Source organism: Saccopteryx bilineata, chromosome 8 (assembly GCF_036850765.1).
Source record: "Saccopteryx bilineata isolate mSacBil1 chromosome 8, mSacBil1_pri_phased_curated, whole genome shotgun sequence".
Classification (NCBI taxonomy): domain Eukaryota; kingdom Metazoa; phylum Chordata; class Mammalia; order Chiroptera; family Emballonuridae; genus Saccopteryx; species Saccopteryx bilineata.
The window spans coordinates 51372597-51491056 of NC_089497.1; the positions used below are offsets into that span (position 1 = coordinate 51372597).

At 40.5% G+C, this 118460-nt stretch overlaps 1 protein-coding gene across 7 annotated transcripts; it reads left to right on the top strand.

Moving 5' to 3' along the window:
- The first annotated feature begins 12882 nt into the window (after positions 1–12882).
- Positions 12883–96729, top strand: CD86 (CD86 molecule). 7 transcript variants are annotated; one of them, XM_066241834.1, is made up of 9 exons: positions 12906–13022; positions 20276–20350; positions 57379–57428; positions 64328–64663; positions 67537–67842; positions 71060–71218; positions 79100–79193; positions 80427–80497; positions 80886–82953. In XM_066241834.1, exons 3-9 carry the CDS (start codon positions 57383–57385, stop codon positions 80915–80917), a joined length of 1044 nt encoding a protein of 347 aa, XP_066097931.1. In that variant the 5' UTR covers positions 12906–13022; positions 20276–20350; positions 57379–57382; the 3' UTR covers positions 80918–82953. The 7 variants fall into 7 exon arrangements, with proteins under 7 accessions (XP_066097930.1, XP_066097926.1, XP_066097927.1 ...); XM_066241833.1 differs by lacking the exons at positions 20276–20350; positions 80886–82953 and adding an exon at positions 96360–96729 and having other exon boundaries at positions 12883–13022; XM_066241829.1 differs by lacking the exon at positions 20276–20350 and having other exon boundaries at positions 12883–13022.
- Positions 96730–118460: the final 21731 nt, after the last annotated feature.

Here is a 118460-nt window from a genome sequence, read left to right on the forward strand (position 1 = left end):
GAAGAGAAACCAGGGTCAAATGGGGGGCTGCATTCCTGAGGCTGGAGCCATAGAGAAGAGGTCCTAGAAACAAAGGTTGGGAGCCTGAATTTCTGCTATCACCAGGTATTTCTTTTTCTTTCTGGTGTTTTCTTCTCTTGTGGCAAGACCCAGTTTGCTGTTCAGACTCTTCTAAGATAATGAGTTCAGTCTATGCCCATATCAGTAAAGCTCAATAAAGGTCAGACTATCCAGTTCTTTCTAGCTCAGTCCAGAGAGCCTGATTCAATTAATCTATGGGGAGGCCCAGGAAGCAGTATTTTTTTAAAAGTTCCCAGGGGGTTCTAATGTGTAGCCAGAGTTGGAAAGATAGTTAAAGGGTTTGTTACCAAATAGGGCATTCCCCAGGGTAGTCCCTAAATGGAACATTCTCCAACACATTTCCTATCTGAACTTCTCTTTGGTAACTTTGCTTTGCCACTGTCTCAAGTGACAAAAAAGGAGAGTTTCCACTACAAAGCGCAGGGTCATGGAGTGTGTAACTTCCCTTTCCTGACGTTTTCACCAGGACAGCATAACATACTCATGGTACCATCTCAGGACATTACCCCCAGGTAGCTGTGCAAGTAACACAAGAGACAAGTAACACTGTCTCTCTAAATCTCAGTTTCTTTATTTGTAACACAAGGATCAGTGGTTTTTATACTGTGTTCTGAGAAGGTCTGACATTCTGTGGCATACCTAAGGGGTTGCCTCTGTTAGAGGGGTTGGTTTGAAAAATCACAGCATCAAATGATCCAGAAGGCCTTTTCCAGAACCAACATTATGCAATTCTAAGTTTTACAGAAATAGATTTATGCTACCACCAAAGTCTCATTACACCTGCATTGAGGCCTGCCAAAGATCATATTTACCAAACGTGGTCTATAACAGATATTATAAACTGTCTACTTGCAAACCAAATTTAGCACACAGACAGACCTGTTTTGTTTTTTCCTTCAAAGTACAGTACTGTACTTTTTTTCTTTCCTTGGCATGTTTTCTAAACTTTCCAAATTGGAAGTATCAGATAATTCTGAAATCTGTACAGATCAGAGGTATATGGCTCAATGAACGATCATGATGTAAACACACCTATGCAATTGCCATTCTGGGCATTATATAACAGTATCACCATTTCAGAAGCCCCCCTCGAGAACCCTTTTTAATCATTATCTCCTTTATCTTCTCCAAAAGTAACCACCATCCTGACTTCTTACACTGTAGACTGATTTTGCCTCTTTTAATACTTATGTAAAGGAAATAATGTAGAATGCATTTTTAGAATTTGTCTCAATATTATTTTAGTGACATTCATCTATGGTTTTGTATGTATCTGTAGTTTATTAATTTTTATTTCTGAGTGGTATTCCATTCTTAGGCTATATCACAATTTATTAATCCATTTTATTGTTGATAGACATTTGATTTGTTTCTACTATGGGTTATTATGAATAAACATTCTTGTAACTGTTTGGGGTGCCACACACCCATCCATTTTTGGTTCTATAACTCAGGGCCAAATTGTCTTGTCAATAAGGTATGTGTGGTAATTTTAATATATGTCTATATATCCTTTGACCCTCCTTCCTTCAAAAGGGGGTACCTAAATCCATGACCCTCAAGTGTAGGCTGATCTTAGTGACTCATTTGTAATGAATGGAATAGCAGAAGCGGCAGTGTGTTACCTCCAAGACTAGGTCATAAAAGGCACTATAGCTACTTCCTTGACTGCTCTGAGGAAGCCAGCTGCAATCTCATGAGGACACTCAGGCCTGTGGAGAGGCGCATAGGGTAAGAAATTAAGTTCTCCTGTCAATAGTCATGTGAGTGAGCCATCTGGAGAGGAACTTTCCTATCTGTGGTCAGTTCTTCTAAGGACCTGACATCTTGACCAAAAACTCATAAGAGAACCTAAGCCAAAAACCATACCAATAAACTACTGTCAAATTCCTGACCCACAGAGTGAGAGAATATATGTTTACTGTTTTAAGTCACTAGAACAGTATTGCTGTTACACAGCAACAGATTACCAGTAGAATAAACATATATACAAACTTACTAGAAAATACAAGACTTTTCCAAATTTACCTACAGACCACCAGTGTATGAAAGTTTTAATTTTTCTACGGCCCTGGTAATATTTGAAATTGGCAGTTTTTTAAATATAGCTCTTCTGGTGGGTATGTGATGGTATTGCATTGTGGTTTAATTTGCATTTCTCTGATGACTAATGAAGTTGAGCACTTTTTCATATGTTAATTGGACTTTCGGTTGTTCTTTTTATTTTTTGTTTGATGGAATCTTTTACTTATTTTTCTATTCAATTTTCTATCCTTATTGATTTGTAGAAGTTTCTTATGTATTCTAGATGTATGGTTCTTTTTGTGGTTATATAGGTTACAAATTGTGTAGTACCAATTTGTGACTTACCTTTTTGCTCTCTTAATGATATTGTTTGGTAAACAGATATTTTCATTATTTATATTAATTTATTAATCTTTAATTATTTAAAGATTTAAAATTTAAATTAATTTATTTATATTTTTCTTTAATATCCTTTAGTTTTAGGTGTTTTATTCAACAAATATTTGCATTTCTAGGGTTATGAAAATATTCTTCTGTATAAATTATCTCCTAGAAGCATTATATCAATACTTTGCTTTTTACATTTAGATCTACAATCCACATAACACTGAGGTGTGAAGTAAGGGGTTAAGTTTCACTTTTTTTTCCTATAGGAATAGCCAATTGACCAAGCCGAATTATTGAAAATTAATTTCTTTCCCTATTCAGCAGTGTCAGCTCTTCCAAAAGTCCAGTGTACATACATGTGTATATCTGATTCTGGACTTTCTAATCTCTTCCATTTGTCTACTCATTTGCCAAGCCTTGTGCCAAAACCTCACTTTTTAAATTATTATGGCTTTTTAAAAGATTTTTTTTATTGATTGATTTTAGAGAGAGAGGGAGAGAGAGAGAAGGAGAAGCATCAATTTGTAGTTGCTTCACATTAGTTGTTTATTGCTTGCTTATTCCTTGTTGTATGTGCCTTGATTAGGCAAGCCCAGGGTTTTGAACCAGCGACCTCAACAATCCAGGTAGACACTCTATCCACTATGCCACCACAGGTCAGGCTTAATTATTATAGCTTTATAAAAAAATCTTGATATCCACTAGAACAAGTCCTTCCACACCATTTTCTTCTTCAAGAAGGCTTTGATTATTATTAGCTTTTTGCATTTTCACACACATTGTATAATCAGCTTTCTAACTTCCACAACAATCTGGTAAGATCTTAATTAGGATTGCCTTACCAGTATTGATAGGTCAATTTGGGGGGGTATGAAGAATTGACATTTTTATATTATTGAGCCTTGAAAATTTTTTTTCAGAGAGAGAGAGAGAGACGCAGGGAGAGATAGGCAGGGAGAGACAGAGGGACAAGAACATTGAGCTGTTCCTGTATATGCCCTGACCAGAGGTCAAATCATCAACCTCTGTGCTTCAGGATGATGCTCTAACCAACTGGGCTATCCAGTCAGGACTCAGTTTTTTGTATATATTAATAGATTTTTAGAAGACAGAGAAAGGAAGGGAGAGAGAGGGGAGAGAGAAGGGAAGCATTCATTTGTTGTTCTACTCAATCATGCATTTATTGTTGCTTCCTATGTGTGTGCCCTGACAGGGGATGGAACCCACAACCTTGTCATTTCAGGATGATGCTCTGACTGAGCTAACTGGCCAGGGATGAGCCTCCCAATTTTTGAACTTAGTATTTACCTTCATGTGTTTTTATAGTCTTCACTTTCTCTCCCTCCCTCTCCCTCTCTCCCTCTCTCCCTCTCTCTCTCTCTCTATATATAATATTATATATAATATATATACTTTTAAAAAAGTTTTTTAGGTAGAAACATTACACATTTTCATAGTTTCTTTTTAGGTATTAATATAGTTTGATGGTAAATTGTACCATTAAAATTTTTTTTATTGTTGTGGCTGGTTTATAGACATTCATTTGATTTTGTATGTTGACTTTTGTTTCAGCAAATCTGTGTATCTGGTTAATTTTGTTGAGTTCCCAAAATTGCATATTAAAAATTATAGAGATTTACTCTGGTTTCACCTCAGAGGTATAGAGAGCTATAAGAGATTTGTTCCCACCCTTACAATAGGAAAATGCTGGACAAACAGCAAACTAATATAGATTCTTGACTCCTTATGAGAACTTTTGTCACAGAATAAAACATAAGCCAAAATTTAGGGAGAAACGGCTCCTACGTGCAAAAGCAAGCTCGGTGTTTGATTATCTGCAGCAGAGCTCTCCAGATGCCACGTAACCAGGAACAGTAATCAGCTGGACAATTATAATAAATTGCTACAGGCTGAGTGTGGGCTACTGTTATAAGTGAAGCCTCTGGGATCTTGCTCCTTTTTGCAGAGTTTTTCTGTGAGAACCTCACCAGGAACTCACAAGGACAACTGGAGAAAATCCCATGGAAATGTTCCTCATAGGGATGGCTGGATGAGGGGGACTAGACGTTGCTGCTAAAACTCTGTCAAACCCATCTATTCTGTCTCCCTTATGGAACAAAAAGCTTAGTCTGCAGGGATAATGGAAACAAAAAACTTATCCTTAAGCCTTTGGTGTGAGCCCAATGATACTGGGGACATAAAACAACAAAAAGCAAATTTACCCCCGGAAATGGGTTCTGGCTCAGCACTAGATCTGGAGGAGGGGCAGGAAGTCTAGTGAAGGCCCACAAGGGCCAGGTCGACCATGTCTGACTAAAACTGAAACAATTAATGATGATAACCCATTCCCATAACCACTCTACTAAGCATCAAGTAAAAATAAGAATGGAATAAGGGAAGGAAAACTGCAAAAAACAGATTCTTCCTGGGGAGAAATTCAAAGGAAAGACTGAAAACAAAGCACAGAGACATGAAGCCAAGTGTTGAGCAGATACTGAGAGAAACACTCTGGCAAATAGTCCACATAAAGTATCCCCAGAGAAAGATGAGCCTGCGGTGCACTAAGATTAACTACAGCAACAATAAACTTCAAATCCAACTCAACTGCAGACAAAATTAACACAAATACCCAACATTACTAAGGGCCTAGCAGAAGGAAAGCCATACTTATCTTTAAGGACAAAAGATGTTTACCCCAGTCTCTATTATCTTATATAATAACACTGTTGGGAAAATAGCTGTGTTAGACCTGCTCTCTGGTACTTTGCCTGATTAGTGTGTGAGCACCTGGCAGCGCCACGTGTGTATAGTCTATGTAAGGCTATGGGTGCTTGCCCTCAGGGTAGAGTGATGGGTGCTTGCCCTTAGGGTAGAGTGCTGATCGACTGGCCACCACTGTGAGGGTCCTTTTTTGCTGTTTGTTCACCTGCTGCCACAGGAAGCAGTTTTCCCCTGTTTGCTCATCCACTCTTGCGACACTCTATTAAATAGGAACGGCCCCAATGCTTTCTGGCTCCACAGTTCCTCCACCGTCCGCCAGAATCCAGTGTGAATCCTCTGGCCTCGGCCACTGGCATTACAAACACATCTGACTTTGATCAAAAAATTGTGATGGTCTTAGTCTTCTCAGGCTAGCATAACAAAATGCCATAGGCTGGGTGGCTTAAACAGCATAAATTTATTTTTCACAGTTCTGAAGGCTGGGAAGTCCAAGATCAGGGTGTCAGAGTGGCTGGGTTCTGATGAGAGCTCTCTACCAGGTTTTCAGATGGTCGTCTTCTTGTGTCTTCATGCAGTGGAGAGAGATAGAAATAAAGTTCTTTGGGTGTCCGTTCTCAGATGAACATCTTCACAATCCCATTATGAAGGCCCCACGATTACGACCTTATCTAAGCCTAATTACATCCTAAAGGCTCTGTGAGGAAAACAACTGTGTTAGGCTGCCTGCTGGTTTCCTGGCTGCAAGCACTTTGCCTGATTTCTGTGTAAACATGAGGCAGCGCCACGTGTGTAAAGTCTATGTAAGGCTACGGGAAGATTGTGGATTGCCTGTCTTCCGCTGTGAGGGGCCATTTTGCTTTTTGTTTGACGGAGAAGTGGTTTTCCTCTGCCTGTTTGATCATCTGCTGTTGCGAGACTCCATTAAACAGTAATGGTCCAACACTTTCAGGCTCCACAGTTTTTGTACCATCTGCCTGAATCCAATGTGGACCTGCCTGGCCTCGGCCACTGGCATTACATCCGGCATAGTGGGCAGGATTCAAAGCAGATTGGTATGGAGCCACCAACACCCTTGAAGGGTGGGTTAGAGGACTGGTTGTTGTTCTCCCGTGTATGGTTCCCCATGGCTGTCCTTTGGGGGCCTTGGGCTGGGTGGTTTTTATAGCCCTGAGAGAAAAAAATCAAGAGCTCTGTGTGAGAGCTTGCCCAAGGCCAGAAGTTGAAGGATGAGCTGCAAACCTAGTGCCAACAATGGCATGAGTTGGAACGGTCAATGGAGAAAAAGTTGCAGATTTGAGAACTGCAGGTAAGGTATAGGCTGAGAACCAGCAATGTTGTGAACTGGAATGAATACTAGAGAGAGAAGCCAATGGCTCTCAATAGCTACAGTGTGAGATGCAAGATAAGCACCAACTGGAATAATCTTTGGAGAAGAAATTACAGGTTTGCTAATTGCAATTTTCCCTGGAAGCTGAATATTAGCAGCGACAGTTATTGGAGAAATAACTGTGGGTTGAAGAGCTCAAGTCTCAGCTTCAGGCCGAGAGCTGGCAGCCACAGGAGCTGAGGTGGGTGCTGAAGAAGGAGCAGCATCCATGCTGGTGGAGTGGCTCTGAGTCGGTGGGAGCGGATGTTTCCAACTCCTCTTCTTATGAAGGGGAGGTTTAGACTGAAACTGATGTCTGCAGACTCGGAGCCTGGCTAGTAGTCACCCAGAAGGTAAAAAGCCAGTGGCCAAGAGTGCCTCAGGGTTAGGTACAACCTGTCTGCAGGTAGTGGAGCACTCTGTGGTCCAGCCCTTCACCCAGGCAGAGCTGATGAAGTTGGGATCACAATTCAGGCAGAAACCCACGAAGTCCCTGGAAGCCTGGTTGCTGCAGTTGTGGGACATAGGAAGTGGATGGCATCATGCTCTCTAGAACAGAGATGGAGAAATTGGCTGCCATTACCATGCACTCCTCCTTGAGGAAATGTCTTCAGGACTGCCATGACAACCCAGGAAACCATATCCTATTTGAATGGGTTATGGCTGCCATTCATATGGTCTGGCAGAATGCTGGGGACTTTCCAGGGGCAGTGAGTCAGTGGCAGTCCTATAGTGAGCTGCCCCTAGGTTCTTCAGGAACTAGGTATGAGGAATGCTGCTTTCAACCTGAAGTCCTGTGGGCTAGATGGGGAAGTGTTTATGGCAAGGATAAGGGACCCTTATTCTCTTTAGTGTTTCATCAGTCCTTGTTGGGTCACTAGTGGCTATCTTGAGCTTTATGTGTGGCAGCCCATTAATGTAGTTACACAGATGGTAGCAGATTTGGGGGAGCTGGAGATAGCATGGGACCATAAGGCTGTGAGGGCTGATGCCCATGCTATGCCCCAACTAATAAGAGAAATGGGCCTGTAAAGGCTACACGAACACAGATGTGAGTAGGTTTGACTGTGGCCAGGGAAGATAGAGAGAAATTAGGTGGCGGTTCTAATAAAATCCTGTTAGAGCTTTTGCAGCAGCTTAAGCCATTACAGAGGTTCCAGCTGCTGAAAAAGTGGGGAAAGCAGGTGACCCCGGCAGCTGCCAGGAAAATGGCTGGTGTTCGGGTTGCATGGTTGCAGGATTACTTGCTGGAGACAGCTGTGGGAGAGGAGGATCCCCAAGACCCGTTGTCCAGGGGAAGGCCGAGTGACCTGTCCTACAGGGACAGGCAGGGTGCTGGAGCCCATGGGAAATTTACAATCCACTGGTTCGTTTCTAATGTGTAGCAAGTGTTGGCATTAGAAGATAATAAGTGCTTTTTTAACACAGCAGTAGCAGTAGAAGCAGTGGCAGCAGCTAAGAGAACTGTTAAGGCAGCACAGGCCTTGAATGTGTTTGACTCCACCAAGCCCTGTAAGCTTGCTGAGGGGTTTAGAAGGGGATTTTGACAATGGACATAGTGCTTATGGAAAGGTGCTGAGATTTGTTAATAAAGAACAGCATGACTAGCTGTCTATAATAGACTTTTACCTTGGTGATTTGCACAGAGAGCTGGCCTGTCTATCGTGGACTGATCATTGAGTGATATAATGGGCTCTTGAACTGCAAAGAGAGAGGAACACCAGCTCCCTTGCTGGATAGACATGCTGCTTTTGGACAGTACTATGAGAGACCTTAGTGGCAGCCATGGCAACTGTGGAGGCCCTCCTGCACCAGGAAGCTGCTTCCATCCAGTTGCAGAGATGCCCCAAGGACATTTTCTTCAATGGACATAGCCCTGGACTATACAGGCCCTCCCACCTACCATGGGATGGGTGCTAGAGGTGGGCCTCCAGTTAACTCTCTGGACAGAGTGCTCAGGGAGACATTGTGAAGGGAACCTTTGTAAATTCATTGTTTGTAATAGCTTGTGCCTTTGTAATTTGGTTGCTGTAGTCTGTACTGTTTATGTTTATATAATGTACCTCATACCTCGCACAGGGACCACTGTGGGAGATACCTATTGCATATGGTGAGGCGAGAAACACTAAAAAGGTGGAATGTGGGGAAAATATCTGTTAGGCTTGTTCACTGGTTTACTAGCTGCAAGCACTTTGCTTGATTAGTGCATGAGCATGTGGCAGCGCCACGAGTGTATAATCTGGGTAAGGCCACAGGTGCTTGCCCTCCGCACAGATTGCAGATGATGAATTGCAGATTGCCTGCCTGCCACTGTGAGGGGCCATTTTGCTGTTCATTTGCTTGGGAAGTGGTTTTCCCCTACCCGTTTGCTCATCTGCCATTGAGAGACTCCATTAAATGGTAATGGCCCAACGCTTTCAGGCTTCTCAGTTTCTCTACTGTCTGCCCAAATCCAATGTGGACCTGCCTGGCCTTGGCCACCAGCATTACAGGCTCTGTCTCCAAACATGGCCTCAACATGGTAGGTGGTGGAGGGAACACATACAACATGGTAAGAAAAATAAAAATCTGAAGAGACAAAACAGTCTTCAGAACCAGACAGAAATACGACAAAGATATTGAAACTGTCTCACAAGGAATTGAAAATAATTATAATTAAGATGTTAAAGGATCTAGCCTGACCAGGTGGTGGCGCAGTGGATAGAGCGTCAGACTGGGATGCAGAAGGACCCAGGTTCGAGACCCCAAGGTCGCCAGCTTGAGCGTGGGCTCATCTGGCTTGAGCAAAGAGCTCACCAGCTTGGACCCAAGGTCTCTGGCTCCAGCAGGGGGTTACTCGGTCTGCTGAAGGCCCGTGGTCAAGGCACATGTGAGAAAGCAATCAATGAACAACTAAGAAGTCTCAAAGTGCAACAGAAACTGATGATTGATGCTTCTCATCTCTCTCCATTCCTATCTGTCTGTCCCTATCTCTGCCTCTGTAAAAAAAAAAAAAAAAAAAAAAAAGGACTTCAGGTCACACACACAAAAAAAAATGTTAAAGGATCTAATGGGAAAGTTAGGTAATATGCAAGAGCAGACAGATAATTTCAGCAGAGAAATCTCAACTATAAGAAAGAATCAAACAGCAATGCTAGAAGTAAAATATTCAGTAACAGAGATGGAAAATGCCTTAAAAAGGTCTGTCAATAGACTTGACACAGCAAAAGAAAGAATCATTGAACTTGAAAATAAGTCAATAGAAATTGCATTAAACTGGTAAAGAAGAGAAAAAGTAAAATGGGAAAAAAGCAGAATAGTGCAACCAAAAGCTGAAGGAAAATATTAAATGGTGTAATATACATGTAATTGAAATCCCGGATGGAGCAGAGAGAAAGAATATGAGAGATAAATAAGTTTTTGAAGAGAAAGTGGCCAAGAATTTTCTAAAATTAATGCCATACCTCAAACCACAAGTCTAAGAAGCTCAGAAAACACCATGAAGGATAAATACCAAAAACAAAACAAAAAAATAACCCCCATCCTAGGCATATCATATCTGCATTAGTTTGCTAAGGCTACTATAACAAAATGCCATATACTAGGTGGTTTAAACAACAGAAATGTATAGTTCACAGTTCTGAAGGCTGCAAGTTAAAGATCAAGGTGCTGGCAGGGGTGATTTTCTCTGAGGCATCTCCTCTTGGCTTGCAGATGGCTTCCCTCTTGCTGTCTCTTCACATGGTCATCTTTCTGTCCATGGATGTCATCTCTTTTTTTTTCGTATAAGGATATCAGTCATACTGAATGAAGGGCCACCTTAACAGCCTCATTTTAATTTAATCACCTGTTTAAAGGCTGTATCTCCAAATACAGTCACATTCTGAGGTACTTGGATTAGGACATCATCATATGAATGTTGTGGGGGGTGGACATAATTCAGTCCATACCAATATTCAAACTGCTAAAAGCAAAAGAAAGCTCTCCAAAGAAATGTACACTTGAAACCTAGAAATGTACACTTGAAACCTATGTGATCTTATTAACCAATGTCACCTCAATACATATAATAAAAAAATATTTTCTTAACTGTCCCTTAAATCCTTATTCTGGTGTAAATAAAACAGAATATGTCAGTTGGAAGCTCAAATAAATTGTTTAAAAATTCATTAAAAAAAAAAACCCTGGCAGTTAGCTCAGTCAGTTGAGAGCATGTTCTGAAATGACAAGGTTGTGGGTTCGATCACCGGTCAGGGCACAATTGGGAAGCAACCAATAAATGTACGACTGAGTGGAACAACAAATGAATGCTTCCCTTCCCCCTCTCCTCTCTTTCTCTTCCTCTCGCTGTCTCTAAAAAAAGAAATTAAGCCCTGACCAGATAGCTCAGTTTGTCGGAGCGTCATCCCGGAGCACAGAGGTTGCTGGTTCAGTTCCCTGGTCAGGACACATGCAGGAGCAACCCAGTGTTTCTGTCTCTCTCTCTTTGCCTCTTTCAAAAAATTTTTTTAAAAATCAAAAAGGAGACAAAAAAATTGAAAATATACAGAGGGGGAAAAAAATACCTGCAGAGAACAAAGATACAAATTACAGCAGACTCTCCCTCCACCCCCAGAAACCATATAAGTAGGGAGCCGATGTAGTGATACAGTTAAAGTGCTAAAAGAAAGAAAACTGTCAACTTAAATTCTTTGCTCAGCAAAAAATTCTTCACAAATAATGGAGAAATACTTTTTCAGACAAATATTTGTGAATTTTACTGCCAGTATACATACTTTGCAAGAAATATAAAAACAAAAACAAAAAAAATTCAGGCTGAAAGAATGTAAAATAGGTCAGAAAACTGACTATACACAAAAATTGAAATGGAATAATGGAATAAATGAATTGAAATAAATGAAAAAAGTAAAATCTATTTTTTCTTTAGATTTAAATGTGCTAAAGAAAATGGCTGTTTAAAGCAAAATAATAATATATTGTCTTATAGTATGTATCAAAGTAAAATAAATGATGAAAATAGCACAATTATAAATTTTACTGTTAAGTTCTTTTTTTTTTTTTTAATTATTTTTATTTATTTATTCATTTTTTTAGAGAAGAGAGACAGAGAGAAAGAGAGACAGAGAGAGAGAGAGAAGGGGGAGGAGCAGGAAGCATCAACTCCCATAAGTGCCTTGACCAGCCAAGCCCAGGGTTTTGAACCGTTGACCTCAGCATTCCAGGTCAACGCTTTATCCACTGCGCCACCACAGGTCAGGCCAACTGTTAAGTTCTTAAAATACTTTGTTAAAGAAGTATCTTAATAGGTACTCTTAATATCTTGATAGATACTTTTAGTATCTACCTAGATCTAATAGATACTAAAAGTATTTCTTATGGGCTGAGTTGTATGCCCCTAAATCCATATGTCTCCTTGGTAATATATTTCTATTGACTTTACACTTACTGGAATCTTATCTGGATAGAGAATGCTACCTCTAAATTCTAGATATTGTTCTATGGTTTTTACGTTATTTAGGGTTGAATAAGAGGCCAAGTTGGTTTAATCTTCCTCTGCATTCTACTTTTTTATTTTATACTTAGCTTTTTTTCTTTGGAATTTAAAATGTTAACAATATTTACCTGAATAAGAATTTATTTTTATAAATTTTTTGACAATCTGACCCCTAATAGTGCCCTATTTAGTTCATGTTCGATTTCTTCTGTAATAGTTTCTGCTTCATGAATTTTATGTTTCTTTCATAAATACATCTCTTAATTTTAGGATGTTGTCTTTTTTTTTCCCCCTCCTGGAACTCTATTTGAGGAATCTTCTCTTTGACCAACTTAATCTCTGGATATAGTAGGAATGACATAATAAAAGCAGTAGCTTTTGTTTGCCATCCTTGGTTGTGCAGCTCTCACAAGAGGGCACCTCCTTGCCCCAAAGTTCATTGAAATCCTCCCTCATCTTGGTGATGGAAATCAGCAGGGGAAGATACTCCCAATCCACACACATAATCACCTTTTTACTGTCTTAACAAAATCTATAGAATGTTCTTTTATTCTATCTTATAGATGCAGAGATTCCCCCCACTCTTTTAAATTATCTTATTTTCTAGGTTTCTTGAGGACATTTCAAGAGGAGACATTTTTTTGTCTTGCCTCATCTTCATGTTGTGGTCTGGTACTCAAACCACTAAATTATTTATTTAAGCATATATTTGACCGAGACGAATGAATTCAACTGCAAGGAAAGGGTTAAATTTCTTCCACAAGTGTCAGCAAGATCTGACAAAAAAGAAAAGAGGAACAGCCTTTATTAAAGAAACTTACAGGATATGCAGTCATTGAGAAGGAAGGCTTTCACAGACTTGGAAGGGATTGCTCCTCCTTCCACCTTGACTCAGGACTAACACAGACAAGTGGGATCATTCCCAGACGTTAGGTCAATGCTGGACACAGCCAGGATGGATCTTGGATGGTGAGTGATTATTCTTATTTTTCTTTGAAAGGCAATTTTGAATTAAGTGATCTCAGCGGCAGGCTGAGGTTGAGAATGAGTGCTGTTTTGTGTCCTTCCTGCCTAAGAATGCTAACCCATATTAAGAACGTATTTTAGAAGCCCAAGGTAGAAACACCAGGGAGAAAGAATGGTCTGTCCTTTGAAACATTGGCTAGAGTCCCAAAGCCATTCTCTCCTTCTCCAAAAAGGAGCATCCACTCCATGTTGATTCCATAGTTCCAAGGCAGGGAAGCTTTAAAAATTTTTTCTATCAAAGACATTTGACTGGCACTTGAAGGAGAGGATTATCGAGCTGCCACAAATTTTATTGCTTGTTGAATTTTCTTTGTGATTAATTTGAATTTTGTAAATTTGTTTTTCAAATATTTCAATGTTGTGGTTGTTGATTTTAAGAACTGTGAAATTTTTAAATGTCTGCTTAAGTATGACAAAAAATAGGGAACAGATTTTGTGTATATCAAAATCAGCTTGATCTGGGGATGGAATAGTGAGATAGTGAAGCTAGAGAGAGAGAGGCTGAGGAAAAGGAGGAGGAAGAAGAGGTGTAAAAAGAAAATACAGAAGTCAGATAATGAGTCACAAACAGGCCATGGGAGATTCTGAGTAGGATGAGGTAGTAAAAAAAAAAAGTAGAGTAATTCAGTTAGTTATTGGGTATTGAACATGCTTGGTGTGCTGTGTACTTTATTACTGTTGTTTCACTGAACGTTAATCTTTGCCCTGACTCTCAGGCAGATGACATCATCACTGTGTTTTATGAACGAGATAACTGAGGCTGAAGAGGCTAACGTTCACCCCGCTCATAAGGAATAGAGCTAGAATCTTTCTTGCCACTTGGTTCCCCCTCACAAGGTTTCTCGATGCCCTGGCAGTCCCCCGTGGCAGTGACTTACGGGAAGGGGTCACACCCACCCTCTCCCAGATCGTGGCAGCGGGGATCAGTCGTTACTTATTATTGTTCTTTGAAAATCGAAGTAACCCTCATCTATCCAGTGCTCACTGGCTTGAAAAACAGCTTTGCTGCTTTTGTTTCAAAAGGAATCTTTCAGAAGATTCCTTTTTCCTCCACCGGACTTTTGAAATGTTCCACATGTATAAAAATAATTTTTCAGAATTTATCATTTTTGTGGAGCCACAGAAGTGGTACCACTTAATTATGTTAACACTGCCTGCAGATGTCTCTAGAACCACGAGCCACTGTCTGGGTTCTCTCTGTTTCAAAGTGCCTGAAAATTGATTATGAGCAGGAAGTTTTGGATATAAATGGCCAATAAATAATGTTTAGTCTTATCTTAAACAAAAGAAATAGAAATTAAAACAGTGATATATTATTTTTTATCAAAGTGGTAAATATTTTATTTACAAAGCAAGCAATCAAGCAAGCAAGCAAACAAAAATCCTACAAGTTTCAAAGGAGGGAAGAACATTTATACCCTTATTACCAGTGAATGGTAATATTTATATAATCTTTCTGGACAATAATCTGGTGATACATATCAAAAGCCCTTAAAATGTATATTTCCTTTAACCAAGCAGTTCAACTTTTAGAAATTTATTGTAAGGACACAATCATGTATGGTTGTAAAGTTTTAGTGACATGGGTACCTTTCTTGCCGTTGTGTCTAATAGGGAAAATCTTGGAAACAACTTAAGGTTCGAAACATAGGTTAACTGGCTAATTAGAGAACATTCACAATGGAATACCATACAATCGTGAAAAATTCTATCGTAGAACAATTTTTTATGTCTTTAGCTTAAGAACAAAAAAGGTGGAATGTAGAGTGTTACTACTTTTATACATGATACCTGTTTATACACAGTGCTAATCAGACCTACAGATGATTTCTATTTTCAACTTTGTGCTTTTAAACTAATTCAACATCTGCAGGCAGAAAAAGAAAATTAGATACCTAAGAAAAAGAAACCAATAACTCGTAATTTGTGAAATTTTATTGTTAGAACTTTGGCCCTTAGTGTTTAGCTTTTTGTCTCTTGAGTCCTCTTCAAATATACCTACTTTACCCATAATTCACTAGATCCTAATAGGCCTGTTTTCATAGAATGTTCTATGTGGAAGAGACCAGAGTTCTCATTTCCTTATTTTACAGATGTAATGGCATGGCTCTAGAATGAGCTGTGTGTTGGGAGGAAGAACAGTGTAGAGGTTGCATGACTACGCTTTGGAACCTGAGTGCTGGCGTTTAAATCCCAGCTTCTCCCACTTTCTAGCTGTGTGACTTTGGACAAATTACTGACCAATTTTAATGCTGAATTTCATACCTATATAATGGGGCTAAATGTGACTGGACATAAGGTAGTTGTGAAATTTTAATGAGATAATCCATGTAAAGTGCTTAGAACTTTGTTCTGATGACTACTCAGTGATTATTAGTTGTTTTTACTACTATTGTTAGGTTTAATAAATAGAGGAAAAGTGAGTTGTCCAAGATTACACAACTGCTTGATGGCAATGCTAGGACTAGAATTCAGAAAGGTTTTTTTTCAAGCAGGTGCTTAATATCCGGTGAACCTGCCAGGACAACCCCAGACTGGGCTCCAAGGGGAGCTGACCTGAAATAGGCAGTGCCCGAGTTCAAGGCCAGCCACTTCAAGGGAATGACTCGGATCACAGTGGAGAACCATATGCTGCTAAGGAAGCTAAGAGCCAGATTAGGTGCTGACATAAAGCCTGGAGCAAAGAGCAGAAGAGATGACTCAGATAGGTACTTTTATCGACCACCAGCTAAGGGCTTCATGGGCAGGGTAGGGGGTCTATGTGGTTCAAAGACCCCAAGGTCTGGGTGATTAAATAGACAAATAAGATGCATGTGAGAATTGCAGCTATTGCTGTAAGAAGATGTCTGACAGATACTAATAAAAAAGGATGAGGTAGAGACTGGGAGGGGCCAGAACAAGGAGCCTCCACAGCCAAGGCATTCAGTCATGATTATTGTAAAGTCGCAGCTTAAGTTTGAAGAGTCATAAACAAGCAAAGATAATGATAAAATTTTCTTTAAAAAAAGTCCTCTGGCAGGCCCTGGCCGGTACGCTTAGTGGTAGAGCGTCGGCCTGGCGTGCAGAAGTCCCGGGTTCGATTCCCGGCCAGGGCACACAAGAGAAGCGCCCATCTGCTTCTCCACCCCTCCCCCTCTCCTTCCTTTCTGTCTCTCTCTTCCCCTCCTGCAGCCGAGGCTCCATTGGAGCAAAGATGGCCTGGGCGCTGGGGATGGCTCCTTGGCCTCTGCCCCAGGCGCTAGAGTGGCTCTGGTCACAACAGAGCGACGCCCCGGAGGGGCAGAGCATCATCCCCTGGTGGGCAGAGCTTCGCCCCTGGTGGGCGTGCTGGGTGGATCCCGGTCGGGCGCATGCGGGAGTCTGTCTGACTGTCTCTCCCCATTTCCAGCTTCGGAAAAATACAAAAAAAATAAAAATAAAAATAAAAAAAGAAGTCCTCTGGCAGCAGAGTACAGAACTGATTCTGGGTGATGAGGAGATTGTTTAGAAAAATACTGTAATAATTTAAGGAGATGTGTTAAGGACATGAAACCAAGACAGTTATGGTGTGATCAGAGAGGAGGGGATGCATTTAGGAAATGTTCAAGCACTAGAATTGATAGGATTTGGATTTTTAATAAATGTAGAGCTTGGAAGGAGAGATCTAAGTACACAGTGACATCCTTCACAACATAGATATATAGGAAGTGGGTAGGGTTTAGGCCAGGGGAAAGAGAGGGGAGAAGTTGAGTTTATTTTCTAACATGCTGAATTTGAGATTCTGTGGAGCAGCTAAATGATGATGTGCAAGTAGTCAAGCAGAGATACAGGTGTAAAGCTCAAGAAAGTGGTATGGGCTGGAGCAGACATTAAGAGTCTTCAGCATAGGCCCTGGCGGGTTGGCTCAGCGGTAGAACGTCGGCCTGGCGCGCGGGGGACCAGGGTTCGATTCCCGGCCAGGGCACATAGGAGAAGCGCCCATTTGCTTCTCCATCCCCCCTCCTTCCTCTCTGTCTCTCTCTTCCCCTCCCGCAGCCAAGGCTCCATTGGAGCAAAGATGGCCCCGGGCACTGGGGATGGCTCCTTGGCCTCTGCCCCAAGCGCTGGAGTGGCTCTGGTCGCGGCAGAGCCTCGCCCCTGGTGAGCATGCCGGGTGGATCCCGGTTGGGCACATGCGGGAGTCTGTCTGACTATCTCTCCCCATTTCCAGCTTCAGAAAAATACAAAAAAAAAAAAAAAAAAAAAGAAAAGAAAAAGAAAAAAGAGTCTTCAGCATAAGTACAGCTGATAGTCAGAATTCCTGTTGTGCGTGAGATCACTAGAGAGAGATGGTGGAGTGAAAAGAAGCCAAGGATAAAACCTGTAAAATTTTTAAATTTAAGGAGGTAGATGAAGATAAAGAGTCCAAAAACAGACACCAAGGAGGGACTACAGAAATTGGAGCAAAGCAAGAGAGAGATGCAAAAAGAGGAGGATGTGTCCTTGGAAGGACATATCTACCAAACTTCTACATGGAGCACATGAGATACAACAGAAAAAGTGACTCTAGGGACTCAGTGTTTAGGGTTGAATTGTGTCCCCTCTAAATACATATGTTAAAGTATCAACCCCTAGTCCCTCAGGATGTGATCATGCTTGGAGATAATTAAGTTAAAATAGGTTCATTAGGGTGGGTCCTAATCCAAGATGACATGTGCTTATGAAGAGGAGGAAACTTGTATGCAGAAACACACACAGAGAGAAGATGATGTGAACAGACAGAGAGAACACGGCCATCTGCAAGCCAAGTAGAGGCCTGGAACAGATCCTTCCCTTTCAGCCCTCAGAAGGAAGCAGCACCGCTGACATCTTCATTTTGAATTTCTGGTTCCCAGAACTGTGAGACATTAAATTTCTGTTGTTTAAGCCACTCAGTTTGTGGCACTTTTTACTACATCCTGTCAATGTAAGAATGTCCAAACCTGTAGAGAATTTTTAAAAAGAGTTTATTTGAGCCAAACTGACAATTGCTGGGAAGCAAGATATCAGATGCTCTGAAGAGTGACAGTTTTGCATTTATTTTATGCATCTGGAATTAAGGAGGGAACATGAGGAAGATTACATAAAGGTGAGGGAAAGCAAAGGGGGATTGGATTACAGGATATTTAGCAAGATTATGTGCTCTCTTGAGGGTGGTTATTCTTCTGAGGGGTTTGAAAAAGGAGCATTTTAATGATGCGTTAACCTAGTTACACAAAAACACTGACCAAGGCTTGCTTAAGGCGAAGATTAACTTTTACTAAAGCAGTTATATGCCTGGGACCTGCCCTGTTAAGAATTTTTGATCATATCACCCTGTTAGGTTAGTTTCAGTCAGGTTTATTATAGTTCCCCTTTTCATCCACAATCCCTAACAAACGAATACATCTGACTAATGTACGTAAGACCTTGGTAATTGTGCATACAGCCAGAGAAAAAAATTGAGTAAATATCTCAGACACGGGAGGGAGAGTGTCCCATGTCTTAGCTTACATTACCTAAGCTAAAAGGAGAAAACTGTTTCACAAAGCAGAGAGGAGTCACAGGGTCAAATTCTGCAGAAAGGTGAAGTAAGAGAATGACTGAAAATGTCAGTCCTGAGGCCTACAGTGACCTTTGTAGAACGTTCCCAGTTAAGTAGGAGTAGATCTCAGAGAGCTGAAAACATGGAGACAGCAGGAAGATCATTGCTGCCAACCATTTGGTGATGAAAGGGGACCTCTTCATTGGACCAAACTCACCTCCACTGTCTGTAAAGAGCCACATGGGTACAACTTAGAGCTGAGTCAGCCAGAGTTGGAGTCTCCTCTAACTTAATAGCTAAACACAGGAGAGAAAAGTCAATACTTCTCATTACACGCAAAACTTGTTTGGTAAAGATTTCAGAAAGAAAAGGATTTTTTTTTAGGAGGCTCTTTTTTTTTAAATTTATTTATTCATTTTTAGAGAGGAGAGGGAGAGACAGAGAGAGAGAAGGGGGGGAGGAGCTGGAAGCATCAACTCCCATATGTGCCTTGACCAGGCAAGCCCAGGGTTTCGAACCGGCGACCTCAGCATTTCCAGGTCGACGCTTTATCCACTGTGCCACCACAGGTCAGGCAGAAAAGGATTTTTGAAGTTGTCATTTTACATGTTGGGGTTTTGGTTTGAACACAGATTCCATTCTGTTTTATTAAGGCCATAAGACAGTTGTTATTTGAGGCTTCTCGGAGATGAAACCCATGGTGAATCTGGTGGTGGAAAGAAGGAAACAAGTTTGAGTGAAATTTTGGGGACCACCTATAATTTATGTCAATAAGCAAGAAAAAGCCATAGAATTGGAATGGAGAAGTATTAAAGCATTTTCTTAGAAAATTTTGAACTCAAAATGAGTTTAAAATTTTCTTTCTGTAGCCTCAGGAATATTATTGACCAAATAACCCAATGTCACAGGTCTATATTAGGGTATCAAAAAAATTAGATTTAATGAAAAGATCTAGTAAAAGACCCGATTAAAATAAAAAGAATGAACATTTGGTTAAGTGAGCCAATTAGTCAGTACCAACCAGAAATTAACCATGGGGTAAAACCTGAAGTAAATAACTACCCAAAAGATAAACCTAGACTATCACCCCTTTCTTACAATAGTTTTTTAACCAACTACATAATAAATCTTTATCAAGAACCTGATAGTTCTAGGGTGCTGTGAAGATTACAAAAGAAATGGCTAACATTTAGTTTTGATAATCTAATTGGGAATAGAAAACAATTATAAAATGGCAAAAGCAATTCAATGCAGCTAATAACTTATTATATATATATATAAATGACAAAAATATTCTCATTAGATATTAAAGAAACACCAATTCAAACACCAATTAGTGTTTTCATTTATCAAATTAAATAGTAAACAAACAAATGAATGATCCAATGTAAAAGTGGGAAAAAGATATAAAAAGACATTTCTCCAAAAAGGATACGTAATTACAGATGACAAGTAAGTACATGAAAAGATGTTCAATGTCATCAGCCATTGTGGGAATTAAAGTGGAAACACAGTGAAATATTGCTACATACCTATCAGAATGGCTAGAGAGAGAAGAAAAGAACATAACCTCATCATAAGCTGAGAGCATGGGTACAAGCCAACACCCATGCTGGCCACTCTCTACTTCTCTGTTCTAGTCATCTTTTCAGCTCATTCAATGCTTTTGTTCCAGGCACTGTGTCACACATTAGAAATACACCAGAGATGAGTGAATATGATTTCTGCTCTCAAGGAACTCGGTATAGTGGTAAATATATAAAATGTGATGATTTCATTTTTTTATATAATGGTGAAGTGTGTGAGGTTCCACAGAAGTGCAAAGGTATCGTTTTCCATCTGTCTGCTGATGGTATTGTATTTTGAGTAAGTGCCAGAGTTTTGAGTCAGTCAGACTGGTGTCAAATAATGAGTAGTCAATAAGTGGTTATTTTATTAGTGGTATCACCTTGGGGAAACTACCCAGCTTCGGGAATGTCAATGCTCCCATCTGTACAACATGCCTATTAGTACTTACCAATGCCATGAGGGTTGTGAGAATTTATAATGAATGTGAAGTCTTGTGGAAATAAAATAGTTTAGGCTTCACATTCTTTTTTCTTAAAATCTATTATTTCTATTTTTTATTTTATTTTTTAATTACAGTTTACAGTCAGTAATATCTTGTATTAGTTTCAGGTGTACAGCATAGTGATTAGACAATCATGTACTTTACAAAGTGTTCCCTCTGATATTTCCAGTATCCCACTGGCACCTTACATAGTTATTGCAATATTGTTCAGTATATTTCCTACGCTGTACTATACATCCCTGTGACTGTTTTGTAGCTACCAATTTGTACCTCTTCATTCCTTCACCTTTATACCTGGTCCCCCCACTCTTCTCTCTTCTGGCAACAATCAGTCTGTTCTCTGTGTCTATGAGTCTGTTTCAGTTTTGTTTGTTCACTTATTTTGTTCTTTGGATTTCACAAATAAGTGAAATCATTACGGTAATTGTCTTTCTTTGAGTGACTTATTTCATTGAGCATAATACCCTCTAGTTTCACCCAAGCTGTCACAAATGTTAAGATTTTATTCTTTATTATGGCCAAGTAATATCTCATTGTATGTATCTACCACTACTTTATTATCCACTTATCTATCGGTGCGCACGTGGGGTGCTTCCATATCTTGGCTGTTGTAAACAAACATAGGGATACATAAATTCTTTAAAGTTGGTGTTTTGGGTTTCTTTGGATATATACCTAGAAGTAGAATCACTGGGTCATAAGACAGTTTCATCTTTAATTTTTTGAGGACCCTCTATATTGTTTTCCATAGTGGCTGCACCAGTTAGCATTTCCACCAGTAGTTCACAGTGATTCCCTTTTCTCCACTTCTCACCAACACCTCTTGTTTGTGGATTCCTATATTTTAATTTAAGACTCAATTTTCGTTAGCTTTGTCTTTTCTGATTTAGTTCTAGCAAGTAGATTTTTACCTGTAACCGAGAAGTTGCTACAGTGGAACTCCTAATTATAGATAGAGAAGCACAGGTTCAATGAAGGTGAATAAGGTGAAAGCCACCTGGAATATATTTTATGTAAGGGTAGAATGCCAAAAACATTAAAATAAAATCCAGTCAGATAAGTTTTAATCATGTGAGTATCTTCATGAAGTTGTTTATAACCCCCTCCCCTTTTTAGCCTTCTAAACTTTGAATAATTTCTGTCTGTTATGTCTGTTTTTAATTTATAAAAACATTTTTGCTCATTAGTCATCATGGGTAATGCATTTGTAATTCTAGAAGATATGTAAACTATCATTTTTAAATTAAAAATGCTCATTCTGCTTGCCTTAATATTTTCACATTTAGAGATTTAGCTAATAAAATAATAATAGATAAAGAAATACTTGTGTGCACAAAAATGTTTATTAGAGCATTATTTAATATAATGAAAAATAAATATCAACCAAAATTTTTTATAATAGGTGAATGGTGAAGTAAATTGAAAGTGAAGTTCATAATGACTTTGAAATGACAGAAGAAAACATAGGCTATGAAATTTTAAAGAAAATAATGCTATAGAAACAAGATAGCAATATGTCAAAACAGTCATAGTTATTTCCTTGTTGGTAAGATTACAGAAAAAGGGTTTTATTCTTTGACTAAAATTGCTTAAGCTATAGTGAATTTACATTGCTCGGCTAAACAGGATGAAATCAAGTTAAAAAGTAATCTAGTGGTGAGAGAAGACTCGGAGTGAGGAATGGCAAGCCCAGTACTGAGACCGTCGGGTAAAGAGTGATACAGGCCTATGGTTTGTTACCCGCATGACATATAAGTAGCAGAAGCTGTGTGACACCGGCCGATGACCTCCATCTTGAGCAATGCTGCTGGTCACCACTCTGTTGTCCTGTGTGTAGGAGCGTGGTCCAGCACAACTTAGTCTTATTTCTCAAGGGAAATCAGAAAGGTAGACTCATAGGTGAAATCTTCCCATTATAAGACCTCAGGGGCTGGATGGGTTGGTTTGGCCCAGGTCACCAGTTTTTACCTCTGACCTGTGTTGTGCAATGGAGGGTTAGAGGAGGGGAAGAGCATTGTGAATGCTGTGGTTTAGGAATGTATTCTATTCCAGGCTGTAGTAAATTAGGGCTAGAAGGGAGGGGGCTAGGACTGTTTATTTATTAATTCTTTTAATAAAGTTTTATTTAATGTTGATACAATGAAGATGAATGTGACAGGGATCCTATTAAGAAGCTACTAAGTAAAGAATTTTCCTCCTAGCTCACATTTCTTATCATTTGGCAGGCATTATGATATACCATATTATATCATATATTCATCTAATTCTCACAACTCAAAGGGCTAAGTACTGTTATTGCCCCCCCATTTCCCACAAGGGAAAACTGGATCTTAGAGATGTTACATGGCTTGTCCAGGTTATGTAGCTGGCAACAGAACCAGATTCTACACCCCCATCTGACTCTAGTCCAAAGCTCTAAACAAGCATGTTATATATTATGGGATATCAGGGGAGGACTAGATTACTCTTAGTAGCAAGAAAAACTTGTGGATGGAAAGATGGGTGGTTGAAGAGATCTATATTGGACCAGGATCTAAAAGAAGCTCTAACAACCAAGTGATAAAGGTAAGATCTATGGAGCCATTGGTCAGGCGCAGAGGTTGAAAACTAAAGGCCGGCAAGCCAAAAATAGTACACAGACAGACAGTAATCGTTCAAAATAATTTTTAAAGAGAACTTTATAAATTAGTTGTCAATACTTTAAAAATCTGGGGAAGTGGCCCTGGCCGGTTGGCTCAGTGGTAGAGAATCGGCCTGGCGTGCAGAGGTCCCGGGTTCGATTCTCGGCCAGGGCACACAGGAGAAGCGCCCATCTGCTTCTTCACCCCTCCCCCTCTCCTTCCTCTCTGTCTCTCTCTTCCCCTCCCGCAGCCAAGGCTCCATTGGAGCAAAGATGGCCTGGGCGCTGGGGATGGCTCCTTGGCCTCTTCCCCAGGCGCTGGAGTGGCTCTGGTCGCAGCAGGGCGACGCCCCGGAGGGGCAGAGCATTGCCCCCTGGTGGGCAGAGCGTCGCCCCCTGGTGGGCGTGCTGGGTGGGTCCTGGTCGGGTGCATGCGGGAGTCTGTCTGACTATCTCTCCCCATTTCCAGCTTCAGAAAAATACAGAAAAAAAAAAAATCTGGGATGTCACATAAATTTGGATGCTCAGCTCCTCTGGAAATCACACTACCTAGTAACACTGGACACACATTCCCTTATGGCAGCAATTTTCAACCTTTTTCATCTAAGGGCACACATAAACTAATGACTAAAGTCGTGTAGCACACCGAAAAATATATTTTTGCTGATATGACTAAAATAATAGATGTAATTTTGATTTATTCATACCAGACAGCTATTGTTATGTTGGCTGTCAATCACTTTTTTATTTGACAATCTAAGGAAAAAGAGATAAGTGCCTCTGACTAAATAAGTTTTGCATGTTTTAAAATTTTTTTGCATCACACTGGTTGGAAATCACTGCCTCATGGTAACAACTGGTGAATCTGGCAGAGGCTGCTCGACTTCCAATGGGATATGAGCTCTCCTCTTCCCACATGGCCTACTTTACTCATTTAAGTTTCTGCCAGCTGTAGCATCCACCAGGTATGAGAACAAACGTCGGAGACTTTCAGGAGTTAAGATGTTACTTTATTGGCCAGTTTAACCTGCGCAGGGGCGAACTCCCAAGATGTCCAGAGACACCATGCCCACAAGGAACTGCAAATGGAAGCCGCACCTGGAGCTTACAGCCAGGCCCTTATATATCCTAAGTGAGCAAGCATACATAGTACAGAAGCAGATGTGGCAGTTTAGCTATTGGCTAGGGAAGTCACATGCAGCATAGCAACAGGGGCCGGCATAGCAACAGGGGCCGGTTTTAGCTTAGTGGCGAATTTCAAACCTAAACTTCTGATAAGGGTCTCTGACCTTCTTTGTTCCCAGCCTCACAGGAACCATATCAGCACTTACTGTTCCTTCAGTAGTTACACTCTTTGGCAGCCCCAGTACTCCCTGAATCTAACACTAGCAACCACCAGGCACTTGACAAAGCCTTGACCTAGAAAGTGAAGCATCAACATATGGGAAAGAATAACCAAATGGAACGAGGCAGGTGAGAGCTGGCAGGACAGAAACTAAGGGTGTGTGAAAGTATGGACCCAGAAAGATACTTTGTGAGAATGCCAGATCCAAAGGCAGAGGCCATTTACCTTACTCCCTTCTGGCTGGATTATACATGGTCCCAAGATCTTCAGCTGAGGGTTGGAAGGAAGTGGATTGGGGTTGGGAGGGACTTGATTGAAGGCTCAGTGGAGAAGGTATAAATTTGAGGGTCATGGAGAATTTATACTGCAGCAAATAAAAAAGTTAATGTGACCATTCGGTGGTTCACTCAAGATTCTAAGAGAATTTGCTGGCTTGCTAAGTGTTCATGATTGCCAGGAAAACTAATTAGAAAAAAGCAAAACCAAAATATCCAAACCCAGTCTCTTTAATGCCTCTGGTTATCTTTTTTTATACATACAGGCAGAGTGAGTCTATTACACACTACTTTGATGTTGATCAGAGTGCCCCATTCAGTTCTGGGGACCTTAGGAAAAACATTTCTTTAGGTTAAAGAAACATGGAACACTTTGGGGGAGTGGTATACAGCACAATCAAATGTCAAAATAATCTAGAGATATTTTCTCTCAACATATGTACCCTGATTTATCAATGTCACTGCATTAAATTTAATAAAAAAAATAAATAAATAAAAAATAAAAAATAATAAAAAAAAGAAACATGGAACAGGTTATTTACTTTTCTAAGCCTCAATTTCTTTAACTGTTTGAAGGTTTAACAGCTTCAAATTTTCAGAGGGTAAGGATTAAGTGAGTGAATGGAGGAATATGAAGTGAATGGCTCAGAGTAGGATGGAATGAATGATTGCTATTATGAGCAGGGGTGGGGCTAGAAACATTACTTAGGTGTTGTTCTGAATCTTTGCAATGACTATGTAAGGCGTTATTTTCCCATTAAACAATAAAATGAGGAACTTGAGGTTTAGAAAGGTTTAGTAACTTATTCAAGGTCACACAATATGTAAATAACTCAAAAAGTGCCAAACTATGTCCACCCCCAAAAGTATGATGATATCTGTCATTCTGATAATAGTCATATAATATTGTTGGCTAGAAATTCAAACAGATTCAATTTTATATTCTGCTAAAACCTTGAGGTTATCAGCTGTGTGTCTCTGGGCAAGCAGCTTAACCTCTCTGAAACTTAGTTTCCTCATCTGTAAAACTGTATATTTATTCCATAGATTAAGTGAAATAATACACTTCAAGTTCTTAGCAGAATACCTACCTAACTTGTAAGTAACCAGTTAACAGATATTAACTTTAATTACATGGACTGAATCTGTTACTGGACCAGGTATGTGAAGGGGAACAAATCTCTGCCCTTCTGGGACTCGGGACAGGACAGCCAAAAGAACAGTGAAATTTTAACAAAATGGGGAAACTTATGGAAGAATAAATAATGGGAGGGAGAAAGATACAGATATGGTGAAAAGAGGATGAAAGGATGGCAGGAAGGTTTTCAGTTGTGAACTCTGGCATGATCTGGATCACAAAGGAATAGCAGAGGTTTTCAGAGAAGGCAGGAAAAGCATTCCAGGCAGAAGGAACAGCTTCTGCAAAAGCAAAGGAGGCAAAAAATCTGAAAGGTCTGGGAAGAGCTTAGACCAAGTCAGATGTAACTAGAGGGTAAGTTGTATATGCTGACTGACAGAAGCAGAAGAGAAAATTTAGATTCAGGTTTTGAAGGGTCCCGACAAAGGGCCTTGTGTGCCTTGCTGAGAAGTGTGACCACTAGCCGGCTCATGAGGAACAGAAAGAAAGTCTTTAAAGCAAGAGCATTTTGTAATCAGATTGTTTTTGGTGAAAGATAGTAGCAACGTAAAGAATAGTGAAAGGGAACCAGCCAGGAGGCTATTACAATAAATAGTCCAGATAAGAGGTGACATAGACCCCAAACTATGAATTGGCAGTGGGTGCTGAGGAAGAGAAAGTGAAGGGTAACATAAATACAATAGTGAAATCCAAGGTATGAAAATGCCTTGGTCCTGTCTTGCTTACCACAGTCATCCCAAAGGGCCAAAACAAAAACAAAGTCAGCCTCTTGTAAAAATAATCTCTTTTGTTTGTATGCAAATAGGCCATGCACAGTGAAAGTGTAACTCATGTGAGCTGATGAGTGCAATGTTTTGTCTCCAATCCATAAAACACAAAAATCTAATTGGTTTACCAGTGCTGTCCTTCTTAAACATTTTAACTCCCTTATATTATAACCAGTGCGCGGCTTAGGTGTGATTGTTTTAGATCTTAAACTGGATTTGAGGAAAGCCATTTAATGCCCTTTCATCCCTTACTCACATCGCTGAAGACTAGTAGAAGCAACTTTTTTTTTTTTCTTTTTCTTTCAAGTAGCAACACCTATGTGTGGTGGTGGACCTTTGCAATCTTCTAGACAGATGTGCACCAAGAGGGCTGCAGAGATTATACCACTAGGGTTCTGCTCCACCAACTTGAAATTGCTAGTCCAGGTTGACAAATGCATATTTTAAAGATTCTCAGAAGTCTTGTGTGCATTGATTTTGGTTAATAAGATGCCACAGGGAAGTGAACCTTTGGGGGTGCAATGTCCTCTTCCTCGACCCTGTTGTGAAAGGAAAGCTTTAAAAAAATCCAGCGGTTTTTTTTTTTTAAACAAGCTTAGTCATATTAGTTCTATATGCTCCAACCTATTTTATTTTACTTTGTAGTGCATGTTTTATTTATACTCATATAAAAATACTTTGCATAAAAAGGTGCTTTCACAAATCTTTGTGCTTCCCTAAATTTGAAATATGCTGCTATTTGTTAAAATGTGCTAGTTTTGTTATGTTTTATATTCTGTCCTCTGATCAAGTAGGAAAAAAACATATGGACTTAATTCTTCAAGCAACTTTTATATTGAGAATATTACCTCATTTTATTTATTCTGAGGTTATAAAGGAAATGCCAGATGCTTTGTGAAAGAAATGACAGTTTCTCAGAATGTGTAAGTGCATACACACCCTTAAGCAAACAGGCCACTTGAAATTTAGAGATCACAATCTTCTGAATTTGGGTTTAACATTTGCAGGTAACACTAAAGATCAAAAGATAATAAGATTGGAACTAAATACTTACTTTGTTAAATTTTGAAAAGAGCCATCACCGATGTTGGTAATTTATTGGTAATAATTTTTAAACTTGCTGCTTTATGTGTTTCATTTGTCTTGAAAATATTTTACTTGGTTTTGTTATTTGTTTACTAATAGGCTATCTTTTATGTATTGTATTGTAAACCGTACCAAATAGCTAGAATATAGAATTATTAAATCAGAAGTTAAGGATCATTAAATCTATCCTTTCCTTGAATGAGTTTTCTCTACTGTGCCATCCATGACTAATGGTCATGTAGACACCGTGACTATTTAGAATATGAAGTGAAGGAGAACCAATATCTCTTGGAAGAACCTATTCCTGGGATGGAGAGCCTGGATAAGTTTTTCTTTTTAAAGATTTTATTTCTTCATTTAAGAGAGGGGAATGAGTGTGTGGGGGGGGGGCAGGAAGCATCAACTCCCATATGTGCCTTGACCAGGCAAGCCCAGGGTTTGAACTGGCAACCTTAGCATTCCAGGTCGATGCTTTATCCACTGCGCCACCACAGGTCAGGGAAGAATTTTCTTCTTGATTGTGACCTATACAACCTAATAAATCTACCTTGTGTTCTTAAGATGGTATTTCATGGTCAGGACATCATACTTAACTGAAGTTTTTTATGTTAAAAATCAGTTGGTGGCAAGTACATTGACATTATTGTATTGGTGTAAGTCTCGAACATTCACCTGCAGGCTCTAGGAAGGCAAGGACCCTCTGCTTTTGCTCACCTTGGATCCCAGGACCAGCCTAGAGCCTACCCTCAGTCAGGGCTGGCTGTTTGTTGAATGAATGAAGGCAAACTTAAAAGCAGATATTCCAAGTGGTGCAATTATATCTGTGGATGTTAAAGTATTATTGGAAAATGAGAACTATTACTGAGATATTCCAAAGATGGGTAGGAACAAAGGTAAAGCATAAAATGTGTGAATTTGTATGTCACCAGTTCCTGTGGACACCCTGGCACAGCCTTGAAGCTTTGCCCACCACCTTCATGAGGTGTTGGACACAGGCAGGCAAGCAAGGACAGACAGCTGTTCTGGATGTGCTCTTCTTGTTACAGTCCTGGTCTCTAGTCTCCATAAGATGACTTGTGAGTCCCTTGGTTCTGCAAGCTGCAGTTCTTCTCTGGCTTGGCCTTATTTTCTGACCCATGGTCCAGTTTCCCACTAGCCTCTGGGGCTACTACCCCAGAGATGGGCCTTTTTCAAAGGGAGAAATGATGAAGTGTCTCCACCCACCACACTGTAGATATCACACTTCCCCAAAACTCCTGATTCTGGGGGTGCTGCAGCACACCCCCACCCAAATTCTGCCATGTCTCCACCAGACTACCACCCCTTTCAGACACCAGAGTAGAAAGACTGGCTCCTCCCCTGGTTGGTTGTTGTACCTTGCCCGAGCTCTACCCAATCCCACCTCCCTTGTCTTGCCCACTTGCCCACATCGCTGAAGTCACAGTTCACCCCAAGGCCACAGCTATCCTTGGATGACAGTACTCCTTTCTCTAAACTGCATGCATCATGATGCTTCCTCTTTGGACATTTTTTTTCCTTTACCTCCTTTTCATGCATGCAAATGTAATTTTCAATCCAAATAAATGTATTTTGCTGCTAAAGTTGGATATGTTTTATTAACCCATTGTTTGGTTTTGTGAGAAAGTGCAGACAAGAATCTTTTGCATTCGTTTGATAGAATCTTACTAATAACTATTGATGTCTTACAAATAACTGTCTTGCCTTTTTGAGTTCTTCTCAGAAGACATCTAGGCAAAAATGTCTCACTAGGTCCTAATTTCTGTGCTCAGGAATTGATTGAATACAAGTTAAGAAATAATACATGTTGCCTCTTTTTTTTTTTTTTAACATGCATGAATGATGGTTGTGAATTTGCATCATGAGAAAGTCAATAAAATAAGGTACTCCAGGGCAGTTAGGGAGATCAAACAAGCCAGCCTAGGACGAGAGGGGAGCCAGTGGTAGAGGCTGTAGCCAGTGTAGAGTCCTCCCTCAGTGACTCGGTTATAGTATAAATACCGAGGTGGCAAAATTTTGACTCAAAGAAAAAAAGTCACCCTCTAATGCTTAATTCTATAAAATTTGCTTTTAAGTGTAGGTCAAGACTGTATCATCACCTCAAAGAAAAAAAACTTATTACATTTCTAAGAATGTTCCTCTAGAAATATAGAACTGAAAGCTATTTTTTTTATTGATCTGGCCCTTAGAAGACAATGGGGCTTTTTCTTTAATTTACCTAAGGAATTGACATAAAAACCTATGGTTCTGCACCAGAAATCTCCAGAAAATGTCAAAATAGATGGCAGAAATACAAAACTGGAGATTTTTCACAGCAACATTTATGTGTATGGCATTTACTTACATGTATACAACATGGAGAAGTGAACCTTTAGACTGTGACATTGATGCTAATTTTCTTACCTACTAGTCTAGAAGCCCTCTCAAATGTCATAGCATTAATTTAGTTGTTTTGCAAGTAATCAGTGCATGTGGTTAGTGTGTGTATTTTTTTAATGAACAGACTTTATTTTTAGAACAGTTTTAGATTTATAGGAAAATTAAGAAAATAGTACAGAGAATTCCCATATACGCCCTTCCCTGCAGTTTCCCCTGTTTGAACCACCTTGCATTAATGTGGTATACTTGTTACAATTAATGAATCAATATCAATACTTTTTTTTTACAGAGACAGAGAGAGAGTCAGAGAGAGGGATAGACAGGGACAGACAGACAGGAACGAAGAGATGAGAAGCATCAATCATTAGTTTTTCGTTGCACATTGCGACATCTTAGTTGTTAATTGATTGCTTTCTCATATGTGCCTTGACCGCAGGCCTTCAGCAGACTGAGTAACCCCTTGCTCGAGCCAGTGACCTTGGGTCCAAGCTGGTGAGCTTTTGCTCAAACCAGATGAGCCCACGCTCAAACTGGAGACCTTGGGGTCTCGAACCTGGGTCCTTGGCATCCCAGTCTGATGCTCTATCCACTGCACCACCGCCTGGTCAGGCAATATCAATACATTATTAATAACTTAAGTCTGTATTAAGTTTATCTCTTTCTGTCCTATCATTCTATGGATGTTGACAAATTTATAATAACATTTCCACCATCATAGTGTCAAAAGAATAGTTTGACTCCCTAAAAATCCCTCTATCCATCTATTTATTCCTCCTTACATCCCCTGGCAACATTTGATCTTTTTATTGTCTCCATAGTTTTGCCTTTTCCAGAATGTCATCAAGTTGGAAGCACACAATATGTAGCCTTTTCACACTGGCTTCTTTCATTAGGCAAAATGCATTTCAAGTTCTCCCATATAATTTTGTAGCTTGATAGTGCATTTCTTTTTATTATTGAATTATATTTCATTGTATGGATGTACCATAATGTGTTTATCCAGTCACCCATTGAAGGGTGTCTCAGTTGTTTCTAATTTTTGGAGGTTATGAGTCAAGTTGCTATAAATCTTCATGTGTAGGTATCTGTGTGGACATATATTTTCAACTCATTTAGGTAAATACCTAGGAGCATGTTTGCTGAATCACTGGGTAATCTTATGTTAATTAAGTTTTATAAAAAAAAAAACTGCCAGACTGTGCTCCAAAGTGCCTATGTCATTTTTTCATTCCCACCAGCAATGAATGAGAGTTCCTGTTGATTCACATCCTTGTCAGCATTTGGTATTGTCTTCTTTTTGGATTTTAGCTATTTGAATAGGTAGATATGTAATAGTAGCTCATGCTTGTTTTACTTAGCAATTCTTTAATGACATATACAATAATACTGAGCATCTTTTCAAATACAAATTGCCATCTATATATTTTCTTTTTGGTGAGGTGTATGTTCAGATCTTTTACCTAGTTAAAAATATTTTTTCAATTACAGTTTACATTCAATATTATTTGGTATTAGTTTCAGGTGTACAGTGTGGTGGTTAGACAATTATGTACTTTACAGAGTGATCCCCCAGTATTTCAAGTACCTACCTGGCTCCATACATACTTATTACAATATTATTGACTATATTCCCTATGCTGTACTTTACATCCACGATGGTTTTGTGACTACCAATTTGTAGTGCTTTACCCCTTCACTTTTTTCACGCAGCCTCCACAACCCTCCTCTCCTTTAGAAACCAACAATCAGACTGATCTCTGTATCTGTGAGCCTGTTTCTATTTTGTTTGTTTATTCTTTTGCACGTGTTTAATTGAGTTGTTTTCTTATCTGAGTTTTAAGTGTTCTTTGTACATTTTGGATACCAGTCCTTTATCAGATATATGTTTTACAAGTATTTTCTCCCAGTCTGTGGCTTGTCTAAGAATGCTCTTAGCAGTATATTTATGCTTTAAGGAGAAAGGGCTCTAAAAATACAGTGTTACAATAACAGTAAAAGAAAAATTTCATAGCAGACGTTTTATGTTCTCTCTCAGATTGTGTCAGGGAACTCTGTCTGTGGACCCAGCAGACTGTCATTAAAAGGGGAGAGTCTGGTCCCGGAAGCTGTGGCTCATTATGCTGAACTAGGTGTTGTGCAGCAGGTCTGGGAATGACAACAGGACCCACCCCTGAGCTGTATCACTTCTAAATTAAGAACAGTTTGGGAGCTGTGTTTATAGTCCAACCCTGAGCCCCCCTGCATGGATTGTACTACATATGTATAGAGTATGAATTTCTGTCCATGAATCTAAGAATGTATGAGATGATCAACTTTTTAGTTTCCTTTAATTCAACCTACTACCACCCCTGAGCCCCAATTCTACCAGTTGGACAGGAGACCCTATCTTTTTTTTTTCTTTTTTTTTTTTCACTGTTGTCTTGTGTCCACTTTACTTCCAGATTCAGGATAACTCATTAGAAACTCATATACCTTTAAAAGGAGAAAAAACACCAAGTGCTATCTTTCTTCCTGAGATAACCAAAAAAAAAAAATGTCAATTTTCTGCAGCTTCAAATTCTCCAGCTCAGCTTGGTCACTCATGACAGGTCCCCATACCTCTTCCCACCGCTGGAACAGGGCCACGGGGCGGATCTTTGCAAGCAGGCTTGGTTGTGGTTCTAGCTTCTGCAGGCAACCCTATACCCTGGATCTAGTAACACCTGCAGGTGTTCATCTCTGGTTGTTTAGGAGACCCTATCTTGATCATACACGGGTACCCTGCCCCTCCTGTAGTCCAGCCAGAATTCAGGAAGCTTACCTGGTACCTAGAAAATGGTGAAAGGGCCTCAACTTCCTTCCTAGTCTGTACTGGTTGCCATCAGCAACTTCACTGTCTAGCCCATAGTGATCTCTGAAGTCTGGCAGCTCTCTGCCCCCATGCTGCAATGGGAAATGACATTAACTACTGAGGCTGGGTCCCTGAGTCAAGGGCACCTTCTCTGCAGGCACGAGCCAGCACCCCTGAAGCTGTTATCCCCTGGGGAGTGCTGAGAGTGAGTGCTTGGTCCCACTCTTCACAGTATCTACACCCCTCTGCCCTTCCCTCCCTTCCTCTTGCATCTGTAAAGTACTCTGTCTCTTTTTTGTCACCTTCGAGGGCACCTGTATTATGTCTTCCAGGGGCTTTTATAAGAGCCTAGAAGTGCCTTTGACTATAGGTTTCTTTAGCTTTCTCCCTGAAAAAATTCCTGGGCGGTGTCAAGAAAACTCAGAAAATAATACTAATTAATATTTCAATAAATAATGCTGCTACATTTATTTTATCTTATACTGGTACCATCGCCACCTGGAATACTTTTAGACTGCCCTTTCACCACTGGCCACAGAAAGCCACTTGTAGATAGCAACAAATATATGACTGGGATTGAAAGATTCCACGGTGTTTAGGTGTTTCCAAATGTCTACAGGTTTCCAGCACTGCCTCCCAGAGCCCATCCTAACTATGTGGTTCCAGGGAAATACCTCTCAGGCAACGTTAAGCAAGGATATCAGGAAAGTATCTGTTTTTCCCACCCAGCTACCCCCGGTAGACACTCCCCTCACGCTACTTTTCCTTGTAGCCTTGGCTAGCTCAGACCTGAGAACATCCGATCAGAGTGAGACAGTGGAGGAAGCAGCCCCACACAAAAGCAGCTTTCTGAAGGTTACCAGCAACTTCCTTCTCTGTGAGCACAAGGAACTGATCTTTGTTCTTCTCACCCTCCTCTCACATTTGAAACTGTTGACCATCATTTGACCACCATCACTGTTGAACTCTCTCTGTCCTTGGCTCTTGTAACCCTTGGGTAAGGACTCCTTATCAGATTTTCGTGTGGCATAGGCTTAGAAGGATGGCTAATACAATGGAAGTCATGTATGGGATTCAGAGTAATTTCAACTGGCCCCAAAGACTGACATACAAACAGGATGGGACCAGGGGATGGTAATCTGACTTCACATGTAGAAAATATCATGGTCAGCCAACCTCCTAATGTAACTGTTCACGGGTTAATTTGATCTCTGACTCATTAACAAAAGTGATCTTATCATTGCCTGTTCCATCCTGTGAGCCCTCTCTGTAAAGAGATATGTTGACAAATATAGGGAGACAGGTGCCAGTGGAACAGCCAGCAAGTTGAGTAGGTCTAGAGATCACATCATATGAGGAACAGTTGGACCTGTGGTGGCGCAGTGGATAAAGCATTGACCTGGAACACCAAGGTCACTGGTTCAAAACCCTGGGCTTGCCTGGTCAAGGCATATATGAGAGGTGATGCTTCCTGCTCCTCCCCCCCTTCTCTCTCTCTCTCTCTCTCTCTCTCTCATTTTAACTCTCTCTCCTTTCTAAAAAATGAATAAATAAATAAATAAATAAATAATAAAAAAAATAAAAAATTCTTCCATATGAGGAACAGTTGAGGCCACTGATTATATACAGCTCACACAAATTAGGGGATATTTCAGAATGAACATGAAGCTGTAAAAGATCCCCTAATTTTTGTGAGCAGTGTATTTAGTTGAGAGAAAAAACTATTAAGGATATGTATAAAATTTGCTTTCAGGTATTTGGAGGGTTTTATAATAAAGGAGGACATTAATATATATTCTTGTAGTTCCAGAAAACAGGACAGGGACAACTTGATGGTACTTAGGGGGGTGGGGGATTTGAGGTTATAATAGAGAAGACCTTTCTTTTATCACTGTCTTATCGGACAGTGAGTTTTTCCAACATAAGTGAGAAAGCAATGACTGGATATTCAACTATCAGACAGGACATCAGAGGGTCCTTGCTGGAGTGAGAAACTGAGATGACTTCTGAGATACCTTAGACAACCTTGCAACTCAAAATCTTAGAGTAAGAGACTCCCATGTGTAATCCTTAATTTCTGCTGCTGAGCTCACAGCAGTGAGGGAGGCTGGTCTAGAAGAAACCAAAATAAGTAGATGAGGGGAGAGAGATGGAAAAGATAAAACAATAAAACAACTGTTTTTGTTTATTTGTTTGTTTTTATTAAGTAAAAGGGCAGGGAGGCAGACAGATCCCAACCGGGATCCACCCACCCAACAACCCCCTATGGGGTGATGCTCTGCCCATCTGGGGCCACTGCTGCATTGCTTGTTGCTCAGGCAACTGAGCTATTTTAGCACCTGAGGCAAGGCCGTGGAGCCATCCTCAGTGCCTGGGGCCAACTTGCTCTAAACATTCAAGCCATGCTGTGGGAGAGGGAGAGAGAGAGAAAGGGTGAGGGGAACGGGTGGAGAAGCAACCATCTGCTTCTCGGTGTTCTCTGACTGGGAATCAAACCCGGTACTTCCACATGCTGGACTGACACTTCTGTTTGTTTGTTTTTAAAGAACTTACTATCTGCCAGAATCCGTGCCAGGCACCACATATACATTTTATTTAATCCTCAAAATAACATAAATACTCTGTTTACAATAAATTTACTTAAAGTTAGGAGAAAAACATTGTCTAACAAATAATACAGATTTTAGGTGGTACAAGTAGCAGAATGAGTAAAGTTTGGGAAATACTATTCCAAATATTTTGATAGCAGGACTTTCCAATTTAGGCTCTCTTATATTCTGACTGCTGAATACAAGGAAAAGAAAAACTTAAAAACTAAGTTGAATGTGAATTAATTCTCCTATGTTTTGATGGGTGGGTAATTTCATATGTTACAATACGGAAACCAAATTGACCCTTGAAAAAATAAAAATTAAAAAATAAAAAAGATATGATTGTAAAATCCAGAGGAAAACCCCAGGTGGGGCCTAGTCGAATAAAGGATGAAGTTTCCAAGGTATGCACGTAGAATGGCTAAGGGGAAGTGATGACCCTGTGAGTCAGGGCCCAGGACCCACACAGGAGTCCTACGGGTTTGAGAGGCCCGGGTGCAAGGTGCAGGGGCTTACAGACCTGTTTTGGGAAGAATGCTCATCACCTTTCCAGTGATAGAGGGAAAATTTCAAAGTTGAATTGGAAAGTCCAAAAAGAAGATAGGAAAGTAATAATGAAGATTAAATAGCTGCATAGCATACTTTGGCCCAGGTGATTTACATGCAAGATCTCATTTGTTTTTCACAACAATGCAGCAAGAAAGTTATTACATTTCATAGATGAAAACTCAATTTACTGAGTTATTTAGGAGATAACTCAGTAAATTGCCCAGGGTCCAGTGTTCAAGCCAAGATTTGACCCTGGACCACCAGTTCCAAGCCTGCACTGCCTCCGCTGCACCACACGTTCTGCCTGAGCAAGCCTCCTCAACCCAAACAGCTTTCACTCTTGTCACTCAGTTTCTCCAGTCAAGCGGACACACCTAGCCTCCAAGAGAGGGAGGGGGTCGGGGGAGGCATGCTTGAAGAGGGCTGCCTCTCTCCTGAGCTCAAATGCTACAGACGGTGAGCAGAGGGTTTTGCAGGGCCTGATCAAGTCAGAAAAAGAAGCCATGCATACGGGAGCAGAATTATATATGTAAAGCCTGTCCCTGATGAGGCACTAGGCTTAGAAAAATCCACTGGGCATTCATATACATTTTACACTTCTGCTTTGACCTGTTCCCCATCTCAAGAGTACCACTCACTTCCAGGAATAGTGGGCCAAGGTTATAGAAACATTCTAGATTAGGACATCTAGGATTATAATAGGACAATCTGAAAATAAGGGCTGTGTGTGTTAGTTGGCTTCTAGCAGGATCCATGGGGAGGTAGGTACTCAATGAATGATTTGGAGGGGAAGGTGGCAGGTGAAGCACCTGGTCTCTCTGCTGCCTCTGGTTGAGGACTATGTCTTGCAGTCCTGCAGAGCGACACAGTGCCTGGCATATGGCTGGCCAGTAAAATATTTGTTGAGCTGAGCCAAATCTTTCCCTCAGGGTCTAAAGGCTCCATTCCTGGATCTGCCCGTCTGTCAGGGAATGTGTGTTTCATGTTTGTGGCTGGGGCTGTCTTTGGGGGGTTTCCTGAGGGCTTTACACTCACTCACTCTCTGAGAGTGTATTCACAGTCATTATGTTTAGTGGAAATGCCCACCTGCCAATCTAATCTGGAACAAGAGCCCGGCCCTTTCTGGGGTGTTATTTCTCTCTAGTCAGTTCCCCTTTCTGCATTTGCGTTCCGGCCTCAGCCCTAACATGTTTTTTCTACAAGGAGTAGTAGGAAAACCGGGTAGCTCACAAAGGCTCCTCTTCATTTGTTCTTGATACCTTGCTTCTGTGTTTCTTGAGAATGCCACTGGGCTTGTACATTTGGTCTCTGGGAGCTGCTTTGGATGGACATTTGTGACAGGTATGTTCTTATAAAGCTTGTATGCCTGGGGAGCGTGGTGTGGGGTAGACTGCATCTGGTGCAGATGTTCAGATGTGGGGCTGATGGCCGGCAAGGAAATGGATAAGAAGGGGTGTGGAGTACATGCTTAAAACCTTTAACCCTGAGGCTTGATTCTCAGACTGGCAGCGTTTAAGATCGAGCATTACAAAACTGTCTTTCGGCCAGATTCCTTTCTCTGCTTTAGTGTGCTTAGCGACAGGACTGGCAGGAAATAGAAGGGGCCACTTAAACAACTGACAGCTACTCTTGGCTGTGGAGTACTTGGTGCTCCTAGTACCTCTACTCCAGGGCAAGCTATCCAAGGAGACTGGTCCTGTACGAGTCCCTTGGGCCAATTGGAAGGTCAGAAGAGAGGAGGTCAAACCCATCGCCTCTGCAGTGGCCTCTGCTTTTTGCTTTAGCCTTTCCCTTCTTTCCAGTCCAGAACCTTTCTCCATATCTTCCCATCCAAGTGCCCCATTTCAGTATTGGTCCTTGGCACCAGAGACCCTAATAGCTCGTTCAGAAAGAAATATCTGGGCAAAAAAAGAGTGCAATCAGTGGTTTACTGTGTTCTGCATACCACGAACATATTTGCATTTGCAAATATGCTTAAAATAATGCCTTCACGAATAGTTATTTCAGGTTCTGGAGAGACAGGTGAAAATAATTTTGGGCCAAGGGAACTTCCCAGTCTTCTCAAATTTTTATCACCAAGGAGATGACCTGTTTCTCTGACTTGTAACCTACATCTTGGGACTAAGGCTCTGAACTAAAATGACTCGATTTAACTATGGCACAAATTCACAGTTCTGTGATATATCTTCTGTTTACTGCTGTAGATGCCATTAGTGCTATTTACAAAAGCTATCCTGTACAGATGGAAAGCTTTTATAAATTTCTGTTCATTTGTGTGCTCTAAATATATTATTTATTGAGTGCTTATTATGTTCCAGATACTGGGTTTTTAACAGGGAGCCTAAAAGCTAAAAGACTCAGTCCCTATACTCTCAAAGCGTCTAGCTTAGTGGGAAAATAGTGATTGTGCTCACTGTTTAATAACTATGTCTTTGAGTTTGATATTTTAGTTACTCTGATATCCCTGGATGTCAGATGTCCCTTCCTGGTGGAGGTGATGGTTGGATTTTATGGAGATGAGGCAGGGCAGGGTGGAGGGTGGGAAGGAGAGAAAGAAAACAAAACAGGTGAAAAGATGAGCCAAGCCAGATTCTTTAGGAGAAAATCAAGGTTCAAATACAATGTTTCAAATATCAAATAGGGGTGGGAGTGGGTTTAGGGGTCTCTGGGCCTGGAAATTGAAGCTGTGAAGAGATCAACTAGAGCAAAACATGTCTGAAACAGACAAGGGGGTGGCAGGGAGGCTACTGGGTGGTTATTCTAGAGTCCAAGCAAGGGTTAACAATTCACCTTTTGTGGTCAGGAGGATAATAATATTTAGGAGGCAGGAAGGAAGGACATAGGCTGGGCATACCACCTTTACTGGACCTTTATTCTCATACTAATCTAATTAGAGACTTGTTTCTGAACAAGTCAGAATATACATGGGTGTATATTCAGGCTGAGGTTTGGGAAATAGACACCATTTTGAATATGTGTTGAAGAAAAGTATGTTTTCAGTGCTCTTCACCCCCCCTCCCATCAAGACGGGAAAGGTCCCATTCCCTCTTTTTGTGAGGATGATACCTTTCTGAATTCCATTTCTTACTTAGATAAATTAACTTGAATTTAACTTTTCATGGCTAAAACCAAAAAAACCCAAAAACACAAAAAACAGTTCTCCCTTCCAGCTAGCATCTGCATTTTAACAGGGGCTTTCAAAATTGCTTTAACCCAAGGAATGAGTAATTTGGGAATTCCAAGCACCAGAGTATGGCTGGTACTCGTAATGGGCAGAGGGGGACATCTCTCAAATTAGGCTCTTCAAACACTGACTTTCTCTCTTTGACCATGATTCTGAATCTGAGAGAACAGAAGGAGGCTCCCTAGGGGGCCAGGATTGGCATGGCTGCTTTTAGTGTGTCCTATTGGTTCTATTCTTTGCAGACAGAGCCCTTGACACAGATTCAGAGTACCTATTAAAATTTTGCATGATGCTTACCTATCGGCACCTTTTGGCAAAATGGAAGAAGCGGTCTCCAAAGCCATTGACAATTTGAAAAAGTCATGCTCCTTGACACAGAAAGGTCCGATTCTATATATAATCAGGAGAGCTGGGCATCTGTCTTGCAGACAGACTTGTTGGGAGACAGGAAAAACTAAATGCTATCGCCACGCTATGCTCAATCTTATAAGCAAGTGCGGAGAACAGACTCTTCATTTTAATCCTTTAGTTACCAACAATATTGGGGAGTGAATTAAAGCATCTGCTACTCCTTAAGAATCTGCATAGCCCTGGCTGGATAGTGTGGTTGGTTAGAACATCATCCTGATATGCAAAGGTCGTAGGTTTGATTCCCGGTCAGGACATGTACAGGAACAAATTGATGTTTCTCTCTCTCTCTCTCAAAGAATCAATTAAAAAAAAAACAATTTCTTAAAGAATCTGCATAGTCATCTCTTCTTTGTACCTATGCATTTTTGATGCTTCCCCATTCTTATCCATGTGGAAACACTGTGCTCCAAAATGGGTGAGGGAGAAGACAGATAATGAAAGGAAGACAGTGTTAGAAAAGGAAGACGGAAAAATTCTTCAAAACTGGGAGCCCAGGGGGATTTGCTCCCTTGAGGAAGCTTGAACTAGAAAGACGTGCCTGGTGGGGAAGCTCGAGGAAAGCAGAGCCCAGGATGGGTGACATGTATCCATAGCCAATCATCTCATGTGTCTACACCAGAAAACATGAAAACATGTTTTCGTGAAGGCATCACTTACACTCATCTCTTTTTTTGTCATGCCAACTGCCCCTATGCTGGCTCAGCCTCTTCATCTCAGGCCTATGAGTCTTTAATCATGACTTTCTTTTTTTCTTTTTTTTGTGACAGAGACAGAGAGAGGGACAGATAGGGACAGACAGACAGGAAGGGAGAGATGAGAAGCATCAATTCTTCGTTGCAGCACCTTAGTTGTTCATTGATTGTTTTCTCATATGTGCCTTAACTGGGGGAGGGAGGGCTACCGCAGAGCTAGTGACCCCTTGTTCAAGCCAGTGACCTTGGGTTTAAGCTGGTGAGCTGTGCTCAAACCAAATGAGCCCGCGCTCAAACCAGCGACCTCGGGGTTTTGAACCTGGGTCCTCTGTGTCCCAGTCCGATGCTTTATCCACTGCATCACCACCTGGTCAGGCTAATCCTGGCTTTCTTGATCACTCTGATATCAGACCTCACCTCCTTCTTTAGGCTACTGATAGGCTTATTTTCTTTAAACCTTCATTTTATATATTTGTTGCTCCCAAACTATTAATCTAAAGCAGGGGTCCCCAAACTACGGCCTGTGGGCCATATGCAGCTCCCTGAGGCTATTTATCCGGCTCCGCTGCACTTCCTGAAGGGCCACCTCTTTCATTGGTGGTCAGTGAGAGGAGCACTGTATGTGGTGGTGCCGCAAAGCATGGCGTTGCTCATGTACAGTACTACTTCCGGTGACTTGGGATGCATGCCTCATGGCTCCAGAAGCACGTCATATCACTTGTTACAGCTAGCAGTGACAAATATGGAACCAGACATTGACCATCTCATTAGCCAAAAGCAGGCCCATAGTTCCCATTGAAATACTGGTCAGTTTGTTGATTTAAATTTACTTATTCTTTATTTTAAATATTGTATTTGTTCCCGTTTTGTTTTTTTACTTTAAAATAAGATATGTGCAGTGTGTATAGGGATTTGTTCATAGTTTTTTTTATAGTCCAGCCCTCCAATGGCCTGGGGGACAATGAACTGGCCCCCTGTGTAAAAAGTTTGGGGACCCCTGATCTAAAGTTCTTAATTCTCTTTCAAATCAAATATAAACTCCTTATCTGATTTTCTAGGCCCCATTAAGCATCCTACCCAACATACAGAAACTAATTTTTCATTATCTTTTCAAAGTCCACCTCTCTTCTAGTATAGTCAGCTTTTCTCACTGTCCTACAAAAAGGCCTTGATCATTTCCCCATTTTCATGTGTTTTTATATGCTATTATATTTGATCATGGCTTAGAAAGTTGCCAAAAAATATTATACCAATAGGAAGCATTAAACATAGGGTTATGTTCTGCTCTTATACCTGTGCATGCATATATGTGCATATCAAGAATATGACTGAGGCCCTGGACAGTTGGCTCAGTGGTAGGGCAATGGCCTGGTATGTGGATGTCCTGAGTTCAATTCCTGGTCAGGGCACAGAGGAGAAATGACCATCTGCTTCTCCACCCCTCCCTTTCTCTCTCTCACACTCTCTCTTTTCTTCTCCCACAGCCATGGCTCAATTAGTTTGAGCAAGTTGACCCTTGGGGCTTTAGGATGGCTCCAAGGAGCCTTTGCCTCAGGTGCTAAAAACAACTCAGTTGCCAAGCAATGGCCCAAGATGGGCAAAACATTGCACTGTAGAGGTCTTGACAGGTGAATCCTGGTCTGGGTGCATGTGGTAGTCTGTTTCTGTCTCCCCTTCTCTCACTTAAAAAAAAAAAGAATATGGCTGAAATATCTATCCAATTGAATACAATTTAACATTTAAAAGTAGTTTATCAGCAGGCAGTAGTTCTTGGAGACACATCAACTTGATGCCTGGAATGCAGGGTTGTACCTCTTCAGGAATCTGTTTATTTTATTTTATTTTGTTTGTTTGTTTTGTTTTAAATTAATTTTAGAGAGGAGAAAGAGTGAGGGAGAAAGACAGAGAGAGAGAGAAGGGGGGAGGAGCAGGAAGCATCAACTCCCACATGTGCCTTGACCAGGCAAGCCCAGGATTTTGAACTGGCAACCTCAGCATTCCAGGTCAATGCTTTATTCACTGCGCCACCACAGGTCAGGCTTCAGGAATCTGTTTAAAGGGCTGTCATAAAAAGAATTGTTGAAAGCTTTGCAAAGCCCTTTAAGAGCAGAGGCAGAAGGCCACTATGTTGAGTTCTAGAAAATCAACAATTGCTAATATGAAAGAAAAAGAGCAATTCTCTGAGTAAGATTCTGTTAAGCAATGTAGTGGTAATTCTCAGGAGTGAGAGTATCAGAATGACAGGGCTTAGTTGGAGCCAGTTCTGGGTAAAAGCCTCATCAGAAATTGACTCTCCTGCAAATATCACCATGTCTAGCTCATCTTTTTTTATTACCAGGATACAATTCTGAGACTAAGTCTGACCTACTTTTATACCTTCACTTCTCTCTCTGGGCCATAGGATTGCTTGCTATTCTCCATCTCTTCTGAAGCTCTGGATCAGCTTAGCAGATCCTCCTCAGATAGGAAGATCCTCCAAATGCACCATATCCTATACTATGCTAAAAATGAAAGAAATGGACTCAGGATGGGGGAAAGGGAAAGGTGGTGTGTCCAGGTTGTCTACATTATTTTTCCTTCTTTCTTGGAATGTAAGGAGTGACTTAAAGGAAACTTAAAAGTTATAGAGTTCAACCACTCACTCAGTTCAAGAATCCTTCCTAAAATGTCTCCAACACATCATTATCCCACTTTTGCTTAAGCAATTCTGGCAATGAGAAGCTCATTACCTCACAAGAACATCCAGTCTTTGGTTGTAGCACTCTATTCAAAGTTCTTCTTTACCTGCCTGAATTTGAAACCTGGATCCCTATAACTTCCAGTTTTGGAAACTACTTGCCCTTCAGCAACAGTGCATGTGCCGTCCCGTCCCACAGGAGGGCCTATAAATATTTGCAGACCACTGGTATGTACTTGCAGGTTTCTCTGCTTCAAGTTTATCACTCCCAGTTCTTTAAGCTGTTCCTCATTTGACACACTGTCATTATCCTCCAGTGAATTGTTTGCTCCTTTTCTTGATAAGTTCTGATTTGTCATTGTCATTCAAGTACAACCAACTTCACCAAAGGTGATACCACAGGTAATTCAGTCTGATAAGCACAGAGTATAGTAACCAAATTCTGCACTAAGATTTTAGTGAATTCTTGATCACCCATGCCCCCCTAACATTTATGTACTATGGAGCAGCTATTTCTCTATTGACCACTTATTCCACTTCATAATCGTCATTTTAAAACTTAAGATCTTGATGCTTATCCTCATGAAATTCATCATGTTAGTATCAGAGTCTCTTTTCAGAACTTATTAATATTAATTCAGCTGACCAACTGACCAGTAGCTATCTGACTCATTTTTGTGTCATCAGCATATTTGAAAGCAAAAGCATGATCTGTGCTTTCATTCATAGTTTTACTCAGTTTGTGAAAGTGAAAAAGTAAAAAACCAATCCTTTAGTATCTACTCTGCTGTGAGCCTATTAAACAAGAATGATTCTTGGCACATGGTTGTTGAACAAATGAATGAATGAATGAATGAATGAATCAGTGAACCAACTGATACCTTCTCCTCATGTCCCATGTTTAATGTTTCACCATACCCTATTGATTATAATCCTAAATATTGCTTGAACCTATTCACTTCTTTCTACTTCTGCCCCTTCCACCCTAGGCCAAACACCATCTCCTTTCACTTAAATGACTGTCAACTGATTGGTCTTCTGGCATCTGTTCTCGCTTCCCTACTAGCCATTTGCTACACGGTAGCCAGAGTCATCTGTTCAAAATGCAAGCCTGACTATGTCATTCCTCTGCTTTAATATCCTCAGCGTTTTCACATTGCTCTCAAAATAAAGACCAAAATCCCTAATTGAGTCATAAGGTACGAAAGATCTGGCTCCTGCTGACCTCTCCAGCCTTCTCTCCCACCTCTCTATTCACTTTAGCACATCTGTTTTCTGCCTCAGTGACTTTCACGTGTTGTTTCCTTTGCCAAGATTCCTCCCAAGCCATTCCCCAACCTTTCACCTACTTAGCACTTACTCAGTCCATTCTGTTTATCTATTGGTGAATTACAGACTGCCCCCAAATTTAGCAGCTTAACCCAAGAAGTATTTTACTCTCTCTCAGTGTTGTGGGTCAGAACTTTGGGCAGGCTTCTAAGTGATTTTTCTGTTTCTTAGGGCATCAACTGAGGACACTTGGTGGTATTAGCTAATTAATGGACTTCTCTAGAGTTTCACTGTACAATTTGGTAGTTGCTAGCCACTTGTGGCTACTGATCATTTGAAATGTAGCTTGTCTTAATTGAGATGTACTGTAAATGCAAAATTTTAAAGATTTAATACAGGAAATAATGTAACATTTCCATTAATAATTTTTACATTGATTCCATATTGAAATTGTAATATTTTCCATATATTGAATTAAATAAAATATACTATTAAAATTAACTTCTCTTATTTATATTTAATTTTTTAATGTAGCTACTAGAAATTTTTGAATTATGTGGCTTGCTTTGCATTTCTATCGGGCTGTGCTTATCTAGAGCAAGAATATGTTTATCTATAAAGGCTAGTTAGAAAGTATTTTCAGCTTTGTGGGACATATTGTCTCTACTACAGCTGCTCAACCCTACTATTACAGTGAAAAGGCAGCTGGAAACAATAATTAAATAAATGGGGATGGCTGTATTCCAACAAAACTTTATTTGTAAATGTAGCTGGTGGCTAGATTTGGTCTACAGGCTGCAGTTTGATGACCTCTGATCTAGAGAATTCAAGCCACATGCCTGGTGACTTGGCAGAGGTAGCTGGAAAGTGGACTCATTTGGGACTCTTCACCCAAACACCTACACATAGCCTCTCTGGCACAGTGGTCTCAGGGCAGTGGAACATCTTACATGGTGGCTCAGAACTCCAGAAAGTGTAGTTCTTTCTAAGAAAGAAAATGCAAAGTTTCTTTTGATCTAGCCTCAGAAGTCCCAAACTTCCCTTCTACACATTCTGTTGATCAAACAAGTCTCTGAAGCCAGCCCAAGATCAAGAAAAAAACAAGATTCTGCCTCTTCATGGGAGGAGTAGCAAAAAATGTGTTCACTCTTAATCTACCACCTCGTTCTTCAAATCCCAGTTAGACTTATATCATTGGCCCTCAAAATATCATGAACCTCTCCTTTGTGTCATCATTCTAATTTCATATTTATTTATGTGATTATTTGATCATTATCTTGCTTTTCTACTTAACTGTAAGCAACTCTGTGAAGGGGAGCTATTTCTGGTTTTACTCATCATTATATTCCCATCACCTAGCACAATATCTGACTCAATAAATATCTGTTGATATTTTAACCAAGTAAGCTTACTAATACCAATCCCACATTTGCCCATACTGCTCGTAAGCATATCATGAGGCATCCTGTCAGAGGCCTTGTGAAAATTCAGATACATTCAATTCCCAGTAATCTTCCTAATTGCAGTTAAGAAGCTTTATTTGACAAGGAAGTTAGCCACCCTGGCCGGGTAGCTCAGTTGGATAGAGTGTTGTCCCTATACGCCAAGATTGCGGGTTTGATCCCTGGTCAGGGCACACAAAAGAAGCAACCAATGAATGCACAACTAAGTACAACAACAAATCAAAATCTCTCTCTTTCTCCGTCTCTCTCTCCCCACCTTCCTCTTGCTCTCTAAAATCAATCAATAAATTAATTAAAAAAGAAGTAAGCCTACCTTATTCCTCCCAGCAGCTCAATGGTAACACTATATACTAGCTGCTCTGAGGGTATAGCTCCAGGTTCTGGTCCTCTGAGAAGTAATCCAAGTAGCATGTCCCAGGTAAGCCCTGGCCCTGGGCAGCTTGTGCCCTCCCACTGTCCTGTAACCTGGTTGACAAAACCAGTCTAGCAAGGCTGCCTTGTCCAGTCACAATATGAACTGGGGAAGGCAAACGGCTGGGCCTTGAGCACTGGGCTGCAGCCAACCTGGTCCTTCTACAAAGGTTATGGTGTTCTGCTTTGTTTGGAATAAGGACTCTTGTATTTGCTGGGAGGAGATATGCGTTGCCGCCTTCCACACTGATCCTGGAGCTTCAATTATAGCTATTTGTGGTCCCTATCTTACTTTTTAGGACTAAGTGGGAGACCAAGGCCTACACATCTTTATATTCCCCCACAACCTCTAAAACAAGCCTGACACTGAGTAAATTCAGTAAATGTTTGCATGAGGGCTGTTCTCAGTGAACAACCTTCCTAAGACAGCAGCAAACTTAATAGCAATTTTTCCTAGTACCCTGATCATCACTAATATTCTACACAAAATTGTGAAATAAGGAACATTTTTGTTTGTTGTTCCCCAACTTCTGCCTTGGAATCTTCTCACTTTCCATATCATCATTTCTGTACTTCCCTGTCCCACCCCTTTGCTGGCCACCGCCAGTCCGCATCCCTTCATACTGCCTTTACCTGAACTAGATCTCACATGGGCTTCAGGCCCAAGGCACAAAAGATTCCTTCTGTATTCCCTCCTTTTTCTGCCCAAATATGCACATTTGCCCAGAGCTCTTCTAGGTGAGGCTTAGCTAGGACACAGTAACAGGTGCCTGGAGGTAAAGCCACAACAGCAAACTGATTACTTATCCAGGGCTGGAGGGAAGAGGAACATTCCTGGAACATAATGGGTGCTCAAGTCATATTTGTGGAATTAATGGAAGCTCAGGGCAGAAATTGCCCTGATACAAAGGGATACTGTCGGTGCCCTCCCACCCCCATCCCAGCATGGTTCCCTGAGTCTCATAGCTGGCCTTGGGGACATGCTGCTCCCCTGTTACTCTGACAGTGGGCACTCTCAGAATCCTGTCCACTTGCTCCCACAGCACAGCTGAGACTGGCTGGAACTTCGGACCTACACCAGTGTTTAAAAAGAACAGAGATATACCCTAAAACCTCAGAAACATTGATACGTAAAGACACATGTAGCCCCATGTTCATTGCAGCACTGTTCACAGTGGCCAGGACATGGAAACAATCAAAAAGCCCTTCAATAGAAGACTGGATAAAGAAGATGTGGCACATATACACTATGGAATACTACTCAGCCATAAGAAATGATGACATCAGATCATTTACAGCAAAATGGTGGGATCTTGATAACATTATACGGAGTGAAATAAGTAAATCAGAAAAAAACAAGAACTACATGATTCCATACATTGGTGGAACATAAAAACGAGACTAAGAGACATGGACAAGAGAGTGGTGGTTACCAGGTGTGGGGGGAGGAATACATGGGAGGGAGGGAGGGAGGGAGAGAGTTAGGAGGAGGGGGAGGGGCACAGAGAACTAGATAGAGGGTGACGGAGGACAATCTGACTATGGGCAAGGGGTATGCAACATAATTTAATGACAAAATAACCTAGACATGTTTTCTTTGAATATATGTACCCTGATTTATTAATGTCATCCCATTAACATTAATAAAAATTTATTAAAAAAAACAGAGTGAGGCTGAGTGCATTTAAAATCTCGCCTCTGTCATTTACTGGCCAGGTGGCTAAGGAAAGTTTCTTAACTTCTCTTAGACTCCATTTCTTCATCTGGAACATGTCATCGTGAGAACTAATAGTGTAATTAGTCATTCAGCTGATTCTCACCGATGGGCCGGGCATGCAGTGAAGGAAAAGTGGTGTCCCATGTGCTCCTCGCTTACCTACAGACCTGATTCTGCTCACAGACTGCAGAAATCTCTCAGAGAATCTCCCCCATAAATTCTTAGGTTCTTTCCTCTCCCATTCCCCTTTTTGATCACTCCCTCCAAAAGCAAGAGTTTCTACTTCGAGGTCCTCTGGAGAGAGCAGTGACATGTGGTTGTGGTTGAGAGCGGATTCCTGAAGGAGCAGTGACACTTCTGTCCTTTTTTAGACCCAACAACATTGAAGGAACTGGCTACTAACCCACTACCACCCTTCTCCCCAACGCACAATGGCTAGAGTGGGAATTCTTCACATGGAGCATTTATACTTTTTAAAAGATAATCATGTCAGTCTCAAGTATTTTAGCTCCACACTTTAATAGGGTCTCTGACAAATTGTGTGTTCAAAGTGGTGTCCAAGACAGTGCACTCTCCAAATGAATGTTCGTCAAGTTTACGAGGATTGTCATAGCTGGGCCAGGGTTCTGAAGAAGGATGTAATCACTGTCCTCAAATCCTTGAAGGGCTTTGGCAAATGTGTTAGGCTTATTATGGGCAGTTCCAGAGAACAACACCAGTATCGATGAGAGGAAGTTAACAGGAGGCAGCTTCTCACTCAGGGGAAGAGAGTTTCCAAATAGAGAAGTAAAAAACGGTGTTGATTTACTTATTTCACTCAGTATAATGTTATAAGTAAATCAGAAAAAACTAAGAACTATATGAATCCATACACAGATGGGACATAAAAATGAGACTCAGAGACATGGACAAGAAAGTGATGGTAACGGGGTGGGGGGGGGAGGAGGAGGAGAGAGGGGAGGGGCACAAAGAAAACCAGATAGAAGGTGACAGAATTTGACTTTGGGTGAGGGGTATGCAACATAATCAAATGTCAAAATAATCTGGAGATGTTTTCTCTGAACATATGTACCCTGATTTATCAATGTCACCCCATTAAAATTAATTAAAAAACAACAACAATGTTGACTTCCTTGTCATACACAGTGCTCCTTCCCACTGTGTGACTGATTTACAGGGATGGACCATTTATCCAAGATTTCCCAGGGCCGATAACTTATAATTATTTGAGTTCAAGGTGATTTAAATTTATAGCAAAATATACATTTGATTTTGTGCCCCTGTTCAACATCATGCGGGGGTTGGGGGAGTATCTTTGCTTGTTGGTTTGAAAACAATGGGAAATCCCTATATTAGGTGGGAGTTCAGGTTCAAAGGATTCTCAGTCCTCAGTAGGGCGCTGGTGGTGATTTAATATGAGGAGGTACACAAGAATCAAATAGAGAATTCTTTCCAGGTTCTACCACTGAGTGGTGTCAGCTTTGGCCCAACAGATAATGCCCAATTTCTACAACCTGGTGAAATCACTAGAAGGCGGGAGAGAGCAATCAGGAACAATGTGAGGTTCATATGTTGAACACCTACTGTGTGCTTTAGCGACTGAATGTATTTGCAATTCAATGTCACAATGCACTAATTTTCTAATTAGTCACTAGTTAGCATTAATTTTTAAATATAAAAGAGCTACTGAAAATCAGTAAGAAAAAGATCCAAATTAAAAGTAGGTAAAAGAAATGTATAGATAGTCATGGAACACAAAATATAACCTCTTATATATTTGAAAAGATATTGATACTCAAAATAAACACTATTTTTAAAAATCACAGAAAATAAGTGTTGGCAAGGGTAGGGTAACATTGGAACTCTTGTGCATTGTTAATGGAAATGTAAAATGATGCAGCTGCTCTGGTAAACTATGGCAAATCCTCAAAATATTTTTAAAATAGAATTATCATATGATTCAATAATTCCACTTCTGAGTATATGCCCAAAAGAAATGAGACATTTGTTCATGACAGATTACTGTATTCCCCATGTATAAGACGCACCTCAATTTGGGGTCCCAAAATTTGAAAAAAAATGTATTTCTTAAAGTTATTGAACTCAAGTTTATTCCTCATAAAATTCATACAACTCCTCATCACTGTCAAAACTCCCATCCATTAGTTTGTCTTCATCTGTGTCTGATGATGAATCACTGTCTTTATATATTCATACAATAATGAGCACAAAAACAAGCATGAAAAAGTGGGAAATGCAATTAAAACTTTTTAATTAATAAGATGCACCTAGTTTTTAGACACCAAGTTTACCACAAAGGCTGAGTCTTATACATTGGAAATACAGTATTCATAATTGTCAAAGGGCGGAAGCAATTTAACTGTCTATCAACAGATGAATGGATAAACAAAGTGTGGCGTGTTTATCCACACACACACACACATACACACACACACACACACACACACACACACACACACACACACACACTAGAATATTATTCAGCCTAGAACGAAATTCTGACAAATGCTACCACACGGATGAACCTTGAATACATTATGCTAAGTGAAATAAGCCAGACACAAAAAGACAAATACTGTGTGATTCCACTTTATGTGAGGAGTCAAGTTTACGGAGACAGAAGGTAGACTAGTGGCTTGGTGCAGTTGGGGGAGAGGAGAGAGCAGTAATATAATGGGTATAAAGTTTAAGTTTTACAAGATGAAGAGTCCTGGGGATGGTTGTTGGAGATGATGGCTGCACAACAACATGAATGTATTTAATACCACTGTACATTTACAGCAGGGGTCCAGAACCTTTTTGGCTGAGAGTCATGAACGCCACATATTTTAAAACTAGAAAGCCCAGCAGTCATACGAAATGACTGCTGTTCTAGATATTATAAATTGTAATTAAAATGATTTGTGCAAAGTTGTCTGCTAATTCAAACTGAATTACCCAGGGCAGGCAGCGAGGACGCCCCTTTGCTTAGTGCCCCACGGGGTTTCCCTCTTCTACTTGCTTAATTGCTTAAAGTAGAGTGCAATGAAGGAAACCACTGGCGGTACATTTCTTAAGAGCACCTTGTTTCTCTATGCTCATCAGTCTCATTTTGCCGAGAAAGACGCATTTGCTCTGCAACTGAAGCAAGCCTTGTCTTTCTCTGCTCAGTGGTTTCTTTTTGTTGAGAAAGCCGTTTTTGTGCAGCTTTAGCTCCTTTTCTCTCCTCTTCAGTGCTGTATTTTCTAGGAGGCATTCTTAAAAGAAATTATGTTAAGACGTAGTTTTTATGTAAAACAGATGATTGCCAATGCAAACAAATGTTCACCTTCCCCCTGACCCGCTCAATTTGTGTTCAGCCATGGCAACTTCACCCCATTGGCTAGTACAGTTACGCAAGCAACCAATAAGCTATTGGCGACAAACAGACACTTAAGCCGCATATAATAAAGATGTAATTCCATGAGAGCCATACAATATGTTTAACACTAAATACAAGTAAATGTGTGCGTTTTATGTAAGACCAACACTTTTAAAGTACAATAAGTCTCTGAATTCTTTTTAATAACATTGTTATGCTGTTGCTAACGAATGATGAATAAAGTACTTCTTACCATTAATGCGACCTCTGGTGCTGCATGGTTTTGCTGATGGCTTTGTAGTCTGGTTGATACATGGTGAGGTTAAGCTTCATGCAGGCATTGAGACTTCCATCTGTTAAACGTGATCGTAGGTTGGTCTTAATGTTCTTTAGATGTGAGAAAGACTGCTCACATGCATACGTAGAACCAAACATTGTCAGTACAGCAATACTCACACGCTGCAGTGTGTGGTATGTGACAGGATGTGCATTCCAAGTTTTGACAATCAGCTGGTCCACGGATTGAAGTTTTTTCATTTCTCCCCACTTGCGTTTGCTCGCCAACTCCACTTGCTGTCATGCAAGTCTTTCTAAATCTTCATTTAGTGACTTGAACTTATTCACCCACATGTCTGAGGCCTTCAGGTCAGCAGCTTGTGGCTCAAAATCTCTTGAGACACTGGGGATATAACTCAGGTTGGCGCTGTTCACCGCACACTCATGTTGATGGGTGATGAACTTAAAAAAACAAGTGCGCTCACGAAATTCTCCAAAGCACATTTTGAATGACTGCAGATTAGATGTGAAGCTCCCTAGCTGCTGGAGATCAAGATATTGAGCAGGGTCACTTGCTGTGCATGTATCTTTAAACTCTCCCAGTTTTTCAAAGTGTAGTAAACGACCTGTTTCAATGTTGATGATGAAGAGTTCCAGCTTGTTTTCAAATGCAAACACTGCTTGTTGAAGGGATAAGATCGTATTTCCAACACCTTGCATTTTCACATTAAGCTGGTTCAGATGTTCAGTCATGTCCATGAGATAGTAGAACTTCAGGAGCTACTCAGTGTTAGCTAATCAGGATGCTTGACGTTTTTCATTTCAAGAAAAGTCCGGATTTCGCTCAGACAAGCCGCGAAACAGCTAAGCACCTTCCCTCATGACAACCAACGCACACTGCTGTGCAGAAGCAGACCAGGATAATTATTCCCAACTTCATCCAGCAGTGTTTTAAACTGGCGATCATTTAAAGCTCGGGCAACAATAAAGTTGACCACCCGAATGACCAGCGAAATCACCTCACCAAGCTGCTCGCACACATCCGAGCACAAAGCGCTTCCTAATGTAGGATGCAGTGAAAACTTAGGATGGATCTCTTTTCATGTACATGAAGAAATGCTACGAATCCTCTGTTTTTCCCCACCATGCACGGAGCACCATCAGTACACACCGGAATAAGTTTATCCATCGGTAGATTTTTTCTTTAGTAAACTCAGTGAAAGACTTGAATAAATCCTCCCCTCTTGTTGTCTCTTTCATAGGCAAAACAGCAAGACTTTCCTCACGTAGTGTGTCACTGACAGCATACCTTGCAATCACGCTGAACTGGGATAAATGGCTTACATCTGTTGACTCATCCAAAGCGAGAGAAAAGAATGGTGCTGCATTTATGTCCTTCACTTGTGTTGCCTCAATTTGATTTGCCATCATGATGGTACGATCGTGAACAGTTCTTGCCGACAGAGGCATGTCTTTTATTCATTTGATTATCTTGTCTTTATCCGAAAAGTTGTCAAAAAGTTCATTGGCAACATCAAGCATGAATGTTTTGGCATACTCTCCATCTGTGAATGGCTTTCTATCTCTCACAATTGCTAAAGCACCAGCAAAGCTAGCCAAATTCCAGTCACTTTGTTGGGTCCAAACATGGAGTTGCTGCTGACTAGCTTGCACTCTGCACAGTAGCTCTTGACATGCTTTCTTCCTGCTGTCCCCTGCTGGATATTTCAATGCAAATGTAGTATGGTGTGTGTCGAAGTGCCGCTTTATATTTGACTGTTTCATCAATGCAATTTTATCCTTGCATATTAGATACACTGCAGAACCTGATCTCTCCACAAAGGCGAATTCCTTGTCCATTCCTGCTGAAAAGTACGATACCCCTCATCTTTTTTTCTTTTATCCATCTTCTTTGTCAAAAGGGTTTCTGCAATTAGCTAGCTGACTGCTTGATTAAAAGGAGGGAAGTTTACTTTCTGACCTCACAACAACCCGTGTACATTACGCATTATCCAATAAAAATTTGGTGTTGTCCTAGAGGACAGCTGTGATTGGCTCCAGCCACCCGCAACCATGAACATGAGCAGTAGGAAATGAATGGATCATAATACATAAGAATATTTTATATTTTTAATGTTATTATTATTTTTATTAAAGATTTATCTGTGATCCAGATGCAGCCATCAAAAGAGCCACATCTGGCTCGTGAGCCATAGGTTCCCAACCCCTGATTTACAATGTATTATACCACACTTAGTAAGATGATAAACTGTATATTATGTGTATTATACTATAATAAAAATAATTTTTACAACTACAATGAGATGTCATTTAACCTTCTCTATTGGTAAAAATCACAAATTAGAAAACATACTATATTGGCAAAAGAGATGTGAAAATAAGCACACTCATGTTTTGTTGGTTGGAGCATAAACCCATAATTTTGGAGGAGAACAGATTTTCAATATGTGTGAAAATTAAAGTAGCAATTACCCTTCAACACTTTAGTCAAGACATTGTACCTTTAGGAAGATAGCTTACTCCCACATACGTGATTTGACATATGATCAAGGTTTTATTACAGCAAAAGACTGGAAACAACCTAAATGTCAATTGACAGGGGCTAGCAAAATAAATTATTACCATCTATTAGAATATAACCAAACAATATGCAAGTGTTAGAATTAGGATACTCGGTCTGTGCTGATCCAGAACAATCTCCATGGTAGGGGTAAAGTGTGCAAAAGTGTGTATACTGTGCTACCCGGGTGTTAAAAATAAAATAAAAAAATATATGGGTCTATGTTTTTATTTTGTTTTGCCTCAAATAACTGCAAGAAACTGTTAACAGGTAACGTGGTCACTCCAGTTATGTCTGTGGGGGAAAACTAGACTGCTAGGGTACAGAGTTGGGAAAGAGATTTGCCTCCCACTTTTAAATTTAGTACCATATGCAGGTATGAAGTAGTCAAAAAAAATTTTTGAGAGACAGGAAGGGAGAGGCAGGGAGAAGGATGGGGAGAGAGAGGGAGAGAGACAAAGAGAGAGGCAACAACTTGTTCCACTAAGTTGTACACTGATTACTTTCCATACATGCCCTGACTGGGACTCAGTCCAGCAACCTTGGGATGGAACAGGCAACCTTGACTCTCTGGGATGATGCTCTATTACTATACCACTGGATTGGGCTGTATTAAAAAAAAAGGTTTTTTTAAGTGAGAAAAGGGGAGATAGACAGACTCCTGCATGTGCCCTGACCAGGATCTATCCTGCAATCCCCATCTGGGACTGATACTCTAATTAACTGAGCTATCCTCAGCACCTGAAGCTGACACTCGGACCCACTGAGCCACTGGCTACAGGAGGAGAAGAGAGAAAGAAGAGGGAGAGGGAGGGGATGAGAAGCAGATGGTTGCTTCCCATGTGTGCCCTGACCAGGGACCAAACCTGGAACGTCTGCACGCTGGGCCGACGCTCTATGCACTGAGCCAACCAGCCAAGGACTCAAATATTTTTAATTAAAAGAGAGAGAGGTGAGCCTGACCTGTGGTGGCGCAGTGGATAAAGCGTCGACCTGGAAATGCTGAGGTCGCCGGTTCGAAACCCTGGGCTTGCCTGGTCAAGGCACATATGGGAGTTGATGCTTCCAGCTCCTCCCCCCTTCTCTCTCTCTGTCTCTCCCTCTCTTGTCTAAAATGAATAAATAAAAAATAAAGAAAAAAAAATTTTTAAGAGAGAGAGGTTATAGTCTAGAAGGGGAAAAACAACAACAACAAAAAATACGTTAACAGACACTTTTAGTCCAAAGCCCTGTGCTGAGCGCTGTGGGAACAAATAGGGTATCTGGCACAGCCCAAAGAGATCAGGGATAGCTTAGACAATCCACCCCAAGGAAGAAATTGCTTGAATCAGAAATAGTTGTGCATCTTTTCCTAAGGATTGGTTTGTTTTTACCTTCAAGACAAATCTAGAAATTAATTCACCAATTGTGTTTTCCTTTCACTTTGGCTGTTAAAAACATAAGCCAAACCTGTTACCTGCATCATACAGAGTGGGCAGATTTCTATGGTAAGCGCTTAGCATTGGCCTTGTACTTGGCTCCATTTTATATTCTTGTATTTGGTTTGCTTTTCCCCTGTTTCTAATGTCCATCTTTCCTTGCAGTGCTTCCCTGTAAGCCACTGTAGAGCCCTTTTGGTGTAAGTTGGGGTAAGTGGGTGAGTGCAGCAAGAGGAAGGGAGAGAGAGGAAGAAAGAGAAGACAGAGGCTATAAAGCAATTCCTGTTATTTTCCTTGGCTCTATCAGGTAGATTAAGTGAATAACTGTAGTGCTATCATTCTCAAAATGGGGTCCTCAGACCAAGCATCATCAGCATCACCTGTGAGCTTATTAGATCTGGATTTTACCCAACCTACTAAATCAGAATCTCTGTGGATGAGGCCCAAGAAACTGCTTTACCATGCTCTCCAAGATGATTTTTATTTACATTAAAGTTTGTGCCTGAACAGGTGGTGGTGCAGTGGATAGAGCATCAGACTGGGATGTGGAAGACTCAGGTTTGAGACCCTGAGGTTGCCAGCTTGAGCGCGGGCTCATCTGGTTTGAGCAAGGCTCACCAGCTTGAGCCCAAGGTCGCTGGCTTGACCAAAGGGTTACTCGGTCTGCTGTAGCCCCCAGTCAAGGCACATATGAGAAATCAATCAATGAACAACTAAGGAGCCACAACGAAGAATTGATGTTTCTCATCTCTCTCCCTGCCTGTCTGTCTGTCCCTTTCTCTGACTCTCTCTATCTCTGCCACACACACAAAAAAGAAAAGTTTGAGAACCACAGGGAAACCAAAGGAACCTTGATTTCTAAACAAAAATACTTTCCATTTGCCCCATCAATACTCACTGTGTTGGCCAAGATAAATAATATTAGCTACTGCAATAAACAATGCCAAAATTTTCATTAATTTAATGCAATAAAAATTGTTTTTTTGTTTGTTTGTTGTTTTGTTTTTTGTTTGCTCTGGCAGGATAGCTTGGTTGGTTAGAGCGTTGTCCCAAAATACAAAAGTTGCAGGTTCGATTCCTGGACAGGGCACATACAGGAACAGATCAATGTTTCTGTCTCTCTCTCCTTTCTTCTCTCGCTAAAAAAAAAAAATTAATAATTTTTTTTTAAAGTTTATTTTTTGCTCATGTCACATTCCAGTATGAATCACTGTGGGGTGGAGAGAGCTTATGAATCACTGTGAGGTGGAGAGCTGCCTTGTTAATTTGTTCAGAAAACTAGCTTGCCTCCACAGTGAGGCTTTGCTGGCCTCTACACCCTTGGACTCCTTCTCTGGATCCTCGGCATTCAAGGAGGCAGGGAGCAAGGAAAGAAATAGAGTTTTAGTGGCAGGTCCGAAAGTAATACCCGATTTTTCTGCCCATAATGCCATTGGCCAGAACCCTCTGACATGGCCCTCCTAGCTAAGGGGGAGGCTGGGAAGGAGGGCGTATCTGTGAAGCTAGGCAACAAAGAAAATGGCTTTGGTGAGCACCTAGCAGGGGCTATATCATACCCATGGACCTAAGGGAATCCCAAACTTCACTTGTGTTTTGGTTTTCAGTTTTCTGTTTCTAATCAAATTTTATCTTTTCTTTTTTAATTCTAGCACTATGGGACTGAAAACAGTTATCTTTGTGGTGGCCTTCCTGTACTCTGGTAAGAACCTTTGGCTCTGTAAAGTCCTAGGATCCTTCTTCCACTGTCTCCTGATGAGTCTGACCACTGCAAGCCTAGGCCTGTGACCTGGTGGGTTTTACTCACTTTCTATCCAGCGTTGCACAATACCACATGCAGAAAAAGACTTTTGTGGAGAAGAAGAAAACCTCATGATTGAGAACAGGTATCTCAGCTGACGGCAGGCAGGGCCCGGGATCGAGCCCCATCTTCTCTGTGCATCCTTCTCCTCTGCCGTCTCACAAGGTGCCATCTGACAGAGTGGCCTGTCCAGGGGCACCCAGGGAGCAAGCGGACGGTTCCTGCTCTGACACCCCTGAGCCTTAACTCTTTTATTTCACACATACTCCTTTCTGGTCTTCTCTGCACCCATTTCTGGCATTTTCAGGCTTTTAGGAAACAGCTATTGGGTTTCTAAAAGTTTCCTTCCTTTCGGGAGCATTGGTTTTCATGTTTCTCCCTCCTCTCCTCTCCCTTGCCCCTCCATTGGTCCACACCCATAAACCATAGTTGCCATTGCTTACTGGGAGGATCAAAATACCCCAGTGTTGCAATACCTACTTCAGCAACGTTCAGCTAATTGCATCAGCCGATTTACTGTGAAGCTAATGAAGCTGAGCTGCAGAGTGTCTCCAGCACACAAGCCCTACCCAGCACCCCTCCAAGGTTCCCAGAGGGGCTCTAGCAGTATGGTCACATGTCTTATGCTTTGATACAATTTTCAAAAGTAAGATATTTTAACCACAATAAGTTAAAACCACTGAATCTTTTTATTGCAACTTTTCTCTCCAATCTCCTCTGGTTGGGTGGCGTTACAGTGGCTGTGGGCATTTTGTATTTGAATTCTGCATTCCTTAAAGAGCCCTTCCTGCCCCCCAAAAATTCTGAAAGTGTCAGAACTCATAGAACTCAGATCTTCCCTGTTTGCAACTTCTCTCTGAGTTTCAGTTTCTTCATCTGTTAACGGGTTGGTGGAGGTTCTTGTCGCACATCCTGTGACTGACTAGGTGCCTTTAATTTCTCCTGTCCTGCCCTTTCCTGCTGCCCATTTACCACCCCCACCCCAGCACTGAGAGGGGAGCCACCTTATACACACATCCCGGTGTGGAGCAGACAGGAGGGTGAGTTGAGTCTGCAGTTTAGCCATAGCAGTAAGCAGGCTGCTCCTGACTAACCAGCCTGGCCATGAGGTCAGCTCTGGCTGTAGCAGAGCTAGAACTTCTCAGCCACACCTGTGCAGACCCTCTTTGGGTGCTTTCTACAGATGAGTCAGATGGTTACTGATGATAGCAAGTGAGGAAATCATTCACTGAGATAGAGGACAGAAAAGTTAGAAGGAGAGTAACAGAGTATGTTTTGTTACCTAAATAGCAGTATCCAGCAGGCAGTTGGATGTGGATATCTGGAATGCTAGTATAAGTTATTGGCTGGAGATAAGCATCTGTGAATTATTGATTTATATATTTGGCAGTTGAAGCCATGCATATCTGTCTTCGTGAATTTTCTTTCTTTCAACAAAGGAGAAAACCCAGAGAGAGTGTCAAGAGTGGGGAGAGGATCAAGAGCAGGCAGTCAAGATCATCAGTATTTAACAAGTGATCAGAGAAAACTGACCAGGAGGTCAGAGATTGGGAAAGAATAGAGTTTCAAGGAGAGATGACCAACAGTGTGACAGTCAACAGGGTGGTCAAATAAAATGAGGTCTGAAAGAGCTCTGAATTTGGCAACGATGGGGAGTCGCTGATAGCCTTCGCCAGGGAAGTTCTGGCAGAGAGGTGGGGAGCAGAGACTGGGAACGAAGGCAGCAACAGCTGCTTACTCCTTCCGGGAGTCTGACTATAAGAGAAAGGGAACCAGAAGCAGTAGCAGTGGGAACTGCTGATGAAACTGCTATGAGGAAGGAAGAGGCTGGTAAGCAGAGTGAGTAACTTAGAGGCCAAGTTAAGTGGGACAAGAGACTACAGACTTGTAATGTCACCAGCTTGAATAATTTCCTTCAGGAGTGCTCCAACATTCAGTTGTAAGAACAGATATGTAGATCAAAAGTAGAGTGTTCTTGAGATGAATTCTGTACAAAAGGGCAAGTTTATTGAAGTTGCTGGCAAGAGAATGGTTGAAAAGATATATTATCACTGTGCTGCCCAGTATGATAGTGACTAGCCACATGTAGTTATTTAAATTAGTGAAAATTAAGTAAGATTAAAAATTTAATTCTCAGTCACACTAGCTACATATTAAGTGCTCAATGGCTCAATAGCAGTGGCTGGTGACTAGCATATTGGTTAGCACAGATGTAGAACATTTACCCTGCTGCAGGGCTCTTTTGGAAAGCACTGAACTAGAGGGTCTAGACTGGATAGAGTTGAGGTCTTGATGAGGTAAAAAAAAGAGATATAGGTGAAGCAATGGAGCAAATCTTGGAAGAAGATGTATTCTATACAGAGATAAGTACATTGAGGTTTAAGATTCTTGGAGTAGATCTGTTCTTGGAGATTAGGTTCAGGATTATGTCATGGGAGAGGGACTATTAACATCACCTGTGGATGACCTTAGAAATGGGAAAGATCAGCATGATCAGGTGGTGGCACAATGGATAAGGCCTCAGCCTGGGACACTGAGGACCCAAATTTGAAACCCTGAGGTCACCATCTTGAATGCAAGCTCATCTGGCTTGAGCACGGGCTCACCAGCTTGAGTGTGGGGTCATGGGCTTGAGCGTGGGATCATATACATAACCCCATGGTCGCTGGCTTGAGCCCAAAGGTTGCTGGCTTGAGGAAGGGGTCACTGGCTCATCTAGAGCCCTCTGGTCAAGGCCACCATATGAGAAAGCAAACAATGCACAACTAAGGTGACACAAAAGAATCAATGCTTCTCATCTCTCTCCCTTCCTGTCTCTCTATTTCTCTCTCTCTCTCTCTCTCTCTCATTCTCACTAAAAATAAGAAAATAAAGAAACTGAGAAATGAAAAAGATCAAAACATTTTCGTCAAGTTTTCTGGTAAACTCATCCTTGCTGAAGTCATCCAAATTGATAGTTGTAACTGTTTGAAAAGGAAGATCTTGCTTCTAATGCCAAAATGCTCAGTGAGCAAGGAAGTAATGACATTGCTGCTGGTAGCGGACAACAATGAGAGGCAGGGACATCCCAGAGGGGAAGAGCGTCTCCATGAAGTATGAGAAAATAAGCAGGGCTAGGGAAAGTGTCATGCTTTGGGTCGGGCCAGATATCAATGAAAGCAAAATCTTGAGAGAAACATTTGATGAAGAGGTAAAGGATGTAGTTTATTACAATGGAATGAAGCTTCCAGAAGGCCTGATACAGAGTAGGGCAAAAGTAGGTATACAGTTGTGATACACAAAACAGTTTATTCTTATATTCTTATTAATGATTAATTATTATGTTATTTTCCATATGGACAACTGTAAACCTATGTTTACCCCACCCTGTATAACACTGAAAGAAGTTTAGTAAAAGAAGGAAAATTCATTAGTATTAGATCAGCATAGTAACATGAGTGAAACATGGTCAACATCCTTGACTCTTAAGGATCTTATGACTAACCAGACATGCATTTAGGGTAGTAGCCAAGGGAGAATGAAATCGCAGGTGGGGTCGGAGACCTCACAAGGTTAGAAGACTATAGTTTTTGTGTGGCAGTCAAATAGAATATTGCTGAGGAAGTTCTAGAATATCCCTTGAAACAAATCCCTTCAGCCATTTAAGGAGGTATGTAGATGGATTCTTGAGTGCCTAGCTACTGAAATTATTGTAGCATCCAGTTACAACTAGACCCAGACCATATCTATTACCCAAGCGCTGAGAAAGAAGAGAATCTCAATGCTTACCCATCAATGGAGTCCCAGTGAGTCTAGTAGTTGGGTGGCTCAGGGTCTGGGGTCATAGCAGGGGAGACCTAATGTCACTTAGGGAAAATAGACCTTGAACTAAATCTTTTCCATATTGTCAGCCAGGGGATTAGTACGCGTAGCTCTGAGTGATGTCATGGAAGCCAGTGGTTGGTGAGGAACTATGGAGTGCAAATTGTGAAATACTTTCAGTTCCGCTCAGAGTGGGCTTCAGAGTGATTTGCACCCCAGAATAGAAAAAAGGGTTTGGATGAAAACCAGTTGTTCATATCATTATCACCTCAGTTTCACTCTAGAGAGGAAGGTAGAGATACTCTGTTGCAGCTTCTCAAATTGGAGCTTTTAAAAAAAATTTTAATTTATTGTGTTTACATAGATTCTAGTGTCCTCCTGAATGCATCCCACCCTCCCCTGTGTTTTCCACACCATCCCCCTTCCCCCCTCCCCGCAACACCCTTCCCTTTTCCCTCCAGGATTATATCATATGACCTCACTCATTTGAGGAATCCAATGAATGTGAACTGAGGAACAGAATAGAGGCAGAGGTGGGATCAATGGGTCCAGAAGGAAAGCGGACAGAGGGAAAGGGGATGATAGGAAGGGATCAGAGACGAGAAAGAGATTGGTGAAATTATACACACATGACACAACGTCAAATTGGAGCTTTTGTTAAAATGCAGATTCTGACTCAGTAGGTCTGGGTGGGGCCGGAGCTTTTGCATTTCTCACCAGCCTTCCATGATGCTGATGCCTTTGAACATAGACCACTCTTTTGGTTTGTAAATGAGGAGGGAATCAGTTAGATGGGTGAGAGGAAAGTCCTTGTACTCTTTGGGAGAGGGGTCCTGGATCAGAGAAGTTAGACAGGTCTGTGAGTGAAGAGATGAGTTGGAGGGAAAGAAGAGAAGGTAAAGTGAAGCTCTGTAGAGAAACAACCATAAATCAAGAAGACTGAAGCCTCAGGCTACGTCACTTCCAGGTCCAGAGGGCACAGTTGACCGCTGAGTGATAACATAACATGGACTGCTAACTGGCAGAACTTCCATCTGTGTTTGGATTCTCTGTTAGGTCCTTTGCCTTGTTTCATATGTCAGTAGACACAACCAGAATCAGTTTCCCTAGAGATGGCTGCTAGATGCTTTTACGGTAGGTGGCACTCTTACCTCATTGTTTGGAGTTTAGCACGGGAGGAGCAGGAGGAGCCTCAGGATTGCCTTGTAAGATATAATTACTCAACACAGTAAATCTTCCTAAGGCCCCCCCCTTTCACTGCTTCAGGTACCCAGGTAGATTTTTCTGCTTCCCTCCAATATGGGAATGTATCCTGTATATATGCTGCATTTTTATACTTCCAAGTAGTTCACAGGGTTCTAGTGTAGAAGGTAATAGGCAGCGATTCAAACCTGGGCCAGCTCTCACTGATTCCCTTCAAATTCAAGACCGTCACCAACCCTTGTGATTATTTGTCCTCACTGGGCCATTCTGCACACAGTTCAGTTTTGCCAAATGAATGCCATTATTATTTGTCCTTCTACTTGATCAGATCAATTTAACTTCTCCTACCACCCCTCAATGAGCACTCAAATGAAACCCCTTTCATTTCTCTCACCGACCTACCTCCCTTTCCTTCTTAATGAAGTCCCAAATGGTGATGCTTCATTTAAAGCCCACCCTAACTTCCTCCCTAAGATGGCATCTAACTTCCTATTAACTAAGAAACAGTATTTCTTCTCCACCCTACACTCTCTCCCACGAGTAATTTCTTGGCTAAGTCTCAAGTAATTTTGTGACCCGGAATAGGTCTTACTAAAACTCTATAATAAATTACATTTTTTAAAATTTGTATTTTTAATTACAATTTACATTTAATATTATTTTGTATTAGTTTTAGGTGTACAGTATAGTGGCTAGATAATCATATACTTTACAAAGAGGTCCCCCTGATATTTCAAGTACCCACCTACCACTATACATAGTCATTACAATATATAGTCAATCACATTTGAGAAGTTAGGTGGTTGAAATCCCTTCCACAAATTCTAAAATATACTTTGGGGATGAAAGCCTTTCTCTGAACTCTCCCACCTTGTCCTCCAGGGGTTGTAAAACTTTGCAAGGTTATGCATGTTGGGAAGAGCAAGTTTATGGTGATTGGGGTTTCCTCATTACTCCAAAAGTACATCCTCACCTTCTATAATTCATTTCCAGCATTTCATTCATGTACCTTAAATGATCTTTGACCGCCACAATTCCCAAACAATCATATTTGCCCAATTCTCTTTCTGTCCCTGAAAGAGCTTAGAGAGGTCATTAAGGTTAGAGGCCTTGGTTGACTATTTGTATCATTTTCAGACTGTGCTATATCCTTGGGATCCCTGGCCAGGAAAGCTGCAGTCATGAGAGAAGTTCTATATAAGGAACTATTTGAATTTCAAAGCTATTACTCAATGTGATCCCCAACTATGGAGGCATAATGAAAGCGGGGGATATCAATTTGTTATCATCATCAGAAATCTTTTCACTATAGCAAAACCAAGGAATAAGGGGATAGGGAAGGAAAGGGAGAGCTTTTGGTGATAGTATAGAAATAATGGAGCCTGTAACAGCTACAGTGAATCAATACTGAGGTTATAGGAATGTAACAGATGGGCAAATGAGTTGTCCAGCTGCTGGTTTTGCCTGTTCTGGGATTTAAACTCACGGACACATGGTACTGGAAAGATCCTCAGAATACTCGGTTCACTGCTTCATTAAACAGAAAAGGAAACTGAGCCTCTCAGCAGTTGCAGTTTACACAAGGCCACGCCTATTTACGCACAGTTAACAGTAGAGTGAGAACAATAGTCCATCCTCCAGATGTCAATAAGCACGCACAGTTACAAGTTCAATATCTAGTTCTTGCATCTCCTTTCTGACAAGATAGCATCTAGGTATTTTGTAAAGAGAAACAGTGTTGTTTTTCTCCCCTTTCGTTTCTTCTTCACCAATCTCCACCTTTCTTTTTTTTTTAGATGCTGCTTTTGTGAAGAATCAGGCATATTTCAACAAGACTGGACAACTTCCATGCAACTTTATAAACTCTGAAAACATAAGCACGGAGGAACTGGTAGTATTTTGGCAGAACCAGAAAAAGTTGGTTCTCTATGAGCTATACAAAGGCAAAGAGAAACCTACAAATATTGATTCCAGTTACAAGGGGCGTACAAGCTTGGGCCAGGATAAGTGGACCCTGCAACTCCACAATGTTCAGGTCAAGGACGAGGGCTTGTATTACTGTTACATCCATCGTCTCAAAAGTCAAGGAATGGTTCCCGTCCACCAAAAGAGTATTGACCTCTCAGTGCTTGGTATGTTGTCAATGGCTTGTTCAGATCCCTGGCCTTTTTTGATGAGACTGCAATGACCAAAGAGACATTGGTGGGGGATGGGGGGTGACCTGTAAAGAGGAGGCAGAGGACAGCTATTTCTAGGAAGGAAATTCATTTGAAGGTAATGCAGGGTTTGGGAGTAGGGAACTAAAAGTCTTTTGTAATCTTTGAAGTTTACTTGTGAAGGATCAGTAAGAATCTGCTTTGGGGATAAAAATAGAGCTAACTGAACAAAGGTAATGTAGCTAAGTAAAAACCATAATTTGGCCATTATATAACCATACAAGCCTCAAATATCTTGCATTCATTTTCTCCTTTGGTCCAAGATTTCTCACCCACTGATTCTTTGCCTGGAGCTCCTACGGAGGGTGACAGCTGACTAACTTGGGTTTTCCCTTCAACCTTCCAAAGGTTGTTTATGAGTTGTTTGTTGCCCAACCATTAGCCTGGTAGACAGAAGGGAGATGACCTAACATACATAGTATAAAAACTGGCCAGCCAGCTCCTTTGTTTCTCTAGGCCTTCCTTGAAAAGCTTAAATGTCACTATGGATTTTTAAAAATTATAATATAGTAAAATTAATCATTTTTATTTTGGTGTACAGTTTTGTTTAATTTATATATAGACTTTGTAATCACCACTCTAAAAAGGATATAAAACATTTCCATCATCCTAAAAAGCACTTCCCCATGCTATCCCTCCACAATCATACCCTCAGCACACCCATAACCCCTGCTTTGCATCCTACAGGTTTATCCTCTTGAGAACATCCTATAAATGGAGCCATTAAGCGTATAACCTTTTAAGACTAGCTTCTTTTATTCAACATAATGCCTTTGAGATTTGTTTAAGTTGTTGCATGTATCAAAAATCTATTTCTTCTGATCACTGAATAGCATTCTATTATTTATCCCCACTCAACCCTGAAAAGACATTGGGTTGTTATTAGTTTGAGGCTATCATGAATAGAGCTGCTATAAACATTCACATACAAATCTTTGTGTGAACATAAGTTTTTATTTCTCTAGGCTAAATACCCAGGTGTGGGATTACTAGATACAGATTAATTTTTGATGAAACTAGAAAAGACTGATTAACACCAATTCTGAAGCCACAGAGTAAATAGAGGTAAAAATAGAATGGGAAGGCGCCCCCTTTAAGCCCTCTGTGATTCAAACCAGGCTGCAGGGCTTTGGGGACATTTAACCAAGTGCTAAATCGATGTTTTCCAAGTGTGGCCAGGTACTATAGAGAAACATGGTGTGGCTCAGGTGGGACACAGACAATCATTTTATAAAAAAAATTTAATGGTTTTGTATTTATTTTAATATATATTAGAAAGCTATAACTAACTTACACAATCTGTGAATTCACAGATATTGCCAATAAGGCTACAGTAGGTGGTGCCATGGCATTCTACCTTCTCCAGACCACATAAAGTTACAGGCGGAGTGATTAAGTAGTGGGTCAATATAGCAAAATTTGTAACTATGGCATGCAAATCACTGAAGTTTCAGAAACAACATACTAAATTATGTATTAGTGTGCAGAACCTGCAAATGAGCCATTCCCTCTGGAGGGAGAGCAAGGGCTGTGGCTGGCAGAGGGAGTAGGAGCCAGTGATCCTCGACGGCCATGAAAATCGGAATGGCAAACGAAGCAAGAGAAGTTCTGTGTATTAAGATCATACATTTTTCCTAAAATCAACTGGATTTGCCCTTCATCTTAAAGTGAATGATAAAGATACCCTGACAGTCATGCTCAGAACCAGTTTTCTGAATATCTAAATCCAAAATCCCCATCCACTCACTTACCACCCTCTTACATAGGCTTCTGGAAGACAGGGCCCAGAGCATGCCAGCGTCACGAGCTCTGTTGGTTCCTGGTGGAACTTCAGCCTCAATCCCTTTGTGTTCTCTTGGTCTGGCAACCTGGAGTATATTCCACAGGCAGAGTCAGATTTAATGACGGGCACACCGGCCACACGCCCTGGGCCCCGACTTCTGCAGGGCCCTGCAAAATTCCAAGTTTGCACTTTTTTTCTAATATAAGGGGCCCAGTACTTTCTTCTGCACCCAGGGCTTCAACTGTCCTTAATTTACCTCTGTCCACAGGACACTTGGGTCCTAAAGTCAGACCTCTTTTCCTTCCAAAGACTTTATTCCTTAGGTGTCATTATAGTCTTTGATAATTCAAATTCAGCCCTCCTGACACTCAAACAGCCTCCCCTTGATTTAGGTAAGCAGGAAGTAAGCATAGCCCCAAACTGCATTCTTGACAAAGAAATGTGGCCCTGGCCGGTTGGCTCAGCGGTAAAGCGTCGGCCTGGAGTGCGGGGGACCCGGGTTCGATTCCTGGCCAGGGCACACAGAAGAAGCGCCCATTTGCTTCTCCACCCCCCCTCCTTCCTCTCTGTCTCTCTCTTCCCCTCCTGCAGCCAAGGCTCCATTGGAGCAAAGATGGCCCGGGCGCTGGGGATGGCTCCTTGGCCTCTGCCCCAGGCACTAGAGTGGCTCTGGTCGCGGCAGAGTGACACCCCGGAGGGGCAGAGCGTCGCCCCTGGTGGGCGTGCCGGGTGGATCCCGGTTGGGTGCATGCGGGAGTCTGTCTGATTGTCTCTCCCTGTTTCCAGCTTCAGAAAAATACAAAAAAAAGAAAAAAAAAGAAAAGAAATGTGGGGTCATTATGTGGCTATCACCATGGGCTGAGGCACACACCTGAGGCTCCTAGGTGTGCCCTCAAGAGAGTTCCCAGGTCAGACACCTAGTCATTTGCTATTCTCTTCTAAATACATTTATACATAGACTGATTTCTTCCTTTCTTTTTGTCCCCCCTCCCCATTCTGATTTCAGCTAACTTCAGTCAACCTGAAATAATGCCAATTTCTAATAGAACAGAAAATTCTGACATTAATTTAACCTGCTCATCTGTACAAGGTTACCCAAAACCTGAGAAGATGTTTTTTCTGTTAACAACTGTGAATTCAACTGAAAAGTATGATGCTGACATGAGAGAAGATCACAGTAATATCACGGGACTATACAATGTTTCTATCAGCTTGCCTTTTTCAGTGACTCCTGAAACAAACGTGAGCATCTTCTGTGTCCTGCAACCTGGACCAACACAGGAACAGCTTCTCTCCCGACCTTACAATATAGGTAAAGCTGCTTCCCACGACTATTTCTTTTCATTTTTTCCGAAGCTGGAAACCGGGAGGCAGTCAGACAGACTCCCGCATGCACCCGACCGGGATCCACCCAGCATGCCCACCAGGGGGCGATGCTCTGACCCTCTGGGGCGTTGCTCTGTTGCATCCAGAGCCATTCTAGCACCTGAGACAGAGGCCACAGAGCCATCCCCAGCGCCCGGGCCATCTTTGCTCCAATGGAGCCTCGGCTGTGGGAGGGGAAGAGAGAGACAGAGAGGAAGGAGAGGGGCAGGGGTGGAGAAGAAGATGGGCGCTTCTCCTGTGTGCCCTGGCTGGGAATTGAACCTGGGACTCCTGCACGCCAGGCCAATGCTCTACCGCTGAGCTAACCGGCCAGGGCCAAGACTATTTCTTGTAACAGGTAATATACAAAAATGGATACGGCAGATCATCCCGTGTCCCTTGCTTGCCAGGAAACCTCCCACTGAGGCATTTTATACTCAGACAGACAGCTCCTGCTTCAGCTGAGTGCTGCAGGGTCTAGGAGGCTATGAGCCTATGCTACACTTGAGGAAGTATATATGTAAGCCCTGAAACTGACCCAGTCTTTTGGCCTACTTTTGGATAGAAAATTCTGAAGTTTAGGTAAAAAAAAAAATGCAGGGTTCCTCCAGGCTAGAATTATTCCATTCATTAAAACACACACACATACACACACACACACACACCCCATACATACATATATATAGCACTTGTTATGTGTATAGAACCATTCTAGACATTGTTGGTTGAAGGGGTGAAAACTAAAAGAATTAAGACATGCTCTCTGCCCTCTGCCCTCGAAGACCTTCCAATAGAATTAGACCTCCATGTTGTACACACATGAAAATCTGGACTTTAAAAAGATTGGATTGGAATCTAAATTATAGTTAATGGAAATAAAGTATAATTATAGTTTATTTCCATTAAACTATACTTTAAACTATTCCATTAAACTATTCCATTAAACTATTATAATAAATTATAATTTAAAGTATAAATTTAGAAATAAGAGTGACTGTAATTAGTTTTCTAGGCAACCAGACATAGGCAAGTTCTTGATGGTTAGGAAAGTCTTCTTAAAGGAAGTAGGATCTTATAACACAATAAAAGAAAGAATTAGGCTTGATGAGTGTGGTGAGGTGATGATAGGTACCCAGACTTGTGGTGGCTTCCTGAACAGGAAGAAGAATTCTGAGGTAGTATTCAGGCTTAGAAAGTGAGAGGACCATGACCGATGAACAGTATCCAATGTGGGCACAAATGGTAATGGTGCACACCAGTATGTATGTGTCAGGGAAAGACTCAGAAGCAGAAATTCTTGTGGCATGTTGACACTGTAGTACAAAGAGCAGTCCAGCTGGAGGAAAGGGTTGAGACTAAACAGTGGATGCTGATAGGAGCCTGCCATTTTAAAGTCACGGATTTGCCCTTGAGGGGAGGCATCCATATTTGAAACCCCACTTTTGAGGAGCAGTAATTGCAAGATTCTTTCCTGGAATATAGGCACTCTTCTCCCACACTGTCTTCATCACTGCTTGTTCAGATCCTGACCCCTCCTGTCAGGAAGACACACCTATCTGTCTTCTGCTTGCCTGGGCCCCTTCTCCAGCTCTGGCCCCTTGTTTTGTTCCCTCCTAAGTGATCCTTCCAAGTCCTTTGCTCCATGCTCTGATTTTGCTGCCTCCTCTCTCCTGATGTCTCATGTTTAAATATAATTTGGTCTCTGGAGACATTTTTATGTACAGCCTCTGGAGCCAGTTCCTGCCAACCAACTTTACTAGTGAGCCAGTTCTCTCTCCTGGTACTAAATTCCTCTGCTCAAACACCTCCGCCTCTGAGAATCCAGTAAATGGTAACGCCAGCCAGCCTGTCCTGGCTGCTTCTACTGTAGCCTGTAGCCTTCTACTGTAGGCCTCTCCTAGGCTATCCCTGAAGTTCAGAAGCACCTTCTTGAAGCCACCAATATTACCACATGACATGCCTTGGGGCCCTCTGCCCGTGGCTCCTGGCCTTGCCACCACTATAGCCTCATCATGACTCACCTTTTTGGCTGCTTCTCGACAACTGCCAAAACCTTCCAGGCTTCCAAAACCACCATCTTCAGAAAGCTTTCAGCTCTAGCTGCGTCAGGAAGATGGGGCTTGATTCTCTGTGTCCCTGTTCTATGACCTGATGAGAGGTAAGCTAGACCTGGAGTCAAGGAACTTTTTGGGGTGCCAAAAGGTTGAGCAGTCTCCATGTTAACAAGTATAACTCCCCTTTACTGGGAAGGCCAAACAGGCTCAAGTGGGATGCAATGGGAGAGACTCGAAAAATGTTGAACAAGCCTTGCAGTAATTGCTCTTCTTAATGTCCCAGGAACAGGGCACGAGTCCATAAATTGCAGCTAAGCTAATGGGAGGTCAACTGGTCCTATTTTCCTGTAAGTTAGGATCAATGTTTAAAACTCTTCCCAGAAATGTTTTATAAAGTAGGCCACTCAGTTGTAAGTTTTTCCCCCCTAAAGCCTGTTTTCCAACTTCTTAGAAACTTGTGAGTTTCCATGCAAGGAAGTAAGTCTTGACCTCTCAGGAGCTGAGTCTGACCCTGATTCCTGAGGGCACGAAGAGATAGCAAAGTTCTTCTAGTGGATTAGACATGTTGATGCCATACTTGGGCAATCTGCTGTGACCTCAGTGTAAAAGACAAAAAACAAAAACAAAACTGGAGGTAGGAGGCCTGTGAGGAGGTTTTTATATGTGTTTTGGTGAGGGGTGTCAGGAGCCTGACCTAGAGATGATAGTAGATGGAGGAATTATTACACAGGGAACTTCAGGGCCTGAAGCCTGACTACATATGGGGCTGAGGGAGCAGGTGTCACACAGATGACTGTACAGTCAGAGCCTTGGCACAGGTACCTTACCCAAATTCCAGAACCAAGGACCAGGTTGACCATCTTCTAGATCACAGTCATTGTCATCCCAGCCTCCGGGACGGTGAGGGAGCTTAGTCCAAAGGTACTGGCTTGGTTCTTAGCTGCTGAAGACTCTGAGACTGGGACTTCCTATCATCTCAAATTGTGTATTTCTGGCCCTATGGCTGAGGAACCATGGGGAGAGGAAGCTGACATGTAGATAAGAGAACAGTAATTCTAAACCTTCTGTAATCAACCTTTCGACTGACTGAAAACTTGCGGTTATTTTTAGATGCAAAGCTACCTGTACAACCCCCGCCTCCCCCGGAATCTTACGCCTCAATTGTGGCTGTAGCGATACTTGGGCTGCTGACCACTGTGTGTGTGATTGTGGCCTCTGTAAAATATAAGAAAAGGAAGAAGCAGCAGGCTGGCTCCTCTCATGAAAGTGGTGAGTCAGTGCTTGTCCTCTGCAGAATGACGCTTTGCAGCTACTTTCCTGACTGCTGCCTCCCAGAGCTCCTTGGCTGAGCCCAGACTGGCAAAAAGTCAGCAAGTGGTTGGGGAGGTTTCCCCTTGGGATTTGGAACCCATGTAAATGGGGCTCAGCAACCGATCATGTAGCTCTGGATTTCTAAGAAAGGCAACATTTCTAACCTAAGATTTACAAATATACTTGTGATTTCCAGACAAAGCGGATTATTCCTTGCTTTACCTACTTCCCTTCATATGGTTACTGTCAGGATTCAATGAAGTAAAATGGTGAAAACACTTTAGCGATGACAGACCTGGTGGTGTTCAAGCAGGGATATTTATTGGGAAGAGGGGAGCATTAGATAACCATCAGATTTGCCTTCTCATCTCTAAAGCAGGTTTCCTAGGAAGTAAGTTAGGAGAATTGTTCTCCACTGACTTTTAAACAGAATATGAACTTTTATTAAATGCCAGGTTTTACATATGCATTGCCAAATATACTAGGGAAAAATGACCTATAGTTTCATTAGTAACACAAAAAAATATGCTGACAACATTTTAGTGTATAACTTTCATATTTTTTTATGTACTAGAAATCTATATTATTTTCCATAAGTGTGATAATATTATAAGGACTTATTTTTTTACAATTAGGATAATCTCACATGTTTTCTAACTTTTTTTGTACTAAATGTAGAAAAAAGTAATCGACGTTATTAAATATCATTCTGCAACATCACATTAAGTGGCTGCGAGTTATTTCATGTGGCTATACTTTAACTTATTTTTAAATTTATTTTAATTTATTGTGTTTACATAGATTCTAGTGTTGCCCCAAATGCATTCTATACTTTAACGTATTTAACCAACTTCATATTGTTGGGCACTTAGGTCTTCCTCATACTTTTGCTATTGTAAACAGTACTGCATTCAGTAGCGTCCCCACATTATTGTAAAAATGGCCTGTGTGTAGTGGGGGCAAGGTGATTCCTGACTTTAAAATAAGCCCTTTAGCTGGTTTGGACAAAGTTGTAAGATCAGGTTGGCCTTTATTTCAGTAATTGCTTCTGAAAGAAATTTGCTTGGCATTAATAATTAAGGTAACCTTCTTACTCACTTATTTTTTTTTTTTTTTTTTCTTTTTTTTTTTTTTTGTATTTTTCTGAAGCTGGAAACGGGGAGAGACAGACAGACTCCCGCATGCGCCCTACCGGGATCCACCCGGCATGCCCACCAGGGGCGACGCTCTGCCCACCAGGGGGCGATGCTCTGCCCCTCCGGGGTGTCGCTCTGCCGCGACCAGAGCCACTCTAGCACCTGGGGCAGAGGCCAAGGAGCCATCCCCAGCGCCCGGGCCATCTTTGCTCCAATGGAGCCTTGGCTGCGGGAGGGGAAGAGAGAGACAGAGAGGAAGGGGGGGGGGTGGAGAAGCAAATGGGTGCTTCTCCTGTGTGCCCTGGCCGGGAATCGAACCCGGGTCCCCCGCATGCCAGGCCAACGCTCTACCGCTGAGCAAACCGGCCAGGGCCCCTTCTTACTCACTTATAGTAAAAAGAATAATGCTTCTGGTCAGCATCTTATTTAAAATTTCAGTGTACTGATATTAAGAGCTATCTAGAAAATGGATGACATTAGTAGTCATTCATTTAATCCTGCTGTATTTTAAAAACAGGGAATTGGGGAGTGATTATCTAATTTCAATAAATTAACACAAAGTATATGGTGGAGCAATCCAAACTTCTAAAGTAAGGGGTGTGCTAAAAGATTTCTATCATATAAATGTGTAAAGTTCAGTGCACAGGATCAGATGTGTGGATATACCATGCTTTTCTTGGCTTTGACTTTCCAAGGTGAGAATTTTGAGCTTCTCTTTCTTTCAATCTTATTGCCTTTAGAATTGGCTAAATGCGCAGAAGCAACCTTCAGTTTGGGAATAAGCTGTTCCCTAAATTGGCTTTCTTTCTTTTTTTTTTTTTTTTTATTTATTTATTATTTTTTTTTTTTTTCATTTTTCTGAAGCTGGAAACAGGGAGAGACAGTCAGACAGACTCCCGCATGCGCCCGACCGGGATCCACCCGGCACGCCCACCAGGGGCGGTGCTCTGCCCCCCAGGGGGCGATGCTCTGCCCATCCTGGGCGTCGCCATATTGCGACCAGAGCCACTCTAGCGCCTGAGGCAGAGGCCACAGAGCCATGCCCAGCGCCCGGGCCATCTTGGCTCCAATGGAGCCTTGGCTGCGGGAGGGGAAGAGAGAGACAGAGAGGAAAGCGCGGCGGAGGGGTGGAGAAGCAAATGGGCGCTTCTCCTATGTGCCCTGGCCGGGAATCGAACCTGGGTCCTCCGCACGCTAGGCCGACGCTCTACCACTGAGCCAACCGGCCAGGGCTTAAATTGGCTTTCACATTGAAATAATTAACTTACAAATGAAACAAAGAAGGGATAGAGAAAAAGAGAGTAAGAATTTTTCTTTCTCCAAGAGGCAATCAGAAAAATTCAGGAGACTAGATAGGGAGTTAAAGAAGAAGATATGTGTGTAAGCATAAGAGAAGTTGGAAGGGGGTTTAAGAAGCTATATGTATATATGCATATGAGATGGTCAAACTGAGCTATGGTGATAAAAGGCAGAAGACAACAAGAGAACACAGCACATATATGACCCCTTGTTTGGTTTAGTCACTTGTGCGAGTGGGTTTGGTCAAAGAGAAGAGCCTTGATATCACTGGAGAAAGAGAGATTTACCAAATAACTATGACATGTAGATATGAGATGTTTATAAATTTGTGTTCCATAACTTTAGCAATGTCTGCACTTGCTCTGTGACTACCTCTGGCATTGGCTATATGATAAACAGAATAATGCCCCCAATAAGGTATCCACTTCCTATACTCCAGACTCTATAATATTTTCTTACATGGCAAAGGGGACTTTCATAAGTGATTAAGATATTGACCTTATGATCATAAAATTATCCTGAATTATTCAGGTGGACCCAGCCTAATCACATGAGTCAGAAAACCTTTCCTAGCTTAGTTAGAAAGATGAGAAATCCAAAGTTTACGACAGGCACAAACCACCATTGCTGGCTTTGAAGATGGAGGAAGGGGCCATGAGCCAAGAAATGTAGGCAGCCTCTGGAAGCTTGAAATGGTCCTCAGCTGAGAGCCAGCAAGGAAACAGATTTAAGTCCTACAACCACAGGAACTAAATTCTGCCAATAGGCAGAGATGAAAGCAGTCATGATTCATCCTCAGAGACACAAGCTTACTTATAACCTGTAGGAATTTCTCCAGAAATGGAGCTTCCTCCTAACCCAATATTAACCCTCACCTCAGAGGACACAGCCCTCAAACTAACTTGGCACCAAAAGTTCATACTTTAAGTGTCCTTTTCCCCTCAAACCATACATATTTACCCTGTTAAATTAATAAAAGGGAAATGCCATGGTTAGTCTAGCTGGTTTCTAATCTCTCTTCTCTTTTTTTTGTTTTGTCAAATAAGGCAGATAAGGTATGAGAAATTGTCAGCTTGAATTACTGTCTTCCCAATCAAAAGCTACCCTATTAGCTTACCCATTGGGGAGAAAGACTAAAATAGCTCCTCCTGAAGTTTTGCTTCCTCATTTGGGTTTTGTGTGACTGAAATCTGTATGTGATAGTGCCCTAGCAACCAACAGTTGTTTTTTTTTCAACTTGCCTGCATCCACCAAACCTGAAAGAGTCTCAGCTTTTTCAAGAATGATTTCTTAAAGGGCAAGTATCTTTTCCAAAATAAATCATTTTAACCACCATTTAAACAGAAAACTTCACAGGGCTTAAAAACTGAAAGTTGGTGATATCATCATATCTGCCCTTCAAAATGCTAAATTTGTAATCATATCCAAAAAGTTAGAGATCTGTTTTTATTGTTTGCTTTCAATGTAAAATAAAAGTGTTTTTTTAATGGTGATAATTTTGTCATAGGTATAAAAGAATAATTTAATAATTCTGAATTGGATTAAAGACATCTGAAATACTCTATTCAGCTACAAATACCATTATTTTTAAAAGAAACTTTGACAAAAATAGAACCTAACTGGATTTCTCATCTCTGGAAACTCAGTCAAATAAGAAATAGCTCAAGTAACCAAGGATGCTTAACCAGAAAAAAAAGCCTTGGGGAAGATTCAAGTACTACCTACAAATATCTAAAGAGCTCCCACAGGATACATCAATCATATTTTACTGTGGCTCCAAAGCCACTCCAAATGGATAAAGATTATAAGAAGGTATAGGAAATAAGATAGCTTTTTCCTAACAATTAAAACTCTTTTAAAAGTATATAGAAGACACAGACTTCTCCCATCTCACCTGAAGAATTAACTGCTATAGGAATTGTCATCCTTCCATAAACAACTAGAAATCAGACAAACTATGTAAAACAACTGTTCTAAGACACTGGACAATAGGCTGCAGAAAATTATAGTCTCTGACATGAGAGAAAGGTGAGGTGAACCCTGTAATTATCCCCACCTTCCTTTCTGGAGTCAATGTCCAGGCAGCTGTAATGGTAGGGGGAACCCTGATATCAAAACTAGAAAAAAGCCTTACAAAAATAATTTATCAAATTAATAAACTAGAAAGAAAATCCATGTGGTCATGTCAATGGATAGAGAAAAAACATTTGGCAAAAAATAATATTTATTCATAACTTGAAAAGAAAGAAAACTCTTATAAAAGTCAGAACACAAAGGAACTTCCTCAACCTGACAAAGGACATCTACCAAAATCCTTTAGTTAGTGTCATATTTAATGATAAAAGACTGATTGCTTTCCCCCTAAGATCAAGAATAAAGCAAGATGTGCACTCTATTTTTGTTCAACATTGTGCTGGAGGTCCTAGTCAGTGCAACTAGTCTAGAAAAAGAAATAAAATGCATTCAAATTGAAAATGAAGAAGCAAAAATCTCTCTTTATTGCAGATAACATGATCATGCTTGTAGAAATGCCTAAAGAATCCACTAAAAGATATTAGAACTAATTGAGTATAGCAAAGTGACAGGATATAAGGTCAATTACACAAAATCAAATCAATTGCATTTCTATATACTGACAACAAACAACTGGACACTGAGAAATTTAAATACCATGTACAATAATATCAAATAATACTACAGTTTTGCAATAAATTTTTAAAAACAAGTACCACACCTGTATAACGAAAACTAAAAAATATTATGACTTACAGAAATTAAAATGTCCTAAGTAAATGGAAAAATTTGCCATGTTCATGGATCAGAAAAGTAGATATTAAAATACCAATTCTCTTCAAATTGATTTATGGATTTAATGCATTACCAATCAAAAATTTTTGCAGGCTGCTTAGTGGAAATTAAAATTTTGATTCTAAAGGTTATGTGGAAATGTAAAAGAGTTACAATTGACAAAAAAATTCTGAAAAATAAGAATAAAATAGAGGACTTATACGACATGATTTTAGAATCTACTATACAGTTACGGTAACTAAGGCAGCATTATACTGGTAAAAGCACAAACACATCATTCAATGGAACAAAATAGAGAGTCAAAAAATAAACTCACATGGTCAACTGATTTGGCAAAGATGTAAAAGTAATTCCATAAAGAAAGGATAGTCTTTTCAACAGATGGTATTGGGACAATTAGATAGCCACATGGAGATATATGAACATAGACACACATGCAAAAAAAGACTATTTTTTTAAAAATTAAGCAACAGGTGGGGAGGCAGAGACAGACTCCTGCATGCACCCTGACCAGGATCCACCTGGCAAGCCCCTACCAGGTGATGCTTTGTGGGGCTGGGCTGCAGCTCTGTTGCTCAGCAACTGAGCTATTTTAGTGCCTGAGACCAAGGCCATGGAGCCATCCTCAGTACCAGGGGCCAACTTTGCTCAAGCCATTTGAGCCATGGCTGTGGGAGGGGAAGAGAAGTGGGGAGAGAGGGGATAAGCAGATAGTTGCTTCTCCTGTGTGCTCTGACCAGGAATAAAACCTAAGACTTCTACACACTGGCTGATGCTCTATTGCTAAGTCAACCAGCCAGGGCCAAAAAAAAACAACTTGAAGTGGATTTTATATCTAAACATAAAAGCTAACATTAAAAGATTTTTGAAAGAAAATTTTTGTGACCTTACCTTACCCAAATTTTAGACAGAAAACAATAAATACAAACTAAATCATAAAAACATAAAATAGATAAACTGAAATTCATCAAAATTAAAACATTTTGCCCTTTGATTTTGTTAAGAAAATGAAAAGTCAAGTCACAGACTAAGAGAAAATATTGTAGAAATGTCTATCTGATAAAGGACTTATGTCCAGAATATGTAATTGTATATCACTACTCAGTAATAAGATAATCCGTTTAACAAAAGGCCAGGGAGCAAAAGATTTGAACAGATACTTAACAGAAAATATATAAATGGGCAAAAAAAATAGTCACGCAGTCACGGTCACAGCATCATTAGTCATTAAGGATATAAACATTAAAGCTATAATGAGATATCATTACCCACTCACTAACATATCTAAAATTAAAAGGACTAATAAATACCAAGTTCTAAAGAGGATGTGAAACAACTGAAATTCTCATGCACTGCTATACAACCTAGCAATTCTAGATATTTATCCATGAGAAATAAAAACCACATGTTTGCACAAAGCACACACACAAAGGTCCATAGTAACCTTTTTTATAATACTGAAAACCTGGAATCCCAAACTTATATCAATTGGTGAATGAGTAAACTAATGGTGGTATAGTCATACAATGAAATTCTCTCAAGTATAGAAAGGAACAGACCACATGCCACAACATGGATGAATTTTGAAAGCATTTTGTATGTTAAGTGAAAGGTGCCAGGGACAGAAAGACTACACATTATATGATCCTGCATATATAAAATTCTAGAAAAAGCAAAACTCTTGTGACATTCAGATCAATGGTTACCAGGGGATGGGGTGAGGGGAAGAGGCAGGAGGGAACCTTGGGGCTCATATGAATATTCTATGTCTTGGTTATAGTGGTAGTTACATGACAACATACATTTGTGGAACTCACCAAAATCTATATAAAAATAATTGGATTTTATTGTATATTAATTATACCTCCATAAAGCTAATTATTTTCAAGATATGCGCGTGCGCGCGCACACACACACACACACACACACTAGAACTGTCATAGGAAGTGTCTATAAAACCATCAGGGGAGCTATTGGGAAGATTCTTGTGGACTCTCAATTTCTCCATGGACACCCAGGTTAACAGCCCCTGATGTAAGGCTCTAAGTGGGACGTTAGTACTCTTATAGCAGTCAATTGAGAGGAATTTACACCCCAAGTTGCATCAGTAGTAAGTTCATACCAGTAGCAACTCAAGCTTTGGGAGGTCTAGCCAGCTAGAGCTTTCCCACTTGGGCCCATTCATGCAATGCTGTACAGTTGGTAGTGCCAACTGGTTAACTCATTTCAGCATCAATATCTTCGAGATTTCCTTACTTTCAGAAAAGGATCAGGAACCCTTTTCTGATCACTAAATGATTGCTACAACTAAATGTATATATTTCCTTCCCAGTAGTATTTTTATTTTAGCAAAGAGTAGAGTTGTAAATGAAAATCCTATTTCCAAGATTAGAGCAAATGAAGACATTTATTTACTTTGGGGATGCAAGGAGCTCTTTCTCAGTCCCCCTGAAATTGCATCAAGTAACCATCTATTTTACATATAAGGGTACAATGATTTTTCTCTGAGTCTTAAGACTTTGGAACCTCTCCAACCTTTCCCTCTTTTAGTATCAATGGGAAATACATTTTCTGAGGTGGTTTTGCTCTCTTTCAGAAGGCACCCGAGTAGAAGGGGAGGAGAGTCAACAGGCCGAAGGGGAAGAGAGTCAACAGGCCGAAGGGGAAGAGAGTCAACAGGCCAAGGAAAGGTGAGTCCTGCTCCAAAAACATTGCTCAAAGCAGACAAATTCCCAGAGGGTTTGTAACTTGAATAGGTTTCAATTTGAGGCATGCTGAGATCCCAACAAACATGAGCTAATGGAGAGGGAAAGGGGAAATCAGACTAATAGGACTTAGAGGAAAATGTCCTAGTAGTAAATGGGTGACAGGGTGTCCAATGTACAATGCTCAGTCATGGCCAGTCAATACCAAAATGGTCTGATGTTGTGACCATAAGCTATATCTTATTCACCATGGTAACCTCAGTACCTAGCACAGAGCCTGGACTAGTGGGCATCCTACATGTGTGGAGTGAATACATGAATAAGTGAGGAATGACTTGTTCCATTTAGCTTCTGTGTTTTTGAATCTGCTGTGCCCTCCACTTGGAATAGTCTTCTGCCACTTCTTCACCTCATTCTTCAGTCTTGGTTGAAGCAGCACTTTCTTAAAATCCCTTCCGAAACTAGATTATGTCAGCCCTTGTTCTTTTTCTTTATAACAGCAAGTATACTTGTATATATATATGTGTGTGTGTAATTGTCTTATTAAACTATAAACTGAACTAAACTAAATTCGATAGAAGACCGGGACCATATCCACTAAGGTCATCATTGTGCTGCCAGCACCCAGCACAGTCCTTGGCATATAGTAGGTGCTCAATAAATATTTGTTGAAAGATTGAATGTATGCATGAAGGAATGTGTGAAGATTTGTGGTGATAAATCCTTTCACAGTGTGATGTAATCAGATTGTACCTTCCTCTCCCCTGAGGAACTGAGCTTCTCAAGAACATTAAGGCTCTGGCTACACAGGTGTGGGGTCAAAGCAGCCTCAGAGATATGCTTATGGACCCAGAGTGCATAGGCCCCAGTGTGCCTGGCATTTATCTGGATATACCAGCCACTGTGACTCTAGAGATCCTGGAGGTGAGCCAGGGTGCTGAGATTTTGCCTACCCTTTCAGACTCAGTTCAGAAATGGTCTGGAAGAGCCTAGAGGGATGGTAGCAGGGACTCATATAGGACAGGGACATGCCCAGACAAGATAAAGGGTAGTTATTAAAGGAAGTGTGGATGACACCTCTCTACTTCTCTCTTCAATACTTTGTTTCTTCCCGGTGCTATTGCAATACCCTCTATATTTGGCCCTGTCATTGAAATCTAGAAAAAGGAAGTGGCTCTACTGTGAAATCTGATCCAATTCTTTTTTTTTTTTTTCCAGAGTAGAAAACAGTGTACCTGAAAGATCTGATGAGGCCCAGTGTGTTGTTAACATTTCAAAGACAGCCTCAGGTGACAAAAGTGCTACACATTTTTAATTAAAGAGTAAAATCTACTTGACTGTCCCTTTTTTGTTTTTGTTTGTTTGTTTGTTTTTGGATCCTGGGTAGATTTGTTTTTCTTTATTATTTTTTCTTTTTTAAATTAAATTTATTGGAGTGACATTGTTTAATAAGATTATATAGGTTCCAAGTGCACAATTCGATGATACATACACATTTCTTTTCAACTGTATGGCTGATCTTTTTATTGTCCCTCTGAACCTTCCCAGAAGGCAAGAAAATATTACCATTAATAATAGCAGGGGCCCTAGGACTCCCTCTAAGTGACTTTGCCTCCTTATAATGCCAGCTCTTCTCCCTTTGCCCGAGAAAATTTTATCTCCCACTTTTCTTTTCAGAGCACACTGACTGGCTCCTGGATCACGTTTAGGACTAATGTCTCCTGTTTCAGATTCGGCCTCTTTTCTTAATTTTACAAATCGTGTTTTCTGTAGAGCTCCCATTTCCTGAAATACTAGCTTTTATCTACTCTGGATTCTAAGCTAGTACCTCAGTCTATCTTTATAGTGTTAATATTAACATCTTGAAATAGAAAGAAATATGTGCTATCATAATTTATAATGCCTTGAGAAATGTCCACCCTCTGCTAAGGAGTTCTTGTTCTTCCTTGTGGGTTGGTAAGAAATGTGATGGCCTACTGTGCTGACAACAATGAGCAAACAAACACAAAATCTGGGAGACTAGGAGAGATGGAGATGGAACCAGCTCTGGATCCTGGAGCCATCTCTATGTGTGCTGTTGCTAATACTGAGGCGGAGCCATGTGCCCAAGAAGCTAATAAGTGCTCAATAAAAGCAAGAAAGCGCTGGATAGAGCTGTGCATTGTGAACACTACTTCTCTTCTTGAAAAAACTGATTGAGATCATGGCCTGGACAACTATGCCAGAGCCAATGGGGAGATCACAATACTCAAAAGAGGAAAAATGAAACTCTTGACCAACAAAGATACACATGCATGTTCAGTCTGCCCAGTCCTTCAACAAACCTTGGGACAAGCAACAAATGGACAGTTTGTTCAAACAGGCTTAAGACAGACAGTAGTTTCCTGGGTGGTCACCAAGGGGTTTTGATGATACCCAGGTTGTTGTGATGTGTCACCTGGCTGAAAGCAACAGAGCATGGAAGAGAGAGCTATCATCTTGATCATGTGACAAATGGAAGGAGGCTTAAGATTCTTCTAACTAATGGCTGAGAGACAAAGAGCTGGAATAAGATTAGGAAGACCAGATGCAACTCATCCAGAAGTTGATTTAGCTCATAGATGCCCTAAGAACATATTGGCTGGCCAGAGCAGAGCTAGTGAACTTGTGTCTGAGGACTGTCTATGAGCATCATCCTCAACAGCAAGAAAACCGGGTGCAGAAGAGGAATCCACTAGCCCAAAGGAAATTAGTTAGGAGACCCTGGTCTATGGCAGCATCACTACGGGATAGAGCAGCCTCAGTTCAAAGCTAAAGAGAACTTTGGGAGGCCCAAGCTACAGAAATAGTTCTGAAGACCCTAGAGGGTTATAGACAGCTGTGCTAGCCATGCTCATCCTTGTAATATTATCATTTATGTGCTTTGCCCTGCTTCTGCCTTTTTTTTCAGATGCTAAGCATCTTCTGGTTTTTAACATGTTTTGTACAGAGTAGTTTTCAGTAAATTTCATTAAATTTAAAAGTCTACATTTTTTGCTTCTACTTCAGCAGTATTACTCAACCCTTATAGTCTGATGTCACTCCCTTTGTCTTCTTGAGGTACTTCCTTCCTCTTGACATCTCTGTGGTGGCCCCATTCTCCAGTTACCCTAGCTAGAAGCCTCTTCCTCATCCCAAACCCTCCCCTCTTCCCTTCCCCTAACCATTGCATGAGAAAGAAGGGATAATAGAATTCTACATGTGAATCTCAGTAATAAGACATAAAAGATTAGGTAAGACTGATTGTTTCTGAAGACAACTAGGAAATGTGGAGTTAAGGAAGGAATACTTTTTAGTTTATAACCTTTTATACTGTGTACTTTTAAAATAATGTACTTGTATACACATGAAACGAAGGCTAATGTAAAAGTACTTCTTGAGAATATAATATTATAAAAAAAAATTATATAACTGTACTGCCTGTTGGAAAGTTGCTAAAAGTGTGGATTTCAAAAGTTCTTATCAGAAAAAAATAATTTGTAACTATGTGTGGTGATGGATGTTAACTAAACTTATTGTAATCATTTCACAGTATGTACATATATCCAATGATTATTTTGTAAACCTAAAACTAATATGTATATGGCAATTAAATCTTAATTGGAAATAATAAATAAATGCAGGGAGATTCTGAGGGAAACCTGTTCAGGCTTTGTAGGTACAGAAATGTGTCTAACTTCTTCACCAATGACTCCCAGGCACCTCAATAAAGAATACCTCAAAACTATTTGTTTAAATATTGAATGAAATATTAATGTGTCCTCTGGCAAAAATATCTCTCCTTTGTATATTACATCTAGACCTGTTTTCAATTCTGGGAAAAAGAAAACCAAGAAAGGCTAAAAGAGGTCACTAGATTTAATATCAGTACTAACATCACTGGTGCTTACTTTGTACCAGGGACTCTTTTAAACCTTGAAATTTATTATCCCACTTAATCCTCATACTGACCCTATAATGTCCGTATTGGGATATGGTGCCCATTTTGCTGACGAGAAAACCTAGGCACAGAGAGGTCAGAGCATTTTATCCAAGATCTCTAACTTAGTAAGTGGCAGAGCTAGGGAAGATTTTGGAAAGCATCATAACCTCCACCCCTTTATTTCTCAGCCCCATATTTTCTGGCCATTGGAGAGACAGCATTCTGGTGGGCTGCAGCTTGAGTGCCTACGCCACGTCTTGCATTGCTGTAGTTCAGCCCTTTAAGGTGATGCCTCCAGAGGACCCATCCCTGACTTTTCCAGAAGTCATTCTATCATCTCATAAGGCCAGAAGCTGTGGATGCTCAGGCACATGATGTGACCAGTGAAAATGACGTTTTGGTCAGGAGGAAAGTGAACTACAATTGCTGCCTGCGAATCCTCCCCCTCCATCCCTGCCACTTACTGTTCTTTTGTAATTCACCCTCCTCCCTTTGCAATTGTGAAGCCGGTTTCATTCACTCAGTGCCCTCATGTGTGTTAACACAAGCTAGAAAGCAGTCATCTCTGACTACTGCCCTCTGACCTTTCCCTCAACACCCACTGCCCACCTCCACCACAATGCCACATTTGCTTACCACCAGGCCAGGCAAGGATCTTTCTAGCTTTTGCATCCACCCCCTATTTTTTCAGTCATACTCTTATTTCCAAGAACATGACAGTCACCACCCAACTGACCCTAGTCTACTCTCTTACACTGCATTATGCCCAAAACATCAAAAAGAACAAGGAGGTAAATAGTAAAAAACGAAGATCTCACATTTCTTTTTCCTAACCACACAGAGGCAACTCCCATCTCCAGCTTCATATGTACCTTTCCATAGATACACTATGCATATATATATATATATAGTATGTGTGTAAATATAGTGTATATGTATTTATTTTATATGTGTCTCATATATATGATATATTCCCCTTATTCAATCATATTTGGTTTTATTCTCTACCTAAGCAATTTAAACCTAAACATAAGGCTCTTGCTAGAATGATTATGAGACACTAGCCTCTAATTGTAATCCTTTAGTTACAAACATACTTTTTAAATGTATTAGTTTTCATTCTCATCCATATACCTGCATTCTTGTGGTTCTTATAGTAAAAGTGAGGTTCCGTTGGCTTTCATCATTGCTACCTGTGCACTCCAGGGAGAAAAATACAAACAGATACAAAGCCTGCACTGTCCTTAGACAAATTTTTGAACTTGTTCCAGTCTGTACAAGTTATACCCTAGGTCTAGTGGATAATAGTCACTTTGAACTGGATCTCTTGTTTCCTGCATTTCATATATTTGTCTTTCTTGACTTACTCCCTCATATCCACCAGTAGCTTTCTGAGAAAGGATATGTGAGAAGTAAATTTAATGAGATTTTGTATATCTGAAAATGTCTTTATCCTACTATCCTACTTAATTGATCATTTGTCTTGTATAATTATTTCCATTCTCTACAGCTTCCAGGGTTGCTCTTGAGATACCTATAGGTGTTCTGACTCCTTACCTTCTAATATGGAAGCTTTTAGGATCTTCTATCTTCACTGTTCTTCAATTTTATAATAAAATAGGCATTTTATTATATTATTTTGGTTTATTATTCAACCACTGTGCTTAGCATTGAGGTGGCCTTTTCTATCTGGAAATGTGTGTCCTTGACTCGAGGAAAGTTTTCCTGAATTGTTTCATTGATTATTTTTTCCCTCTATCTAATCTCTCATTCTAGGATACTGGATTTCGGTGTTGGATTTCCTAGGCTGATCTTTTTTTTCTTATCTTTCTGTCCTCTTCCATCTTTTTGTCTTTTGTTTAATTTATTAAAGATTTCCATAACCTTATCTTCCTAACTTGCTGTTGTATTTTTAAATTTCTTCTATCATAATTTAAATTCCAAGAGTTCCTTTTTGTTCTCTGAATGTTTCTTTCTCCAAGGAGCTTGTTCTTGATGGTTGCAATATTAACTCTCTGAAGATATTGATATGTTGATTAAGTTTTATATCTCCTGTATTGTCTCTGAATTCTCCAAGTTTTTTTCTTCCTGTTTGGTTTGTTTTGGTCTATAGCAGTGGTAATCAACCTGGTCCCTACTGCCCACCTGTGGGCATTCCAGCTTTCATGGTGGGTGGTAGCGGAGCAACCAAAGTATAAATAAAAAGATAGATTTAACTATAGTAAGTTGTTTTATAAAGATTTATTCTGCCAAACAGCGAAAATATGACATAAAGTACTTGGTAAGTAATTATTATTATATGTTTTAACTTGCTGTAATTCTGCTTTATAAATTTTATAAAGTAAAGTGACTTTCCTACTTTATAAATCACCATTACTGTGGAACCGGTGGGTGGTTAGAAGATTTTACTACTAACAGAGATACAAAAGTGGGCAGTAGGTATAAAAGGTAGACTACCCCTGGTCTATAGCATCTATTTTGGAGGCTTCCTCAGATATCTAATTACCTTTGATTGTCTATTCATGATTAAGAGTGAGAAACTAAAAATTTGTTTGGAGGATTTGAGTCTATGGATTGGCTTATTAACTTTAGCTTTATTGGAAAGGAATGTAGGTGAGCCTTTGTTGGGAAACTATCTTTAGGTCTTTGCTCTTGGGCTGGTGGTTTTGAGGTATTTTGCCTAGAAGGTAGAAGTCTGGCTGTTAGCATTCTGGGAGCCAAGTGAGAGAAGAGGGGTGTGTGGTGTGTTTATGTGTGTGTTGTGGTGAGGTCTCTGCAGTCTTCACTTAATATGCACAAATTACTTAATCTATGTGTTTTCAGTGTGGTAACTCCATCCTCAAATGTGTAAGATGTCTATCAATTCAAACATTGTTTCTTTACCCTCTCTAGAGAACAAGACTCCAGACTTCTGCCAGGGTGGGAGAGGGACGTTGCTCAGTCGCGTGGAGTGGAAAAGGAGAGCTCAGCTCTAATTGCTTCTCAAACAACCTTTACCCAATCTTCTTTAGTTTGGCCTGGATCTTTTCTTTTAATTTTCACCCTCAATTGGTTACCAGTCCTGCCAATTCCTGAAGTTTCTGATAATTTGGGGGTATAAACTGGGTTGTTTCTTGGGTTTACCAGATAATAGATGAGATGTAGCTCTCTTGTCTTTCTATTTACCACTCATCCACCTACTTTTCAGATTCCAAACTGTTGTCTCCTTCCCTATTCTTATACTTATTAAATTTTTCCATTTAAATTAAAAAAAAATTTTTTTTAGTTTTAATGGAATTTCAGGAGGTAATGGAATTAGATGTGTATATTTAATCTACCATCTTACCTGAAACTCTACTATTCAAAATTTTCAAGAATTTTACCATTGACTGCCTTCAGCCTAAAATCCAAAGTCATCAACAATGTGACTCAAAAATAAGTCAACTTTTTTATTTCTTTCTTAAATAAGAAGCAAGGAGGCAGAGACAGATTCCCACATGTGCCCTGACAGGGATCTACCTGGCAAGCCCCCTACGGGGCAATGTTCTACCCACCTGGGGCCACTACTCGGCAACCTGCAACCTAGCTATTTAAGCACCTGAGGCAAGGCCATAGAACCATCCTCAGCACCCAGGGCCAAATTGCTTGAACCATTCGAGCCATGGCTGCAGGAGGGGAGGGGAGAGAGAGAGAGAGAGACAGGGAGAGAGAAGGGGGGGAGAAGCAGATGGTCACTTCTCCTGCGTGCCCTGCCCAGAAATTGAACCTGGGACTTCCACACACCAGGTAGACACTCTACTGCTGAACCAATGGCCAAGGCAAAAATAACTCAACTTTTTAACACCCTTATTTTTTCCTCTTCGCATACTGTAAAACTGTGATCTTGTTAGATTTAGCTACTAATAATTTTTTAAATATAATTTATATTACCTGTTTTTTTTCCTCCTTATGCTATTCTGGAATATTTCTTCCCATCTGCCTCTGCTTTCTGGATTCTTGTTCATCATTAAAGCCTGACTCAAATACCATTACTTCTGTGGGTCCACATACTTTACCACTACCCAGGCTGCACACAATTGACACCATATCCTTGTGATTCTAGAACACGCTTTCCAGCAATAATTCATTCTTGTTCCAACACTTTTCTTCCCCACCAAGTACCATGACTTTGGCTATGGTCTAATTTATAGAGCAGCTCTAGGTGTCCCAATGGGATCTTCAAGCCACTGAAGAAGCAGGTGTTCTGTTGCACACAAGCTTAGTTCTAAACCCCTTGTTCTGGGCAGTTTCATGCTCTACATGCAAACTTCTCCCCAACCATCCTGACTTTCAACCAATGAGTTGCCTCCTGTCCTTACCACATCACTTAGACCTGACAATCAGCATCTCTTCCCAGGTTAGAATTTTAGTTTCCCACTCTAAGTACAACTTGGATTCACTCCCTTAAAAAGTTGTCTCTGGCCACCCAGGATAATCATCCCCCCTCCCACCCATCTTAGGCTCCAGACCCATTATTTCAGAGCCTTCATACCAGAGAAGCTCTTCCCAGCCAACAGGAAGCAGGATTAACAGGGCACATGATTCTACGCAGGAGGTAGAGGTATGCCATTTCTACCCCTCAATTTTAGTAGACATCCTTATTAACTAAAGAAAACCTCTCATTTTATGAAATCATATAATTTTAGAGCTTGAAAGAAGCAAAACAGGTCTTGTTCCTCAAGGGGGATGATGGAGGCTGGGTACCACAGGAATTGGGAAGCAGGGTATAGAGAGATGGTAAACAGAAAGTAAAGACTCACTCAGAGATGATGGGGTGGTGGCAAAGTTAAAGTAGAATAGAAAAGGAAAAGTGTCAGTGTATGGCAACATTTCTGAAACTTGCTGCACTTTAAGCTTGCCCGCATGTAACAAAATGCTTTTAATCATATAGGTAGTTATCTCTACTGTTCCTTATACATTTCTTAATACTTTCTTGTGAATAAATATTAAGGATTAAAGGCATATAATAATAAAGGAAGCATAAAAGAGATCAGAATCAGTAGTTTTCACATTTTATGAGGAAGCACATAAGATTTCCCATTTCTCAAATTATTTCCTATTAAGCTACAGTTTGATTACAGTGATTAATAAATGCTTTTAGTGGACAAGGAGAGAGAAATACATCTCGGTATTTGTAGGACCCTATACCTACAGAGTCTGCCTCAGAATCACGGAGTTGGAGAAACCACAGATGCTGGGTCCTGGGTCAAGGCTGTCTACTAATGAAGCCCCCTAGCCTTCCTCATCCTGGCACCAATGATGCTATCCCCTATTCACAACTACACAAGTATAGATACATATAAACAAGTGTGGCATAAATATTAGAGTCCTTAGTACTTTTTAAGTGGTTTTATTATGAAAAGAGACCTTTTAAAAATAGCCATGAATTCTGAAATACTCAATATTTCAGAAGGTAGCTCTCTATTGGGACAGTAGGGCCAGTCAGTGCTGCTCATAGCGTGTGGCAAAGTGGCTTCTCTTCTCAAAATCTGATTGTAGATCTGATCTTGTCTATTATTTCTGAGATTAAAAGCTGTGAACTCACAAGTTTGCTAAATATATAAAGTACAGAGTAAAAAGTCAGTCAATTGTCCTAACAGTCTATTATAAATGGAAGAATTACAGAAAGCATTCATTTTATGTGGCAAAGGAGAGTAAAGAAAAGAGGGATTTACCAAACACCAGCAAGAGCCATGGCCAGAACCTAGCTTTCAATCTTCAGACCAAGGTGCTTTCCATCTTACTGGGCCCCTCTGCTGTTCCCGTTGGCTGGAAGAGCTGGGAGGCAGGTGTCAGCAGGGGATAATGCAGCAAGTGCGTGGACTTCGGCATGTGACCTTAGGCAAATTGCGCTTAATTTCTCTGATTCTCAGTTTCCTTATGTATAAATAGGGTTAATAATACATACATACCTCATTCAATCAAGGACAATCCAGAAGATATGAGGATTATACAACTGAAGAAAAAGAGAAGCAGAAAGGAGGGGAGAGGAGAAGAATCCTAACAAACATGAATTGTGTAGCTTGCTGGCTTTGAGTGGGGTTAGGGGTGATGAGGGAGCATTAGTAGTAGGAGAATGGGAACAGGAAGCTTTCATGGAGTGAGTAATAGGGGTGGGTGTAGATTGTCATATGACAGTCTGCACAGAAGTCCCTACATACCCTGCAGAAAGCCAGAAATGCTTCTACAACTCCTTAAATTTCCATTTTTCTGTCATTTGGATTTGCTTCTGTAGTGGAGGTTCCTTGGCCCTGCCCTTGTCTGATGAGCCCAGGCACCAGGATCCAGGCTGGAAATGTTAGGAGGTTTCTTCTTGTTCAGCTCCTTAGAAATGCCATACTTGTGCCAGCTTCCTAACTGATTTTCCCGCCTCTGATTTACACACCCCTCTCCCTAACAAACCATCTTCTGCATGACTGCCTTCTAAGTCAGAGGTCTTCTCAAATGTTGGCTAGAGGCCCCTGGACTCCTTTTTCTGTCAACCTGACTACTTAGAATTTTTGTTATACTCAAGACGAACAGAGCTCTCTGCTGCCTTGACAGAGAAGTGTGTGTATATGTATAAATATATATATATTTGTGTATGTGTGTGTGTGTGTGTATATATATTATAGATATTTGTGTGTGTGTGTGCATGCATGTGACAGAGAGAGACAGAGAGAGGGACAGATAGGGACAAACAGGAAGGAAGAGAGATGAGAAGCTTCAACTTATTATTGCAGCACCTTAGTTGTTCATTGACTACTTTATCATATATGCTTTGACTGGAGGGCTCCAGCTGAGCCAGTGACACCTTGCTCAAGCCAGTGACCTTGGGCTCAAGCTGGTGACCTCAGGGTCTCAAACCTGGGTCCTCTGCGTCCCAGTCCAACGCTCTATCCACTGTGCCACTGCCTGGTCAGGCTAGAAGTACATATTTTTGAATGTCTGGAAAGAATCTTGACAAAAGAGAGATAAGGGGGGGTCTTAGAAAGATAACTTTGACCTCAGACGGTAAAGATGGAAAAGTCCCATGGGCATAAGATGATTGTACCAACCATCTCAGTCCCTGGGTTGAGATGCTGAGATGCTGATGGAAAGATGGACGACAGGAATTCTCTGCACTCGATCAGAATGAAAGGAACGAATCCTAAAGCATGATGCTGGAAAGGCTAGATGATTCAAGCATAGCTATCAGACTAAAAATAGTATTATACAGCATAGTCTTTGATTTAGCCACCAAGGTGAACAGATCTGTTTCCATACTGTAGGCCCAGCATGAAGTCAAGTCGAAGATTAAGTTCAGATAAGAGAGACCAGAGATGCAGAGTAGGAAGCAGGGGCTCTTTACTTCCAGATCACTGACTATGAAAAAATTAACTTTCTTAAATTCGCATTTGCAACCCAAAGTAGATATGTGAAATTTAAAACCACCCAGGGTTTGGTTGCCTTGCTGATGGGTAGCACGAACTAGTTATATGCTGTTTCTACCAGTCCACCTGCCACTTTTTAACTGCACACATCAAGTATTTGCCTCAGGCTTCAGACGTCACAACCTCTGTGAAAACAGCTGAGCTGTGTCCACTTGATGGGAAAACATCAAGTCCGTTCCATTAAAAAAAATTTTAAAAATCAATCCAAACAATCAAATCTGTCCCTTTTTTAAAACAAATTTTTCTCTAATTTCCAATTTAGTTTTTGAGTTAGAGTCTCAGAGTTTGCAACTCTCATTATCAATTTTAAAAGAAAAGAAATGTTTTATTAACGTTAAAAATAAATCTGTTTCTGTGTCCAAACCAGCCATGCATATTAACATGTGTGAATGTCCTCAGGGTTTAAATAGTCTTGGATTGGAAAAAAAGATACTGTAGCAAGACTTAAAAGAAACAAGATGGTAGATCAATGAGAATTTAAAGATTTTTCATCCTCCTTGAGTAATTGCATATATCCAGAACTTATTAGCAATGCTTTATTTATAGCAGGAAATATAAGTGAGATATGAAGAAAATCTTGCATCAGGGTGTTAAGCATTGGAAGAAATTGTCAAATCTTTCTAAACCTATATAAGGGAGTGATGTGGCATCATTATCATTGCCATCATCGTTGTTGTTGTTGTCATCATCATCATCATCATCATCATCGCTATTTATTGAGCACACTATGCTAAACAGTTTACATGTGCCCTGGCTGGATAGCTCAGTTGGTTAGAGCATTGTCCCCAAGTACAGAGGCCGCAGGTTTGATCCCCGAACAGGGCACACACAGGCACAGATCCAAGTTCCTGTTTCTCTCTTGCTCTCCCTCCCTCTCTCTAAAACCAATAAAATAGACATTTAAAATAGTTCTCACCCAGGATTCAAAATGTCACCTGTAATGAGTCTCTAGGGGCTGGCTTTAAAAGGAAATTTTTTTTTAATTAAAAAAAATAAGTTTACAGATATTATCTTGGGAAGAAGGGAAATAACTGTATATCTTGTAGAAATTTAAGGGCTCGTTTTTAAAAAAGAAAGGAGCACCAAAGGAAAGCATACTGGAGTAATATAGTATGAGAATAAAGAGAAGATTAAAAAAATTATGAGAACAGCAGAACAGTGACCAAGGATTTTGTTGTGTTGGGGCAGGATTGTGCAGTAGGAACCAAAACTGTCATGCACTGAGACTCTGGTATAAGTGATCATGAGGAAAGAACTGATGGAAGACCTGGTGATACTCAGAAATAATTTATCCTAAAGAAAGAGAATCCAGTCCCAGATGTTTGATTCAGGAATCATGAACCTATTGTCAAAAGAGTAGTTTCATCTCTGTATCCATGAGTATGTTTCTGTTTTGTTTGTTCAGTTATACATTATTCTTTAGATTGCACATAAAGTGAAATCATATGGTATTAGTCTCTGACTCATTTCACTTAGGATAATGCCCTCCAGGAAATTATTAAAAAAAATTCCAGGAAAACCTGACATGAAGTGGCACAGTAGATAAAGCGTCGACCTGGAACACTGAGGTCGCTGGTTCGAAACTTTGGGCTTGCCCAGTCAAGGCACATATGGGAAGCAACTATGAAAAGTTGATGCTTCCTGTTTCTCCCCCTCCTCCTCACTCTAAAGTCAATAAATAAAATCTTTAAAAAAAAAGAAATTGCCAGGTGAATTTCATGCTGGGACACTGTACCAGTTAGTGCATCCCCTTGTACCTCTAACCAGTGGAGGGATTCAAATAATTTACAACTGATTCATGCCCGACTGACTGTTTTAAGTCTAAAAAAATGATAAACCAAAAGGTAGTGAACATTCCCCAATAACTCCTGTAAAGCCAGTATCCACGGCTACCATCCCAGCCACCTGGCCCGTGCAGGTTCGCATTAGATTTGGACAGTCGGTAAAGAAACAACAAAGCCAAGAACTGGTGGGCCATTAGCTTTAACCCTAGCTTGCACCCAGCGGGCAAGTAAAAACACACACTGGGCTCCAAAACCCACTCATTCAGTGCTCACAAAGCTACTGACTTATCCGAGTTTCCTAGAATCAAGGGTTTCTAGCTCACCAGCCTTATTCACCTTTGTTCCCCATTTTCTTCTCTCTATACAAACTGCACAAACTGGCTTCTTCTTTAATACTCTGCCATCTTGGCTGCTTCTCCTGGCCTCCTCCACGTGGCCTCTCTCTGCTCTCTCCTCTAATGCTAATCTCAGGAACCCAGAGAGCAAGCTCCTGGTCTGCCCCACTTTATAGTGCAGAAATCAAAACCTTTAATCCAATATACAAAATAGGGAAGTCTCTAATACAAAGTCACTTATCTGAGGCATGATGGGACTGCACCACCCCACATCAAAAAGGGTGGGAAAGGCTTAGTCCTAAAACCAAGCCCCAGGTTATAAGGATCCTGCCTGTCCACAGCCCACCCCAACACACATTAATATCACCTGGGCAATGGGCTTCCATGTGGGCAGCGCCGTCTTTAACAAAGTGAGCATAATATATTTTATCTTCCCAACACAGTTCTAATATACTACCGAGGTGGTGCTGGTGCAGGAAGATTGGAGAAAAACACGGCCCATAGTAAAGGCAGTAGGCTCAAAAAGCTTAGAGAAGTTGGAATGCTGGATTGAGCCTACTACACAAGCCCAGAAAACCTGCCACTGTATATTTCTCAGGAAGGCCTGAATAATACTTCATCAGCTGAGATGGTAATAAATACACTGGAGAGAGGGGGACTTTCATGCATTGTTGAAAGTCCAGGAAAATCTGTTCTTTGTAGGCCAGGACTGAGAGTAGAAGAAGTTGTTACAGATGACAAGATTCTGGAATAACCAGGGATCAGGGGCAGCACTTAAACATTCAAGGTAATGAGTATAGTTACTGTATGGGCAGTAAATTTGTAATGGCAGTGGTGAGGGGAGGATGGGAGAGGAGCAGCAAACCCACAGAGTTTCCTAGAGGTAGCTCATTGAACATAGTATTCTCAGGGGCAAGGAGATGGGCCACCATCAGGGGTCCTGCTTAACATGTACAATCAAAAGGGATCAAGAACTCATGAAAAGAGATCACAAGCCCACCATTCCCCTTAGAGGTAAAACCTTATCTATAGCCCCCATGATAGCAAACCAAGACTTAATTGCATTAGTCAACCTTTCCCAGAAATGTGAACTTTATAAACAGTTAATCTGAAATTTCCTGATTAGAATTTCCTGGTGGGAAATTCTCCTCAGAGTCAAGCCCCTACCCTTTCAGACAGCAATTCCCAGGACACAGTAACGTCTCTTGGTTACTGCTGATACAGAGGGAAACCCTGGCCCTTATTCTATTCCCAGATTCCATGTTGGGAACTGTTGGTGTGGTAGCAGCTGCAGTTCCCTATTTGTTTGGAATCAGTCCACAGTCCCATTCCTGGGGGTTTCTGGTTCAATTTTTTTCCCCAGTGCATGGTTCCACAGGAATTCTTGGAAGTGCCAACAGGGACTTTTCTTAGGACACTGTAACATCTCTTGGTTACTGCTGATATACATAAGTGCAAAGCTTTGTTTATCTTGTTTTATGCAGATCAAGTCTAAGATGAATGGGATCCATTATGTTAAAAAATTTGAGTGTTCCACCTTATGGCTCACCTGTTTAAACAACTATAGTACCAGAAACTGCAGATATTTAGCAAAATGACAAAGTATTAGCAATGGTCATTATAAGGCAGGTTCCCATTAGACAAAACTGTTCACTTAAGAAATGCTTTTGAGAGAGAAGGATCCCAGCTGAACAAAAAGAAATGGGATGTCTACTCTAATTGGTATGCAGAAGCTTACAAAAGCCTTCAAGACTCCAAAATACCTTCATTGAAAGATTCATTGCAGGCCCTGACCCATGGTGCAGTGGATAGAGCTTTGCCACAGGGTGCCAGGGTCACCAGCACAATCATGGGTCACCGGCTTGCTCTTAATGGTGCCAGCTCGACTCCCCAAGATTGCTGGTTCCAAGGAGAAATCAATGGGCACAAATAAGTGAAACACAGAGTTGACGCTTCTCTCCCTTTCACACACAAAAACATTCACTGCAAAAGGCTGATAATAAAAAATACAAAAGGTATCTAAAACAACACCCTAGGCCTCCTTATTACTCCCTCTGAAGTGCTCATTATTGAGACACTGGCCCAGAAATTGATGTCTTAATTGATTACTGGGACACTGGAGAAGAGATTGTCCTCAAGACCCTATTTAAATATACAATTTCTCCAGTGCTTTCATGTCTACCTTCAAAAGTGGGCCACATAGGAGCCTCTCCCAAGATTGATGGGGCTCTTGAGAGATTTTCTAGCTATATTATTGCCTTAAACAGCCAAGAAGAAACTAAAATTAAAATAAATGGGGTTGTGTAGTACTGCCAGAAATATTTGCTGTTTGATCTTGTGTTGAGCAGATAAAATATATTGTGCTTACTTTGTGAAAGATGGTGCTGCCCACTTGGAAGCTTGTCTCCCAGGTGATGATATTAGTTGCCCTTCATCTTGGAATGGGCATGATTGGAAGTGCCAACAGGGACTTTTCTTAGGACACTGTAACATGATTATAGTGGGAATGGGCATGATTGTATTAATGTGTATCGGGGGCAGGCTGTGGGCAGGCAGGATCCTTGTAGCCTGGGACTTGGTTATAAAACTAAGTCTTTTCCACCCTTTTTGATGTGGGGTGGACTTTGTATCAGAGACTTCCCTGTTTTGTATATTGGATTAAAGGTTTTGATTTCTGCACTATAAAGTGGGGCAGACCAGGAGCTTGCACTCTTGGTTCCTGAGATTAGCATTAGAGGAGAGAACAGAGAGCAGAGCAAAGAGAGGCCACGTGGAGGAGGCCAGGAGAAGCAGCCAAGATGATGGAGTGTTGAAGGAGAAGCCAGTTTGTGCAGTTTGTGCAGAGAGACGGAGATGAGGAACAGAGATGAATAAGGCTGGTGAGCTAGAAACCTTTGATTCTAGGAAACTCGGATAAGTCAGTAGCTTTGTGAGCACTGAATGAGTGGATTTTGGAACCCAGTGTGTGTTTTTACTTGCCTGCCAGGTGCAGGCTAGGATTAAAGATGATGGCCCATCTCTTGGCTCTGTGGTTTCTTTACCAACTGTCCGAATCCAATGCGAACCTGCATGGGCCAGGCGGCTGTGATGGTGGCCGCGTCTCCTGGCTTTACATCAGGCTAAAACATGACAAGATATTTGAACGAATTTAATAAACTTGGATCAGAAAGTTGGTCAGATTGGAAGGTGATAGTAGAGCCTGATAGGAACTTTTTAAAAATAACTTCTCCCCTCTGCTAAAACTGAGAGAAACATTCTAACAATTGCCAGTGGGTATGTCATTCCTTTAATATTATTCAGGCTGCAATCCAGTTTTTGAGGAACTAGAAAAAAACTGTCATTTTGGAAATCTCTGTGGGGACAGAGAGTTGCTCTAGTGGTTCAAACTTCACCTGCAAAAAATAAGCCTTCATTGCCAGGCTTTTGCCATCCCGATGTTCTTTGTAGCACGGTAACAGTGTGCTCCAAAAGTGAAGCATTAAAATGGGTAAACAATATCTGTAAATTAAATGAACAGTCAGGGCTATGGGATACAACCTTCCTTGTTTTCCATGCTTGTATGACCAGCTACTCTAAGTTTAATGTCTTATGCTTAAGCTTTATCACCAATAGGTTAAAGAAGCCTTCCCAGATACTAATTCAAATAATCCTGTTCATTACAGTCTAGAGCCTGGCAATGGTGTTCTGGAAGCATCATCAGAGGAAGACGGCCCACAAGCCCCTTTGGAAGGAAGTTTGCCAAGTACTCCTGACCACTGACACTGCTACAGAACTAGAAGACATTGAGCTGTGGATGTACATCTCAGGCTCTGGTCCTGTACAGACGCTGGAGATCTTCAAATCAATTGATGAGGAAGGAGAGTGGCTGACATATATGTAGACTGCTTTTGCCCAAAATGAAGGATCAAGACTTTACCCTTATCTTGATAACATGATACGAAGCGAAATAAGTAAATCAGAAAAAACCAGGAACTGCATTATTCCATACGTAGGTGGGACATAAAAGTGAAACTAAGAGACATTAATAAGAGTGTGGTGGTTATGGGGGAGAGGGCGGAAAGGGAGAGGGAAAGGGGGAGGGGGAGGGGCACAAAGAAAACTAGATAGAAGGTGACAGAGGACAATCTGACTTTGGGTGATGGGTATGCAACATAATTGAATGACAAGATAACCTGGACATGTTATCTTTGAATATATGTATCCTGATTTATTGATGTCGCCCCATTAAAAAAATAAAAAAATAAAAAAAAAATAAAGAAAGAAAGAAAAAAAGACTTTACCCTTCACTATATATGAAACACTCTCTCCTTTTACTTTCTTTTACTCCAACATTGGTCTGGAAAGATAACACCACCAAATGTATCTTCCAGGGAGGTAACTTTTCAGATTGCTAGAATCGTCATCAAAGATTCCAATCTATTCATAATTATCTCGCTCAGATTTGCCTACACTTACTAAGAGTTTTCAAGAGCAGCACCCATCTTTACAAAGCATTTAGAATCACTGTTTGTTTCAGTCTAGATTCTCTTCCCAAATGAATCAAAAACCTGACAGACCCCTGACTTGAACAGGTAAATGCAGGAATTGCTGAAAAATGAGTCTATTCACAGTGCCCCCTTCATGGAAAGGTTTGTGCCTAGTAGAATATATCTTTGTCTATGGTGGTTATTGATAGATAAAGTGACTACTCAGCTGCCATCTGGAGAACAGTGAAGACCCAAAGGAAGAGGAAGGGCTCAAAACAGAACATTCTTAGCCCCTACTGCTAGGCTGTAGTTAATTTGCTTGCTATTCTCTCTCTTAATGGCTTCCTGGCCTTTACTTGGAAATGTAGCAAACAGTTTACCTCTCAGGAATGACAGGGAAAGTTTACATTGGAGAAGAGACCTGATAATTGGAGGAGTTTAAATCACAATAGTTTTTCGTAAAAGCCTAGTCACAGGCCCAGAGTTACCAGGGCCCAGCTGTTCCTGGAAGACACCTGACCTCTTGGCTGTCTTTAAGATTTACCAAGGACACCAGATAAGACCACTCTGATGAGGCCCGTGCTACATCAGAAAAACTTACAGAGGAGATGTTTCTCAGCTGAATCCCCCACCTACTGCTCATCATCAAGTCAGTGACCAAGGCCACAAACCAAGATATGCTAATCTGAGCATGTCCAGGTGCACCCAACATGATGCTAGCAACCCCTATATCTAATGCTCCCTCCCGTAGCTCAGGGCTGACACACTTTGTTGGTCTCAGCCTGCCTACACTCAGGTGCTTTTAAATAAAATTTCCTTTTGGAACACACTAGCCTCATGTTATTGGTTCGACCTGCAGTTTCTGTCTTTCAGTTATCACATAAGCAAAGGTAGCTAGCACACAGCCAGGAAATGCCTCTTAGATTAACTAACCATGACTCTAACTTCACAAATGAACTGGGATTCATCATTGGTTAACTTTACTGAATGTATACCGTTAAGTTAGAAAGGACTTACAAAAAGCTTTCCTTGATGTAAATTTAAAAGATACCTTTGGCAGGTCCCTACTTCCGGTGGTTAGAAATAAATACAAATAAGGCTATAATAAGGAACCTCTCCTTAGGTCTTAAAAATATTGCAGAATCTGCTATTGAAGTAAGAGCTACTCTCTCCCCCTGAGTCCTTTGATTCTCTGGCAAAAGTTGTTCTTGGTATTGGAATAACCTTCAATTATCTTTTAGCTGAGTGGAAGGCCAGTATCCATGGCCACCGTCAAAGCTGCCTGGCCCATGCAGGTTTCCCATTAGATTCAGACAGACAGTAATGAAACAATGGAGCCAAGAACTGGTGGGCCATTACCTTTAATCCTAGCTTGCACCCAGCGGGCAAGTAAAAACACACACTGGGCTCCAAAACCCACTCATTCAGTGCTCACAAAGCTACTGACTTATCTGAGTCTCCTAGAATCAAAGGTTTGTACCTCACCAGACTTATTCACCTCTGTTCCCCATCTCCTTCTCCCTGCACAAATTCTGCAGAAACTGGCTTCTCCTCGGCACTCCATCATCTTGGCTGCTTCTCCTGGTCTCCTCCACATAGCCTCTCTCTGCTCTCCTCTCTGCTCTCTCCTCTAATGCTAATCTCAGGAACTGAGAGCAAGCTCCTGGTCTGCCCCACTTTATAGTGCAGAAATCAAAACCTTTAATCCAATATACAAAACAGGGAAGTCTCTGATACAAAGTCCACCCCACATCAAAAAGGGTGGGAAAGGTTTAGTCCTAAAACCAAGCCCCAGGCTACAAGGATCCTGCCTGCCCACAGCTGCCCCCAACACACATTAATATCACCTGGGTGACGGGCTTCCACATGGGCAGTGCCATCTTTAACAAAGTGAGCATAATATATTTTATCTGCCCAACACTGAGCAAGGTGTCTGCTTGGCCCACACCACCTGCTGTACCCAGTTCAACAGTTCTAAGGAACTTTACATGCATGTTCACAGCTGCTAACTGCTAAACAAATGATCTCCCTAGGGCTGAATAAAGTACCTGGGAGAAAAGAGAAAGTGACTGTACTGAAAGTTGTGAACCTGGGATCATGACCTGTGAGAGTTCTAAGGTTCAGCACCATGTTGTGACCCCAGGAATACCACAAAAGGATCAACAAAAGCTGCAAGAATTAGAGAGTGCCTAATTTTTTTTCTCATATGTGAAGCCAGTTGCTGCGACCACCATCACAGCTGCCTGGCCCATGCAGGTTCACATTGGATTCAGACAGTCGGCAAAGAAACAACAGAACCAAAAACTGGTGGGCCATCATCTTTAATCCTAGCTTGCACCCGGCAGGCAAGTAAAAACACACACTGGGCTCCAAAACCCACTCATTCAGTGCTCACAAAGCTACTGACTTATCCGAGTTTCCTAGAATCAAAGGTTTCTAGCTCACAGACTTATTCACCTCTGTTCCCCATCTCCTTCCTTCTCCCTGCACAAACTCTACACAAACTGGATTCTCACTCAGCACTCCACTATCTTGGCTGCTTCTCCTGGCCTCCTCCATGTGGCCTTTCTCTGCTCTCCACTCTAATGCTAATCTCAGGAACCCAGAGAGCAAGCTCCTGGTCTGCCCCACTTTATAGTGCAGAAATCAAAACCTTTAATCCAATATACAAAATAGGGAAGTCTTTAATACAAAGCCACTTATCTGAGGCATGATGGGATTGCACCACCCCACATCAAAAAGGGTGGGAAAGGCTTAGTCCTAAAACCAAGCCCCAGGCTACAAGGATCCTGCCTGCCCATAGCCTGCCCCCAACACACATTAATATCACCTGGGCAACAGGCTTCCATATGGGCAGCGCCATCTTTAATAAAGTGAGCATAATATATTTTATCTGCCCAACATCATATCTCTCAGACTGAGTGATCAAAATGTAGGAATTGTTAAAAAGAAAAGAAATGGAACTAATTTGCCCCCATGACAGCAGAACAAGACCTGAGTGCCATATCCAACCTCTCTGAAGAGTGTGAACTTTAAACAGTGAATCTGCAATTTCCTAATTAGCACTGGTAAGATAATTTGCCTAAGACCTCTGCCATCTCCTTCCCCCTCAAAAGAAAAGATGGCCTGGCCTGGAATAATAATCCTTTCTTTTGTTTTACAAAAGCTTCACTGCCTCACCTTCTTTCTGCCTATAAAAACTTTCCATTTTGTTCAACTCCTGTACATCGGGTCATGAGATACGTTTTGTTATAAAGTACCACACCCCAGATTCTGAAAGGCCCTGTACCTCACTTCATCGAGTCCACGTAGAGACACCCAGTCCAGATGAATTTTGAAGAGTTTTATTAAAGGAGGAGATTTATTAATATTCTGGCCGCATATGGCTGACACGGGGCATCAGGCCCAAATCGTGCAATCCCAAAAATAGTTCAGGGGCTGCTTACATACCCTTAATCACATGCAGGTGGGGGAGAGCATGACATTATGGCACAATTATTAACAAGATTATAACATTTGTCTAGGGGATACACAGAAACATTAAGACTCTCAAGGTAACACAATCAAAGACATTTACAAATCTTTCAGGGTTCCTCTTCCCTCACTAGCCTAGAGGTATTTTACTCTCAAGATTCCAGGAAAGGGAGGAACTACAATCCATGCAAGGTGGTGTGTAAATTCTGCCTCCTATCTAAAGAGAGGAAGTTTCTCAGTTAACCTTAATTCTTTCAGAGAACTTAAAACCAAATGACCCTAATCGTCCTTGTAAGTCAGGAGACTTTTACATTCCTTTTCCTCCATCTTCCAAAGAAAGGACAGGAAAGCCAGACCTTTTTTTCCTAGAATATCAATGTTAATTTGCAGCTTTTTGGTCCCTTACAAACAGTTTAGCTTCTGTTTTATTAGACAAAGTCAAACTATTTTCTAAAGGGGTTGTTCCAAATTAGATACTCACCAACATGTATGACATTTTCCACTGCTTTATATCTTTGTCAAATCTTGGTATTGTCAGACTTTTTCATTTTTGCCCATCAGGTGGATGTATAATGGTGTTTTATTTGTGGTTTTCACTTGTGTTTCTCTGATCACATGTTTTGATAGACTTATTGGTAATTAGATTACCATACTATAAAGTGCCTATTAAATCTTTTCACAATTCTTAAATTGGATTGTCTGTCTGTTGGGCAGATAAAATATATTATGCTCACTTTGTTAAAGATGGCACTGCCCACACAGAAGCCATCACCCAGGTGATATTAATATGTGTTGGGGGCAGGCTGTGGGCAGGCAGAATCCTTGTAGCCTGGGGCTTGGTTTTGGGATTAAGCCTTTCCCACCCTTTTTGATGTGGGGTGGTACAATCCCATCATGTCTCTGATAAGTGACTTTGTATTAGAGACTTCCCTATTTTGTATATTGGATTAAAGGTTTTGATTTCTACACTATAAAATAGGGGCAGAACGGGAGCTTGCTCTCTTGGTTCCTGAGATTATCATTAGAGAAGACAGCAGAGAGGAGAGCAGAGAGAGGTCATGTGGAGGAGGCCAAGAGAAGGAGCCAAGATAGCAGAGTGTTGAGTGAGAAGTCAGTTTGTGCAGAGTTTGTGCAGGGAGAAGGAAGGAGATGGGGAACAGAGGTGAATAAGGCTGGTGAGGTACAAACCTTTGATTCTAGGAAACTCGGATAAGTCAGTAGCTTTGTGAGCACTGAATGTGAGTGGGTTTTGGAGCCCAGTGTGTGTTTTTACTTGCCCGCCGGGTGCAAGTGAGGATTAAAAAAGATGGCCCATCAGTTTTTGGCTCCGTTGTTTCTTTACCGACTGTCCGAATCCAATGCAAACTTGCATGGGCCAGGCTGCTGTGATAGTGGCTGTGGCTACTGGCTTTACACTGTCATTTTCTTTTTGATTTATAGGTGTTCTTTATATATTCTGATTACCCCAATGGGTTTTTAGTCAATTATGTATGTTACAAATATCCTCTCCTCTATAGCTTATCTTTTCTTTTATTGTATCTTCTGATTAACAGTAGTTCTTCATTTTAATATAGTCAAAGCATTAATCTTTTCTTTTATGATTAGTGCTTTTCAGAGTGCCTTCAGCCAAAGTCATGAAGATATTCTCCTCTTTTATTGTTCTCTAAAATATTTTTGTTTTTTCCTTTTACATTTGTGGGGCAGACAAAATATATTATGCTCACTTTGTTGAAGATGGCACTGCCCACGTGGAAGCCTGTCGCCCAAGTGCTATTAGTTGCCCTTCTTGCTAGAAATGGGCATGAGTATATTAATGTGTGTTGGGGTGGGCTGTGGGCAGGCAGAATCCTTGTAGCCTAGGGTTTGGTTCTAGGACTAAGCCTTTCCCACCCTTTTTGATGTGGGTGGTGCACTGGCATGAGGAATCCCATTATGCCTCAAATAAGTGATTTTGTATCGGAGACTTCCTTATTTGTATATTGGATTAAAGGTTTTGATTTCTACACTATAAAATGGGGGCAGAACGGGAGCTTGCTCTCTTGGTTCCTGAGATTAGCATTAGAGAGGATAGCAGAGAGGAGAGCAGAGAAAGGCCACGTGGAGGAGGCCAGGAGAAGCAGCCAAGATGGTGGAGTGCTGAAGGAAAAGCCAGTTTGCAGAGTTTGGACAGAGAGAAGGAGATGGGGAACAGAGGTGAATAAGTCTGGTGAGGTACAAACCTTTGATTCTAGGAAAACTCGGATAAGTCAGTAGCTTTGTGAGCACTGAATGAGTGGGTTTTGGAGACCAGTGTGTGTTTTTACTTGCCCGCTGGTTGCAAGCTAGCGTTAAAGATGATGGCCCACCAGTTTTTGGCTCTGTTGTTTTTTTACCGACTGTCCGAATCCAATGCAAACCTGCATGGGCTGGGCAGTTGTGATGGTGGCCCTGGCTACTGGCTTTACAACATTTAAATACTATCTAGAATTTATTTTTGTGTAATGTATGTTTCCAGTACTTTTCTTTTTCAATATGAATACCCAATTTACCCAGCACTATTTACTAAAAATATCCACCCTTTCTCCATTGCTCTGACATACTACCTCTGTTTTGAGGATCTCTGTTTTGTCTGCTTTCTACTTATTATTCTTACACCAGTGCTATTTTGTCTGTTTAGGACTCACTAAGAAGTCTTAAAGTCCAGTTCTCTTACTTTTGTGTCTTGACTATTCTTTGCTTATCAAATCTCACTAATAGATTTTTTGAGCTTTAACTGCTGTAACATTAAATCTATGAATCAATTCATAAAGAATGAGCATCTTCACAAAATCATGTCTTCCATCCTATGAATATGGTAGGATTATCCAATCATTTTTATCTTCTTTAATGACTTTTAATAAAGTGCCAAAATTTTCTCTATGGTGGCTATCCTCACCTGTTTATCTTTTGATAGACATATCCTCAGCACTTGCTATGATATTTTTAGTTTAATTTCATATCTAATTAGCTACTACTGTTATCTAAGGAATAATTTACTTTGTATACTTATTTTATACTGTAAAGCCAGTGGCCAGGGCACTATCACAGCAGCCCGGCCCATGCAGGTTTGTATTGGATTCAGACAGTCGGTAAAGAAACAACGGAGCCAAGAACTGGTGGGCCATTAGCTTTAATCCTAGCTTGCACCCAGCGGGCAAGTAAAAACACACACTGGTCTCCAAAACCCACTCACATTCAGTGCTCACAAAGCTACTGACTTATCCGAGTTTCCTAGAATCAAAGGTTTCTAGCTTACCTCTGATCCCCATCTCCTTCCTTCTCCCTGCACAAACTCTGCACAAACTGCCTTCTCACTCAACACTCTGCCATCTTGGCTGCTTCTCCTGGCCTCTTCCACGTGGCCTTTCTCTGCTCTCTGCTCTCTAATGCTAATCTCAGGAACCAAGAGAGCAAGCTCCTGTTCTGCCCCCATTTTATAGTGTAGATTCATAACCTTTAATCCAATATACAAAATAGGGAAGTCTCTAATACAAAGTCACTTATCTGAGGCATGATTGAATTGTACCACCCCACATCAAAAAGGGTGGGAAAGGCTTAGTCCTAAAACCAAGCCCCAGGCTACAAGAATCCTGCCTGCCCACAGCCCACAGAGACACACATTAATATCACCTGGGCAATGGCCTCCACGTGGGCAGTGCCATCTTTAACAAAGTGAGCATAATATATTTTATCTGCCCAACATATACCTAGGAAAATTTCTAAACTCTCTTGTTAATTCTACTAATTTATTCATAGATTCTTTCAAGTTTTTATTCCTATACAATCATGTCATCTGAAATGGGTGATAAGATTTATTTCTTCCTTTCCAATTCTTATACCATTTATTTATTGTCCTTGACTTATTATATTTGCTAGGACTTTCAACACAACACTGATTGAAAGTGAGAGCAGGCATTGTTTATTCCTGATGTTTCATCATCATAAATAATGTTTGTGGTAAGTTTTTATAAATATTTTTATTTCTAAGAGATTTTAATACTATTATAAAATAATATTGACTGTTATTAAATTACTTTCTATATCTTTTGGGACAATAACATGATTTTTCTGTTATTCCATTCATGTGGTAAATTATATTAATTTTATTTCTAAAGTTATGCAACTTTATACTTCTGGTACAAAGTCAACTGGCTCTTGATCATTTTTATATATGACTGAATTTGACTAGCTAAATATTTGGTTTCAGATTTTTGCGTCCATGTTCATCGGTGAGATTGTCTGGCACTTTTTCTTTATGTACTCTCGTAGTCCAGTTTGGTTATCAAATGTGTATTAGCTTCTGATAATAAATTGGAAAAATGCCACTCTTTTTTATATTTTCTGAAAGAGTTTGTGTCATACTGAAACATATTTCTATATAAAATGTTTGATCTTGCTAGTAGAAACACCTGTGCCTAGGGTTTTCTAGAGAGATTTTGACTACTGATTTCATTTCTTTAGTAGTATGTTACTATTCAAGCTTACTTTTTCTCCTTGGATCAGTTTTGGTTTTTATATTTTTCTAGGAAATTGTTCATTTTATCTAACTTTTCAAATGCATTGACATAAAGTTGTCTATAAAATCTTTTTGCATATTAATGTGTGCAAGGTCTGTAGTAATAACTCTTCTTAATTTCTGAAATTGGTTATTTGTACTTTTATTTCCCCTCTCTCTCCCCCAACCCCACCTTTTTCTCATACATGCACTCAGTCTTAATAGAAGTTTGTAAATTTGATTAGTCTTTTCAAAGAACTATCTTTTGGGTTTGTTGATCCTCTTTATTATATGCTTGTTTTCTAGTTCATTAATTTCTGCTTTTATGGTTTTTTCCTTATACTTTCTTTTGGTTTATTTTTTTGTTTGCTTTTCAAAATTTTTTGAAATGAATGACTCATTCATTGATTGTCAAGTGTTCTTCTCTTCTGAACTATTTACTTAAGGTTATAATTTTCCCTCTAAAAACTGCTTTAACTCCCTCCCCAAAGTATGCTATGTAACATTTTCATTATTGCTCAGTTCATAATGTTTTCTAAATTCCATTATGATCCATGAATTATTTATAAATATGTTTTATATTATCTAAATATTGTAAATTTTCTAGTTTGTTGTTGTTGTTGTTTTTCATTTTTACCAATTTTTAACTTATGGTACATTGTTGTAAGAGAGCATGATCTTCATGATTTCAGCTTTTGGATAATTTGTAACTTCTTTGTGACTCAGTATATGGTAATTTTTTTAATATGTTCCTTATGGGATTAAAAAGAAGTACTTTTTTTGTAGCTTTTGCATACAGTGTTCTGTATGTTTATTATGTTAAATCTGTTGATCATGTTAGCTAAATAATCTCAATCCTTAATTTTTTGTATTGTTATTCAATCAGTTGCTGAGAGAAATTTTTTAAATCTCCCAGTATAGTTGTGTACCTATCTACTTCTTGTAATTCTGTTAACTTTTGCTTTGTGTATTTTAAGATAATTTTAGCTGCTTTATAAATTTTAAATTATGATGTCTCCCTGGTAAATTGAACTTTTTATTGTTATAGAGATATTCTCATTACATATGGTAAGTTTTTGTATTTAAGTCTACTTTATGTGAAGTTAATTAACCACATTAGCTTTTATTGGTATTTGCATTGTGTCTTTTTTTATCCTTATACTTTTAATCTTTAGAGTCTATGTTTTAGGTATGTCTAAACTTTTATTTTTAGTTTTTATAAATCTAGTTTGTCAGTTATTATTATATTTGTTGTAATTACTGATAAATTTCCATTTAAATATATCATTTTATTTTGTGCTTTTTATTTGCCTCATCTGTTCTGTACTTTTCTTTTTTGCCTTCTTTTTTATTATTTTCCAACATTCTAGTTTTTTTCTTCTCCTAGTTATGTAATTAAATATTTTGTTTCCATTATTTTAAAGACTATATAGAAATTACAGAATACAAACTAAATATATCAAAATGTATAGTTAATGACCATCTCCTCTTAGACAGTATAGCTTACAGAACACTTTCTAATACTATTTAAACCTCTTTTGAGGATGATGTCAGAGTTATGGTGGCATGACAGATACTCCTGATCTCTCCCCTTGAAATTTCAATAAGTTGAACAACTAAAACACAGCAAAGGAATTCCAGCTTCCTTTCACAGGTGTGCCTGAAAGATTGGCACATCAAATGGACAAAAACCTGCACTTAGTGCAGAGATAGAAAAACCAAAGTGTGGACCCCCCCCCCCAGCCTCCCAGATTCCACCTCCCTTATCTCAAGGGTAAAAACAGTGTTCAGAAACAAACCACACAGCTAACTCTCCAGAACCACTCTTTCCTGGGAAGTACAGAGGTGCTCTGCAACTGCTCCCCTGGTCTGTTAAGATGCTGGGAGGAGTGCCCTGAGATCACCATGGCTAAAACCATAAAGCTGTAGAACTCTCACAACACGCCCCTCCCATCAATGCAACTGTGGCCCCACCTACATCATTGAGACAACAACATCTTAGTGGAGGTCAGCTCAGGAATTTCAGAGCTAAAATTTGTAATACAGCGACACCTACTGGTAGAAGACAATAACCTCTCAAAACTGAAATTCTTTTTCTTTTCCCTGTTTTATCTTTCTTTTTTTTCCCCCATTTTTTCTCTTTTGAATTTCATTTTCTTTAATTTTTTATTTTTCTTATTTTAGGGGGTGTATTGTTTGTTCTTTATTTCTTTTGGTTTCTACTTTTTGTTTTCAATGATTTTTCTGTTTTACTTGTCATTATTTCTTAAATTTTTATATTTTTATTGTATTTTGCAATTTGTATTTTTTAAGTAAATTTTTATTAGTGGTCTTAACAATACCACTCTTAAATGCCATCAAGAAAGGAGAAATTGAATACCATGGCTACACAAGATAGACTAGTAATACAGAAAAAAAAAGAAAGAAAAATTTCCAGAAAGCAATCTCAAATTTACATGGAAACCTTGGAATTAAATGATAGAAAATTGAAAATTAAAGTCCTAAATATACTTAGTGAGATTCAAGAAAACACTAAAAGGCAAGTTAATGAGCTCAAAAAACAATTAATGAACAAAATGAGTACTTCACCAAGGAGATTGAAACTTTAAAAACAGAGATAAAGAATTCAACACATGAATTGAAAACTGAGGTAGCAAGTTTAGCTAATAGAACAAGCTAGATAAAGGAAAGAATCAGTGACGCTGAAGAGAGGCAACTAGAGATGCTAAAAGAGAAGAACAGAGAGACTTACAAATATTTTTAAAAATGAGAGAACTCTACAAGAATTGTCTGACTCCATCATTAAGAGCAATATAAGAATAATGAGTATATAAGAAGAAGAGAAGAAGGGAATAAAGAGACTATTCAAACAAAAAATTGATGAAAACTTCCCAATCCTATGAAAAGAGTTAGATCCTCAAATTCAAGAAGCAAATAGAATGCTGAGTTACCTCAACCCAAAAAGACCTTCTCCAAGGCAAATTGTAATAAATTGTCAAAAATCAATGACAAAAAAAGAATCCTCAAGGAAACTACAAAAAAGAACAAAGTATATAAAGGAAGGCTCAGCAGAAATTCTATAAGCCAGAAGAGAATGGACCCAAACATTTAAAGTAGTGAAGAAGTGGAATTACTAGCCAAGAATACTATATCCATCAAAGCTATCCTTAAAATATAAAGGAGAAATAAAAATTTTGCAGATATACAGAAGCTTAGGGAATTTATTACCAGAAAACTCCCACTGCAAGAAGTACTCAAGAGGGTTATTTGACCAGATAAAAAAAACAAAACAAGAAAAAGTTCCAACAAGGTCACAACAAAAACAAGGAAAACAATAACATAAAAGGGGAAAGGAGCCTAATCAGGTGGTGGCGCAGTGGATAGAGCATCGGACTGGGATGCAGAGGACCCAGGTTCGAGACCCTGAGGTCGCCAGCTTGAGCGTGGACTCATCTGGTTTGAGCAAAAGCTCACCAACTTGGACCCAAGGTCACTGGCTCGAGCAAGGGGTTACTTGGTCTGCTGAAGGCCCACGATTAAGGCACATATGAGAAAGCAATCAATGAACAACTAAGGTGTCACAACAAAAAACTGATGATTAATGCTTCTCAACTCTCTCAGTTCCTGTCTGTCTGTCCCTATCTATCCCTCTCTCTGACTCTCTTTCTGTCTCTGTAAGAAAAAAAATGGGAAAGGATAAAATTCTGCAGTAATAAAAGAAGACAGAGTGCAGAAGCACTTATGAAACAAAGGACTCTTATACATATGAAAATGTTTCTCTTAATACCCTAATGTTAACCACCCACAAAAAATCCACTACTGAAACACATCTTTTTTTTATAATTTTATTTTTTTAATGGGGCAACATCAATAAATCAGGATACATATATTCAAAGATAACATGTCCAGGTTATCTTGTCATTCAATTATGTTGCATACCCGTCACCCAAAGTCAGATTGTCCTCTGTCACCTTCTATCTAGTTTTCTTTGTGCCCTCCCCCTCCCCCTTGCCCTCTCCCTCTCCCCCCTCCCCCATAACCACCACACTCTTATCAATGTCTCTTAGTCTCACTTTTATGTCCCACCTACGTATGGAATAATGCAGTTCCTGGTTTTTTCTGATTTACTTATTTCGCTTTGTATCATGTTATCAAGATCCCACCATTTTGCTGTAAATGATCCAATGTCATCATTTCTTATGGCTGAGTAGTATTCCATAGTATATATGTGCCACATCTTCTTTATCCAGTCATTTATTGACGGGCTTTTTGGTTGTTTCCATGTCCTGGCCACTGTGAACAATGCTGCAATAAACATGGGGCTGCATGTGTCTTTACATATCAATGCTTCTGAGTTTTGGGAGTATATACCCAGTAGAGGGATTGCTAGGTCATAAGGTAGTTCTATTTTCAGTTTTTTGAGGAACCACCATACTTTCTTCCATAATGGTTGTACTACTTTACATTCCCACCAACAGTGGATGAGGGTTCCTTTTTCTCCACAGCCTCTCCAACATTTGCTATTACCTGTCTTGCTAATAATAGCTAATTGAACAGGTGGAAACATATTTTTTTTAAAAAAGCAGCAGGGAAAGAAGTATGGAATACCACCACATAGAAACAACTGACAGAAACATAAAAAAAGAAGAACCAAAAGACACATTGCTACCAGAAAACAAAACATAAAATGGCGATAGAAAATCCTCAAGTGTTATTAGTTACCTTAAATGTACCTTGAACTCACTAATAAAAAAGCACAGAGTAGCAGATTGGATCAAAAAGCAAAACCCACTATAAGCTGGCTTCAAGAAACACATGTAAGCTGCAAGGACAAAAATAGACTCAAAGTGAAAGATTGGAAAATGATTGTCTGAGCAAATAATACCCAAAGAAAAGCAGGTGTTGCCACTCTAATATCTGACAGTGCTGACTTCAAGACAACAAAGATAACAAGAGACAAAGATAGACATTTCATAATGATAAAGGGGACATTGTATCAAGAAGACATAACATTTCTTAATATATATGCCCTAAATTAGGAAGCAACAAAATATATGAGAAATCTACTAATTGATCTAAAAATAAAAATAAAGAAAAACGCAATCATATTTGGAGATCTCAATACACCACTGATGACTTTATATAGATCATTCAAACAGAAAACCAATAAAGAAATATTGACTTTAAACAACACACTAGAGACCAAATGCACATAATAGATATTTAAGGAACATTGCATCCCAGAACATCAAGTTATACATTTTTTTCCAGTGTGCATGAAACATTCCCAAGGATTGACCATATGTTGGTCCACAAAACTAACATTAAGAAATTCAGGAGGATTGAAACTATACCAACCATATTTCCTGATCATAAGGCTTTGAAATGAGAATTTAACTTCAAAAACAAAGTAAAGAAACTCATAAAAATGTGGAAATTAAACAACATCTTTCTAAAAAATGACTGGGTCAAAGAAGAAATAAAAGCAATAATCAAAAGATATATACAGACAAATGAAAATGACAACACAACACATCAAAATTTCTGGGGTGCAGTGAAAGCAGTAATAAAAGGGAAGGTTATATCATTACAGGCTTATATCAAGAAACGAGAGATCCCAAGTAAACAACCTAATATCACATCTTAAGGAACTAAAAAAAAAAAAAAAAGAAAAGAAAAAGAACAAAGGCAACCCAAATTCAGCAGAAGAAAGGAAATAGTAATAATTAGAGCAGAACTAAATGAAATAGAGAACAAACCAGCTATAGAAAAAATTAATACAACAAAAAGCTGGTTCTTTGAAAAGATCAATAAAATTGACAAACCCCTGGATAGACTCATTAAGGAAAAAAGAGAGAGGATGCATATAAACAAAATCTCAAATGAAAGAGGAAAAATTACCACAGACATCATAGATATACAAAGGATCACAGTAGAATATTATGAAAGATTATATGCCACCAAATTCAACAACTGAGAAGAAATGGATAAATTCCTAGAACTATACAATCTACCTAGACTGAGTCACAAAAAAGTGAAAAACCTAAATAGACCCACAAGCAGGAAGGAAATAGAAACAGCTATCAAAAACTTCTCCCAAAATAAAAGTCTAGGACTAGATGGCTTCACTAGTGAATTCTACCAAACATTCAAAGAAAATTTGGTACCTACACTTCTCAAAGTCTTCCAAAAAAATAGAAGAAACAGCAATACACCCTCAACACATTTTATGAAGCCAACATAACCATGATATCCAACACCTGGCAAGGACAACATACAAAAAGAGAAAACTACAGACCAATATCTCTATTGAATACCAATGCAAAAATCCTAAACAAAATACTAGCAAATCAAATACAACTACACATTAAAAAAAAGAATACATGCAATCAGGTGGGATTCATTCCAGGAGCACAGAATGATTCAACATTTGTAAACCTATCAACATAATACACCACATCAACAAAACAAAGAACAAAAATCATACAATCTCAATAATAGATGCAAAAAATGCCTTCGATAAGATACAACATCACTTTATGTTTAAAACACTCAATAAAATGGATACAGAAGGAAAGCTCCTCAACCTAATAAAGGCCATATATGACAAACCATCAGCTAATATTATACTAAATGGTGAAAAAATGAAGACTTTCCCTCTAAAATCAGTAACAAGACAAGGCTGCCCACTCTCTCCACTCCTATCCAACATAGATCTGAAAGTTTTAGCCAGAGCAATCAGGCAAGAGAAAGAAATAAAAGGCATCCTTATCAGGAAAGAATAAGTAAAGGTATCATTTTTTGCAGATGACATGATCCTATATATAGAAAATCCCAAAGATTCCACTAAAAAAACTATTAGAAACAATAAATCAATACAGTAAAGTTGCAGGATACAAAACAAATATACAAAACTCTATTGCTTTCCTGTATGCCAAAAATGAAACTTAAGAAAATGAACAAAAGAAAACCCAAAAAACAACTCCTTTATAATAACAACAACAAAAATAATAATAAAATACCTAGGAATAAAATTAACAAAGAATATGAAGGACCAGCCTGACCTGTGGTGGCACAGTGGATAAAGAGTCGACCTAGAACTCTGAGGTCATTGGTTTAAAACCCCAGGCTTGCCTGGTCAGGACACATATGGGAGTTGATGTTTCCTGATCCTCCCCCCTTCTCTCTCTCTTTCTCTCTCCTCTCTAAAATGAATAAATACAATCTTAAAACAAACAAACAAAAAGAATGTGAAGGACTACATACTGAAAACTACAAAGCATTATTGAAAGGAATTGAAAAAGACACAATGAAATTTTAAAATATTCCATGTTCGTGAATTGGAAGGATCAACATAGTTAAAATGGCCATATCACCCAAAACAATATACAATTTAATGCTATCTCCATCAAAATCCCAATGTCACTTTTTAAAGAAATAGAACAAAAAACCACCAGGTTTGTATGAAACCATAAATAATTCTGAATAGCCAAAGCAATCCTGAGAAAAAAAGAATGAAGGCTGAGTATCACACTATCTGACTACAAATTATACTATAGAACCACTATAATAAAAACAACATGATACTGGCAGAAAAACAGACCAAAGGAACAGAATTGAGAGTCCATAAATAAAACCACATATACATGGACAGACCATCTTCAACATAGAAGCCAAAAAGACACAATGGAGAAAAGAAAGCCTCTTCAATATATGGTGCAGGCAAAATTTGAAGGCCACATGCAAAAGAATGAAGCTTGACTATAGTGTGTCCTCTTGCACAAAAGCTAATTCAAAATGGATCAAAGACCTAGATAAAAGATCTGAAACAATAAATTACATAAAAGAAAACATACGTTCTAAACTCATGGACCTTGACTGTAGAGAACAATTTATAAATTTAATCCCAAAGGTAAGGGAAGTAAAGGCAAAATAAATGAGCAGCACTATATCAAACTAAAAAGCTTCGGCACAGCAAAAGAAACTGACAACAAAACAAATAGGCAGCCAACCAAATGGGGATGATATTTGCAAATAACATCTCCAATAGAGGTTAATATCCAAAATACATAAAGAACACACAGAGCTCATCAACAAACAAGCAATCTAATTAAAAAATGGGGAGAGGACCTGAACAGAATTTTCTCCTAAGAAGACATACAAGTAGGCAAATGATATATGAAAAGATGCTCATTCTCACTAGCTATTCAAGAAATGGAAATCAAAACTACAATGAGATCCCACCTCACATTTGTTAGATTGGCTGTTATCAACAAGACAGGTAATAACAAGTGTTGGAGAGGTTGTGGAGAAAAGGAACCCTTATTCCCTGCTGGTGGGAATGTAAAGTAGTACAACCATTATGGAAGAAAGTATAATGGTTCCTCAAAAAATTAAGAATAGAACTACCATATGACCAACAATCCCTCTACTGGCTATCTACCAAAAAAACTAAAAAACATTGGTATGTAAAGACACATGTACCCCCATGTTCATCACAGCATTATTCGCAGTGGCCAAGATATGGGAACAACCAAAGTATCCTTCAATAGAGAAATGGATAAAAAAGATATGGTACATATATACAATGGAATACTGCTCAGCCATGAGAAATGATGACATAGTACCAGTGACGACAACATAAATGGACCTTGAGAACATTATACTGAGTGAAATAACTAAATCAGAAAAATCTAAGAACTATATGGTTCACATGTAGGTGGGATACAAAACTGAGACTCATGGACTCAGAGACATGAACAACAGTGTTGGGGTTACAGGGTGGGGGGAGGAGAGGGAGAGGGTTGGGGGAGGGGAGAGGCACAAAGATCATGGCTTTTCAGCATTTGCCATATTCCCCCCTTAATCTATAGACAGACAGCAAATATTTACGTATGGTGTTTCCACTATAAAGACTGCTGTCTTAGGGACAAATGCTGATAAACTATTTCAGCAGTTCCTCTTTCTTCAAAGACTTATATGTCAACATAGAGCTCCATGTTTCATAGGACATACTCAAGCTCACTCCATGCTCCCTGGAGCTTTAGCACAAGGGAATGCCCCCCCCCTTTTTTTTAGTATTTTTTCTTTTATTTATTTATTTTTTTGTATTTTTCTGAGGATGGAGATGGGGAGGCAGTCAGTCAGACTCCTGCATGCGCCTGACTGGGATCCACCTGGCATGCCTACCAGGGGGGAATGCTCTGCCCATCTGGGGTGTTGCTCTGTTACAACTGGAGCCATTCTAGTGACTGGGGTGGAGGCCATGGGGCCATCCTTAGTGCCCGGGGTGGCTTTGCTCTGGTGAAGCCTTGGCTGCGGGCGGGAGGAGAGAGACGAAGAGGAAGGAGAGGGGGAGGGGTGGAGAGGTAGATGGGCGCTTCTCCTGTATGCTCTGGCCAGGAATCGAACCCGGGAATCCTGCACACCAGGCCAATGACTCCAACGGGTCTACCATATCATGCTTTTTACTTAAAAAAAAAAAATTTACATTTCTTCTGAATGCTGATGAACAGGAGACACCAAATCTTTTTCACCTGCAAACTACTACCTTCTTTATTAGATCTAGCTAATAACACTGTTTTGTCTTTTTCCAAATAGCTCCAGATATATGGAAAAGATCTATATAGGCAGATGGGGATCCTCAAACCCCTCAGCGAGATCTTCTGAGAATGGCTTTTAAGATACCTAGAGGCAGAAAAAGCCCAATAGAGATCAGGGGAACTACCAGCTTTTAGGATACACCCTTAAAGGCTCCAATGCCCCAAAGGGGTCGCATAGGATGCCATCTGGGTCCTGCTTCAATAGTGGAAAGGAAGGTCATTAAGCTAAAGCCTGCCAGGCTTACACGCCTCTGATGTGAGGAAACAGGGACACTGGAAGGTGGGCTTCCCCCTCACTCCTCTAAGGGAGAGTTCAGTCTCTTCCAGCCCTGCTCCAGCCACCTATGACCTAACCTCGCCCAGAAAGCTGGGGTTTGCCACTGAAGGCTGAAGGTGCCCAGGGCCGTCGGCCCCATCTATGACACTGTGGACGAGCCTAGGGTATTTCTTCCAAGAAGCAGGTAAACTGATCTCATTTGCACAAGGGCCACTTAACTATGTTTTGCCTTAATAGTCAGGTTTTTTATTCTTTCCTCAAAGATCTCTGTTGTGGGTGTTGATAGTCCTATTTTCTGCTGCTTTGCTTAATATATAGTGTTTCCTTTATCTCTCCTACCTCAATGCCCCACTCATATTTCAGGCTGGGACCTACTCCTAATTTAGAGCTCTCTTTCCTCCTTTTACCAACTTGTATTATGAATTTACCTTTGCCACCCAGCTTAGTGTATCCCAAGGTTCTCTTTACCATGCCACAGTCACAGAGCTCCAGGGAAAAGCACCCTGGTCTCAACTCTCCAGGCAGAGGAGAACAGAAGCTCCATATCCACGCATGCTGCAAATGGCTTTTTCCAGTCTACCTGAATCATTACCAGCTAGAAGCAGCGGTCATTGGGACTTGGACATGAGCTGCAAAGTATAGAATGGTGACAACAATTCCAGTGCCATGCGGACTTTTCCTGTGGGGAACTTTCCTGGACTCCTGCTCCCTGTGACAGCTCCTAACAGACTGAACTGTGGTTGGGTTGCATTTTTCAGGGATTTGGCATGGTGATGGGGCCAACTTGGACTTGGTGAACATGTTAAGGACACTACTCTTTTATGGATTCTTGCTGTATTGGCCAAGAGTTTGCTTAAAGGCTTTTAATCACTGTAAAAAAAAAATAGAGGACTGAATGAAGAAGATGGGGCACATATACACCATGGTATACTATTCAGCTAGGAGAAATGATGACATTGGATCACTTACAGCGGAATGGTGGAGTCTTGGTAGAATTGTGTGGGGTGAAATAAGCGAATCATAAAAAAACAGGAACTGCAGGATTCCATACATTGGTGGGACATAAAAGCGAGACTAAGAGGCATGGACAGGAGTGTGGTGGTTATGGGGGGTGGGGGGAGGGAAAGAGGGAGAGGGGGAGGGGGAGGGGTACAGAGAGAACTGGATGGAGGGTGGCGGAGGATGATCTCTCTTCCGGTGATGGGTATGCAACAGAACTAAATGACAAGATAACCTGGAAATGTTTTCTTTGAATGTATGTACCCTGATTTATTGATGTCACCCCATTAAAATAAAAATTTATTTATAAAAAAAACTGAGACTCATGGACATAGATAAAAGCGAGGTGGTTACTGGGGGAGGGGATTTGGGGGAGAGATGGGAAGGAGGGCATAAGGAGTGACAAATATACGGTGATGGAAAATTATTTGACTTTGGGTGATGGGTATACAATATAATCAACAGTTCAAATGCTACAGAAATGTTTAACTAAAACTTATGTACTCTTTTTTTATAATAGAATGCTGTTTATTAATTTAAAAAAAAAAGAACATGCTATAACATGAGACCCCCAACAATCTTATGAAAAGTGAAAGAAACCACTACATGTGGTTTATATGGATGTCCACAAGGAAAAATTGATAGAGATGTAAAGCAAATTAGTGGCTCTCTCGGGCCAGAGGTAGGAGCAAAGATTGACTGCAAAGTGGGAAGAGGGAACTTTTGGGGTTGATGGAAATGGTCTAAAACTAGACTGTGGTGATGATTGCACAATTCTCAAGTGTATTTTTAAATAATTAAATTTATAATTATAATGGGTAAATTTTATGCTATGTAAATTAGACCTCAATATAGCTATTTAAAAAATCTCATTGTTTAAGATTTTGTTCAAATCAATTATATCATAGTCTTTCTGGCTGGGACCCAAGTATTCATACTTTTTTTTTAATTTTTATTAATTTTAATGGGGTGACATAAATAAATCAGGGTACATATATTCAAAGAAAACATGTCCAGGTTATCTTGTCATTCAATTATGTTGCATACCCATCACCCAAAGTCAGATTGTCCTCCGTCACCTTCTATCTAGTTTTCTTTGTGCCCCTCCCCCTCTCCCTCCTTCCCTCCCCCGCCCCCCCGTTACCACCACACTCTTGTCCATGTCTCTTGGTCTCGTTTTTACGTCCCACCAATGTATGGAATCATGCAGTTCTTGTTTTTTTCTGATTTACTTATTTCACTCCGTATAATGTTATCAAGATCCCACCATTTTGTTGTAAATGATCCAATGTCATAATTTCTTATGGCTGAGTAGTATACCATAGTGTATATGTGCCACATCTTCTTTATCCGGTCTTTTTCTTCTTCTTTTTTTTTTTTTTTTACAGTGATTAAGGCCTTTAAGCAAACTCTTGGCCAATACAGCAAAGCAAGAATCCATAAAAGAGTAGTGTCCTTAACATGTTCACCAAGTCCAAGTTGGCACCAACACCATTCCAAATCCCTGCAAATGCAACCCAACCCCAGTTCAGTCTGTTAGGAGCTGTCACAAGGAGCAGGAGTCCAGGAAAAGCCCACATCCAGGAAAAGTTCGCATGGCACTGGCATTGTTGTCACAATTCTCTACATTGCAGCTCATGTCCAAGTCCCAATGACCGCTGCTTCTAGCTGGTAATGATTCAGGTAGACTGGAAAAGCCATCTGCAGCATGTGTGGAGATGGAGCTTCTGTTCTCCTCTGCCTGGAAAGATGAGACCAGGTTGCTTTTCCCTGCAGCTCTGCAACTGTGGAATGGTAAGAGAACCTTGGGATACACTAAGCAGTCTCAGTGTGGCTTCTTCAGTGTTCCTTGGTTGAAGAGTCCTCTTAGTTTAGTCCAAAGTTGGTTTTTCCAGATGATAGTTCTTAAAATTAGTTTGTAATCCACTTTGGTTCTGGGAGGTGGATGTTGGTACGTCCGCCTACTCCAGTGCCATCTTGTCTTCCAAACCTATGTATTCTTATTGATCAATGTCACCGTGTTAAATTTAATTTTCTAAATAAAGTTTTAAAAATAAGGCCCTGGCCGGTTGGCTCAGCGGTAGAGCGTCGGCCTAGCGTGCGGAGGACCCGGGTTTGATTCCCGGCCAGGGCACATAGGAGAAGCGCCCATTTGCTTCTCCACCCCTCCGCCGCGCCTTTCTCTCTGTCTCTCTCTTCCCCTCCCGCAGCCAAGGCTCCATTGGAGCAAAGATGGCCCGGGCGCTGGGGATGGCTCTGTGGCCTCTGCCCCAGGCGCTGGAGTGGTTCTGGTCGCAACATGGCAACACCCAGGAGGGTCGCAACATGGCGACGCCCAGGATGGGCAGAGCATCGCCCCCTGGTGGGCAGAGCGTCGCCCCCTGGTGGGCGTGCCGGGTGGATCCTGGTCGGGCGCATGCGGGAGTCTGTCT

Excerpts from the sequence above, each read along its gene's own strand:
- CD86 (XM_066241829.1), top strand. The coding sequence starts at position 12,991 with ATGCTGGACACAGCCAGGATGGATCTTGGATG. Across the intron at positions 64,664-67,536 it reads TATTGACCTCTCAGTGCTTG|CTAACTTCAGTCAACCTGAA; the intron begins GTATGTTGTCAA and ends TTCTGATTTCAG. Across the intron at positions 79,194-80,426 it reads AGTCAACAGGCCAAGGAAAG|AGTAGAAAACAGTGTACCTG; the intron begins GTGAGTCCTGCT and ends TTTTTTTTCCAG.